Here is a 144,179-nt window from a genome sequence, read left to right on the forward strand (position 1 = left end):
GTTTAACTTTTGAGATTACTTTTTGATTTTGTGACCTAAATCAAAAAGCCTCAACTTTATCTAAAGTCTGGGTTTTTTAGTGAAGCATAGGGCTAGTGAAGCATTATTATTATTATTTCTTCTGTTTTTCTTGTTGCTAAATGCTGACAAATTATACTGTATTTGTTGTCTTTCTGCCGCGTGATTCTGTTTTTTTTTTTTCTCTGTTTGAGGTGCAGCTCCATCCAGAGATGGGAGTGGGTGTTTTCTTCTGCAGGCCTCCCTTCCTGTACAGCAGCATGGACTCCCAAAATTTCCTGTATAATTTCCTGTATTGTCATTTGTGTCGGTAGCATGGTCCAAGAAGAGGGTCACCCCTTTGGTCTGCTTGAGGTTTCTTCCTCAAATCATCAGAGGGAGTTTTTCCCTTACCACTGTTGCCTGTGTTTTTGCTCTAGGGGTTGGTAAGGTTTGTGTAAAGCACCTTGAGGCAACTTTGTTGTGATTTGGTGCTATATGAATGAAAATAAATAAATAAAATAAAATAAAAATCAGTGACTTTTATAGTCTCGTATTCTTATTCTTGCTTGATATTTAAAAGTTTTGCTTCAGTCTTTTGACACAAATCTAATTTCAATGTAATAAATGACACAACGATGCACAAATTTTAATCCAAGCACCCACCAGACTACTGTAACGACAAAGTGGAGTTGACAAATGCTGCTAATTCAGCTGGGCGTGACTTTTCAACTTACCATTTGTTTTGTAGTACAAACATTGTTTCCTAGTAATTGTTATGTGCCGACGCGGGTTGAGGAGCAGACCTGTGTCTGACGGAACCCAGCGCTAAAACAACCAGAAAGCGGTTCCAATAACAAAACAATTTATTTTCCCCCTTCTGTGCAATACAAAGTGTACAAACATAAAAATGCGTCTGTCTGGCGGAGTGAAGGACGGCACGCTCTCCAGCGCCCAAAAGGATCGAAGCCCGGCGCTTCTGGACCCACGTTTACCGCCAAACACCCCCCAGGTGGACACGACAAACCGACTCTGCGAAGGATAGAAAAGGTGAGGTAAGTCAACAGCTACAACTAATATCCTTCAAAGGCACACACTATCAGCAACACATTCAGGTCTGAATTTAAGCTTTATGTAAATGAGCAGCTTCTCACAACAGGTGGAGGATCATCTGTCCGCACGCCACGGCAGTGAGAAGCGAGCTGCACAACTCTCATCAATATTCACATATACTGCGTAACAAAATACCAAGTTACTGTTAACAATTATTCAGACAATCAATCACCTCTGATGTGTGCTGACAGCATGTGTCCCTCACCCGTCCTCCTTCACAGGCACGATGTGTCAAACCCAGGCGCGGTCCTCAGCGTCTCACAAACGAACATCACAAGGTCGAGTTCCCGGCAATTCTGCTTGAATCACACATGGCTTAAATGCAGAACGCCATCTCATTATCTGCTTCAGCTGAAAGTCTTTAAGGTTGCACGTGAGCACCATCCACAGGTGCTGCACATCACGTTGATGAGGGTGAAGGACTCTTCTGCCAGCACCTTCTCCACAGACAATAAATCAGTTTGCATACCACCTGGAGAGCAAAGAAAAGAAAAGAACACCAAAATGTCAGGCCAAACCCCACCAACACACAACAGTAATTTTGTATTCTCACAATAACTTCTGCAATCTTTAGTCATCCTGACATAGAATGATATGCTAAAACAACAAATTCCCATTTACAGTGGCAGAGACGATATGCAGTACTTTGCAAAATGTTTTTCTTCATTAGTGTGTAAGTAAATGTCTTACCAATCCTAATAGGAAAAAAAAAAAAAAAAAAAAAATCAAATGTTAAAGAATCTTGTCTGTTTCACAGAAGAAAGTAGTATATTAAACAAAATAATAGACCATTTCAGGTTACAAATCCACTTTTCTTCGTATTTTTGCAAACAAATTCGTGATTACACAAACATAATTAATATGATAATAATCAATAATGAATGTGCTCATTAAAACATGAGCTACTTTCCCCCAAATAATTAAGTATTAAAGGAAACACGAGATATTTATTTTGTTTATGCTTAGCATTCTTTGTCAAAAATGATATTGATATTTAGAATATTTTCATTATTTCTGTAACACCTTTATTTTTGACAAATTTTGACTTGCATTTAAATTGTCCCCAAATCAGATATATATGCATTCAATTATAACACAATACTGTATAGTGCAAATACATTCTTTTCAAATAATTATCTTATTATTAGGGTAGCCACTACGCTTGTTAGGGTTAGCATACAAAGTAGACCCTGTGGGACGATTTTCTTCGTCCCGCTCCTGCCCGCTCCCGCTGAATTTTGGACCATTACCGCCCACACCTGCAATGAGCATGTCCTGCCCCGCCTGCACCCGTGAAACTCTGAGAATTTATGCCCAGACAACAATAAAAATGCAATGATTTTGAGTCAGACAGTATGGTGGATTAGTGGTTAGCACTGTTGCCTCACAGCGAGAAGGTCCTGGGTTTGATTCCCACCTGTGGCCTTTCTGTGTGGGGTTTGCGTGTTCTCCCCGTGTTTGGGTGGGTTCTCTCCGGGTACTCCGGCTTCCTCCCAAATCCAAACACACGAAGGTTAGGTGGATCGGAAACTTTAAATTGTCCATAGGTGTTTGTTCGGGTGTGAATGTCTTTGTTTGTCAATATGTGGCCTTGTGACAGACTGACGTCTTGTCCAGGGTGTACCCCAACTCGCACTCTGTGACTGCTGGGATAGGCTTCAGACCCCCGTGACCCTTAATTGGACTAAGCGGTTGAAGATGAGTGAGTGATTTTGTCATGTCCCACAGGAGAAAACATGTCATTTACGCTATTAATAAAAGAGATTCATGGGGTTGTTTGTTATTTTTTCCCTGGCCTGTATGTCTTTTTATACACTGGTCAGGAATAGCGCTCTTATTTTGTTGTTTTCATTTAGTTTAAAGACAGTTTCAAATTTTATTTGTCATATATGTGTGCCATATATGGGCATGCAGTAAAGTAGGACTGTCAGGTTGCTGCAGTACCTGTTCCAGATCCGGTCCATTCCTCTTGTTAAATTAAAGACTGTTATATGGCTGGGGGGGCCTGGCTGCCGGTTTGTTTGTCTTTTGGTTTCCTCCCAGGTGGCGTGCATTTGGGACTGAGTGGCTGTGTTGCTGAGGCTGTCAGGACCTCACCCTGATCACCTGCGACTCGTCAGGACTCACAGCTGTGGTGCATCTGGATGGATTGGAACATGTTGGCATTTAAGACTGGAGTGCACAGTGTGTATTTGCCAGAGACTCGACCTTGTGACCAGACGGGTGAGATCGTCGTCTCGGGAGCCATCTCATCAGCAGCGGATGCTGAGAACGTCCAGGTTTGATGCACAGTCTGTGAAAGAGGAGGGGGTGAGGTCTCACGCTCGTCAGCACACTTCCTGAGGTACGTTAGATTTTGTGACTAACAGTTATACAGTCAGTAAATGTGGTGTCCCTCACACCTTATTGTATTGAGCTGTTTGTTAGTCATGTATCAGCTTCCACTGCAGTGGAGTTTTGTGAACAGGAGGTTCCATGCCTGCAGGTTGGGAAGCTGATCAGTAATCAAGCCAGGAAGTGTTTGCTGTTTGTACACCCTTAAGTGTTCTGTGTGTAGAGTGTGGACTCACATAATGGTTCCTTCTTTCACAGACTCGGTTGTTGCGGCCACCTGGGGGGTGTCGGCGGGGTCCTTGGATCCGAAACAGCTTCTGGCTCCGGACCGTTAGCGCTGCTGGGAGCGCACCACGCCAGGCCGCACCTTTTTATTATATTTCACTGTTATGTATTAAATTCAGTTAGCCTTTGTACCGTGCTCTGCTTATTTCATACTGGGTCCTTCAAACGCTGGTCGGTTCTCCGAGCTGCGTCCGACACATAACAAAAGACATTCTAATTAAGATGACATAGCATCTGGACACCATATACATTTACACTATACTCCTTTATTGACTGAGTCATCCTGTTCCGATCCCACAGTGTTTTTTAGCCGCCTGTTCCCACCCACAGCCAAGTTCTAACAGCGAAGTTCCCGTGAGGTTTGCATTGGGTCCCGTGGGACCCAATCCCGATGCAGCCCTCTAATACAAAGCCTCATCTGTTAGCATTGCTAGCATGTAATTGGTTCAATAATGGACTTGTGGAATTAGACTCAGTAAAATTAGACTGCTATCCATTTAGTGATTGTGTTAAACCTTACAATTGTGACATTATATACAATTTAGGTGCAGTCAGATACGTGTTACTTCCATTTAGGAACACCCTGTTTTCACCTTCCTTGGTGAAAACTAGACCGATTCCACTAAGAGTTCCAATCAGTGCTAGAATTTTAAATTCCCAGTCACACTGGGGGTAAAATCACCCTGCCACAGGTTAAACACAAAACGTTGCAGGTTTAGGTGCCATCGCAAAAAACAAAAAAACAAACAAACAAACAAAAAAATTGCTTGCTGAAAATCAGACAGAGCATATTTTGGACATATTCAAAATATGGTTATCAACTCCTGTAATTCTAAAATGCAGTGACTGCTTTTATAGAAGTATGTCACAGTGGTACCACAGTGGTGCATGTCAGTGACTGTCACAATGATTTTGGAGGGAAAAACAGTTTAGTAGTATACCGGCTCAGTCTCATGTTTTTTCCACCCCAATCCCCCCGCTTCACTTTTAATTTCGTGCAGCCATCACAGAACGAATTTGTGCTGCCGTGACGAAAATGAGGCGCTTTTTGTCACAATATCACAAACCAATAGATTCATGTATATTTCGTGCTGCTGAATCCCGACTTGCCGTGAGACTGGGTTGAGCATATACGCATGTGCATGACAGTCCTGCCACAGTCTTGCCATAGTCCTACCACAGTTGTGATTTTCTGAAAAAAAAGGAAGACAGTCTTATAAATTCATGCCACATACACACAACTGTCCCACAACCTTTTCACCATCATGCATATGTTCTGCCACAGCGCCTTTGCAACATTGAAAAACAGTGTTATATATGTGACTGCCCCTTTGTTTTTTGCCAACACATTGGTGACCATATTCTTGAGGGGGCTGTGATGGAGACTGTTGGGGACTCTGCCAGATTACAGTCTTCTCTCTGTGTGACTGGGGCTTTATTTGTTTGCAGCTGTCTCCCCACTTTAGTGAAGAGGTTCTTTCTGTGTGGAGTCTGTGCTCTCTCTGTGTCTGTGTAGGTTCCCTCTGGGTGCTGCAGCTTCCTTCCACTTCCAAAGACATGCAGCTTATGTGAACTGGTGACTCTAAATTGACCATAGGTGTGAATGAGGTTGTAAATGTGGTTGGATCTATATGTGTTGGAATTGTGACAGACTGGTGCCATGTCCAGAGTGCTCCCCACCTCTCTCCCAACAACTGCTGTTGTAGTGGCTTGTACTCTCTCTCTCTTTGCGTTGTGTTGTGTGTTTGTTGACTCCTCCCACTCACTCCACTTGGGATACAAACTCACGATCTCCTGTTACTTCAGCTTGGTAAAAACTTTGTTAAAACCTTGTAACTGTTAGAATGGCCTAATCAGTGGGTCACCCCTCTGAGTCTGGGCTGCTTGAGGTTTCTTCCTCAATTTCATCAGAGAGAGTTTTTCCTTATCACTGTCACCTGTGTGCTTGCTGTCTGTGTGTTTCTGACTGGTGTCTCTACACTCAACTGTAGAGAAGCTTGAATCTTCGACTGGACTGGGTTGCTTGATGTGAGGACGTTTCGCTTCAAATCACAGAAGCTTCCTCAGCTAAAATTCTTGCTCTGGTAGTTTGACTTCTGTCTTGACTCTTGTAGAGAAGAATAAACCAGAAGCCAACAAATGCTGAAGTTTTCTCCAGCTTTTAATGGCTTTTAACTTGAGATGGTCGGCTCATAGGATCTCAGCGTGTGGCTGCAGTTATCACAGTTGGAGCACAAAGTGGCCATGGAAAAACACTCAGGTTGTTCACTAAATATACAATCCACACGGTTCACACTGACTGAGGGGCAGGTAGGAAGGCAAAACTAACTGTTTGTGTGCACTAGAAAGCAGAGGTGGAAAACCCCGGCTTCAGTGACTAAAAGTGCTCCCACATATTTGGTTATACTACTCGCTCACGTTAGTTAATACTCGGTTACACTACATATATAGTTGCTAACAAACTTCGTGGCTACCATTTGAAAAGAATGTCATTGATTAGCTCATCTGCAGACTTAAACTATTTAAAATCAGCTGGTTTAGTGGGAGGATGTAGCAAAAATGTGGTACATCTGTAACAACTGTAAGGTGAAATTAAAATTTCAAAATAAATTTCTAACCAACCTGTTAATTGGCTCTGCACTGACACTTCAATAGTGGCTCATTTTGCTTGATCATGTAGTTTGCATTACCAATTCATTTAGTGTTGTCATGGCTTTTTAACATGTCACAGCAATGAGTCCATGATTTGAGGTAAAATGAAACATCTAAAACTGCTGTGTTTGAATGTTGGACCTGTCTTCACTATTGAGGTTAGCTGGTAATAACTGGTGCATCAGAAGAATAATTCTGAAGGTCTTATTGCTTCAATCTTCTTACGTATCCATTATTCACAGTCATATGCTCCAGCATGTGGATTATTGTGAAAATATCCAATGTCCATCCATGATCTCACACAAATCCACCATCGGAGTTGACTTGACTCCTTTTCTCTAAGTCCTTCCTGACATCTGGAAACCCCTCCAGCACCTTGTGAAAGTCATGCCAGGACAGAGAGAAGCACTGGCAGTCGGTCAGCGCCTTCACTGTGGCCAGATGTTTGCCTTTGGTCAACACACACGTCTCTGTTAAACACACAGAGGAAAGAGGGCAGTTAATGAGTGGGCCGGGATCAGATCTCACACTTAATCCTCATTTAAATAACCAAACTTGACTGGTTTGATTTGGGAAGTCTGCTTAGTGCTAAATGCTGCTGTGGTTTGCTGCCATAAAAGATTAGGAACCTCTTCCACTCAAAAAGCTCAAGAAATTCCCAAATGGGAGATTTGCTTCTTTTGCTCCACACTGACAGGATGTGAATGCAAATAAAATGTTCAGTACATTTCCACATGGAAAGGAGACCTGATGGTTGTGCATTCTGGTGATGTATAATATATATATGTCAGGCTTTGGGTCCTGTTTGCTGGTTTTGGTTTGCTTATATTGTTTTGTCTCTTGCTGGGGGGTTTTTCCTGTCTGGATCTATCTGTCGCTTTCTCTGTTGTCTGTCTGTGTTTTCTGGTTGTGGGTGTGTCCTTCTCCCTGGCCACTCCTTCTTTCTGGGGCGTTCCACACACACCTGCTCTCAATCTGTACCTCATCACCTGGGTGTACATAAGCTCCTTTGTTTGCCTCATTTCTTCGCCAGATTGTTGCGCCTTGTGCCTACTCTCCAGCTCTGTATTGTATTCTTGTCCTGCCTGCTTCACGTGTGTTACGACTACCTGCCTGTATCCTCGACCACACCTACTGCGTGATGTTTCTGTTTGTATCACTCTTGTTGGACTGCCTTTCCGTGTACCGAACCTCGTTTACTGTTTCAGTAAACTGCTGTGTCTTACAGAGCTTGTTGTCAGAGTCCTGCATTTGCGTCCAGCCTATTCTGCCCTTCAGACCTGTCAATATAAAGCCTGCCTATAACAAATAACTAATAACCAAACACACCTGATAATGAGGGAGTGTATGTGTTATTCTGTGTTAATCTACATTATCAGACTTTATTTTACATGCAAAAATAAACTTTAGACTTTGGTGAATGACTGAATGAATCATGATTGAGGGGATGCCATGGAAGTGTGAATCTTGGCTTTATTTCCACTGCTACCAGAGCAACATATTGCAATCACAAGCTATTTACGGATATATGGGTTGACTGGTTGACCGGGAGTGTTTCCTTACTGCTGTTGTCTGTCCTTTTTCAGCGGGGTTGGTAAGGTTAGACTTTACCCTTGTGAAGCACCTGGGGGTGACTTATTTTGTGATTTAGCACTATATAAATAAACTGAATCGAATTGACATGAGCATTTCACGAACATATCATTATCAATGTTATTTTTGTGGATAGGAAAATTTATTTTACTGAATATACAATGTAGAAAAACACTTTGGCTTTTGGAAATGGTGCCATTATGTAGTTTGGTCAGCAGAGGGTACACCACTGGCATTGTTTAGAATGCTGCCAAGCATGGCTGGGACCCCTATTACCCCTTGTGGTCCCAGACAATGTCCAAAACACAGAGCCCAAGCGACAAGCTGCCATTCATTTTCACCCACAGTGGGTGTTTTACGGCAACAGGAGATAAATGGTCACTATGCTGCCAACTAGGCGGGGCCAAAATAGATAAGAAGGCTACTGTATGGCGATGCTGAGTGATACAACTCAGCAACTGAAAATTTGAGTAAAGACAGCGTGACGTAGGTTGATTGGTTTTTGGATATATTTATGTTTGTAATAAAGTTCATGTTTAAATTGTTAAACATGAAGCCTCAATTACATTTCTTAATCACAAGGCTTTGATTACATAATGCTAGGAATCATTGCCACTTATCATGTCTATATATTGACAGATATATTGGTATCATAAACATTTTACTCCCTAATATCTGTATGCAACAACCCCCCCCCCCCCAAAAAAAATAATCCATATTGGCCAGGCTTAGAAAGAACACACTGGACCCTCTGTTGACTGTAGCCACTAAAATAAGTGGTAGAGGTGGGCGGATCAATCCTAATATCGATAATATTGATACCAATACTGGTATTGATATTGAACAATCCTTGTGTAAAAAGATCGATACTGAAGCGTTTTTTTCTCTCCCGCACGCACTGGCTGCTGCGCACGCAGATTAATCAAAGTCTACTCTCTGTCTGTAAGAATAGTACTGCTCTGTGTCACACAACACGGAGCAACGCACCCTTGTATTGTGATTTGTCAGCCCTCTACCTCAGGAGATTTTGTTTTAAGTTGTGTTGAGTGATATTTTTTTAAACAAAAATGTTGATTGTGATAATAAAGTATTTTGTTGTCACTTACAATGTTTGGCAAAATTCTATCCTAGGTCTTTTGGATCCTTTGCATCTATGAAACTTAAATATGAAAAAGTATTGGTATCGGTATCGATATCGGCGATACTGGGCCTGTATTTACTTGGTATCGGATCAATACCAAAATTCCCGGTTTTACCCACCTCTAATAAGTGGCACACAGGACACATATCCATCACTTGGATTAAATCAATTACTAGGCTAAGATAACGGGGGTTTGTTTGTCATGAACAATATCACTTCACTCTGCAACCTCACATCACAGACACTGATGTCAAATGTGCACATCAAGAAGTGGATCAAGAAGTTACTATGATGGTTCCAAATACTCCCCAATTTGCTAAATGGGACAAAATGGCACTCTGTGGAATAGCCCTTTTAGCCACTGTGATTCCAACGCACCTCCAAAATAGTCTCCGTCACAAAGTTCCCTCTCGTAGGAATCAGACTCCACAATAACCTGGCCGTGTTCGATGAAGAACATGCGGTCGCCCGGTACATTCTGTCGGACGATGATGTCACCCTCCTGGAAAATCTCGTACTCCAGTTTAAGGAGAACGCTGTTGATCAGGCTTTCATCTCTATCCTTGAACATCGGGACATTTTTCACCAGCCTGCTGCACATCACCATCAGAATTTGCTGAAAGGATAAAAATATTAAATATTATATGGCATAAAAATTAACATAGTTCAGTTGCACAACATATCAAAGGATCTAACAAAGTTTGACTTTGACTTTGATGTAAGGTTTAGCTAAATTCAGTCACCTAAATATTGTCTATGCTTTTCTCATTATTGAATATCAAACCCAGTCAATTCAGTTCAATTTATCTTATTTATATAGCGCCAAATCACAACAGTGCTGCCTCACGGTGCTTCATACGGGTAAGGTCTAACCTTTTCAACCCCCTTGAACAAGCACCCAGGTGACAGTGGTAAGGACAACCTCCCTCTGGTGTTTTGAGGGAGACACCTCAAGCAGAGCAGACTTAAGGGGGTGACCCACTGCTTGGGCCAGTCTAACAGTTAAAAGGTTTTTACAAATGATGGGAAAAATGGAAGCAACAGAAAACAGAAATAACAGAAAAGCAACAAAAACAGAGTCCGTTGAGATAAAAACTGTCCTTCTTGCTGTTTAGTCTCTACTTCCAGGTCTTGATAGGTAGGGTGCCCTGAGGTGAGTCCAGCACCCTAGGGTGCAGGGCCAGCATCCATAAAAGTGCTTGTCAGTGCCTCAGACAGAGAGAAAAAAAGCAGAATCAGTCAGCTGGGAATATCTGCACCTAAGGTATAGTTCACCAGCAGTAAATTAACAGGAAAGCAGAGCGATTACTAAAGTGGTTACCGACAGCTAGCCCTGTGCTTCACAAACAGACCCAGAATATAGATGTAGTGAAGCTGAGATCTGTTCAGACAAAAATTCTCACAGTACAACTGCAAATGCCTTTGAAATAACTGCAGAAGTGTAATTTTCAGGTGGTGTTGTGGAGGACAGTGTAGGTCAGCTTTAATCCTGGTGCATCAGTGGCACATGCAGGTATTTAAGTGAATTAATGTCTGTGTATTTTTATCACAGTGAGGCGAGAGCCCCTCAGACTCCACAGGGGAGAAGATTCAGAAAGTCGATTGCATAATCAGAGAACTGATCTGCGGAAGTGACCAGACTGAACCAGTGCTGCAGCTGCAAATCCACTGAGAGTTACGTTAATAAATCTCAGCGTGTGTCATTCAGCTGCCTCATAAATATGAACCAGTTCACAGGCATCAACATGAACTACGTCCACACACCATACAGTAAACATGTAGAAGTACTGCACGTATGAAGGCTTCAGTTGTCATGATGATGTTCCGTGCCTGAGCCAATGCTGTACCTCTTTGAGCGCCGAGGAGACTGTTTCCATGACGTCCTTGTCATCAAACCACTTCCCACCATAGCGGGCCACGTAGTAGTTGCTGATACGAAGCTGTAGTTCTGGTGGAAGCTTCATGAATGTCATGTAGTGCTCCAAACGGCTCATCTGTGGACGGTTATGATACGTACAGGAAGAATACACCTCCACCGCAGCATTCAGCAGGTAACACACAGTGTGCAGCTGTTAAAACTACTAATTATCACTATTAGTGAATATATACGGTATATATGCAACCCCAAATTAGAAACTGTTGGGACAATATCAAAAATGCAAATTTAAAACAACCCAGTGACCTTTACATTTATTTGGACTTTATTGCAAGCAGCGGGAACCCATGATATTTCATGTCTTGTGTGGTCAACTGAATCTGCCTTGAACTTCATTTACATCAGTCATTAAGAAATGACTGAGAAATGACTTACGGTGTTGGACTATTTTCTCTTTTTCTCTGTTGGACTATTTTCTCTTTTTCTTTCTTTGTATGTTTTGTTAATTGCTTGGATCCACGTGTGCCAAAATAAATTCAATAAATTCAATTCAATTCAATAAATTAAATAAAAATAGTAATAATATGGTACTGTGAGTTAAATCTGCAGTTCTCAAAAATTGAGTGACCATGTTGGAAGGAGGTGTGTGAGACTTGTCTCAAGAAAACTGGCTTTAAAAGAGATATTTTAGTCCTTTATTTAGAATAAATGACCTGTATCCCAACTTTTTTTTTTTGGAATGTGCCTTAAATGTTGGAATGAATGTATATTAACAAATTAAATGAAGTTGACCACACAGTACATGAAATATCTTGATTTCATACTGTCTGCAATGAAATAGAGTTCAGTGTAACTACAGTATAAGTACCACTATGGGTTTCTAAAAAATTAGCATTTAACGCATCATCCCAACCTTTTCTGCTTTGGGATTGTATACACGGTATCTGGAATGCACAGAATATCCCATTGTAAGTAAGGTTGAAAAAGTTGTGAAAACTCAAAAATTTAAGACATTTTGAATTTTGTCAACATATGGACATTACTTAGACCAACTTAGGTTGGCAAGTTATCTTCGTCGTCCTGGTAATCCCTTAGTTGTGAGAAAGATTGTCAGTTGATCGATTCCCAGACTGGATGGCGGACGCGGAGATGACTGAACAGGCCCAGAAAATCTGATGAATGTAGATGAATGTCTATCTAGAGACACCTGTGCGTGGGTTTGTTTAATGTGGCAATGCCATTGCACTCTGACAAACACACGGTCCATGACAGATCCTTAGGCTGGTCTGATGGCTGGGAAATTCTCGACGACTGAAGTCTGAAGACCTGCTGCAGCCTTCATCCACCTTCACAAGCCATCAACTGATCCCCCGTTAAGGACTTCTTTTTTCGCCAAAGCCTGTCTCATGTTCAGGGTTCCTGTTGGGCCTTCATAGTTACTGTAGTACCACGAGGCACACAAGGTCCCCACCATATTTCAACTCAACAGACAATCCCCAACTTGATCTGTTACCTGGGTGTCACAATATAGACAAGGGGTTGGATTTCGACACCTGTGACACAAGTGATATAGTCAGTATGACTTACTTCAAATAAAGATTTGGTAAAATCACTTGATAAATGAACATCATTGCAACTACATATTTGTCTAAAAATGTTTTTGGTGCATAAAAGTGGGCCCAATCCATCAAATGTCATACAAAAATACTTGCAGCACCACTTGTGCCACAGCTGCTAACCAACCTGAGGTAGAACATCCACCCATTTCCTACATCTTATACATCCAAATTAAACCTACAAATACGAGGGCTGTCAATAAAGTATAGGTCCTTTTTATTTTTTTCAAAAACTATATGGATTTCATTCATATGTTTTTACGTCAGACATGCTTGAACCCTCGTGCGCATGCGTGAGTTTTTCCATGCCTGTCGGTGACGTCATTCGCCTGTGAGCAGTCGTCCAGCCCCTTGTCGGAATTCCTTTGTCTGAGAAGTTGCTGAGAGACTGGTGCTTTGTTTGATCAAAATTTTTTCTAAACCTGTGAGGCACATCGAAGTGGACACGGTTCGAAAAATTAAGCTGGTTTTCGGTGAAAATTTTAACGGCTGATGAGAGATTTTGAGGTGATACTGTCGCTTTAAGGACTTCCCACGGTGCGAGACGTCGCGCAGCGCTCTCAGGCGCCGTCGTCAGCCTGTTTCAAGCTGAAAACCTCTACATTTCAGGCTCTATTGATCCAGGACGTCGTGAGAGAACAGAGAAGTTTCAGAAGAAGTCGGTTTCAGCATTTTATCCAGATATTCCACTGTTAAAGGAGATTTTTTTAATGAAAGACGTGCGGATGGGTCCGCGCGTCGGGACGCAGCTGGCGCGGAAAAACACCTCCGTGTTGATAACCATTTGTAAAATCCAGGGGGCTTTTGATGGCTTTCAGTGGAGTGAGTATATGAGAAATTGTTTAACAGCTGGACATGTTCCAACTTGTCCTTAAGGCTTCCAACGGAGGTGTTTTTCCTGTGGCGGAGCGTCGCAGTGGCTGCGAGCCGACGCTGCAATCCGTCTGCACGTCTTTCATTAAAAAAATCTCCTTTAACAGTGGAATACTTTATTGACAGACCTCGTATATGATCTGGAATGTAGTAATTTAACTAAATATTAGACACATTCTATTAAGAAAAATATGTTTAACAGCAGCGGTAAATATCCTGCTTGCCAACATGCATGTGCACATATTACTGTAGACCTTTCATTGCACGTATGTGCACATATTATTGTAGACCTTTGATTTCCATGCAGTTTATGAAGCCTTGTTGCTAATTGCAGGGTGCTGGAGGTTACAAAGACCACTGTTGTTTGTGTGGTTATATTTGGCTGATTAGATCTTAAACATCCTCAGCGTTTCACACTGATACACGTATTTCTAAACTGGCCAATATTGCTGATAGTAGTGCATTTTCCACAAGTAGTTACAAACGTTGAGACCTTCTGTGTGTCATGGTGGTTCAAAATCCAATGGCATTTCCCCACACAGGTTCAGATCCTGTTTGTGAGGGTCACTTTGGCTGTGACTGGAGACATTTTGCAGCCTCAAAGTGAAGTAAAGCAGATAATTTTCTTTCAAGATAACAGATCAAATCTAGGCTTGTACATTCTGGCGAACTGGAGCCAAACTATCAAGTTAAAAAAAATCCTTCTCTATACCACCTCATCATGAAGCTGTATAACTGGTGATGCACAATTCAAAATGTGCACGCTGCACAATTTCTCCACTTGCAGCCAGAGAAGTATATAACTCCTTCTGGGTTGTCTGGATGTCTTGGTGGCTTTCCTCACTCATCTCCTTCTTGCACAGTCCTTTATAGTTTTTGATAACTGTCTGCTCCACAGAGATTTACCACAATGTGCCATACTTTTTGTATGTCTTCATAAGTGATGTACATAAAGTCCAAGACATATTCAGTGTCTTGGAAATGCTCCTGCATCTGTCCTCTGACTTGTCTGAAGAAGACTGGATGTAAAAGTGATGGTTTATATGTATTATACTCAGTGATGTGGATATCGTGTTACTTAGTAACGTGTTACTCTAATTTGACAGCGTTTTTCAGTAACGAGTAATCTAACGTGTCAGGGATTAGTGTTTGATGCTGTGAGCTGTTCATCTGCTGTTTTATGCAGCAGGTCTGAGTTGCAAAAACAGTGGTCATGTCTCAAAGCATGGTGACGGCAGCACACGTGCACTGAGCTTTACAAAGACATTTTTACACTGTTTTTCCTTTCAAACTCTGATCCGCTCTGAGTGTCCTTGCTAAAAACAGCTGAAAACCTACGACGCGTTAATAACAAATAGTAATGCTCTTTTTCCACCCAAATGTGCCTGAAGTCTCTTTCTGAGGATGACATGATGTAAAAAACACCGAAAAAACTTTCTTACCTGTCAATTTGGTCATACTTTCTGCATAAATACACATTATACATGGCCTCCCCACTAACTCCCTCTAGATTAATGGTCCACATTTGAAGACATTTTTTACTACTACTACTGCTACTACTACTATTACTACTTCTACTTATAATAACAATAACAACAACAACAACAACAATAATAATAATAATAATAATAATAATAATTTCAAATGTCAGAAAGAATGTTACATTTAGAAACAATGTAGATTAGAAATTGTAAGTTTTACCATTACAGTGCTGTCAATAGTTAAATATGAGGTTAAGAAAAAAATGTCTATTTTATTTTACAAAACAAGTATTTATGTTCACTGAAGTAAAAAAAGACTGACTTTATTTCATATTTTTCAAAAACTTTTTTGTTTGTCAGGAAATAGCATTTAAGTTCAACCTAAAATGACAGGACACATAATGTTTACTTTACGTTACTGTTAAAAATGCACTTCCAATAAAGTGGTTATCATTTTCATGTTGAGGTGACGGGGGATTGTTGTCGGCAGCTGCTGAATGTAACTAATAAATTAATTAGTAAACTAACTTAGTTACTTTTAAAATTGAGTAATCGGTAAAGTAGCTAAGTTACTTTTTCAAGGAGTAATCAGTAACTGGATTACTCTTTCAAAGTAACTGTGGCAACACTGGTTATACTAAAAGGGGCGCTTAGTTATTCACATCATCATTTCAGCTTTTGGATTTTTATTTCTTTTAAATCATGATATACAGATTACTTTTCACGGTGAGTTTAAAGGGCATAATTTTTAGAAGATTTTAAAAAGAAGCCGGATTTTTTTTTTGATGTCCTAAAAATTTTCAAACATGTAAAAGCTCAAGGGGTTCACAAACCTTCAAGCAGCACTGTATATGTTGTAAATGATCACCATTTTACTACAACCCTACTTAGCTACAACAATACTGTGTGTTCCCCCTCACAGCTAATTCCTTATTGTGTGAAAAGGTTAAAAATGGTAAACTATTTGCTGCAGTAATATCATAAAAACCTTGCTCTTGTACTCCTTGGCTGCTGGGTCGAGGTTGGCTATCATGGCTGTCGCGTTGGCAACCAACACAGTGTACATCATACAGCCGGACACCATGCTAACCATCACAATCCACATTTCAACATAGTCTGGAAAAATAGAAAACCCATTAATCATCTAGCTGAGAGCGCTTTGCTAGTGAATGAAAACCAATCATTCTTACTTGTTGGAGCATCCATGGATCCATAGGACAGAGCAATCATCTGGGAGAGAGCACGGAATACTCCCCAAGAGTACTTGACAATCACTGTGGCATTCTGAAAGAACATTTGCAAAAATTTACACAATAAAGCATGTGACTTTTAAGAACACTGTTTTGAGGTTATTTTCTCTGAAAGTTCGGTTAATTTTGCACATTTAATATCATTTTGTTGAATATTGGTAATGAAGCTTGAGCACTCCAGTTTCGTGTTCCCACATGAAACTAATTTATTGAACAGCCCTCATATTGTTCTGCACTGCTTAGTAACCCCCCCACACACGCACTGACCTCTGAAGAGTTTGTTCAGTGCCGCCTCGTTAGGGTACCACTATGTAGGAACTCGGTTGCAGTTTTTGTAGTTTTACCACATGATTTTTTACCATCAGATTCTCTTTCCGGACCCAGCAGTCAGAAGGAAACTCCTCCAGCATGGGGACAAAATACTGGATGCAGCCATTCCAGTGGCACAGAAGGAAAATCATCATGAAGAGAGACAAGATGCGGAAGAACAGACGGACCACCTCCAAGTTTGAATTTGAAACCTGTCAGGAATAAAAAATGTGGTGAGGTCAGTCCATCCTCTCCCAATTTGCTTTTTTAGGATGAATAATATACATGTATTAGGGGTGTAATGATACACAAAAATCATGGTTCGATGCCTAGCTTGATTTTGAGGTCATGGTTCGGTTTATTTTCGGTACCTTATGGGAACAAAATGCAAAACCTGAATTTGCTTGTTTAAACCAACAATTTATTGTAACATTATACAAACAGGAAAATAAAATAATTGCAAAGTGCTACCTGGTAATAAGTTAAATAAAATGTTCTGAAATAAACAACAAATGTATGAAATTCCTAGTAAACAGCTTTGAACAAAACCTTTCCACAAGTAAAGAGCAGAACAACAGTTCCAGCATGAAGACCTGTTCAATTTTTTTCAACCTTCATATTTTTTGCCAGAAAAATTAACTTGTCCAAAACTGTCACACTCTATAAGGATTAAAAAAAAAAAAAAAAAAACAGAATTAATGTTAAAGAATCCCTTTACTTTTGTGCAATTTATTTTATTTTGTATCTCTTTCTATTAACTGTCCATTTAATGTTAATCTTTTTAAATAAAGATTCGAAAACAAAAACATTGTAGGAGATGCAAAAAAATGAGTAAAAAAATCACCTTAAAAATATTTAGAACCACAAATAAACTTGATTCTTGGTTTGTTTATTTATTTTGCCATTAAAATTGACCATCACTTATTAAAATAAAATAACTTCTCAAGGCCAGGTCTTCTCAAAGTCTGGGGACTATTTAATCACAGCGCAGCAAACGAGGTCAGTAAGCTAAGCGAGTCTGAGTGAGATTTGTCATTCAATAGTGTTTGAACGCGGAGGATTTTAGATATCCCTCCGCTCAGTGCTTTACAGGCTGCTGCAGGCAGCGGAGGAGGGGGAGACCTGCAGCTGCTTGGTGACAACAGAGACTTTCACTTTCAGTCACCAGGTATCAAAAAAGTCTCCAGTAATGCCAGGAAAAGTAGCTAGATTTGTTGCTAGTTGCTTTTGTGAAAATAAGTCGTCAAGAGGGTTTGGAAAGTCACCAAGTTGGCAACACTGAATGTAAACACACGCAATGCAAACTCACCTTGCACAGCCCTGTACTGAACCGAATGTCCTGTACCGAAATGGTTCAATACAAATACATGCTATCATTACACCCTTAACATGTATTATACACAGACATTATACAAATAATGAATGTTTATGAGTGCAATGGTAAGAACATGCTAGGAAAATATTACTTCTGTTGCATGAATGGACAACATTCATTATTATTACCGCCGCGCAGTGAACGCATCAGCTAGCATTTTTTGTAGCCGCGGTGCTCTGCTCGCTTCAAGAGTCTTTTATGATGAAAAATGCTGAAATTATATAGAAATGATTGTTGTACAAAAGCTTCAGATATCTGTTGCTGAGATAGATGATGACTGGAGTGCAGTTTGAAGCACAAACGAGGTGATAATCTGTGAACCATGGCTAATGACGTATGTGCAGTGAAGGCAGGGCGGACCGTTTTTTAGGGGGGACCGTTCGGTCGGTGACACCGGACTTTACCTGGATCCTGATTCCACAACACAATGCAGTTATTGCATCCTGATCCAGAACGGTCCAACTGATAAAGATGTTGCAATCTGATATTTAAGTCACAAGCCGAAACAAAATAGTGTCTTCGTGATCTTGGTATTACACCATGATGTCGTATCCATGAAGTAGTTTTGATATTATCCTTCAAAAAGTCTACAAAGTGAAATCCTGATCCAGAATCCGGATCCGGATCACCTCCAAAATTCAGTGGTGTCTTCCATGGCCTAATATCTATCTGTGGTGCAAATTTCCTCAAATTCTGTGGAGTAGTTTTGATGTAATCCTGCTAACAAATAAATAAATAAGTAAACACTGATGATTTGATTACGTCCTTGGCAGACGTAACAACTGAAAAATAAAGTGGAAGTGTCGTGTTTCTTCAGACTGCTTTTTATAGTCGACAGTGTGGCTATGCAAAATTAGAAAAACAAAAAAACTCAAGTAATATTAAAAGTCTTTTTGAATGAACGGTGGTTCAGAATAGCACCTGCTAGCATCTGCTAAATGACATTGCTTGCAGTCAAAGTCAGATTTGTCACCTGAGATGAGTCTGGTTAAGTATCGTGTCAAGGCGCACAAGGGTCGATTGAATTTCAGACGTAAGCCGTCTCTGAAGACTGTCTGGTGTTTGACTCACTTTCTCCACTTCGTTGAAGAATCTGACCAGTCTGGACACTCGAGCCAGCCTGATCAAACTGAGGATCCGCACGAACATCAGTATTCTCATCATTTTGTTGGTCTTGGACGGGTTGTCATCATTGTGGTACTGTAAGTCCTGGTTATAGAAACAAAACAGATGTTTGATTAACCAGTAGTGGAGAAGTTTTTTTCCCCACTTGGTTTATTTAATTATTCTTTTAATCTGTACAATTCCCCTTTTAATCTTATGTGTGGATTTTAGAATTAAATTTATCTTTCTCGGCTTTCATTGCTTTCTTACTGCGCTGTGAACTCCAGTTAGGAAACTGTGAGATCTTGAAAATGATTAACAAATAAGGCATTATTTACATTTTAATTCATTATTAAAATGCTGAAGCCAAAGTACTGTAAAAAAAAAAAAAAGATAAAATATTTATTAATAAATGTAAATTTAAAATATCACTTAAAAATCTGGGAAAAGCTTGCCTCCAATCGCAGCATCTGGAGGCAAACTGTCAATGATGGCGCCGAGCTGGCAGAGCAACACAGGAGAGCTAGCAACAAAAATTTCCTCCATTTTGGAATAAGGCTGTAACATAAAAATACTAAAATAAAAATACTGCAATATAAATAAAAATACTTTATAGATGTACTGTTATTGCCTCACAGCCACTGTGTCTGTCCATCTGTCAGGTGCATCATAAGGAAACCATCAAGAGCTGACTTTCGCCCTTTGGCATATTTGTACATCTTTCCATAAGGACAGACCTTGCAAAAATGGCAAATTAGTCCTTCCATTATTTACAAAGATATTTGTCATTTTGATGTTAGTCCTTTCGATACTGATATGATGTTAGTCCTTTAGATATTAGTCCTTCCCAAGTGTAGGACCAACAGAATGAAAAACTCCTTTGTCCCTCAGGCCATCAGACTGTACAACTCCTCACTCAGGGGGAGGAGGAGGAACAGGAAGACAGGGGACAGGAAGGAGAGGAACAGTAGTAGCCAGTAAACCAGTATTGATCAGTATGTCTGGTATTCATATTTGTGTATTTATATTTTCATATGCAAACTGTTCTGATAGTCTGTGTGCTTCTGACCCTGTGTGCTCCTATCCAATGCTGCTGGAACCTCAATTTCCCCAAGGGAGTCTTCCCAAGCGATCAGTAAAGTTCTATCTAATTTAATCTAATCTTGTTGAATTGAGGTGTTCCGTCATTGTGACGTGGTCTTGTTTTAACAGTGGTGTAAATTGTTCAAGATGTTAAAAAAAATAAAGAAATCTTTTGTTTTTACATTGAGACTGTGTCATTGTTGTACATCATGTGGCATCACTGGATTGTGCGAAAGTTACACTATGGGCATGCTACAATTATGTTTGCACGTCATGATTCAAGTCTGTTGTGTCACTGAATCAAGTGCTACATCGCATTTTGTGAACAACCATGACCTTTAGACACTGGCTTGTCACAATTACAGACCGTGACCTTCTAGGAAGCATATCAGTGAAAGTAAGAACGAGGCTTTAATGGCATCAGTGAGTCAGTAGATCTTCAAATGTTCCGTAAGTAACTCCATAGAAAATACAGCGTATTCAGCTCTGAAGCTTTTGGTTCTGACACATACAGGTGAAGACAAGTGAGCTTCCTATTTTGGGCCAAATTGGCATCTTTTAAAATGCATGCTTGTGAAGCCTTATTTTTAATTGCAGGGTCTTGTTGTTCACCAACGCCACTGTTATTTCTCTAAATTTAAATGTGTAATCACGTTGTGATTTTAAAAACTCCCGCATGGCTCAGTTGTTTTCTTGGTGTGTTCACACTTTGTTCATCATTACCGCAAACAAGAGTATGTAGCCGATTGGGAAAGCGGCGATGATGTCCGGTATGAACCACGTCCTCAGATAACTCAGCCGGATCTGTTTGATGTCCAGAATAGCTTCCTGTTAAGCAGAAGAAACAGTAGATAGGTGGAGAAAACAAACACACAAAGTATAGAAACAAAAATACAACAACACAAAACAAACAAAAAACCCCTGTCATCTGTGATAACAGATTGGACAGATCCTATGTTCCTGCTGAGGGTGAGTACTATTTACCATTGTAGATTATAAGATAGTCAGCAACTTTTTATTGTTGTGATTGAAACAAATCCCACACACAGGCTTTTTCCGTACTGCAAACGTTGAAATCACGGGTATGAAGAGTTTCTGGGTGTTCCCTAGACACCGTATTGCGAACCCACCTATGTAACACATATCTGAATACTGCTTCACATAAATTATCTTTAGACCAGGTTTTTGCTGGCCTACAGCTCAGTTGTTTACTGACAGTAGCACTGCATGACCATGGGTGCACAGATACATTTACAGTACATTTACTATTTACACAACATAAGCACTAGGTTTATACTTGACAACTAAGATGATTGGAAACTATACTCAACAAAAATATAAACGCAACACTTTTGGTTTTGCTCCCATTTTGTATGAGATGAACTCAAAGATCTAAAACTTTTTCTACATACACAATATCACCATTTCCCTCAAATATTGTTCACAAACCAGTTGAAATCTGTGATAGTGAGCACTTCTCCTTTGCTGAGATAATCCATCCCACCTCACAGGTGTGCCATACCAAGATGCTGATTAGACACCATGATTAGTGCACAGGTGCACAGGTCCCATGATGCACTGTTTCTTCCCATGATGCACTGTTTCTTTCTCTTTTTGCTCTGTATGCACCACTCTGCATTTAATCATTAGTGATCGATCTCTGCTCCCCTCCACAGCATGTTTTTTTTTCCTGGTTCTCTCCCTCAGCCCCAACCAGTCCCAGCAGAAGACTGCCCCTCCCTGAGCCTGGTTCTGCTGGAGGTTTCTTCCTGTTAAAAGGGAGTTTTTCCTTCCCACTGTAGCCAAGTGCTTGCTCACAGGGGGTCGTTTTGACCGTTGAGGTTTTACATAATTATTGTATGGCCTTGCCTTACAATATAAAGCGCCTTGGGGCAACTGTTTGTTGTGATTTGGCGCTATATATAAAAAAATTGATTGATTGATTGATTGACAGGTTTGCCTTAGACTGCCCACAATAAAAGGCCACTCTGAAAGGTGCATTTTGTTTTATTGGGGGGGGGGGATACCAGTCAGTATCTGGTGTGACCACCATTTGCCTCATGCAGTGCAACACATCTCCTTCGCATCATCCGTGAAGAGAACACCTCTCCAACGTGCCAAACGCCAGCGAATGTGAGCATTTGCCCACTCAAGTCGGTTACGACGACAAACTGGAGTCAGGTCGAGACCCCGATGAGGACGACAAGCATGCAGATGAGCTTCCCTGAGACGGTTTCTGACAGTTTGTGCAGAAATTCTTTGGTTATGCAAACCGATTGTTTCAGCAGCTGTCCGAGTGGCTGGTCTCAGACGATCTTGGAGGTGAACATGCTGGATGTGGAGGTCCTGGGCTGGTGTGGTTACACGTGGTCTGCGGTTGTGAGGCTGGTTGGATGTACTGCCAAATTCTCTGAAACGACTTTGGAGACGGCTTATGGTAGAGACATGAACATTCAATACACGAGCAACATCTCTGGTTGACATTCCTGCTGTCAGCATGCCAACTGCACGCTCCCTCAAATCTTGCGACATCTGTGGCATTGTGCTGTGTGATAAAACTGCACCTTTCAGAGTGGTCTTTTATTGTGGGCAGTCTAAGGCACACCTGTGCACTAATCATGGTGTCTAATCAGCATCTTGGTATGGCACACCTGTGAGGTGGGATGGATTTTCTCAGCAAAGGAGAAGTGCTCACTATCACAGATTTAGACTGGTTTGTGAACAATATTTGAGAGAAATGGTGATATTGTGTATGTGGAAAAAGATTTAGATCTTTGAGTTCATCTCATACAAAATGGGAGCAAAACCAAAAGTGTTGCGTTTATATTTTTGTTGAGTATAGCAATGACACTTTTGCTCTGCTATGTGATACATTGTGCCAGGTGCAGGATGTAGCATGGGGTCTTTGAATAATTTAAGATCAAAACCTCCTCTTCACACTCAGTGGTTACTGAGATATAGTGATGGTCATTCCAAGGTTAGATGACCCACTTCCAGTCTTTCTGAGCTCTGCAAGTATTTTCACTGCAAAAATCTGCTCTGTAGCCTCAGTATTAAGTGGAGGTCTCAGTAGTGACTGTTACTGTGAAAATAAAGGTCTAGGTCCTGGTGCTTCCTGTCTTGCTATATGTATAAGAGACTTGGAGACTAACCAGTGACCTAAGATGACAACTGGATGTCTTTGGTACTACCTCCCTTTGGAGGATCCTTTGGTACTGCTGGGACAACTTTTGTGTCAAATAAATGGTTACTTTAGAAGAAGAGAATCACTTGAATTGTGAGGTAACATCAGCTACGGCATTTTGGACATGTGGCACATTTTTCTGTGCATGATCCAGCATGCACACACCTTAGTATGGAAGACCCCAGAAAGTTGACAATGGATACCTATGTATAACCTGTCTATGGTCGATAGATGTCTACTTTTGGGAGGTGGGGAGTGACTGGTCTGCCTGAGGCAACCTGCATCCAGGTTGACTCTGTAGTACAGTGGATGCAGTGATTTGCAACACCAGCGCATGTTCCTAGCCCTAACCTGTTGGGTTGGTGAGATGGTCACAGCAGTACTTAAGCTGTGTGGTCAACTCCTTTAATGGAAAAGTCATATTTATCCATCAAAACTCCTTAAATGAAAAATATCTACCAGTAACCCAAATCCTTTAGATGCCCTGCAATAGAGGGGTTTCTTGTCAAGGGTGTACCCTGCCTCACACCCCATGACTGTTGGGATAGGCCCCAGCACCCCTGTGACCCTTGATTGGACTTAGTGGGCACAGAAAGTGAATGAGTGAATTAATGGTCTTTTACTCGTAGATGCTGAGTAGATTACAGAGGTGGCAGTGATGGATTGTTTATCCATTTCTGAACAAGGATTATAATCATCCAGATTGAGCCTGAAAACCATGATTATTCTCACCTCACTGTCCTCTGCTATGATGCCCATCCGAAAATTCAGAGCCACATCTATCAGGAAGAGGGTGTCTGAAAAGACATTAAAACCTTCCCATGCCAGACCGCTGGTCCCATCCAAGAACGCTATCTCCATAGGAATCCCGATCAGGTTCAGAAAGGTAATCGCCATCATGCACATAATGTAGTAACTCCTAAAGAAAGAAGAGAAAAGCACCACAGAAACACATGAGGTTTTTGGGTCATGGTGTTTCCAATGCCAGAGTGAAAATTCTCAGTTCATTTGGCTCCCGAGACAGGCGCGCTGCAGTGTGCAGTGCACATAGTAAGCCAAGTTGATTTGTGTGGACTAAATACTCCGATACTGTAACTGCACATCTGTTCAGCCGGGGCTCAAGTGCCCGACTCAAATAACTCTGGTGATGACGACCAACTTATTTCATCCCTTCTCTGTTTGCACTCCATCTGCTCACTTTACAATATTCCATACTATCTAGGAAAATATCTTCCTTTTCAGAAAGTTCACTCATTCAGCACCTTTGTTCTAGATGACATGATGTTGTTTGCATCAGATTTCCATTCACAAAAATACATTTTATAGGAGCTATAGTTACTTTTTTGTGATCTTCTTAATTTACCTGCAAATCACTGAAAGTCTTCTTACCATATTTTTTAAAGTCACACCATAGTGTAGGTTGCACCTGTTAAAAGAATGCCTCTTGAAGAGGAAAAACCCATATATCAGTCACACCGGAGTACAAGTCCACCTTTTTTCTGTATTATCAGCTATTTTCATTTTGGGTTTTTGTGCATTGTTGAAGTGCACTTTTTATTATTAACATTTATTCTTTTATCATTTGAGTTTATTTTGTTTAATGCTTTGATTACTTGGAAAGTCCTATATTATGAGTTATCAAGTTGTTCACCAATGAATATGGCTTTATACACCCTGAAGAAAACCATGGTGTATGGTTTTCTGAAGGGTGTAAAAAGCCATATTCATTGGTAAACAACTTGATAACGATTTTATCATATACCTATAAATGATAAATGTTGTATGGTTTTCTGAAGGGTGTAAAAAGCCATATTCATTGGTAAAACAACTTGATAACGATTTTATCATATACCTATAAATTATAAATGTTGTATGGTTTTCTGAAGGGTGTAAAATGCCATATTCATTGGTGAACAACTTGATAACGATTTTATCATATACAGTGGTCCCTCGTTTATTGCGGGAGTTACGTTCTAAAAATAACCCACGATAGGCGAAATCTGCAAAGTAGCCAGCGTTATTTTTTACAATTATTATAGATGTTTTAAGGCTGCCTCACTACACACTTTATACACTTTTCTCAAACAGGCATTAACATTTTCTCACTTTTCTCTCCTGTGTAAACACTCAAAGTTCAAACCTTAGTAGAAAAAAAATAGAATGTTTTCCTATAAATAATTATGATGGCTTTTAGAACTAACGAACTTAATTTTAACGATCAACCTACGAGGTTGGACACATAAGAAATTATTAATAGTGACTCACCAGTATTTCACAGTTCCTCTGACCGCGCCTCTTCGTCGTGGCACCGCTCCGCTGTCCAGATTGGCTGATTACCAAGGCGACATTCATTTTGTGGGTTTTACTCGGGTGGTATGAAAACTATTACCCGTCCGCGAAAAGGGTATATTACTATTTATTCTTTAGTGTTTTATCCAATCATATTGGCGTATCATTTATAGGTATATGATAATATTATTTATTTATGATAATATTATTTATTTCAGTTATTCTTATTAAGAACAACTATGTGATATTTCAGCATATACGTTGCACTGGAGTATAAGTCGCAGGGCCTCCCAAACTAGTAAAAGAACTGTGACTTATACTCTAGAAAATACAATATTTTCAGATGTTCCAGCTCTGTGCAGTCATCTTGTTATTTATATCACCACAAAGTCTTCTGGATAATCTGAAATTTCTCATAAACTAATTGGAAGCAAAAAACAAGAGAGACATCATTAAGTTAACCCCCCCGTACTGGTTTGTTGCATGTATCATATATTTGTGAAGTAAACCTTTTGTGATGAAACACCTGACTTAAAGTTACCCTCTGTATTGAAGAGACACAACAGATCCATCTGTACATGCTCGGAGTCTCAACAGTGGATCTGGTCTAGGTCCGCATTGGGATTTGGCACAGGTTTTACAACGTATGCTCTCTTCTAATATCTTTTCAAGTTTAGTTTAAGTAATGATTCGTACATGGCCTACATATGGCTCAGTGTGGTTAATACTCAAGAAAATGACGTGATCAGCGGTAAGTAGTGAGGGAAGCCACCAAGATGCCTATGAGAATGGTGAAGGAGTTACAAGCTTCAGAGGTCACTGCTTCATCATACAGAAAAAAAAAAAAATCCCCCAAACTTACCTCATGAGGCTGAATGGGTGAATGACAAAGACTCCGCTTTCTAGCTGCCGGACGCACTCCTTCTCCACGGCCACCTCGCTGCCGTAGAGGTACAGGGACTGGCGGTTGACCTGAGGCAGAAGCAGGTATCTCCATCCACAGGTGGCCGTGGTGCATCGTCCAGCAGGAACCTTGATTTTCTCCATAGCTGTGGCCTCTGATCAGCTGAGCACACAGGCCATTCCTGCTGCTGCCTGTTTCTCAGGATGAGTGCAGTCTGTCTCTGCACTACCCGTCCTGACCTCCACTCATGGACACGTGGTCATTTTTCATCAGAGCTCCCATCCTCAGAGCCTCCTGAAGCTGTGTGGATCAAAGCGGGGATAACCACATTTACCCCCCCCCCCCCCCCCGTCTCTTTCTCTCTATGTCCCTCCCTCTCTTTCTGAGCCCACCCCTTCACTTCTTTTTCCCTAGCTCATCAAGTATTCAGTATCTGTGTCTGAGCCACATTTTATTCTAACCATGTCAGGAGGGTAAGGTTCAGCCCACATCAGTCCTACAGACAATGGTTGTGTGGACGGGTTGATGGGGAGCACAATTACAGTCATGTAAAACTAGACAGCTGTCAACGTGTGCAGGAGCAAGTTCTCTCGGGGTTGTCTGTACTACGGGTGTAATGAAACCCTGAACCGTGTCACCTGATGCAGAGCATAACAGCGCACATCCAACATTACATTCAGAGGAACGCTAAGTGGGCCACCTCACTTTATTCAAATACAGGATTTTTTGGATTACAAAGAATGTTTGCAAAATGAAAAACAAATGATAATTATCAGCATGATGGGATTATCAGGGGTTGCGTCAGTGCAGATTAGTACATGACTGTCTTGCTGGGCAAACTATACTGTATGAGATGATCTGCAGCTACAACAATTTCAAGAATATGACAGTCCTGCTCAGAATTATTGGCACCCCTGAATTTTAAGTATACAAAATTTAAAATAAACTCTGACAAGACCAAAATGATGGTTCTTGGTTCAGTGAGACATTGGCATCAATTTGACCAGCTAACGCTTAGCTGAGGCTTGTGTGTCATACATCACACCGACAAAGTGAGGAACCTTGGGGTAAATTTTGGTCCTACGTTGTCCTTTGACCTCCACATTACAGATATTACGAGGACTGCTTTCTTTCACCTGCTAAATATAGCGAAGATTCATCCCATCTGTCTATGGCTGATGCTGAGACCCTGATTCATACATTTGTCTCTTCTAGATTGGACTACTGCAATGTTCTATTTTCTGGTTTACCGCAATCCAGCATTACGGCTCTCCAACTGGTTCAAAATGCTGCTGCCAGACTTTTGACACAAAGCAGAAAGTTTGACCACATTACGCCCATTTTGGCATCTCTTCACAGACTTCCTGTCCCTGTGAGATCAGATTTTAAGGTTCTGTTACTAACCTATAAAATTACTCACAGACTAGCCCCTCCCTACTTAGCTGACCTACTTAAACCCTACGTACCGACCTGGGCTCTGCGTTCTCAGGGTGCAGGACTACTTTGTGTCCCTAGGGTGAATAAAAAGTCTGTGGGTCACAGAGCTTTCTCTTATTATGCACCTGTTCTGTGGAATGTTGTATGGCTAGCAAACTGGCATAGCCATTAGTCTCGATCTGACATCCCAAAATGAAACTGGACTAAAAACTTTTTTGTTTTATTTCAATGATTTTTAAATGCCTAAATAAGGCTTTCCAATAAATACATTAACAAAATTTATGAAAATGTGATTATATACTTTTACATAGCTTTTACATAGCTTGGGACTCCGGCGAGGGCGCTCGCATCTCCTCCTCTCTTCTCTCTCCTCTATCTCTGTTCCAACCTTCAAAGTCCTTACTTCACCGGACAGGTGAATTCTTCAAACTATATTGGATTAACCATGGAATTGATAGCTGGTCTCTGAATGCTATTGACACCATTTTTTCAACAAGAAAATCAGGGCTGGGGGACCCTGCATGCCCAGATGGAACCTACGCTGTGGGCTGTTCTCAATGCCTGGGAGAAGTGGCGTGTCGCATGCTTGATGCCATTCTGTGTGGAGGACATTGAAGATTTATTTATATTTGGTTTTATCGTAGGAGGGCTTGCACTTATTTGTTCATGTGCTGCCTTGACCTATCAAAGAATTGGCAAGACGGCTGCTACCAGAACCATGACCCCTCACCTGTCCGTCATGATTAATGAGTTGGGCAAGGTGGTACATTCTCAGACTGCGTTAACCCTTGAACTCAGACGTAAGTTTGGATAACATCTCGGAGAAAATGTACGCCTTGCAAAGGAAGATGTTGGAGACCAGAGAATACTCATGAATTGGATTTGGTTGTTCATGAGAGCTGCAAATGTATCTGTGTAGGTTCTCAGTTGTCCAGGTGGTTTCCATAGTAGAGAAGCTTGAATCTTTGACTGGACTGGGTTGCTTGACGCGAGGACGTTTCGCTTCAAATCGCAGAAGCTTCCTCAGCTAAAATTCTTGCTCTGGTAATCTGACTTCTGTCTTGACTCTTGTAGAGAAGAAAGACTACCACAGCAAGAATTTTAGCTGAGGAAGCTTCTGCGATTTGAAGCGAAATGTCCTCGCGTCAAGCAACCCAGTCCAGTCGAAGATTCAAGCTTCTCTACTATAGCTGCAAATGTATTTTCTCTGCTCAGCCCTAAACATGGCAGGCTTATTAGCCTCTGAAGGTCAAAACGCCCCGTTGTTTTCCTCCAGAAGACTTTCTACGGCCTTGGTGAACCATTTGGCTGCCTTCTTATTTTTTGCAACTCCAGACATTTTAACTGTCACTCACACATGGACAGAGAATGATACGCATTCTCCCACCCCCTACCCCTCCTTTGTCTTCCTGTTCCCACTCTCCCCTATCCTGGTCCCTGCTCACACCACTCCCTTCCCCCTCCGGGACGCAGCGTGGCTTTAGCTGCAACAGCTCCCCATTCCCCCCCTCAAGCTGGCTGCGGTCCCCTCACAGTCACATTGCCTCAATTCGGATGATAGACTGTTTCAAAGTTTAGCGTACATAAACAATCAAATGTATTTCTGTGGTTGCTTTAATTCTGATGTGTGCCATTATTACGTTAAACTAGTAATTGTGGATTAATTGCTGTATATTTGTCTGAGGTAATTAGGTGTGAAATGAATTGCCCTTTTAGGGATCAATAAAGTTCTCTGAATTACATAACGAGTAAAATCTATTTTTGGATACCTGCCTGAATGATCCCTTAATTTTACACTTAATTTTCAATTATTATTATTAATCAAATCAAATCAATTTTATTTATATAGCGCCAAATCACAACAAACAGTTGCCCCAAGACGCCTTATATTGTAAGGCAAGGCCATACAATAATTACAGAAAAACCCAACGGTCAAAACGACCCCCTGTGAGCAAGCACTTGGCAACAGTGGGAAGGAAAAACTCCCTTTTAACAGGAAGAAACCTCCAGCAGAACCAGGCTCAGGGAGGGGCAGTCTTCTGCTGGGACTGGTTGGGGCTGAGGGAGAGAACCAGGAAAAAGACATGCTGTGGAGGGGAGCAGAGATCAATCACTAATGATTAAATGCAGAGTGGTGCATACAAAACAAAAAGAGAAAGAAACACTCAGTGCATCATGGGAACCCCCCCAGCAGTCTAAGTCTATAGCAGTCTATCTCCCTGATCCGAATTGGGAGCTGGTTCCACAGGAGAGGAGCCTGAAAGCTGAAGGCTCTGCCTCCCATTCTACTCTTAAAAACCCTAGGAACTACAAGTAAGCCTGCAGTCTGAGAGCGAAGTGCTCTATTGGGGTGATATGGTACTAAGAGGTCCCTAAGATAAGATGGGACCTGATTATTCAAAACCTTATAAGTAAGAAGAAGAATTTTAAATTCTATTCTAGAATTAACAGGAAGCCAATGAAGAGAGGCCAATATGGGTGAAATATGCTCTCTCCTTCTAGTCCCTGTCAGTACTCTAGCTGCAGCATTTTGAATTAACTGAAGGCTTTTCAGCGAACCTTTAGGACAACCTGATAATAATGAATTACAATAGTCCAGCCTAGAGGAAATAAATGCATGAATTAGTTTTTCAGCATCACTCTGAGACAAGACCTTTCTAATTTTAGAGATATTGCGCAAATGCAAAAAAGCAGTCCTACATATTTGTTTAATATGCGCATTGAATGACATATCCTGATCAAAAATGACTCCAAGATTTCTCACAGTATTACTAGAGGTCAGGGTAATGCCATCCAGAGTAAGGATCTGGTTAGACACCATGTTTCTAAGATTTGTGGGGCCAAGTACAATAACTTCAGTTTTATCTGAGTTTAAAAGCAGGAAATTAGAGGTCATCCATGTCTTTATGTCTGTAAGACAATCCTGCAGTTTAGCTAATTGGTGTGTGTCCTCTGGCTTCATGGATAGATAAAGCTGGGTATCATCTGCGTAACAATGAAAATTTAAGCAATGCCGTCTAATAATACTGCCTAAGGGAAACATATATAAAATGAATAAAATTGGTCCTAGCACAGAACCTTGTGGAACTCCATAATTAACCTTAGTCTGTGAAGAAGATTCCCCATTTACATGAACAAATTGTAATCTATTAGATAAATATGATACAAACCACCGCAGCGCAGTGCCTTTAATACCTATGGCATGCTCTAATCTCTGTAATAAAATTTTATGGTCAACAGTATCAAAAGCAGCATTGAGGTCTAACAGAACAAGCACAGAGATGAGTCCACTGTCTGAGGCCATAAGAAGATCATTTGTAACCTTCACTAATGCTGTTTCTGTACTATGATGAATTGTAAAACCTGACTGAAACTCTTCAAATAGACCATTCCTCTGCCGATGATCAGTTAGCTGTTTTACAAGTACCCTTTCAAGAATTTTTGAGAGAAAAGGAAGGTTGGAGATTGGCCTATAATTAGCTAAGATAGCTGGGTCAAGTGATGGCTTTTTAAGTAATGGTTTAATTACTGCCACCTTAAAAGCCTGTGGTACATAGTCAACTAATAAAGATAGATTGATCATATTTAAGATCGAAGCATTAATTAATGGTAGGGCTTCCTTGAGCAGCCTGGTAGGAATGGGGTCTAATAAACATGTTGATGGTTTGGAGTAAGTAACTAATGAAAATAACTCAGACAGAACAATAGGAGAGAAAGAGTCTAACCAAATACCGGCATCACTGAAAGCAGCCAAAGATAACGATACGTCTTTGGGATGGTTATGAGTAATTTTTTCTCTAATAGTTAAAATTTTATTAGCAAAGAAAGTCATGAAGTCATTACTAGTTAAAGTTAAAGGAATACTCGGCTCAATAGAGCTCTGACTCTTTGTCAGCCTGGCTACAGTGCTGAAAAGAAACCTGGGGTTGTTCTTATTTTCTTCAATTAGTGATGAGTAGTAAGATGTCCTAGCTTTATGGAGGGCTTTTTTATAGAGCAACAGACTCTTTTTCCAGGCTAAGTGAAGATCTTCTAAATTAGTGAGACGCCATTTCCTCTCCAACTTACGGGTTATCTGCTTTAAGCTGCGAGTTTGTGAGTTATACCACGGAGTCAGGCACTTCTGATTTAAATCTCTCTTTTTCAGAGGAGCTACAGCATCCAAAGTTGTCTTCAATGAGGATGTAAAACTATTGATGAGATACTCTATCTCACAGAGTTTAGGTAGCTACTCTGCCCTGTGTTGGTATATGGCATTAGAGAACATAAAGAAGGAATCATATCCTTAAACCTAGTTACAGCGCTTTCTGAAAGACTTCTAGTGTAATGAAACTTATTCCCCACTGCTGCGTAGTCCATCAGAGTAAATGTAAATGTTATTAAGAAATGATCAGATAGAAGGGAGTTTTCAGGGAATACTGTTTCCATACCATAAGTCAGAACAAGATCTAAGACATGATTAAAGTGGTAGGTGGACTCATTTACATTTTGAGCAAAGCCAATAGAGACTAATAATAGATTAGATGCAGTGTTGAGGCTGTCATTCTCAGCATCTGTGTGGATGTTAAAATCGCCCACTATAATTATCTTATCTGAGCTAAGCACTAAGTCAGACAAAAGGGCCGAAAAGTCACAGAGAACCTCACAGTAACGACCAGGTGGACGATAGATAATAACAAATAAAACTGTTTTTTGGGACTTCCAATTTGGATGGACAAGACTAAGAGTCAAGCTTTCAAATGAATTAAAGCTCTGTCTGAGTTTTTGATTAATTAATAAGCTGGAATGGAAGATTGCTGCTAATCCTCCGCCTCGGCCCGTGCTACGAGCATTCTGGCAGTTAGTGTGACTCAGGGGTGTTGACTCATTTAAACTAACATATTCATCCTGCTGTAACCAGGTTTCTGTAAGGCAGAATAAATCAATATGTTGATCAATTATTATATCATTTACTAACAGGGACTTAGAAGAGAGAGATCTAATGTTTAATAGACCACATTTAACTGTTTTAGTCTGTGGTGCAGTTGAAGGTGCTATATTATTTTTTCTTTTTGAATTTTTATGCTTAAATAGATTTTTACTGGTTATTGGTGGTCTGGGAGCAGGCACCGTCTCTACGGGGATGGGGTAATGATTATGATTATTATTATTTTGCATACTTCTATATGTAACAAGTAAACAAATGTTAGGTATGTGTTTAAGTTCATATTAGTTATCTCATATTACACTATGTAACACAATTTTTGTTCCTGGCTTCTCAGTGTTATATTTCAAGTGCTTATGTCTAAAGTCTATGGAAAAATGACTACATTCAGCAAAAACTTTGATTTTATTGTTTTTAACGTTCTAGAAAGTTCTAAAAGTTTCTTGAAATTTCTAGATAATTCTGGAAACTTCTAGAAAATTCTGGACAGTTCTAGCAGTTAAAGAATATTCTAGAAGACTACTCAGTAGTAGTGAAGGCGAATCGAGAATATTCTTGAAAACAGACAAATTTCAAAATATCATTGTCCTGATCACAGAAGTAAAGTTTCTGCTATTTTCTATTTATTTAAGGCATAACAGATTAGGAAAACACACGGTGTACCCAGGAACAAAACAAAAATAAAAACTTGTTACATAGTGTTATCTGCTTATAAATGCAATGCTACAGGAATTAATGTATAACCCTGAGACGACCAAAACAAAAGCTGCAGCAAAGTTGAATTTCAACTGAAGAAGCATACAAAGAGCACATGTTGTGCTTACTTGTGCTGGTTTATCTAGCACACAGCTGGTGTTCACACTGCAAATACCAACACAGAGCTTCTGCTTACACAATACTTTGCTGTGCTGACGCACGATAGAACTTCTCGACAGGTGAAAAGAAGCACATTGGTTTCATGTTGTCGGGCAGGAAATGATTTGTATATTCCAGATATCCCGAGCAACTGCATGCAGGACCCATAAGACTTGGACCTTTGTTCTCCTGCAAAGATGTCAGCATTTTCAAAGACTTCTGTCCAGAGACCTCATGACTCTATGGCATCTGAAAGGCAGCGGACACAGAGGCACACAGAGGCACTGATTCTCACTGCCGAGATGCTTGAATGTCTCTGCAAATATTCTGCACTTTCACAGCATAAAAGTGAACTTCTGATAGAAGAGTCCAGGGAGTAATTAAAAGCTTGGATCAAAGTCTTGACCCAGGACAACTTCAAGCACAGACAGTATGATTCCTTGCGCAGCTTCTCAAGTCCTGCAATCAGGGTATCCATTGATTATAACATCATCTGCAAAGTAAAGCTCAGTTAATGGCACCTAAGTTGCTGGTTTTCAGAACCCTACTCAACACCCACTCCAAAGCATCATCAACCTTATTACTGTCCCAAAGGAAACTGATCCAGAAGGAAATTAATTTGCAGCAGGCATCAAGTCATATTGAACATAAAACATAAAGAAGTAAAAGAAGTACAAAAATATGGAAAATTTATGCAACGAATAGACAAAAAATACCTTACTGGGAAAGAACATTTAACAGCACAATACATAGATGTATTCAATAAAATTTCAGACCTTCAGTTTTCAGACGTCTGCCAATCCGGATCCATATCACCTCCAAAATTCAGTGGAGTCTTCCATGACCTAGAATCTATCTGTGGTGCAAATTTGGTGACAATCCAAGAAGCATTTTTTTTTAATTTTTATGTAATCCTTCAAAGCCCAAATAAAGTGAAATCTTGATGCAGAATCTGGATCTGGATCACCTCCAAAATTTAATAGAGTCTACCATGGCCTTATATCGATCTGTGGTTCAAATCTCATCAAAATCCGTGCAGTAGTTTTGACATAATCCTTCTAACCCTGCTTGGAGTGCGGGCTCCAAGCACGAGAGGGCTTTGGAGCCGCTGGAGGTGACAGCTGTCATCTATCAACACCAGCTGTCACCCATCACCATCACTATAAAGACCGGACTGCAACTCCACCTCCTTGCCGAGAAATCTTCTACCATACAGGTAATTTTCTCTGCTGACTTAAATTCGAGTATTAGTCTGATCTCTTTTTGCAGCCGTTTTCCTGGGACGGATACCCTGTCTGCGGAGTTGGCGTTTGGTGTGGACTGCGACGGCTTCGCCTCACACCCCACCCAGATAAGTGGTTATCTCAGGAGCTGCATGAGTGTGTGATTGGAGGTGGAGGTTCTCCCTCCTTAACTTAACACAGACTGTGGGATTACTGAGTGTGCGGACTCACACTCATCCAGAACTGTTTCTGTTTTCTGCCAGCAGTACCCGGTCTGACTGCTGAAGACAGTGGCCACCTGGGGTGCAGGGCTTGGCGGCTCCGGTGTTCTTCAGGTCCATTGGTGGTGAGGCTTGTGTGGGTTCCGGCTTTTCTCTCACCGGACGTCTCCTATCTTCGAGCCTGCCACACGTCACCTTTTTGTTGGATTGATATAACACATATTTGTATCTGTCTGTATTACGTTGTGCACCTTCACAACATTAAATTGTTACTTTTTGGCTATTCCATTGTCCCTTCATTAACGCCCCCTGTTGTGGGTCCGTGTCACGACACTTCTCCAACAGGATTTCTCGGCCAGCGTCATGGATCCCGAGGGGCGTCAACTCGAGCCTGAACGGCCAATGGAAGAGCAAGGTGCACAGGCACCAGCAGGAGGCGTGTTAGGGGAGCTGCAGCAAATACTGACCGCTTTCACTGCTCGGTTGGATCTGGTCACCGAGCAGAACGTTATCCTCAATTGGAGGATGGAGGCTCTCACCGCCAGGGTGGAGGCGCGCGATCAAGGCGCTGCTGCAGCACCTCCTCCTGCTGGTCCTTTGTCAGACACAAATGTTCCACTGGTCATTCAACGACCCCCCCCCACCATCCCCTGAAGCATACATAAGCCCTCTGGAGCCGTACGGAGGTTGTGTTGAGACGTGCGCGGACTTCCTGATGCAGTGCTCGCTCGTCTTTGCACAGCGTCCCATCATGTACGCGTCAGACGCTAGCCGGGTGGCTTATGCCATCAATTTGCTTCGAGGAGAGGCACGCGCCTGGGCTACGGCGCTCTGGGAGCAGAACTCACGGATCCTAACATCATACGCTGGGTTTGTAAGGGAGTTGACTGTGGGATTACTGAGTGTGCGGACTCACACTCATCCAGAACTGTTTCTGTTTTCTGCCAGCAGTACCGGGTCTGACTGCTGAAGACAGTGGCCACCTGGGGTGCAGGGCTTGGCGACTCTGGTGTTCTTCAGGTCCGTGGGTGGTGAGGCTTGTGTGGGTTCCGGCTTTTCTCTCACCGGACGTCTCCTATCTTCGAGCCTGCCACACGTCACCTTTTTGTTGGATTGATATAACACATATTTGTATCTGTCTGTATTACGTTGTGCACCTTCACAACATTAAATTGTTACTTTTTGGCTATTCCATTGTCCCTTCATTAACGCCCCCTGTTGTGGGTCCGTGTCACGACACTTCTCCAACAACCGCAGTCTCGTTTGAGGGCGGGCGCTAAAGGGGTAAAATATGACACTTTTAGTGACTGCTTCAGTGATTGCAGCCGAAAACAAAACAGTACACCATTTTTCCGTGTGAAATTATGCTGTGTATATATTGCACAATGGAGCAGAGGTCCCTATAAGCGGTCAAGCGATATCGCACAGGGTTCAAACATGACTGTGGTGTATTGTCAACTAGCTAACATCCGACGAGTGGACTATTTTTTTTTATTATTCAACTAGTTGAAAGCCATTTATTAAGTTCGTTTAACCCTTAAAAGAATAGACCTGCTGGAGTGCCACTCGGTGAAGAAAGTGTGTGAACCTCTGCAGCTCAAACAGGTTGTCTATGCCTAGTACATGAATGCAGGTATTATCCTCATCCTAATGATATTTTTTGTAATTGTGATTTTATGCTTATATTTGTTAAACTATATATGAAACATATAAAACAGTTTTCAAAAACTGAGGGACTGTGCAAGGAGATGAGTAAGGAAAGTCACCAAGACATCCAGACAACCCAGAAGAAGTTACACTCTTTTGTAGCTGCGACTGGAGACGTTGTACATAGTGCAAGTTTTGAATTTTGCATCACCACTTAATATAGTTTCATGATGAAGTGGTATAGAGAATGGTGAAAAAAAACCCCTTTAAAGTTCAGTTACAATTTGCCAGAAGGCACAACAATACAGAAGTATATGGCATTCACTGGATTAAAAAAAAAATTGAATTTTTAATCCAGTGAATGCAATATCCCTCCGTACATCGGAGATGCAAGCCTACATTTAATTTCTTTTATTAAATACTTGAAAGACTGGACTCGAGGATTTAGTACTGCAATAACGGACTGATGCAGAAGGTGGCAGTAATGCACCAATACGGATGCCGGCTGCCGTTAAACGGCATAGAAGAAGAAGAAGAAGAAGTTCGCTTCCTTCTTTCCTTCCTGTTCGTCTTGAAGGTGAAGTTTTCACTCACGTGAGCTGTCAGTATCCTTACGTGTGAGTTACACAGTACAACTACAGCTGAGCTGTTTTAGCAGTTTGTGTTATTTCTTCAGTAGCAGACAGGGGTTTCTCTTTGTTTTTAACCTGATGTGACGTAGCCGCTGTTTTAATGAGAAAATTAATTTTCAGGTCAGATCAGCTTCAAGTCCAATGACAAATGTGCTCCGACGGCATAGAAAATCATTTTGGCTGAATGTCGTCTTTAGTAAATGAAGTGCGCGGCGTGTTTGTCAGGACTCAGTAGTTTGATGTGAATAACCGCTTTTGTATCTCAACTGGTTCCTCAGATTATCTGATAGCCTTGCATTTACCTCACAGTAGCAACATCTGTCAGCTGATTCGTCACCCACGAAAAGCGATGTCAAAGTTAACAAACAAACGAAGCGCAAAAAAAGAGAAAAACTGTCAGCCCCCGTCAAACTGGATTCGAACTCAGAGTTGCAGCAGAAAGACCAACATGTTGGGTGCAGCCACCTCGTGGGCCGTGAAGGTACTGCAGGGAGGTTGTGAGACGTTAAAATAGCTGTTCATCTGAGACACACACACACATTTTATATATATATATATATATATATCGGGTGTCCCAAAAAAACATTTTATCAGCAAAGAAAATGGTCAAAGCATATGTCTAGGAAATAAATTTATGGCTGGATAGAAAGCTGAAAGGTTGAAGTTTTTCATACCAATGTCAATATTGCCCCTGCATTTTGTCAGTCTCTTAGACAACATGTTCAATGTAGGCCCCGCGTTGGCCAATTACGGCCTGCAAACGCTTTGGGGAAAGTGTCCTGAGGAATGTTTCGGATTTCTTGGCAGATGTTTTCCTTCAGTGCATCGATGCTTGGCATCAACATAAACTTCAGGGTCTCTGCAAGCAAAAAAGAAACCTAATTGATTAAGTTTGCAGCATTTAAGGGTCAAACCAAGTTTTTTAAATGTATATTTTTTGGGACACCCTATGTATATATATGTATGTGTGTGTGTGTAAACGCAGGGGTAGTGGCTGAGTGGTTAGTGTGCTTGGTTTCAGTGTGGAAGGTTCCCGGTTCAAACTCACATTTCTCCTGCAACTCCACATTGTATGGAGAAATGTGGCAGAGGTTTGGTTTGAACCTAGAATCTTCCACACTGAAACCAAGCACACTAACCACTTGGCCGCCACAACATTAAAATACATTACCGCTTCAAAAAAAAGTAAAAGTAGAAACACAACATACATAACCATGGCCAGTAACCACGTTCCAACCCCTGCAATTAACGTTTATATAAAGATTGACATTTATGAATTGATTCAGAATAATCCTGCATCTAAGAATCTTCTTTGTTTTTTAGGTACCAAACCACCATAAAGCAGTTATCCACCAGTTAGAGCAGGGGTGGGCAATCATGTGCCATAAAGGGCTGAGACATTACAGGTTTTTCTTGCTACCACTCACCTTCGCAGGTGATTTCATTAATGTTCAGGTGTCTCAGCAGGTGATTTCATTGATGACCAGGTGTTTATGTGCAGGGGAGAAGCTCATCAGCAACCCACCAGGTGAGGTGATTGGTTGCAAGGAAAACCTGCAGTGTCTCGGCCCTCGTTGCCCACCCCTGAGTTAGAGGGTCACTTCTAGTCCTGAACATAGTTTTATATCATGCCCAGGACAAGCTGCTTTCTAATGATTAATGTGCTTTTGCCATTCTATTAAGAGCGGAAGAGATTATCTATTCTAGTTGTCAAGGTGCATTCACTAAAAATGATTAACACATCCAGCTGTGGGATCGCTGAAGCTGCGTCAGTGAAGAGAGAGGAGACAGCAGTGGTGACATTGATTTTTAAGAGGGTGCACCTTCACTTCTTCAAGAATGGGGATTTGCTACAGGGCTACATTACATTTTACTAGCTGTACCTAATAAACTGGCAACTGATTGTATATTTGTAGTCTAATAGAACAACCTTGCTAACTCTCTCTCTCTCTTGCATGCACAGTACCATCTGTCATTGGCTGATGTTCATTCTCTATACCCGCTTACTCCAATTAAGGGATGTGGGGGGTGGGTGGCTGGAGCCTATCCCAGCTCTCTCAGGGCGTGAGGCGTGTTACACCCTGTACAGGATCTTAGTCCATCACAGGGCCACATTATAGACAGACAGACAGACACATACACACCTACAGTCATTTTAAAGTTTCCAATTCACCTAACCTGCATATCTTTGGTTGTGGGAGGAAGCTGGAGCACCTGGAGGGAACCCACACGAGGCGACAGTGCTAACCACCAAGCCACTGTGCTGCTCCATTGGATGACAAACAATGTGTTTAACATTTGCTTCGTAGAACCTCAATAAGCTGTTTAGGAGGACCTTTGGAGCATTCATTACTCTGTTGGTCTATATACAGTAGTGTTCAGAATAATCATAGTGCTATGTGACTAAAAAGATTAATCCAGGTTTTGAGTATATTTCTTATTGTTACATGGGAAACAAGGTACCAGTAGATTCTCACAAATCCAACAAGACCAAGCATTCATGATATGCACACTCTTAAGGCTATGAAATTAGGCTATTAGTAAAAAAAAAAAAAAGTAGAAAAGGGGGTGTTCACAATAATAGTAGCATCTGCTGTTGACGCTACAAACAAAACTATTATGTTCAAACTGCTTTTTTAGCAATCCTGTGAATCACTAAACTAGTATTTAGTTGTATAACCACAGTTTGTCATGATTTCTTCACATCTGCGAGGCATTAATTTTGTTGGTTTGGAACCAAAATTTTGCTCGTTTACTAGTGTGCTTGGGGTCATTGTCTTGTTGAAACACCCATTTCAAGGGCATGTCCTCTTCAGCATAAGGCAACATGACCTCTTCAAGTATTTTGACATATCCAAACTGATCCATGATACCTGGTATGCAATATATAGGCCCAACACCATAGTAGGAGAAACATGCCCATATCATGATGCTTGCACCACCATGCTTCACTGTCTTGACTGTGAACTGTGGTTTGAATTCAGATTTTGTCTGCGGCCCTTGGACCCAAAAAGAACAATTTTACTCTCATCAGTCCACAAAATATTTCTCCATTTCTCTTTAGGCCAGTTGATGTGTTCTTTGGCAAATTGTAACCTCTTCTGCATGTCTTTTATTTAACAGAGGGACTTTGCGGGGGATTCTTGCAAATAAATTAGCTTCACACAGGTGTCTTCTAACTGTCACAGCACTTACAGGTAACTCCAGACTGTCTTTGATCATCCTGGAGCTGATCAATGGGTGAGCCTTTGCCATTCTGATATTCTTCTATCCATTTTGATGGTTGTTTTCCGTTTTCTTCCACGCGTCTCTGTTTTTTAAGTGTTGTAGATCATTGTAGATGAACAGCCTATAATTTTTTGCACCTGTGTAAGTTTTCTCCTCATCAATCAACTTTTTAATCAACCTACGCTGTTCTTCTGAACAATGTCTTGAACGTCCCATTTTCCTCAGGCTTTCAAAGAGAAAAGCATGTTCAACAGGTGCTGGGTTCATTCTTAAATAGGGGACACCTGATTCACACCTGTTTGTTCCACAAAATTGACAAACTCACTGACCAAATGCCACACTATTATTATTGTGAACACCCCCTTTTCTCCTTTTTTTTATTTATTTTTTTAACTAATAGCCCAATTTCATAGCCTTAAGAGTGTGTATATCATGAATGCTTGGTCTTGATGGATTTGTGAGAATCTACTGAATCTACTGGTACCTTGTTTCCCATGTAACTATAAGAAATATACTCAAAACCTGGATTAATCTTTTTAGTCACATAGCACTACTATTATTCTGAACACTACTGTAGGAGCATGTCTAATGTAGTAGAACCATGGAAATGCTTTCAAACTCACTGTTTGATGAAGCTGTTGAAGTTTGAAGTTGCTGCTAAACATCAACTTTGTGTTTCGAATTCAGCCTGTAACATTAGCTTCAGTTCAAAGCTTTGGATATTCCAGAGTACTTTGGCTCCAGTCTTTGAATTATGTGATGCCACCTTGATTTGTAACATTATCAGTCATTAACTAGGCATCATGTCTTCATTAGTCCACAGTCTGCTTCTTGTTTTGATTTCAGCCAGTGAAAAGTATCTGTTCAAAGCTTTGATGTGCTCTTTAGAGATTCCAAAGAATGGTTCATGATTTAATCTTTGCTTCAAATGACCATGTTTTGTTTGTAGTGTAAGAGTATAAGTTGCATTTACCACTTTGTGCTACAAGAAGCAAAATAAATTTAATTGGCACATTATTTATTTATGTGCAGAGGAGGGACTTGGGGTATATAGGGAGAAGGATTCTGGGGATGGAGTCACCAGGCAGGAGGAGAAGAGGGAGCCCAAACTGGAGGTTTATGGATGTGGTGAGAGAGGACATGCAGGTGGTTAGCATGACAAACTGTTGACCCGATGTGGCGACCCTTAAGGGGAGCTCCCAGAAGAAGATTGTTATGCAACTAGAAGCACTCGGAGAGCACAAACCTCCGCTAAGGCCATAGGGTCACTGACGTTACATGGAATACCCTTTGGCAAAGAGACTTATTCCACGTCGTTTCACACGTCTACCGTCATGTTTCAGATTCAGTGGTTAAACCCTTAGATCTTCAGCAAATGTATTTATAAAGAGAAACTGCATGAACTACACAAGTTTTTTTTTTTATTTTTTAATAAGTTTATTCAGTAAGGAGAAAAAAAAGCTAAATTATTGTTGTCATAACTAAATTTTTGTTCAGCCTTTGTGACTCATCTTCATGAAGTTAGATGCAAAAATATTGAAATTGGCCCTATCCTGCAATGATAAAGAATCCTTAAAAAATTACTGTATCCGGATCGTGTTCCGGATCATTACCAAAATTTAATGACTTCTAAGTTTGGCCAAGATACACCCCTGGTAAAAATTTCATTGAAATCCGTTGAGGAATTTTTGAGTAATCCTGCTGACAAACCAACCAACAGACAAACGGACACGACCGAAAACATAACCTCCTTGGCGGAGGTAATTAACTGTGCTTTATTTATTTATAACACAAACACTGTTTTTGCAGTCAGAAGCTACCAGCTAATTAATGTGATTGTAAAAGTGAATGGTGTCATGTTTCAACAGATTTCAACACTTTTGTTTAAATGTGTGTAGCATTAGTGAATCCCACAACTCCTTTATGGAAGAGGTATAAGTGGCTTCTTAATGTCAGCTACAGTAGCTATATAATGTATGTATGAAAAAAAACACTTCTTCAGCATTATCATCATTCCATTTAAAGAGAAGATCAACCCTCAAAAACTGGAAATGTTTAGATTCACAGGCACTTGTTTTAATATCAGAAATGGGTAACGCAGAGTGACGAGTGTCCCTGCAGGGTTTACGTACAGTCAAAGATGAAGCATGAATCCTGCTTCACTTGGTCAGGTGGGAAGTGCAAATGAAGCGTGTGTGGAAAAACAGTTTTTTTTTCTTGTTCAGGCTGAAGATGTCAAAAGTGTCTGCTGCTAGCATTGACCCCGCTCCTGCAACAGCAGCCGCAGAGGAAAAGAAGCCATTGAAACCATGTTGTGCTTGTCCGGAAACAAAGAAAGTCAGGGATGCTTGGTAAGTACAGAACTGGAAAATTAAATTGCAGTTCTGATTTGTAACTGTACTTTATAAAATACAACCCCTGGCAAAAATTATGGAATCACCGGTTTTGGAGGATGTTTATTCAGTTGTTTAATTTTGTAGAAAAAAAGCAGATCACAGACATGACACAAAACTAAAGTCATTTCAAATGGCAACTTTCTGGCTTTAAGAAACACTATAAGAAATCAAGAAAAAAGATTGTGGCCGTCAGTAACTGTTACTTTTTTAGACCAAGCAGAGGAAAAAAATATGGAATCACTCAATTCTGAGGAAAAAATTGTGGAATCACCCTGTAAATTTTCATCACCAAAACTAACACCTGCATCAAATCACATCTGCTCGTTGATATTGACCCTATGTGTCTTTTTGCAAGGAATGTTTTCACAGTTTTTGCTCTATGGCAAGATGCATTATCATCTTGAAAAATGATTTCATCATCCCCAAACATCCTTTCAATTGTCCAAAATATCAACGTAAACTTGTGCATTTATTGACGATGTAATGACAGCCATCTCCCCAGTGCCTTTACCTGACATGCAGCTCCATATCATCAATGACTGTGGAAATTACATGTTCTCTTCAGGCAGTCATCTTTATAAATCCCATTGGAACAGCACCAAACAAAAGTTCCAGCATCATCACCTTGCCCAATGCAGATTTGAGATTCATCACTGCATATGACTTTCATCCAGTCATCCACAGTCCACAATTGCTTTTCCTTAGCCTATTGTAACCTTGTTTTTTTCTGTTTAGGTGTTAATGATGGCTTTTGTTTAGCTTTTCTGTATGTAAATCCCATTTCCTTTAGGAGGTTTCTTACAGTTCGGTGACAGACGTTGACTCCAGTTTCCTCCCATTCGTTCCTCATTTGTTTTGTTGTGCATTTTTCGATTTTTGAGACATATTGCTTTAAGTTTTCTGTCTTGACGCTTTGATGTCTTCCTTGGTCTACCTGTATGTTTGCCTTTAACAACCTTCCCATGTTGTTTCTATTTGGTCCACAGTTTAGACACAGCTGACTGTGAACAACCAACATCTTTTGCAACCTTGCGTAATGATTTACCCTCTTTTAAGAGTTTGATAATCCTCTCCTTTGTTTCAATTGACATCTCTCGTGTTGGAGCCATGATTCATGTCAGTCCACTTGGTGCAACATCTCTCCAAGGTGTGATCACTCCTTTTTAGATGCAGACTAATGAGCAGATCTGATTTGATGCAGGTGTTAGTTTTGGGGATGAAAATTTACAGGGTGATTCCATAATTTTTTCCTCAGAATTGAGTGATTCCATATTTTTTTCATCTGCTTGGTCTAAAAAAGTAACCGTTACTGACTGCCACAATCTTTTTTTTCTTGATTTCTTATAGTGTTTCTTAAAGCCAGAAAGTTGCCATTTGAAATGACTTTAGTTTTGTGTCATGTCTGTGATCTGCTTTTTTTTTCTACAAAATTAAACAACTGAATGAACATCCTCTGAGGCCGGTGATTCCATAATTTTTGCCAGGGGTTGTAGGTGGATGAGGAGTTTTTTTTTTTGTGTTCTAACTACTGTCTGTACAGTTTGGTTCCCACTATTGGATCTCAAGTCCAAATAATGTCAGACCTTTCCTCCTCCAGCTTTAGCAGTAACACCTTTTGTGCACCTGGGTGTAAAAGAAAAAAAGTGGAGTATGCAGTGCTTGGTTTGAAAATACATTTTTCATCAACAGTTATTGCCCCTACTGTCCACCATGGGGACTTAGAAACACACATTATTTGCATTGATGCTATGTAAAGTTGAGTATGACATACATAGCAGTGACAAATAATTCTGTAACTTCGCAGTATCTGTAAGGCAAGAATAATATACAACCCCTGGCAAAAATTATGGAATCACCGGCCTCAGAGGATGTTCATTCAGTTGTTTAATTTTGTAGAAAAAAAGCAGATCACAGACATGACACAAAACTAAAGTCATTTCAAATGGCAACTTTCTGGCTTTAAGAAATCAAGAAAAAAAGATTGTGGCAGTCAGTAACGGTTACTTTTTTTAGACCAAGCAGAGGAAAAAAATATGGAATCACTCAATTCTGAGGAAAAAATTATGCAATCACCCTGTAAATTTTAATCCCCCAAATTAACACCTGCATCAAATCAGATCTGCTCATTGACATTGACCCTATGCCATGACATTGACCCTATGTGTCATTTTGCAAGGAATGTTTTTGCTCTATGGCAAGATGCGTTATCATCTTGAAAAATGATTTCATCATCCCCAAACATCCTTTCAATTGTCCAAAATATCAACATAAACCTGTGCATTTATTGATGATGTAATGACAGCCATTTCCCCAGTGCCTTTACCTGACATGCAGCCCCATATCATCAATGACTGTGGAAATTTACATGTTCTCTTCAGGCAGTCATCTTTATAAATCTCATTGGAATGGCACCAAACAAAAGTTCCAGCATCATCACCTTGCCCAATGCAGATTTGAGATTCATCACTGAATATGACTTTCATCCAGTCAGCCACAGTCCACGATTGCTTTTCCTTAGCCCATTGTAACCTTGTTTTTTTCTGTTTAGGTGTTAATGATGGCTTTCATTTAGTTTTTCTGTATGTAAATCCCATTTCCTTTAGGTGGTTTCTTACAGTTCGGTCACAGACGTTGACTCCAGTTTCCTCCCATTCGTTCCTCATTTGTTTTGTTGTACATTTTTTGATTTTTGAGACATATTGCTTTAAGTTTTCTGTCTTGACGCTTTGATGTCTTCCTTGGTCTACCAGTATGTTTGCCTTTAACAACCTTCCCATGTTGTTTGTATTTGGTCCAGAGTTTAGACACAGCTGACTGTGAACAACCAATATCTTTTGCAACATTGCGTGATGATTTACTCTCTTTTAAGAGTTTGATAATCCTCTCCTTTGTTTCAATTGACATCTCTCGTGTTGGAGCCATGATTCATGTCAGTCCACTTGGTGCAACAGCTCTCCAAGGTGTGATCACTCCTTTTTAGATGCAGACTAACGAGCAGATCTGATTTGATGCAGGTGTTAGTTTTGGGGATGAAAATTTACAGGGTGATTCCATAATTTTTTCCTCAGAATTGAGTGATTCCATATTTTTTTCCTCTCCTTGGTCTAAAAAAGTAACCGTTACTGACTGCCACAATCTTTTTTTCTTGATTTCTTATAGTGTTTCTTAAAGCCAGAAAGTTGCCATTTGAAATGACTTTAGTTTTGTGTCATGTCTGTGATCTGCTTTTTTTCTACAAAATTAAACAACTGAATGAACATCCTCCGAGGCCGGTGATTCCATAATTTTTGCCGGGGGTTGTAGGATCTACCCCATATTTCACTCAAAATGATTTGGAAATCCATGTTACACACTTTGTCATTACTTGAATAAATATGATTCATTGAAGAAAGAACTTGAGTTGTAATATCAATACAGTTTTCAAGACTGTCAATAATAGGCAACAGTATGCAGTAGTCTACAGTACTGCACTAAGGACCAGTAGCAGCACTGAAGGGGTGTTTGGTGTCATAACAAGCAGAAAGCATGCACCACTTTAGTGAGTGCAGTTTATGTGGCGAGATGAGTCGTAAATGCTGACTGTAATGGCTTGAATAGATTATTAGTGTTTGAGTAATCTGCAGATCGTGAAAAGTGGTCAGTCATCCAGGATCAAGGCTGCACGACTGTTTTAGTAACCAGTTATAAAACATGCCTGTTAAAAGTGACATGTTCATAATACTCAGCATCGTGAGTCCTAGAATATGTGGGTTTAGCAAATTGCTGGATGGGTCGGTCTTCATCGTGGCCATAAAATCAGAACATTAGTTGGTAGTTGTTCAAAGAGAAAAGTACTTTTTGCATTAGTCTCAATTTTAGACAGCATGTTAAACAACGTACCAATCTTGAAACTTGAGTAAATTAATTTTTCAGTCCTGCTCAGACTGGGGCACAGAACAGTGTTGGGTATGACAAGATTGCTGTCTCATTTAAGTGTTGTAGTCAAAGCCATGATGTACAGGTCTGATAATCTCCTGATATCGATGATGCATTCAAGGCTGCTCGGAAAACTATGTTCACTTGAACTGACAACAGTGTGGTTCTACACAGTAACATGTTTGAGCTTTGTTTTCCTGACATGTTTTTACACCATCTCAGACAACCTTAAAATATATGATAGAAATACGGTGTGTGTGTGTGTGTGTGTGTGTGTGTATATATGTATGTATGTATATATGTATGTCTCATCTGTGCAATCTTTCAGTAATGTGAATTATTATTTTTTTATAACCTGTCCAGCATTATTGAGAAGGGAGAAGAGAACTGCAGAGACCTCATTGACGCACATAAAGAATGTATGAGGGCTCTTGGATTCAAGATTTAGCAGATCCACATCGTGTGTGTGGGCAGTAAGTATCAATTTTTTTTTTTATTTTTTTTTTTTGTCATGCACCAGTTTCCTCCAAATATTCTCTTGCTGGTTCACTTGTATCAGTCGACTATTACTAACTTAACTGCTCTCTCCTGATGACATGTCCTCCAAGAATATAGAAAATCAGTTGGGACCTTCAAAGCAGCAGAAATGTTTCTGTACCCTTCCCCAGATTTGTGACTCAAGACAATATTGCCTTTCCATGTCATGTCCAATCAACTGAATTTACCCCAGGTGGACTCCAGTTAAACTGCAGAAACATCTCAAGAATGATTTTGAGTTTCATGGCAACGGCTTTGAATACTTACATACATGTGATTCCTTAGTTTTTCCCCATTTTTAAAATAAATGAGCAAAATCTAAAAAAAAAAAATTCACATTGCCTTTATGGAGTATTGCGTGTCGAAATTTGAGGGGAAAACATGAATTTCATTCATTTTAGAAGAAGGCTGTAGCATAAATGTAGAAAAAGTGCAGCACTGTGAGTACTTTCTCTATGCACTGTAAATGTGTTTAATTGGAGGGCCATGGGCCAGGAATGCTTATCCTGAGTGAATTAAATTCATTTTCAACTAAACGCATTATATTTTATAGAAAATGTACATTTTAAGTTTAATAAGTTTCAACAAAATAAAATTGTTTCCGTTTAATTTGAAAAACAGTAATTTATGTATTCCAGAGAGCTTGTCGATTGCTGAGGCAGGTCATGTGCAAAAATAAATACATGTATAACCGTGCCCTTGTGAAGCAGCATGGGGTGATTTGTGTTGTGATTTGGGGTTTTATAAATAAAGTTGAATGAAATTATGTGTTTTTTCAGCTTAATCGGCTGCAAAAGAATCACAAATGTCTTTTGTATGGAGCTAAATCAAAGCCAAAAGTTTTGTAATCTGAAAATAAAAAAGATTGAAAAAATAAATTTGGAAACTGAAAATTAATGTTTTGTTGTTGAATTTTATAATCATTTAAAAAGTATTATCAAAATAAAAATAAGTGTAAAATATATATTTTTCAGTTTAAATCAATTTTTGATTCACCTCTAATTTTTTTGATCTAATTTATTTTCATTCATATTTCTTTTTTTTCACCTTCAGATCTTATTTTTTCAGTTTCAAACTTTTGGCCCCGTTCTGGTGTAGGAGGGCGTGGCTTCGATTGAGAGGGGTGAGGAATTGAGTGACAGCAGAGCAATCAGTCCACATGATGTTGCATTCAGCAAACGTGGTTACTTTGATAGATAATGACTAAACACTTTCTCTCCACTGTGTTGTCTTGATACCTGTAAATAAAGTGATGCTAAAGATGTCTATTACAAGTAGTTCTTGACCCCACTTGTTCATTTTGATGTTTAAAAACTGGAAAATATGCAAGATTGTAAAGTTTAACACCTATAACTAAAAAAAAAAACAAAAAACCCCGATGTGTCCCAAATTCACACAAGACCGTGAACGCAGCGCAGCATCGCCGCATAAAAATGAAGCAGGTCGCTCATTTAAGGCTGCCACCAGTTATTGTGCATCAAGCAGTGAAGTGTTACGAGCTTTCTAAGTGACACACAGAGACCAGCAGATCTGAAGGAAGCTTTAATATGGACAGAACCAAACAGACCGCCCGGAAGAGCGCTCTGGCTACCGGCGGTGTGAAGAAGCCTCGCCGTTACAGACCCGGCACTGTGGTACGCCGCCGCTACCAGAAATCCACCGAGCTGCTGATCCACAAACTGCCCTTCCGGCACTTGGTGAGATAAATCGCTCAGGACTTCAAGACCGACCTCCGCTTTCAGAGCTCCGCTGTGATGCTCTGCAGGAGGCCGGCGAGGCTGACCTGGTCGGCAGCTTGTGGATCAGCAGCTCGGTGGATTTTTGGTAGCGGCGGATCTCTCTCAGCGCCACGGTGCCGCGCCTGTAACGGTGGGGCTTTCATCACACCGCCGGTAACCGGAACGCTCTTCCGGGCGTCTTTGGATTTGGATTTACGGGCGGTCAACTGTTATATTGTCATTCACTATCCGGTACAACATACGGATCCACTGAACCAACTGCTACACATCGATCACAATAAACAGCTTTATCTCGAGGGTTTGAAGCCTCGTAATAAGCTTTCTTTCTCTCTGTTTTCTTTCACGCGCCAGCCGCGTAGTAAATAAACGATGGAGACAGGAGCAGAGTCATTATCAAAGGACCCACGTTTCCTGAATGCAACATCATGTGAGGACTGATTGCTCTGCTGTCACTCACAATTCCACGCCCCTCTCAATCGAAGCCACGCCCTCCCACGCCAGAACAGGGCCAAAAGTTTGAAACTAAAAAAATACCTGAAGGTGAAAAAAAAGAAATATGAATGAAAATAAATTTGATCAAAAAATTACAGAGCTGAATCAAAAATTTATTTAAACTGAAAAATATATATATCTTACACTTTTATTTTGATAATACTTTTTAAATGATTATAAAATTCAAGAACAAAACTTTAATTTTCGGTTTCAAAATTTATTTTTTCAATCTTTTATTTTCAGATTACAAAACTTTTGGCCTTGATTTAGCTCCATAGTTTTGATGGTTTCAGTTTTAACTTGAAGACTGTAACATTTTGTTTTCTGTGGTGATTCTCTTTTTTTTTTTTTTATGTATTTTCTGAGCAGCACCACCCCCTCCCAAAATCCCCAACTGATTTTATAATTGGATTGACGTTTGCTGAAGAGCAGATTTGTTGATGTATGTAACATCTGGTTGCATTTCCGGTGCGGATGTGATGATTGTGTGTTTTTGTTTTTCTGTTGCAGTTTGCTGCTGTGAGCCTGTGGATGTTCCTCTGCTCTTATTTATCTTTCTGGTGGGAGGGAAATGTGATGACACACACTGGTTTTGATGGGATTTTGCCCTTTTTAGTGGTTTTTCATTGTTGAATTTGAATGTGTTTCTAAACTGCTGTATGGAATCCGAATAAATGCTCTATGCAATAAGATTGACAGTTCTTGTACTGTGAAAAGAAAAATGCTTGACTGTGGTTTAGAAATAATATGTTTGAATGATTAAGTGATGTTAGCTGTAATGATCTGAGACTGTCAGTCCATTTTTTCCCCTCTTTTTTTTTGTCTCTCTGTTAACAGCTTCTTGCCACAGCTGCCGTCACTGGTATGCACTTAGTATTTCAAAATAGCTCCTGGCTCCGCTAAAGTCACTACTTGACATATCTACATTCTTCCCTCTGCAGCGTGCTGCCAGTGAACATCTGAGACCAAAGCAAACCTGCTGGAAAGTGGCCGTACTTAAAGTTAAAGCCGTCACGCAGCACTCAGAACGCGTACACAAACTGCTTCAAAGGTTTTTTTTTTTTTTTTTTTTATTCATTATAAAATATTCAGAACAGATTTTGGACACGATGCATTTTAAAATACAAAGTCAGGGGTATAAACAGGTGTAGAGTCTGACTGCCCCCAATACTGTTCAGAATATGGTCATGGAAATTATATTTTAAAAATAAACTTGTTCCCAACTCTTTTCTTTGACACCCCTCTTTTTATGACAGACCAGTGTAATTTTAAGTTATGGTCTTTGTAATGTCAGAACAAACCTTATCAAGTGTCCTGCATGTTCATGCTCAGCTTGCACAAATCACAATTTGATCAAACTCAGTTTTTTTTTAAATAAAATTTCAACCACCGCTGTTTCCTGATGTTTCTGTGTGCTCCTGTTAATATTCTTTGTTTTGAGTTTGTTTAAATATCGTGTTCTGTCCTGAAGAAGAAAAAAAAAAATTAAAGATGACCGTTATACTGACAAAAGGCCAGTGCCTAAAAAGGTGATATCAGTTTGTTTCAACAAAGAATTTTTATTTTATTGCTTAAAAATTACTGACAAGAACAAAAAAAAAACATTCCTCCATAACCAAGGTACATAGCAGTGAAAGTAAATGAGATGAGAAGAAGAAACAAGCTAACACGTACATTACAGAAGGTAAATACAAAATACTAGGCATGGGATAAGTAGTTGTCGTAATCAACTATGACTAGCTAACGGCGGACTACACTCTAAGAAATAAAACGTTAAATTTAATTGATAAAGTTAAGGTTACTTTTTCCACATAACCTTGTCAATTAAGTGCAAAACAATATTGTAGTTGAAATTAATTAAATCAAATGAAACATTATTACTTAAATCCCTAAAATTAACAATTGGAAGTATATTGAAAATAATAGTATTAATTACATTTAAAACCCCTGTGTTTCATTTCTTAGACTGTACACTCTAAGAAATAAAATATTGAATTTAATTGACAAAAGTTAAGGTAATGTTTTCCACATAACTGTCAATTAAGTGCAACACAATATTGGGATTTAAGTAATAATGTTTCATTTAATTTAATGTCAATGACAATGTTTTGCACTTAATTTTTTTTTATTGAGAATTTCATTCATTTAAAAGAAAAACAAAAGCAAAATTAACAAAACATTACAAACCATTGAATGAAAAGGAGCAGTTTGGAAGAACAAGTCTTATATATTAATTAATTAATGTTATGTGGAAAAAGTTACCTTTATCAATTAAATTCAACTTTTTATGCCTGAGTGTGTTTCATTTCTTAGAGTGTAGTAGACAATTTTCTTTTTTTTTAATAAATTGACTAGTCAAAAGCCATTTATTAAACCATTTAACTCTAAAAAGAATAGACCTGCTACCACTCCCTTCACTCAGTGAAGAAAGTGTGAATCTTGGCAGGTGAGTTAGTTAGCTCAAATGGGTAGACTATGACTAGTAAATGAATGCACGTATTGTCTTCATGCTAATGCTGTTTTTTTTTGTATTTGTGAATTTGCTTATTTTTGTTAAAAGTCACATTTGAGTTTCACCACAAAACGGCACCTCACGGCATGCACGCTAACATCTCAGTATGATGTCTTGTAAATCCCGTTAGAGGTGTTATTTGGCTACAAAAACTTTTCAGATTTAGAAGTGTTTATTTCTCACTAACATTTGCAGGGGTGGCGGCCAAGTGGTTGGTGCGCTTGGTTTCAGAGCGGAAGGTTCCACTTCAAACCTCACTTCTGCCCATTTCTCCATGTAATGTGGAATTGCATCAGGAAGCTCATCTGGCGTAAAACTTGTGCTAAGTCAACATGCAGGTCCCCTTCTATCCGAAGCTGAAGGGGCTTACGAGGTCTATTAGAAAAGTATCCAACCTTATTATTTTTTTCAAAAACCATATGGATTTGAATCACGTGTGATTACATCAGACATGCTTGAACCCTCGTGGGCATGCAAGAGTTTTTTCACACTTGTCGGTTACGTCATTCGCCTGTGGGCAGTCTTTGAGTGAGGAGTCGCCCACCCTCTCGTTGTTTTTCATTGTTTAGGAATGGCTCAGAGACTGCTGCTTTGTTTGATCAAAACTGTAAGGCACAACTGAGTGGACACCATTTGATAAATTCAGCTGGTTTTCGGTAAAAATTTTAACGGCTGATGAGAGATTTTGGTCTGGTAGTGTCGCCGTAAGGACGGTCCACGGTGCCTGACGGCGATCTGTGCTTCGAGGCGGCAGCGTCTTGCCGTTTCAAGTTGAAAACTTCCACATTTCAGGCTCTGTTGACCCAGTAAGTCGTCAGAGAACTTTCAGAAGAAGTCGGAATGAGGAGTTTATTCGGACATTTTGTAATGAAAGAACGTGCGGGCAGAGTCGCATGTCGGGCCGCACCCAACCGCGGGGGGTCGCGACAGGAAAAACACCTCCGTTGGAAACCTTAACGGGCAAGTTGGAACATACCCAAGCTGTTAAACAATTTCTCAGTTACTCACTTGTTGAAAGCCATCAAAAGCCGCCTGAATTTTACAAATGGTTTTCAACACGGAGGTGTTTTTCCTGTCGCGGCGCACACAGATTCGCCGAGTCGTTTCCGTGACTCGGCGAATCTGTGTGCACGTCTTTCCTCAAAAAATGTCCTTATACAGTGGAATGTCCGCATAACCCTTACCAAAAAGTAGTATATACAAGTATGTTTCAAGTATATTTCTAGTTTACTTTTTATATACTTATCAGTACAATTTTTTGGTAAGGGAAAGTCCTCATGCCGGCCTCTTCTGAATCTTCTCTGTTCTCTCACGACATCCTGGGTGAATTAAGCTTTAAATTAGGATGTTTTCAGGTTGAAACAGGCCGATGATGGCGCCTGGAAGCGCTGCGTGACATCCCGCTCCGTGGGAAGTCCTTACACCGACAGAAATACCCCATAATCTCTCATCAGCCGTTAAACGTTTCACCGAAAACCAGGTTAATTTCTCGAATAGTGTCCACTCGGATATTCCTCACAGGTCCAGAAAAATTTTTGATAAAGCAACACGCGCCGTCTCGAGCAGCGTGTGAAACAAAGGAATTCAGCTGAGAGGACTGAACCACATCTCACTCAAGGCCTGCCCACAGGGAAATGACGTCACCGACAGGCGTGAAAAAACTCACGCATGCGCACGAGGGTTCAAGCATGATTGGTGTAATCGCACGTCATTCAAATCCATATAGTTTAAAAAAAAATAAAAGTGTCGGTTTCTTATCTAATAGACCTCGTACTTATGTGACCGTAGGACCTTTATGGCCGGGACGGTGGTGGGATCAAACCTGGACGGCTCGCACTAAAGACCATTCCTCTACCAGGTCAGCCAAAGGGGAATTCCCCTTTGCTGAGCAGGCAGACCTCGTGTGTGGTTGGAGAGCTGCAGAGAGAGAGAGAGGGAATACCTCTTCAAACTGTACAGTTTTCTGGACAGCTTCACCAAGGGATTGTGGCATAAGGTGAACATGCTGGTGCTCTTACTTGATGTGAGTGCTTGCAGGAAGCTGTGGAGGACCAGTTCCTCTTGGATCTGCTGGGAGCTTTGTGGATAGCCACCATGGGTGTGCAGCTTCACATATATGTACACTCAACAAAAATATAAACAGGTGTGCCTTAGACTGCCCACAATAAAAGGCCACTCTGAAAGGTGCAGTTTTATCACACAGCACAATGCCACAGATGTCGCAAGATTTGAGGGAGCGTGCAATTGGCATGCTGACAGCAGGAATGTCAACCAGAGCTGTTGCTCGTGTATTGAATGTTCATTTCTCTACCATAAGCCGTCTCCAAAGGCGTTTCAGAGAATTTGGCAGTACATCCAACCAGCCTCACAACCGCAGACCACGTGTAACCACACCAGCCCAGGACCTCCACATCCAGCATGTTCACCTCCAAGATCATCTGAGACCAGCCACTCAGACAGCTGCTGAAACAATCGGTTTGCATAACCAAAGAATTTCTGCACAAACTGTCAGAAACCGTCTCAGGGAAGCTCATCTGCATGCTTGGCGTCCTCATCGGGGTGTCGACCTGACTCCAGTTCGTCGTCGTAACCGACTTGAGTGGGCAAATGCTCACATTCGCTGGTGTTTGGCACGTTGGAGAGGTGTTCTCTTCACGGATGAATCCCGGTTCACACTGTTCAGGGCAGATGGCAGACAGCGTGTGTGGCGTTGTGTGGGTGAGCAGTTTTCTGATGTCAATGTTGTGGATCGAGTGGCCCATGGTGGCGGTGGGGTTATGGTATGGACAGGCGTCTGTTATGGACGAAGAACACAGGTGCATTTTATTGATGGCATTTTGAATGCACAGAGATACCGTGACGAGATCCTGAGCCCATTGTTGTGCCATACATCCAAGAACATCACCTCATGTTGCAGCAGGATAATGCTCGGCCCCATGTTGCAAGGATCTGTACACAATTCTTGGAAGCTGAAAATGTCCCAGTTCTTGCATGGCCGGCATACTCACCGGACATGTCACCCATTGAGCATGTTTGGGATGCTCTGGACCGGCATATACGACAGCGTGTACCAGTTCCTGCCAATATCCAGCAACTTCGCACAGCCATTGAAGAGGAGTGGACCAACATTCCACAGGCCACAATTGACAACCTGATCAACTCTATGCGAAGGAGATGTGTTGCACTGCATGAGGCAAATGGTGGTCACACCAGATACTGACTGGTATCCCCCCCAATAAAACAAAACTGCACCTTTCAGAGTGGCCTTTTATTGTGGACAGTCTAAGGCACACCTGTGCACTAATCATGGTGTCTAATCAGCATCTTGATATGGCACACCTGTGAGGTGGGATGGATTATCTCAGCAAAGGAGAAGTGCTCACTATCACAGATTTAGACGGGTTTGTGAACAATATTTGAGGGAAATGGTGATATTGTGTATGTGGAAAAAGTTTTAGATCTTTGAGTTCATCTCATACAAAATGGGAGCAAAACCAAAAGTGTTGCGTTTATATTTTTGTTGATTGTATGTGTTGAAGGTGCTCAAATTCACTCGTTGATGGTGGTGGTTGACTAGCTGCTCTCTGTTTCAGTCAATGAGGCTTCTCTGCCTGAATCTTTTCTCTCATACTCTGGTCATGAGCTGCTTGGGTGGGTAGGGAGAGTTCCCATGAGATAAAAAAAAAAAAGCTTTTTAACCTACCATCCCTGGTTCTCAAGACCAGGCACCTAAGTGGCTCTACTCTACTCTCCTATTTTACTCTTCCTTTTTAGATATTTAGATATACCTTTGTATACTGGCATAGTTCCACCTTAGAATTGGAATATAATATATAAGATATACCTTATTGAATTTTCATGTCCTGGAGGACCTCTGTTGTGGTCGAGAAGCACATGCAATGCCTCTTACTACAATGCCAGGGCCAGGTGGATGGCAGCCTCTTTTCTTCAGCAGATGTTGTACCATGCTTTTACTTGGACTTGTGAGAGGTTTGGCTCAAGTGGTGCCATTTCATTGTAGTTGGGCAGCTTGGCTTGTGTTCTGGCTGCAGTTGTGGGTAATGAACAGCTGAATGATGGAGGGCAGTGGTTGACTGTTGGCATCAGTGGCAATAATGGGTGACAGTGGCTCAGGATCTGTAGCAGACAGCAGGTTATCACTTTGAGTCATGCTCCTAGTTGGTGGGGGCAGTTGGTGCGGGCAGGAAGTGCTTTTCCATCGATCAGATTTACGATGATGCCTCACATTTATGTCCCCCTACCAAGGCCAATGCCCATTTTTACAACTGAATGGCAGAGACAGTGCAGATTAAGCGTGATTTGATCTCAGGTCTACTTATTGGCAGGCCCACTCATAATCCACTGAACTACCTGCTTTACTGGAATTACCCCTTAGTGACCCTCCAGGCTTGGAGGCAGCAGTGGACCTGTGGTGTGCTGGCAGCATCACGGTATGCTGGATAACGTCTATCCTTGGCAGGCTTTTGTTTTTCTGCCATGCTGTTTTCCACATATCCATAGGTCATCATCTCCTGGGTTTTTGTCTGTCCCTCCTCAAAAAGTCCTATATTAGCATTTTCATTCATTTATTTCTGATTCTGCTTAGTCTTGTTAAGGTGGACTACACCCTGGACTGGTCACTAGTCTATCGCAGGGCTGGCACACATACGTATAGACAGACAAATGTACACTTTTGGTCAGTTTGGAGATCCTAATTCACCTAACCTACATGCCTTTGGAAGTGGAAAGAAGCCAGAATGCCCAGAAGGAACCCACTCAAACACAAGGAGAACATGCTAGCTCCACACAGAAAGTACCAGGTCCAATTTGAACCTGGGACCCAGGCATTGGAACAGTGTTGTAATATTCTGCCCCTTACCAAGAACCAAATCGTTATATTCCTCATTTTGAATTTATTGAATGTCATGTTGAAACTTGGGCCCGGCTCTCCAAAAACAGAGTCCACAGATGGACTCCATTTTGTATAAGACCCCAAACACAGCTTGCATAACACTTACACAATGTGGGCGTTACAGTGGGCGTGGTTTAGTCTCACAATTCTAATATTACTGGCTCTCACAGACAGGGGGAGCCCTCCTTTTATCTAAAACTTGCACATGTGTGATGGAAGTGAAACTTAACTCTTATGTTTAAACTTTAAACCAGATTTCAGGCATTTCTAAATAAATTTCAAAAGCAAATACTTGATCACTAACATAAAATAAGGAATTAGCACAGATATTGTCTAATAATGTTTTGCTGTCTGAACATCCTCTGGGGTCCGTCTAGGCTCCCATGTATTGTATTTCCTTTTCAGCAGTTTTTCAACCGTGACGTTTCTCTTGGCCTGATTTCTGAGCTAAGGTTGTAAAGAACTAAATGCGCCATTTAAAGAGTGTGTGTGTCATGAAGGTTTGACATGAACTGTGCCAGACATTTATTCATTTTGAGAGGTCTGAGTCCCACTGGCAGAGGACAGCTGCACATGTGCGACCCTTCATACCTGAAATTTGACCTGTGCTGTCATCCAACTTATTTCAGTGTCTCTAAATATGCCCCTGGCAGAACCCCGGCTCATAGCAGCACACTGGACCAGTGGCGTTTGGATGAAAGAAGGAAAGTAACTCCACAGGAGCTTTTCTTTGAATATATCTGTGTGATATTCTTGGAGGCTTTAGTCTGTGAGGTATCATGGACACTGTCCACCCTCCTGTTTCCTGCCTCTGTCGTGCTCTCGTTCTGTTATGTTAAGTAGCAGGCCTGCTTTCTGTCTGCCACTCTGTCCTCCTTGGATTTCAATTCCAAACATGGTTATCCTTGTAGGGCTCTATCAACGCCCCCTCCCATGTCCCTGTCCTCCAGCTGTTGGCTCCACAGTGTGGGCCGGGAAAAGCAGGAGAACCAACAGGAAGAGGCAGAAGACAAAGACGAGGCGATCAGCCAGAGGAAGAGACGCATAATGAGAGACGAAGCCCATTCCAGCTGTGTTTCTATCCTAAATAGAGCCGTGAGAACGTCTTTCCACTACAAGCTGCAGGAACAAATATTTACTTCTGACATTTCTAGTCAGTTTTAGCTCTTCATTGTATTTATTTTTCCAAGCTGTGAGTCAAGTTTATTTGTACCTTCATGGGACAGAATGTGCACGAGGTCTGAGTGGACACAACGCCTGTCTTCTGCTTCCTTTTAAGTTTGGACTCCATAAAACCTTCCTTTGATCTTACCACTTAAAGAGTTTAGGACATGAGTGCACACAACTCCACTCTGCTGCACAGCTTGCTCTACACGCCGTTGTGCGATGGCTGGAGCAATAACACGGAAGGAGCCATCTACCACCTGGGCAACACCATACTTTTCCTGGGCTACATGGGCGGCAGCGGCGCTTACGGATGCCTCTTCATCTTCGGCTTCCTGGCTCCCGCCTTCCTGTGCCTGACCCTGTGGGGCTGGATGACCATGTGCGGCTTGGACGTCTTCACCTGGAACCTGCTACTGCTGCTGGCGTCCTTGATCCAGATCTGCCACCTGCTTTACAAGCTGCGCCAGGAAGGCTTGCCCACTGAGGAGCTGAGCTCCCTCTACCAGGCAGTGTATCTGCCACTGGGTGTGCCTGTGCAGGTGTTCAAGGAGATCGCAGGAGCCTCTGAGAAAGTGGTGGAGCTGAAGGCAGGAGAGACGTACGCCATGGAGGCCAAGACGCCTATTGAACAGCTCTCCTTTCTGCTGTCTGGGAGGTGGGCACCCACTTGTATGTGCATTACATAATTCCAACAGGGTCAACAAAAATGGAATATTCCAAGCTTTGCAATGTAGTATTTTGAGATTTCAGGAATGTTGAACTGCAGGAGTACCAAATTACACAAAACTGAGCACTGGTACCTGCTGGATGGTTGGTGGATGCTGAATAGACAGTGGAAAAAAAAGGTGAATGTGAATCATCACTGTAAATTGCTCCACCATTCTCTCTGGGCATCTGCATCAGTTGGGAAAAAAACTGTATATGCATCTGTATAGAAAACAAAAGTGATAAAACAAGCCAAAAAAAGAGAAGACATTTTACTCTGCACACCACTCTTGACAAAAATTCCCATTTTTTTGGTCAACATCATCCCTTCTGTACCTGAAGTAATTTATCCCAACTGATGTTGATTTTCTTTTGCAACAATTTTGAGACTGTTTTTCAAAATGTTGTAATTTCTGATTATAACAAGTGATAAACCCTAGCTGTCCAAAGTGGATACCTGGAACAACAAAAAGTTACAGTTCCACTGAGTGGCTGCTTGAGCAACCCAGTCTCATGCAATTTTGTGAAGCTAAAATGAAAAGAAAAAAAAAATGTACTTGTCATGATGGCATCATGACAAGTAAATTATTTTACTGGTTTGTGATACCGTCATGAGAGCATGAATTCATTTTCTGACGGGAACTCAAAATGTGGGGTAACAGGTGGAGTCTTAGTCCTTATCATGGAAATTACTGAAGAAGCACAGAATTTTAAAGACATGCCTCATCACAGTACTCCATTCAGCCATCAGTCATCTCAAAATTAAATTCCATAAAAATTCCCCAATTCCAAAAAAAGAAAAGAAGTACCTTGTTGTTTGTCTGCTCCGAGTACGTTTATAAGCGTGAAACACAGGACGCAGCGCTTTGTCCCGCTAACAACAACCAAAATAAGTGAATGACAAGAATTGAACCTCTCCGGGTTATTGTAAATGAAAACCTTTTCAAGAACGAAAAAAGTAATGTTATTGGTTACATTTTTAAAATAACAATTCTGTTCTGGAACATAAAGAAAATGTGAAGTTTCTGGTTTTATTTTGGTTCCTAGCAAAATACCAAAGTTTCTGCTTTTTGTTTTCGTTCCACGAACTGGTTCAAAGCCTTGATTTTAATACACACACACACACACACACACACACACACACACACACACACACACACACACACCACACACACACACACACACACACACACACACACACACACACACACACACATCAAATTTAAACTGTTTTTGGTGAAGGACATTTTTAGCACAGGATTCCGGAAATTCCAGATGCAGGTTCAGTTATCTTTAAGTTAGCTTGAGATTCAGTTTTTCATGTTTGTTTGTTTTTTATATAAAAATATATATATTATATATATATAATATATAATTATATATAATATATAATTATATATATATATATATATATATATATATATATATATATATATATATATATATATATATATATATATATATATATATGCTATTGACATGCTATTGATGTGCTATTCACATGAACAAGCCAAGTAATCAACACATACAAAAAACTGAAACCACAGATGTACATACATTATGTGTAATATTGTGAAATGACACAGGAAAAAAAAGTATTGAACATATGAAGAAAGGGAGGTGCAGAAAGACATGAAAAGCCAAGCCACCAGCTAAAATCAATGAGTATTTAGAACACAGTCCTGCCCCTTGTCAGTGCAAATTAATATCAGCCAGTTCAGTCCCAACTGATGGCCTATAAAAAGATATTTCATTATGGCCCCTTCACACACAGTGTGACGTTTGGACAGCGTTTGGACAAAAATGGCAAAACAGTTCGAAATCAGCGCACGAAACACTGAGCCCACAGGCAGGCGTGCATGAACCCGGTGCGAGAGTTTATGCATGCACCGGTGTCCATTGAGCAGGAACAGTGCAAGGTGCACCACATGGCGCCACTTATGTGGAATAAATAAAAAAATAAAAACCAGCCCTGGTTCTCAAGACCAGGCACCTAAGTGGCTTTACTCTACTCTTTTCTACTCTTCTATTTTACTCTTCCTTTTTAGATATTTAGATATTCCTTAGTATACTAGCATTGTTCCACCTTAGAATCGGAATATAATATATAAGATATACCTTACTGAATTTTCATGTGGGACCACATTGCTGCACTTATGTGGACTAATTAAAAAAGAAAAAACACAGCACCCGGGATGCAAAGTCGTGCCTTTCAAAAGCTCTGATCACCAGTCACAGACTTTACCACTGAACTACAGAGCTTCTCTTTGAAAGCTGTGGGAAGCTGCCTCATATGAGGAAGGACACGGAAGTATTACAAAAAAATTTAAATACCACACCATTTAAAAACACTGCATTTATCAAGCGAGCAATACAAATATGATCCGTTTGTTTCTCTGGTGATGACTTATGGTCACAGACATACAGTCAAGAAATGACATGAATGAGAAGCAGTGTGCTCTGATGTCCACATCTACTGGTCAGGTGCATCCAGTCAGCTGCATGCGTGTTCTGCCCGACGTGTGTCTTGTGGACGGCGCGCCACAGCACAGTCATCGCATCATGTGGAACAGAACTCACGTAGGTGACGTGACAGTCAGATCACCTGCTGTGTGTTCTGATCTGACGGTCCGTTTCAACCTGGGGGGCTGTCAGTGTCCCCTCCATGCACGTGCTCACTTGCTGCAGCTTGTCGCCACCACAGTAATATATGTTTTTATTTTTATGTTCACGTAAATAAAGCAATCAGATACACATGCCTCACAGTGGACAGTTGTTAATCCATGATTGTCCAAACACAGTAGATGTTTCCAGCTGGACTGTCCAGAATGACAGATCACCACAGCTGCTTCTGTCGGAAGCCACGCCTCCCGTGAGTGGAGCGCACACACCCTCAGTGTCAGTGTGTGTTTGCAAAAATACCACTCGTGGGGAACTTAGACAAATTTCACAGCATTACAACAGTGATTGTCTGCAGTCTCTTGTCATGCCAAGAGTGCGACTGGCCACACATTTTCTAGGTGCCGTGCGAGCGGTGTTAAATGTTTGTGTGTGTCACCTGGAATTTGGCTGGCACCTGCTGTGAGAGGGTGCGATGGGTTTGCATAGCGCTTCATTAACAACAAAAGGCTTTTGTACAGAGTATTAAATACATTTCAATAGGCGTGTTCAATACTTTTTTCCTGTTCCATTTCACACAACACAATTTCTGTACTTACTTGTTTTGGTTTCTTTGTATGTGTGGATTACTTGGATTGTTACCAATTTGCATGTCAATAGCACCTTTACAAACATATTTACTGAGAAAAATGGTGATGTGTTCAATACTTATTTTACCCGCTGTATATACAGCACCTTTTCCTTTTGTTTCCTCGGTCACTGGAAAGCGGAATGGAGGACTTTGTTAAAAATCTAGACTAGTGTTCCCATGTACTCTCAAGAACAGCTGTGCACTCATGTCTTGTCTTCTATGTTGTTCATGAGTTTTCTTAAACCTTGTATCTCTTTAGAATCAGCGTAACTCTGGAAGACCACTTCCTGCATTACATCTTCCGCCATCAGTTCCTTGACTCCCCGGAGTGGGAGTCTCTCCGGCCCAATGAAGAGGGAAAGTTCCAGGTGCACATTTTATGCAGCTAACTTCATGAGTCACATTTATAGTCTTTGGCCTATGTTTTATTAGAGGATATTAAGTAGGGGAAGCCAGGGCACAGTGGATCAGAAATGTTCTTTTGTGACAGCATAAACACATTATGCATAGCTTTAGGTCATTCTATTGTGGATTTATTACAGCTATTGTTAATGTTTCATTGTTGTTTATAAGGCTGTGTTATTTATTTCTCCCCAAGTGTAATTTACAGGTGTTTAAAATCGATTCTAAAATTTTTGATTCACTGTGCCCCGGACACTAATTCACGGGGCACAGTGAATCAGTGTCCGTGGCACAGTGAATCAACTTAGAATATAATGAAAAAACACATGATTATAAAGATTTCTTCAAAATTATTAAATATATGCTGATGCATATACAAACTATAATCCTGCAAACTAGCTATGTAATGTGTGAGTGTCTCATATAGTGATATAAGTCCTTTAGAAACTATTATAAATACAACTGTCAGAATTTCTGTTCAAATGTGAAAACAGTTGTTTATATACACAGTTTATAGAAATAAGTCATTGAAAAATAAATGTATTAGCTTCAAGGGGGTTAGTAAATCACTTTCTAGACTGATTCACTGCACCCCGGGTGCATGTGACACACATGAGTTATGTTATCAAATAGCCGATAGTCTGGAGAAGACATAACACATTCTCATCTGTTGGACGGGGTAGTCTTCTAACTAAGAACAAGTTTTTGGGCCACCTTTCCTCTGTTGTGAGAAATAAATAAAGACACTGACATCCACAACATTTACTTTTGATAGGAGAAAACTGACTTCACTTGCCACTTAGTTTTACCCTTAATGTATCCAAAAACAAAACACTCATTTATAAGGGGGAAGTCTTTATGCATAAAAATATGGCATAACTGCTGCAAATATATATGTTGCTTTGCAGATATAGCTACTGATTCACCGTGCCCCGGTTTCCACTTTATGAATGTCACAAGTTAATTACCCTCATCTGTACATGTAGTGCAAATTAATTCCTGTTCAATGTAATGTTGTTGTGGTCAGTGAAAGAAAACAACACAAAAGTAGCATTTTATTTTTAATAGAAAGTGTTCATGAGCTTTAAAAATAGTGCTGGAGAGGAGAGTTTAGAGAAAGTCACTGCCACATCACAAATCTTTTCATACTGCAAGTAACAAGTTAAGTTCAAAGCCTTCTCAAAATACACTCGAGTCAAGCTGGTTTTGGACTTGCAGCACAAGTCATTACTGTTGCATTTTGAGACTGCAAGTCCTAAGACCTGAAACTTAAACTTGATTGGAGGTGCTGAGACTCGAGTGACTTGACAGGGACTTAGCTCCACCGTTGTTCCGGAGTATGTCGAGTACCCGAATAGTATTTAGAATAGAAAAGAGATGCAGAATGTGGTTTCTTTATGGTGAGCTGAAGGTTACACAGGAATTTAGACCTTTCTTTCATACTAACCAGGTGACCTTGAAAGCAGAGGAAGACTCACGGTACATCTCATGGCGTCGTCGACGCCTCTACATGCTGATCTCAAAGGACCGCTACATCGCCCGTATCTTCTCCATCATGCTGGGCTATGACATTGCTGAGAAACTCTACAACCTCAACAACAAGCGCTACATCAAGAGTGGTGTACTTTTGGACATTCGTCTGCCCAGCCTGTACCACGTGTTGGCCCCCTCCTTGCAAGGCAGTGAGGGTGGCAGTGGAAGCGGTGGTGGAAGTGGAAGCGATGGTGGCAACATTAAAGAGCACGGCATTCCCGAGGAGCAAAACACGCAAAAGCATGATATAGTGGATGAAGACCCAGCACCGGACTACAAAAAGTTATTTCCAGCCCAGTCTCAGACCCATCAACAGGGACCATGGAAGACCCCAGTGGATGACCACCAGGCTGCCCAGGATGACCATTATCGTCACCCTTGGGTACCAGACATGGACCTGCCCTCTGGTGAGGACTCCACCAGCCTTGTCCTTGAGGACTTTGCTGATGTGGCAGGCTCCTTAATGGATTATGGCAGTGAGAAAGATTATTTGAGATAGAGAGGCAGGATGTTGGAGCTAACACACTGGGTCACCACTTAAGCTACATGTAAGTACCTCACGTGGGTGCCGAGTAGCATGGGGGGGTTGTGTGCATGAACAGATTCTGAGACATGATACTTACTAACCCAGCTTTATAGTGAGGTTTTTCTGTAGTGAAGGACAGCATTCAAGAATGAATAATGAGTTTTAGGTTTCAAGTACTTACTACTTTGCCTTCTGGATATTACAGTAGACACATACAATAGGTTCTGAACAACAGTATCAAAATCTAGCCCTGCTTGGCATCGTCAAAGTTGCTACCGCTTCTAACAACACCTTGCTTTAACCAATAGTTTTCCCTCTAGACTTTTATTTTAATTCAGCACACGCAATCTTCTGTGCGCATGCCAGGAACTTCAATAGATATTCATAAAAACTTCCATTGCCTTGTTGTTGCTTTGCACTGGTGCATTTCTGTTGCATTTAGGCAAAAAACACACCTTTGTGTCTGAAGCGATTGGACTACAAAATATGCGGCCATCTTCGACTGATCTATGCTTGTTATCTTCTGATCACTGTCGATAATTGACCAATAAATGAGTTTAGCTCCCTTCACACTTGTAGGGAAAGTTGTGTTCTCTTATAATATTCCATTTTGACAGTATGTAGAAATAGAAAATGGAGTCACTGACCTTAGATAAGTGTGGATTGATAGAACTGAATCAAGAGTTCGAGCTCAGCTTTCAGTGGCTTCCTGAACTCAGGCATCAGAAGTGTATCCGTTTGTGTTGAATTTGTTGAAGAATTCTCTCAAAAGTGACATTCACGTGTCTTTTGACGTTGACAGAAATATGAGAAGACTTACAGAGTTGTGAGGTTGTTGGATATCGGTGATAGTGATGCTGATATCTTCGCAGAAAGACAAAGGTCTGAGTGTTTAGAGTCCTGGTACTTCCAGTCTTATTGTGTGGTTGTGAAACCTGAACTTTAGCCAATAAGCTAAAATAAAGACTGGGTGTTTCTTGGACTACATCTCTCCAGAGAATCCTTGGCTAGCACTGGAATGACATTCTGTCAACTGAACAGTTATTTAAGGATGTCCAGATGACGCATACTTGCAATGTGATGGAATTATGACACTCAACCATGTGGTGTGTTTTCCTGCCCGTGATCTAGATGACAGGTGCCTCCATCAACTGAATGAGGTCATGGGGATGACGGTATATCACCAGCCTGAGGCAGATGGCTACTTTGGGGAAATAGGGGTGGACTGCTCATATGCCTGAATGGTCTGGGAGGGTTCCATGGGATGGTGGATGCAGCCAAGGGCAGCACCAGTGCATGTCCCTGGACCTTACCGCTGGCTGATACAGAAAGGTGGTTTTGGTTTTGTCCCTCCACTTCCAACCTTGTATCTTACATGAATATCAGACAAATTAATTGCTGATTTCTCCAGTCATTGTGGAACCCATGTGTTTTCTTGCTCTGTTTGGGTACTGAACCAAACATGATCCTTTTGCATGTGGTTGGGATGAATCATGGGATGGGAAAAAACTATTAACCTCTCCCATCCTAGTTACAGATTATTCACAACACAAAACAAGTGTCCTTGAAACATGCACTCAGGTAACTAACTCATTGGACTGGATTTCCATCCAATAAATATATGTAGTCCCAACTAAATTAAATTAAATTTTCTTGCATGGATGTGGTTTTTTGAGTTGGGGCGACATATATTTATTACATGGAAATCCTTCACATAATTGAATTGAGTTCATCGAATGAGTCATTTTTTGAATATGTGAATGACTTATTTTTAAATCTGTGCCACCCCAACAGTTTTTCTGTTGAGACGTTTGGCAGAGAAAGGGTGCATGGTCCAGAGGCACAGAGGTGAGTGGACAGTGATGAGACAATGGGCCGAATCTGTATCATTCTGTCCCATCCTGTCCAACCAAGTGGTTATCTACTTCATGATGATGCACATAACATTTAACTCAAAATGTTGTGAGAGGGGCAGCACGGTGGGTTAGTGGTTAGCACTGTTGCCTCACAGTGAGAAGGCCATGGGTTCAATTCCTGTGTCCTTTTTGTGTGGAGTTTGCATGTTCTCCCCGTGTTTGCGTGGGTTTCCTCCGGGTGCTCCAGTTTCCTCCCACATCCAAAGACATGCGGGTTAGGTGGATTGGTATCTTTAAAATTGCCCGTAGGTGTGTGTGTGTGTGTGTGTGTCTGTGTTTGTTTGTCTATTTATGGCCCTGCGACAGACTGGCGTCCTGTCCTGGGTGTACCCTGCCTTGCGCTCTATGACTGCTGGGATAGGCTCCAGCCCCCTGCGACCCTTGATTGGACTAAGCGGTAGTAGATGAATGAATGAATGAATGTTGTGAGAGGATCCTACAATTTGGCGAGCAGATAGATACTCCCCTGTAAAATGGGGATTTTTAAATTTTTTTTGATCCAGAATATATTTTGAATCCATAAGAAGTTTCAAGGATGCAGGAAGATTTATTTTATTTTTTTAAATGTATTAATAACAATGAAATTCGCTAATGTTTTTTGAGCAGATAAAAAATCAAATTCATGTAATTTTTGAGTTGATCCACAACATGTTTGAGATCAGGCATCCGGAATAATGTTTGCGATTTGGCCACATTGAACTCAAAAGATTATGAATGGATCCTGATGAATTTTTATGAGCATATAGATAAATTCTTAGGAAACAACTGATGCTTGATGCAAAATAAGTGGGTATTTTGTCAGTGAGGAATATGTGGCCTTAGAGCTTTCTGAGTGTCTTCTAGTTTATTCTGAATTCTTTTGACTTTAATGCTGGAACCAGGGTTGTAACAATTTACCGTAACCAGCCACTAGAGGGTGACATGGATGGCATGAACACATGCAGGCTGACTAACTGTTATAACTGCTACCACTAACTAAATACAAACACTGAAGGAGGGAAAAAGCAGAATGCATGTTTCCACTGTTTTTATTCTGTATTACATTCATGTCATTGTCACTGAGTTTCTCATCTGAACAAAGAAAACATTCTTTTACTTTTGTGTCACTGTTATTGCTACCATGAAATACTGTGAAATTTATTCCATCTGCTGATGTTTTACATAAAAAGGTACCGAATATCACTCTTGCTGCCGGAGACGCTTTATTTATTTTCAGGCTTTTATTGAGTAAAAGTGAACCATGAAACAGGAAAGGAGACCTACACCAAAGCTCATTCAGTTTGGAAACTGAACCAGAGATGATGCAGATGTCAGCTTGTCGGAAAAGGCCGGAGTCCATTAGTCACCAAAGTGTTCCAAGTATCTGGAATTTTTCAGTAACTAAAACTTAAAAATATATTTGCAGGAAGTACTGTGTTGAACTGACAGAACCTTTAGTTAAACAAGCAAAAAAGAAATTTCAGCTGGAAATAACCTGTCCAACAGAGCCGTAGGAGACTGATATCAGGCCAGGAAGTGTGTCAATATTACGGTGAATCCAGAAAGTATTCACAGCGCTTCACTTTTCCCACATTTTTTATGTTACAGCCTTATTCAAAAATGGATGAATAATTTTTTTCCTCAAAATTCTACACACAACACCCCATAATGACATGATTTTTTTTTATTTTTGCTGTGATATATATATATATATATATATATATATATATATATATATATATATATATATATATATATATATATATATATATATATAGACATCTCTCGTGCAGATCTGATTTGATGCAGGTGTTAGTTTTGGGGATGAAAATTTACAGGGTAATTCCATAATTTATTCCTCAGAATTGAGTGAGTCCATATTTTTTTTCCCTCTGCTTGTTCTAAAAAAGTAACCGTTACTGACCGCCACAATTTTTTTTCTTGATTTCTTATAGTGTTTCTTAAAGCCAGAAAGTTGCCATTTGAAATGACTTTAGTTTTGTGTCATGTCTGTGATCTGCTTTTTTTCTACAAAATTAAACAACTGAATGAACATCCTCTGAGGCCGGTGATTCCATAATTTTTGCCAGGGGTTGTATTTGCCAGAGTCATTCTTAACTGAAATTTGATGTTGACTCCACAGGAGGTGATGGTGATGTGAACCTGCCACCTCGGTTCCGGAGGGGCAGAGCACCTCTGGCTCCCACCGACACTCCCCAGCTGTGAGAAGAGTCTCTCCCAGAAATGGTGTGTTACCACAGTACAGCAGTGTGGCTGTCCCCTTTCACTTATGTCGCTTTGTTTTCACCTCAATTCATGTCTTTATGTGAAAAATGTTCATTCACCAAATCTAAATCATAATTGTTGATGCAGTTTGTAACAGGTAGCAAATTTACAGATATTCAGGCTTCACATGGAAGCATCAAAAGATGGAACCATTTAGTTAAATCTAGATCGGCTCGCACCGGAGCACCATAAGAGGGTAGTGAATAAGCAGTTAAACTCCCAAATTGAATAAGATCGGATTAGGCCCCATCTGATGAGTCAACAAAATAATTAAGGGTTTAATACTTATTTAATTATTACTCGGGGCACCATCTGTTTATAGCATAGGTGGGTGATTCTTAGACTACGGGCACTTATGTCCTTTGATCATATTGTATGAGAAACAGAAAAAAGGGGAAATTTCACACTTTTATAGTTATCTTTACAATGAAAGTGTGTTAAGAAATTTGTTCTACTAGTCTATGATGACGTTTTCACCTTTTTTCAGCATCATTATACTTTAATTTAAACATTCTTTAATTTATCAGTCTCAAATGAATTAATCAGTCTCTGATTTGAAAGTCTGAATTCACAATATGATTGACCACAGGTTTTCTTCTGAACACAAAATGAACCACAGCAGAAATATTTACAATTATATATAAATGAACAGTTTACTGGTGTTTTGTGGACAGTGATTAAATAAGTTAATTCATGTAAACAATTTTCTTACTAATTCATGAGATGAAAGAGAGAGAGAAAGAGATAAAGCTTAAAGACTTTAAGTGAATAAATCTGAATAGAATTTAGAGATGAAATTTGAAGCCAATTATTAAGAAAAATATTAAACAAACATGAATATGTTTAAAAAGGAAGCCACTTTGTATCCATTGACAGCAAACCCTTTCCTGGAACCTTTAACTGGGTCACTTAGTTGATCCGTGAGATGATGGTTCGGAGGGATCCGTCCGTCCGTCGTGCTCACTTGGGTCAAGGGGTTAACTCAGTGGTCTCCCCAGGCGATCCCAAAGGCTTGTGTCAGCTTTACCGACAGGATGGCTGATGGTTTGAAATCAGCACTGTCGTCAGCTTGCAGGAACCCAGAGGCGGAAGGTGTTTGTTGAAAATGGTTTCTGGTAGCTTTTAAAAAGTTTGTTGGAGCCAGATTAAAAATCTTTCTGAATTTAGAAAAAGTTAAAACCTTAAAAGAGCTGGAAAAAACAAAATTGCTGGCAGAAAAGGAGAGTCTCTTTACTGTAAATTCGCTATTAATTTGAAAAGGTCAGCTCAGAAGTTCTCTTAAAAATTCAAAAGACTTGACGCACCTTAAAGCGTCAGGTTAAAACTTTGTTAAAATGATCAAAAATGAACAAAGAATGAATGCCACGTGGTAGCCTTAGCTTAGAAATGGGACCTTGGCCCATGAATAAAAAAATTAAATGTTTAACAAAGAAGAGAAAGAAAAAAAAGAAGTGTTGCTGGTGGAGAAGAGAGACAGCAAGACTCTGTTCTAACTTTTTAAAGGGGGACTGATGTCACCAAACCCCACCCATTTAGGGTGTGTAGTTTCACAGAAAACTTCATGTGGTCACAGTGCAGACACAAATGATTCAATTATTTAAACACATTAACTATTTTGACATATCTGTTCTGAGACACTCGAATGGATACACGTTATTAATAGTCAGACATCCTTTGGATAAACCAGAATATTTCACCAACAACAATATTGATAAGGCAGAAAGATCACACTTAAACGCATATTAGTTACAATAACACATCAATAAAATGGAATAATTATATGCAAAGCATTTTGTTTGATTAAGCAATACCACCAACATCAGAGGTTTTTAGATTTACGAATCAAAGAATACTGATGCAATTCTTTTATTTTAAAAGAATGTCTTTCTTCACTTAAACCTAAAGATAATAGCTGTTATCAAGGCAAAGTTTTAATGCCCTGTACTGAGGAAGGGATATCATCTTGAGAGGGTCTGGCCTTGGCGTGAGGTCATAAAATTTGGGTTCTCCTGGCCTGGAGAGCCATTATAATGTCATGTAATTCATAATGACCAAAAATTCACTGATAAAAAGGCAAGGGCTCCCCTTTGAAGACTTTTGAATTACAGTTTTGTTTTGCTGTGAATCCCAGTGTTGGCCCATGGGGCATATCTCCAAGCTTAAGATCTCTAGATGACTTAAGAATTTCTCAACTGAGAGGGAAAACAGTCTTTGTCTGCAGTTCAAAACTCAGGTTTTTGTTGAGACAGCATTAATGTATTTATTTAATTAGGGAAAATCAAAGCCATGCGCTACAAGTTGTACAATTTATATTTGATATACATTGCCATATTTATGTTGGACTTTTTTTTTGGGCAGCGGCAGCCACAAAATCTGTATTTCTTTCTCAACACTTCCTTTTGGGGCTCTAAAATGATATTTAATGCTCATTTATACATTATTAATGTTTGAAAATCTATTTGCACATTTCAAATGACAATCCGTCACTGCTTACACACCTCTATACCTCCTTCATGGTGGCATGAATGTTAAGCAATAGATTCACCCTCCACTACAGTAGAAACTAAACTGCATCCTGCATTAGACATGAGAAAACATCCAACATTTAAAGAACCCATTTGTTCAAATTTAGTGTAACCAGCACTGGATCAATGGAAGTAGAGAGCTGTTAGTATTTTCACTGTGACACTTAGCAGCACAGTAAATATTCTTTAATCAAAAAAATGTATTTAAATGTATTCTTGTTTTTGGTGTATTTTATGTGTAATCTGACTGTGATGTGGACTTTACATGAAATAAAATGACTTTTACAGATCACTTTTACTCAAACCATCTCTAAATAAATGTTTGGAATTGTTTTGAATAATTTGGTGAGTATTCAATAAACAGATATCACATTGCATGAAGTTGTGAAATTTGTTAAAATGGATCAATTAATGATTGCATTTATGGAATGCATTAGTTTCACAAACTACATAAGATTTTTGGAAGCGGGGTATGTTGCGGGTACACCACCTAATTTGGCAGCTTTCATTTAATGTTTTATTTTGTAAATCGGGTGTGAAATGCAGTGTGTCTGCTTTTAAAGACAGTGTGTACATGCAAATCTTTACTTTTTTTTTTTAAGTGAAAAGACACTTATTGCTGTATTTTAATGCAAAGACAAAACTTACTTGGGTTTTCTTCCTTTGGTGTGGAAGGTCATGAGGTGTAGATTTTACCAGTCATATTGAATGCAACATGCGTGAGCTGCTGCAATGCATTATGGGAGTTTGGGGTTTGTTTGTTTTAATTATTATTGTAGCACATGTTGGTTTAGCAGTGTTGTTGGTGTTATACATTTGTTGTGTTTTTATAGTTCAAGTATAGTAGTTAGTTTGGTGAAGAGTTGTGTTGTGACCATGAGTGAAAAGTGTCTTGCGTTTGATGTCTTTAGCAACCGTTTGTGTTGCTGTGTGTGAAAAGTAAATGTCTTTGGTGATTCAAGTAAATGCAGGATTTGTCACTTTCCTGTTTTCTTCCTTTTTCATTGAAAAGTTGATACCAAAAACATCTAAAAAAAAAAGAAACAGGTCATACAGTGCATCTTCAGAATCCCCATAATGACAACATGAAATGTTTTTTGTAATTTTTGCAAATCTATTAAAACTAACTAAGAAATCACATGTACATAAGTATTCACCCCCTTTACTCAATACTTTATTGATGCACCTTTGGCTGCAATTACAGCCTCAGGTTTTCTTGTCCATTCCTCTTTGCAGCACCTCTCAAGCTCCATCAGGTTGGATGGGGAGCATCAGTGCACAGACATTTTCAGATCTCTCCAGAGATGTTCAGTCAGATTCAGGTCTGAGCTCTGACTGGACTGCTCAAGGACATTCACAGAGTTGTCCTGAAGCCACTCCTTTGACATCTTGGCTGTGTGCTTAGGGTCATTATCCTGCTGAAAGTTTCTGTGTAGGCTCTCAGTTGTCCAGGTGGTTTCCATAGTAGAGAAGCTTGAATCTTCAACTGGACTGGGTTGCTTGACGTGAGGACGTTTCGCTTCAAATCACAGAAGCTTCTTCAGCTAAAATTCTTGCTCTGGTAGTCTGACTTCTGTCTTGACTCTTGTAGAGAAGAATAATCCCAGTTTACTTTAAACCGGTTAACACCTTGAGACAGAAATTAGTTCACCCTAAGGACAGGATCCCTAGTTACAAACAGAGCAATGTAGTGTATTATATAAGATGTCAGGAAAACTGTAATGAACACTACATAGGTGAGACTAAGAAACCTTTAAACAAGAGGCTATACCAGCACCGCAGAGAGGTCGCTAGTGGACCTCAGTCTGCAGTTCATCTCCACCTGAAAGACACTAACCACACGTTTGAGGACAAGGAAGTTAAAATCTTAGCCAGAGAGAAGAAATGGTTTGAGAGAGGTGTCAAAGAAGCATTCTTTGTAAAACAGTTGAAACCCAGCCTTAACCGGGGGGGGGTGGGTCTCAGACACGCTTTGTCCCCCGTTTACAATGGGGTACTCAGGTCAAAGCAGTTTCAGTCTTTTGTTCATGGTAATGAGTCATTCACATTATCAGGAGAGTCGTCAAGGGAGCCATCAGGGGAGGCTTCCATCCCATCATTAGGAGAGTGCTAACTAGAGCACAATAGGTGCCAATTAGAGCTATTGTTTAGTCACTAGCCTATAGCAGTCGGCCTCTCGGTAGGAGGGGTCTGATTAGGTTAAAAACTCCAGCTTTTGTTGGCTTCTGGTTTATTCTTCTCTACAAGAGTCAAGACAGAAGTCAGACTACCAGAGCATGAATTTTAGCTGAGGAAGCTTCTGTGATTTGAAGCAAAACGTCCTCACGTCAAGCAACCCAGTCCAGTCGAAGATTCAAGCTTCTCTACTATCCTGCTGAAAGAGCGCTCTGGAGCAGGTTTTCATCCAGGATGTCTCTGTACATTGCTGCTACATTCATCTTTCCCTCAATCCTGACTAGTCTCCCAGTTCCTGCTGCTGAAAAACATCCCCACAGCATAATGCTGCCACTACCATGCGTCACTGTAGGGATGATGCCTGGTTTCCTCCAAACATGACACCGGGCATTCATGCCAAAGAGTTCAAGCTTTGTCTCATCAGACCAGAGAATTTTGTTTTCATGGAACGAGAGTCCTTCAGGTGGCTTCTGGCAAACTCCAGGTGGGCTGCCATCTACCTTTTACTAAGGAGTGGCTTTCGTCTGGCCACTCTACCATACAGGCCTGATTGGTGGATTGCTGAAGAAAGGGTTGTCCTTCTGGAAGGTTCTCCTCTCTCCACAGAGGAATGCTGGAGCTCTGACAGAGTGACCATCAGGTTATTGTTCACCTCCCTGACTAAGGTCCTTCTCCCCCGATCACTGAGTTTAGACGGGCGGCCAGCTCTAGAATGAGTCTGGGTGGATCTGAACTTCTTCCATTTATGGATGATGGAGGCCACTGTGTTCATTGGGATGTTCAATGCAGCAGAAATGTTTCTGTAGTCTTCCCCAGATTTGTGCCTCGAGACAATCCTGTCTCTGAGGTCTCCAGACAATTCCTTTGACTTCATGCTTGGTTTGTGCTCTGACATGCACTGTCAACTGTGGGACCTTATATGTAGACATGTGTGTGTCTTTCCAAATCATGTCCAATCAACTGAATTTACCCCAGTTGGACTCCAGTTAAGCTGTCGAAACATCTCAAGGATGATCAGTGGAAACAGGATGCACCTGAACTCAATTTTGAGCTTGTTGGCACTTATGTGCATTTATTTATTTTTTATTTTTTTATTTTTAATAAATTAGCAAAAATCTAAAAAAAACAAAAAAAAAACACTTTCTCCCCCACATTTGTGCCGTTTGATATTTTGAAGCAGTCACCCTTCAAGTTTAGATTTTCTAGCACTGGTCAATTTTAGCCAATCAACATAAAAAAGAAAAAAAAAATCATAAAATGCACAAAAAATGGGCGTTACATTGTAAATTTGTTTTAAACATACAGTAAACCTTGTTTTAACTTTAAATGACAGCTGCCACACGAGGCCGCTGTTTAAGGTTTTTTTTTTCCAGCTAAACCTGTTGCAGTTAAAAAAAAGTTTTCCAGACATCTTGCGTTGTAGTTTACTGACCCTGAGCAAACGCTCTGATCATTTATATTTCAAAGTACAATACTGTAGGCTGCTGTGTATTTCAAATGCATTAGGAAACGAATACATTTAAAATGTGTGACAATGGTTTTTATTTAGTTTTCAGATGTAGCCTGTGCTCCACAAAATGACAATTTCTGATTTTGGTGGTTAGAATTTTTTCATTCCAGTTTTTTTTTTTTAATAAATGTTAAGGTAGGATTTTTCTTTCCCATCACTAATTTACGTTTGTTGAGCTCTGGTCACTCTCGGGACCAGTCTTCTGGCGTAGTGCATGGGAGCTGGCTAGCAGGCAAGATGCCGACATGTGCAAGGCTGTTGGTGGGACAGATCTTCTGAATGTTTCTTGTCTGGGTGGTTAGGATTCTGCAGCTGTAGGGGCTTGGAAGCACTGGGGACCTTCATGTAACTGAGAAATCACTTCACTGACTGCTGCAACATATTCGTTCTTATATGTGAGGTTCAGGCGAAGCGAAGTGAGTCCTTCCTGTGTGGTTTTCTTCTGAAAGATGGTGGCCGGACACTGAAACATATGCTAACTGCAGCAGATGGTTATCATACTCCATCGAGCATTTTAAATGAGTGCCAGACTGATTTGACAATGGTTCATTTTCAAGTTGCCCTGGCATCTTCTGAGACTTCTGTTTAGGGAGCATCTCGCTCACCTTTGGCATCATTAGAAACAGCTCAGCTGTCAGATTTCCAGGGAGTGACATGGCCACTGGAGGCGAATTCCTCACCGTATCGGTAAGTAATTTTGTAATTAACCCACAAGAAATGAGTGCTGCAGTGGTGTGAATGTCGATGTAAAGCCCTGGACACACGGCACTAATGAAGGACACCGAAGACTGAACGAAACAAGAAATCTAGACTTACGCTGACTTTGAGACATCGTTTAACCGTGGTCCAGCTTTGTTCGTGTAGCTGGCGATTCGTCATAATTTTCAAACTGTTGAAAAATGTGAACGAATTCCGATGACAACTTCAATTCATCCGTATTCCGTTTTACTGTGTCTTGATGGTTTCTCATTGTTTGCGTATTTCCCGTACCATCAGCGTTCTGTTTGACTGTCGTCCAACTTCATCTAACCTCCCAAATCCAATGTCTTGCACAAATGTTGACGATATCTGAACGGATCAAAAACCAAAGATCGGACGAGCTGAATGTGACTCGTCCATGTGTGGGACGAAAAGCAAAGTTGTCATACAGAAACAATAGCGGCAAACCGCATCTCTCTAACCGTAAGGAGTTGTGACGTCATCACGCATGCGCTGCCCTAGGGGCAACTTGAAAATCATCCATTAGGATGCTGAGTGCATGTGGGGTGGAAACACACGGATCATTGCTATTTCTCAGTGCTCCTAACAGTCAATTTAGGGTCATTAATTCACCAAACCACAAGTCTTTGGAAATCGGAGGAGAACATGCAATCTCCACACAGAAAGAACCAGGTGGGAAGTGATCCATGACTGATGACAGTGTAACAGTGCAAACCACTAAGCTGTCCCCAAAACATATTCAGTAATTTGGAAACATTGAGGTTTCCATCCTGACTTTTTGAAAAGAAAACTGACCGTAAAAGTGATTTGTATTAAAATATTCCTTATATGAACTTTGCCAAATGACTTATGGTGTCTGAAAATGGAGGGATTATGTATAAATCACTTAATGCAATATATTTCTGTTGCACCACCTTGAAAGAAAGAAAGTCTACATCACAAGCACATCTTATTTATTTCATTTAAACTCCATTGTGTTGGTTTACAGAGGCAAAAGAAACTCTCCAAATACATATGAGCCTGACTGTACATAAACGACTGCAGTACAATAGATAAACACTGAGTTCTGGATACCTGACTTTTGCAGGTGTGATGGATGGATGAGTGTGGGTGGGTGTGGCCGAGGCGTGGCTCAGTGTGGGAATGTCTTGAGCCTGGGCAACGTTCTTCTCTGACCTGGGCTTATCCAACAGGTGACAGACACATTTACAAGTTACACTGCACATGCTGAGAGCTACACCTCAGGTTACGAGACTAATATGCAAAAGCAAGATTTTTTTATTTTTTATTTAAAGTCCTCCACGAATTTCATATCAGAGCAATACAGAAACTACAGCAAAGGTAACCTCAGTGTAACTCGACTAACTGCTCTCTTCTAGATATTATCTCATCCTCATAAAATAGTTTTATTTTATCCATCAACAGCAAATGATAGAATTTTGCCTCCACTCTTTAGTTTCTGGGAGCGTCAATGTATGTGTGTTCAGTGGTTTCTGGATGATGCTCTGTCCTCAGAAGGTGTGACACACTTGCACTAAGTCGTGAGACCATGGAGTTCCTCGTCTGATGACGACGTTGTGCACACAGAGTGGCTGCTCTCGCCTGCAACAGAAACAGTTCATTTAATTGTCAGCCATTTTTCGTTAAAGCAGCGCTAAAATAAACCACATTGTGGAAAGAGTCCGGCCGTCACCACACTGATGTTCCAACTTTGGATCGCCAGTCTTGTGTCTACATAAAGGACATCTGATTTAGATAAAAGCAAGAGCTATTCCTAAAGCAGACAGCCTCCATGATAAACTGATGTACATCTAATGTCTGTGTTGTGTTATTACCCCGTGTGCCGGCAAAGTGGCAACTGTGTTTTAAATAACACTTGAGTGGATCCTTGTCATTTGACTGGTGGCTTGTATGTCACGTCATGGATTATTTTGCTGTTGTGTTTCATTGAACATGCAATAGTTTTTAGCGTGCAATTTTGGTGCTATATGAAATGTGCTATTGCACGCCCTGAGGACCGCGCATGTGTGAAAATGCTAACTGATGCTGCACATCAAAATGTAAGTCGGTCCCTTTTCTGTTTATACAGTAAATTAATAATATATCAAAAGAGGATCTATTTTAGCTGTTATATAAAACAAATGTTTTCATTCTTTAAATGAAATGGTTCATGAGGTAAAAGCTGGAATCTACCATTCAACTCAGTTTCGACACTGAATGGAGCGTTCCATCTTTCACCTGAAATATTCGTACCACTGAACTCAAACATTATTTATATAATTGATCCAGTGTTTGTGTCTGTCTGAATAAAAACTGGGTAGATTTTCACCAAACCTGGTGGAAATATATTACTCAAGATGATTAACTTTTGGAGTTGATGAGACAAGTGTCACATTCAACAAAAACATGGTGCAAAAATCTCATCTCCGCAACCAATAGGGCTAGGGGGACGACTTAACATTTATATTGATCAGCAAAATATTTGTGATTGGTACAAGTGGTGTTATGATGAGGCCACAAGGAAGTCATAAAAGTACTGGTTGTTCCAAAAAACCAGACAAAAAAGCCCAACATTGTTTACAATATCTTGTTATCTTTGAGGCTGCCATGTTCCCTGCTTATAAATAAGTCCAGTTTAGGAGTGAGAATAGTAAACATAGGATGTTTGTTACCTTTCAGCCAAAAGTTGGGAGATTCCAGGAAACAAATCACTGCCAGTTTTTACACTCAAAAATATAAACGCAACACTTTTGGTTTTGCTCCCATTTTGTATGAGATGAACTCAAAGATCTAAAACTTTTTCCACATACACAATATCACCATTTCCCTCAAATATTGTTCACAAACCAGTCTAAATCTGTGATAGTGAGCACTTCTCCTTTACTGAGATAATCCATCCCACCTCACAGGTGTGCCATATCAAGATGCTGATTAGTGCACAGGTGTGCCTTAGACTGCCCACAATAAAAGGCCACTCTGAAAGGTGCAGTTTTATCACACAGCACAATGCCACAAGATTTGAGGGAACGTGCAATTGGCATGCTGACAGCAGGAATGTCAACCAGAGCTGTTGCTTGTGTATTGAATGTTCATTTCTCTACCATAAGCCGTCTCCAAAGGCGTTTCAGAGAATTTGGCAGTACATCCAACCAGCCTCACAACCGCAGACCACGTGTAACCACACCAGCCCAGGACCTCCACATCCAGCATGTTCACCTCCAAGATCATCTGAGACCAGCCACTCGGACAGCTGCTGAAACAATCGGTTTGCATAACCAAAGAATTTCTGCACAAACTGTCAGAAACCGTCTCAGGGAAGCTCATCTGCATGCTCATCGTCCTCATCGGGGTCTTGACCTGACTCCAGTTTGTCGTAACAGACTTGAGTGGGCAAATGCTCACATTTGCTGGCGTTTGGCACGTTGGAGAGGTTCTCTTCACGGATGAATCCTGATTCGCACTGTCCAGGGCAGATAGCAGACGGCGTGTGCTGTGTCGTGTGGGTGAGCGGTTTTCTGATGTCAGTGTTGTGGATCGAGTGGCCCATGGTGGCGGGGGGGTTATGGTATGGGCAGGCGTCTGTTATGGACGAAGAACAGAGGTGCATTGCACAGAGATACCGTGACCAGATCCTGAGGCCCATTGTTGTGCCATACATCCAAGAACATCACCTCATGTTGCAGCAGGATAATGCACGGCCCCATGTTTCAAGGATCTGTACACAATTCTTGGAAGCTGAAAATGTCCCAGTTCTTGCATGGCCGGCATACTCACCGGACATGTCACCCATTGAGCATGTTTGGGATGCTCTGGACCGGCGTATACGACAGCGTGTACCAGTTCCTGCCAATATCCAGCAACTTCGCACAGCCATTGAAGAGGAGTGGACCAACATTCCACAGGCCACAATTGACAACCTGATCAACTCTATGCAAAGGAGATGTGTTGCACTGCATGAGGTAAATGGTGGTCACACCAGATACTGACTAGTATCCCCCCCCCCAATAAAACTGCACCTTTCAGAGTGGCCTTTTATTGTGGGCAGTCTAAGGCACACCTGTGCACTAATCATGGTGTCTAATCAGCATCTTGGTATGGCACATCTGTGAGGTGGGATGGATTATCTCAGTAAAGGAGAAGTGATCACTATCACAGATTTAGACTGGTTTGTGAATAATATTTGAGGGAAATGGTGATATTGTGTATGTGGAAAAAGTTTTAGATCTTTGAGTTCATCTCATACAAAATGGGAGCAAAACCAAAAGTGTTGCATTTATATTTTTGTTGAGTAATAAAAAACAGTTTGCACACTCAAATGCTTGCATGTACAGTTGTATGCAAATGTTTGCCCCCCCTCAATTTTCCTGCTTTTCTTTTATAAATCATTGGTTGTGTGGATCAGAAATTTCAGTTAAATATATCATAGCAGACAAACACACTGATATTTGTGAAGTGAAATGAAGTTTCTGGTATTTACAGAACGTGTGCAATAATTATTTAAACAAAATTAGGCATTTATTGATTTGAATACATTTAGCACTAATTACTGGAACAAAATTGGTTTGGTAAGCTCACTGACCCTTGACCTCCTTACACAGGTGAATCCAATCATGAGAAAGGGTATTTAAGGTGGCCATTTGCAAATGTTTCCCCTCTTTGCATCTCTGAGTGGCAACATGGGAGCCTCTAAACAACTCTCAAATGACCTGAAAACAGACTGTTCAACATCATGGTTTAGGGGAAGGATACAAAAAGCTATCTCAGAGATTTCAGCTTTCAGTTTCCACTGAGGAATATAGTGAGGAAATGGAAGACTACAGACACAGTACTAGTTAAGTCCCAAAGTGCCAGGCCAAGAAAAATAAGCTGAAGCGAAGGATGGTGAGAACAGTCATAGTCAACCTCACAGGCCTGCTCCAAAGACCTACAACATGATCTTGCTGCAGATAGTGTCTCTGTGCATCGTTCATCTATACAGCACACTTTGCACAAAGAGATGCTGCATAATGATGTAGTGTAGTCTGCGTACAGACCACAAATAGTCACTTGAGGTATGCTCAAGCACATTTGGACAAGCCACCTTCATTTTGGAATAAGGTGCTGTGGACTGATGAAACTAAAATTGAGCTATTTAGACATAAGGGGTGGTATGCATGGCTGAAAAAGAACATTCCAAGAAAAACACTTGCTTCCTACAGTAAAATTTGGAGGTGGTTCCATCATGCTGTGGGGCCAGTGCAGGTACTGGGAATCTTGTTAAAGTTGAGGGTCACGTGGATTCTAGTCAATATCAGCAGATTCTTGAGAACAATGTTCAAGAATGAGTGACGATGTTGAAGTTGTGCTGGATCTTTCAACAAGACGACCCTAAACACTGCTCAAAATCTAAGGCATTCATGCAGAGGAACAAGTACAACATTCTTGAATGGCCATCTCAGTCCCCAGACCTGAATATTATTGAAAGTCTGTGGTGTGATTTTAATCAGGCTGTCCATGCTTGGAAACCAACAAACCTGAGATGTTTTGTAATGAAGAATGGGCCAAAATACCTTCAACCAGAATCCAGACTCTCGTTGGAAGCTATAGGAAGCATTTAGAAGCTGTTATTTCTGCAAAAGGAGGATCTACTAAATATTGATGTATTTTTTTCTGTTGGGGTGCCCAAACATATGCCTAACTGTGTTTGAAGAATTATTGCACACTTTCTGTAAATCCTATAAACTTCATTTCACTGTTTGTCTGCTAGATTATATATTTAACTGAAATTGCTGATCCAAACAACCAATGATTTACTACAAAGGAAAATCATGGAACTCGTCAGGGGTGCCCAAACTTTTACATACAACTGTACTATGAACAGGAACTACTGAACATGCATATGGGCCATGGGCTAGCAAGGTCCCACATGCACCCCCACTCCCTCCTCACAACCCTGTAAATTTGGCATCATTAGAAATCTTAGGATGTCTAGATTACAAAAATAATGCGCAACAGTAAAAATACTGGGCCTCACTATGACATGACAACATTGGATTACTACACTATCATTAACGGCGCTATTACGGAACATAAAACTGTTAAAGAATGCCTGCAGGTAGCAGAAGAGGCCACGCATGAAGGAGGTTGAGAGCATGTCATTCCCACCTTCGACATGGGGGTTTGTATGAAGGCAAACCCTGTGATCTGAACAAGAAAGCTGTGCACAATTCAAAATGTAGTGGATTCTATATAAAAACAGCTTTCCTTTGGTGTCTTATAGGACCCATTTGCTTAATATGATGATTTGGTAACTGTTTACATTGTGCAGACTGGGGTATTCAATAAAAGGACGGGAGTGCACGTGGGACCATGCTGGCCCATGGCCTAATATATCTCAGTGTGCAGAGCGCACCATGTTTGCTTTAGCCCCCTGATGCCTTTTATTGATTAAGAATATATTCTGGCAGGAGGAGGAGCTTGCGGGTCGAGGGAGGGGTATACATACCTCAGGGCGGGGATCTCAGATAGACAGACAGACTTGACGTGGATGTCTCGCTGCTTGTACAGCCAGGCTCCTGTGTTCTTCAGCTGGATGGCGTGTATGTGACACAGAGCCGCAGGGTGGGTCAGCACTGCCTTGTATACTGTTGTATCTGTCTGACTACACACACACACACACTTCACCTCTGACCCTGATTATTGACCAACATCCAAACATAGTTACATAGAGATTGGGAATCACAAGGGCGTACGCCTCCATCTCATTGCCAGAAGAAATAAAAATGAACACGTAAACAAAATACGAGCAAATATTGTGTAAACTGTTCTATTAAATTATTAAAACTTTTTGAATGCAGGTTTGTGTGCAGTTGTGAATGCATTTGTTTGCCTAACCCATCTCCAAGCATTTTCAGTCACATGCCATTTTCATGGCTCACATTTTGTGAAAGCCATATTTTGTTCTGTTTTTGGTGATCATTTTATATGATATTGTTTTGCATGTATACATGCCTGTTTGTGCTCAACATTACAGGAGAAGTGGGAAACCACTTTTGTGGATCGTTTTCTATGCATGACAAAGTCTGCATAACTTGTATGAAGGATAATTTTTCTTATAAAACAGAAGAAACAGACCTTTTGCAAATTGAACAATAAGGACTGTCTCATTGCAGATTTGTGTCCCAGATTTACCTACTATTTTATATCCACTTACGAATGGAACAGATTGTTGAATACACCTGGCTACCTATGATTTACTACAAAATTGTTTTTGCACATGGAAAACATTGCTTCCGTTCCCCCCCCTCCACACACCACAACAACTTCAAAACTGTCTTCTGCTGAAGAGCATGACATGCATTTCATTAGTTTCTTGTTGCAGAACTGGATCAGATGGAGGCTTCAGATCAGAACGCATTTGGTACCAATTATTACATGATTGTCCACTTTGACCTACTTTTACACAAGACTGTCAATTGTCACCAATAAAATCCAATTTTTCACTTTTATATCAATGCTACTTATATTGAATCTGTTGTCAAAAATCTGCAATGGAACACTACCCTAAGTTTAAGAGATGTGTTTATGTACGCACAGATTAAGTGTCTGCTGTGTTCCCACTTTATCTACGGTCAGTGTCACTTCCAGTTCTGCACTTTTATCCAAAGCAGAAACCTGCAGCACCAGCAGGATGTGATGAACTGAGAAGATAAAATACAGAAACAGAAGGAAATAATTAGTAGGTACTCATACACTCAGGTCCACAAGTGGTGCATAGAAGGATTTTCTGTCGCTTTCTCTCTCACACACGGGTGCCGAAAAGGGGAGGATAAGGAGAAAGATTCTAGGGGCCCAGAGAGGCCCCTAATACATTCATATACTGACAAAATAATATGGCACAGTAATAACCTTACAATCACATATTTTACTTACAATGTACTGGTAACACTAATTGTTTTGGGAACATTTCTCAATGCGCCCCCCACCCTATTTATGTAAAAAGGTTCAGTCCACCTGCTCCATCAGACAGCTGCAGAGCCTAACTTGTCACAGACTGCAAGTGGAGGAAGAGTCAGAAAAAAAAAGCTCAGACTGGAGAAAGAAGTGACAGTATGTCACCCAGATCTTTTATAGGCAAGTTGGGTCTGTTAGTGGTTCATGTGATGAAGAGTTCTGAAACATTGGGCATGTTGTCTGTTCATAACTGTCCATCCTTTATAAGCCAGCTCACCTTTCTCCCCGAATTAGCTCATATTTCTGAAGAAATCTATTTATACAACCTGGAGGGTGCTCATCCAGTCTACATGTGTTTTGTGTACTTGGAGAAGGCATATGATCGGGTACCCCAGGAGATACTGTGGGAGTATGGAGTGAGGGGTTCCCTTCTCAGGGCCAATCTCTGTACTCGCAAAGCGAGAGCTGTATTCAGGTGCTCGGCAGTAAGTCGGACTCATTTCCGGTGGAGGATGGCCTCTGCCAGGGCTGCGCCTTGTCACCAATCCTGTTTGTGATATTCATGGACAGGATATTGAAGTGTAGTAGGGGGGAGGGTTTCCAGTTTGGTGGGCTCAGGGTCTCAACACTGCTTTTTGCAGATGATGTGGTCCTGTTGGCTTCATCGGCCGGTGACCTCCAACACTCAATGGATTGGTTCGCAGCCGAGTGTGAAGCGGCTGGGATAAGGATAAGCACCTCTAAATCTGAGGTCATGGTTCTCAGCAGGAAACCGATGGATTGCCTACTACAGGTAGGGAATACAGCCTTGCTCCAAGTGAAGGAGTTGAAGTACCTTGTTCATGAGTGAGGGGACGATGGAGCGTGTGATTGGCCGGTGAATCGGCGCAGCAGGGGCGGTATTGCATTCGCTCTACCGTACTGTTGTGATGAAAAGGGAGCTGACCCAAAAGGCGAAGCTCTCGATCTACTGGTCAATCTTCGTTCCTACTCTCACCTATGGTCATGAGGGTTGGGTCATGACCGAAAGAACTAGATCATGGGTACAAGTGGCCGAAATAGGCATCCTCAGGAGGGTGGCTGGTGTCTCCCTTAGAGATAGGATGAGAAGTTCGGTCATCCGTGGCGAGCTCGGAGTAGTGTTGCTGCTCCTTGTTGAAAGGAGCCGGCTGAGGTGGTTCGGGCATCTGGTAAGGATGCATCCTGGGTGCCTCCCTAGGGAGGTGTTCCAGGCATCTCCACACTGGGAACACCTCGGGACCCCCCAGTCAGAGGTGGTCAATGTGGCATGGGAAAGGGAAGACTGGGGTCCCCTGCTGGAGCTGTTGCCCCCATGACCCAAACCCAGAAAAGCGGTTGAAGTGTTTATGCAGGCAAACATTTAGCAAGCTGCTAAACATTTGCCCACCTTTAAAACAGACACCTTGCCTATAAAATATCTGGGTGACATACTGTTGCTTCTTTCCCCTTGCCTATAAAATATCTGGGTGACATACTGTTGCTTCTTTCTCCAGTCTGAGCTTTTTTCTTTTTGCTCTGACTTCTGAGGCATCTTGCTGCCTCCTCTTCCACTTGCTGTCTGTGAAAAGTTCAGCTCTGCAGCTTTCTGATGGAGCAGGTGGACTGAACCACTCACTCACATCTTCAAGCACTTAGTTCAATCAAGGGTCACGGGGGGCTGGAGCCGATCCCAGCAGTCAGAACACAAGGCGGGGGTACATCCTGGACAGGATGCCAGTCTGTCACAGAGGTGGACTGAACTTTACATAAATACGGGGGGGGCGCGTGTTGAGAAATGTTTCCAAAACAAATAGTAGTGTTACCAATACACTAAATAAAGTGTGATTGTAAGGTTATTACTGTGCCATATTATTTTGCCAGATTTATAATTGGATTAGGGGCATCTCTGGGCCCCTGTCAATCATGGATCCCATGGAATCCTTATTCTCCACTTTTTGGCACCCCTGAGGAGGGGCAAAGTTAAAAGTTTGTGCATATTCCCATGTAAGACAGTTGTGACTCATACTAGAATGATATTCAAAGGAAAGAAAACAGAAAGGGCCACTCACTCACCACAGAAAGGTGCTGATGAAGTTGTGATGAGGAAAACCTTTTGCTCCTTTGGAATTGGAGACATGGCTGGTATCCCACAGTTTTCTGATAAACCTGTGAACACACCGTGACAGTGAGCAAGGGTCAGAGCTCAGACCTACAACATACGTAAATTTCATTGAACACTGTCAAACTGTTACATGGGTCAATGTATTTGGGGTTCAGACTCATTGCCTAATGCTTTATCTTCTCTATGGCACCATGACTGAACACAAACATGATAACTGGAATGTAATTTTACCACCATTGGGTGAAAAGACCTTAAGCAAATATTAATCCTATACTTGTATCTGTCCTTAATTAGATTTCAAGAAGTGCTCACAATGTAGCCATCCATGTTCAAAATCCTTCTGTTATCTGCTTTACTCAATAGTATCTGGGGATGACCACTGGCCCATTGGAGCTCAGAGGCTGTGTAGGACTGACAGGCATTCATGGTGACATCCAGAAATATTACCTACCCAACTGTTATGATTGGGGATAGGAAAGGACAAAGGAACCCCTATATGCAGGACAGCCCAGACACACAATGGGCCCCTAACACCAACAGCTTTTGCACTCATGTAGCTCCATATTACCACATCTGACCTCTGTACTTCACTAGCTGGGTTTCCATTACAGATGTTTTAGTGATATTTTCTGAATGTCTATTAAAAATACTTACAAAATGACAGCTTTTCCATTGAGTGATTGAACGCAACTGCTGGATTTTGTCATCTTGCAATAGCTGCCATTTTATCAAGGCTTTCGCAAGAATTGTAATTCCAATAGTCACAGCAAGAGACAGGCAAATCCTGCTACATATGGACATTTTTGTAAAAAAACAATATTGCTGTAACATCTTATATCAACCAGATGTAACATGTCATGTAATTTTTTTATGTACATCATGTGACTTGTAATAGTGGAAAAAATCTTGTTGCAGTTTGTCTTGCCTGAAAAAAACAAAACAAAACACTTCATGTTAGAATAAAGGTTTTTTTTGCGATTGAGTTTTTTAAAAATACACATTTCCATTGTCAAATTGTGCAATTTTGATGGTGATGGAAACCCGCCTACTGTCACAACTATTCACTGTGGTTGTCCTGGCTAAGTTTGTGCTGAACATTCTGGACTAATTTAAGATGAACAAATCTGACCAAAGAATGTGCTCACAATATTTATCCAGTATTACAGAATGAAACCTTTACAATACAATGTGTTTGAAAGTGTTATGGAGCATGTATCAAAAGGAACAAGTGACATTTATATTCACAGTCTGAACATGGACCAAATCAGAATCTTTGGTGTTTAACAATATCTTCATTATGTCACGATACTGATTACTCTGAAACATTCAGTCCAAATCCCAAAGAAACACTTTTCATCACCAGTTGTGAAGTTTGACAAATATGACAAATCTGCACATCTTGAACATCCAAGAATTTCTGTCACTTGCATTGCCAAAAAAAAAAAAAAAAAGAAAAAAATCAAAGGAAATAAAAAGGCACACATTCAAATTTTGCCAAAAAAATTTGAGATGTCTGAGCAAGGGAAAAAGCACTGCTTTAGTTTGTTCACATGGTACTACAACAACAGTTATAATGTATAATATGTACATGTTTTCATTAATATTTGTTATGTTTGATTAACAGTACAGCAGTTGAGGCAGCTTTAAGTAGTAACAGGTGCAGAAATATACAGTAATGGTAGTACTGTTAGCAGTATTGTTGCAGCAATAGGAAAATAGCAACACTTCTTTGCAGGCACAATGTGTGTGTGGGGTGCCTTCAACATACGCCTTAGCATTAAACTAACTTAAAGCAAAAGTTACAAACTAGCTAACATTAGCATTCATCCATAGACACCTAACACAATGTAATACAGACTCTTAAAGTAAGAATGTAAACCCTATCCAACAAGCTACATAGTGACTTAAATTAACTTATTGGGGTATATTTTGCTTGCGCCACACACACACCGGACCACAAGTTGCGTCCCAATTCAGAGGCTGCGTTCTTCTAAGGCTGCATTTGTTGGCTCCATACGTCCAAAATGGTGAGACTAGGCTGTCTCAAGAGTGTGACCAATGAAGGTAGCTTTCTTCCCCCCAAAATTGAAGAATCGAGCAGGTGTACCCTTCATGCCCCAAACAGTCCCATAACTCTGAACAATTTGTTTGATGGCAAGGGTTGATAAAGAATCAAAAATGTGTACAACTGTGAATAAATAATGCTTTTTTGCCAAGTGACAGGGGGATAGGGGCAGGAAAAGCTAATGACATAGTAAAATGCTCTGTGGGCTAGTCCATCTCATATCAGATGGTCGCGTCAAGATTCCACTGCCTCTGAAGGCCAAATCTTCGAGCAAAGCTGAACTGGGACACAGCCACAGACTTAAATAAGCCATTGCAATGGTGGGAATGAAGCAGGCAGATGAGACGCCCAACTAACATTAAGATATGGTTTGGTCCACTTTAGGGGTGTCTGAAATCGTGTTACAAGCTTCATCCAAGAATGAATATGGAAAATATACTACAACAGTTATAATTACAGTTAGGAAGGAAGCATATATTCATGTTCTGAACTTCTTTTTGGGGGTGGTGGTGGGGTCCAAGTCCTAATTAGCATCTCCTGTAATTGAAACCATGATCTCACCTATGGTTGGACATGTCCCTTTGAAGATATCACAGTCCACGCATTGTCCCCTCAGGAAGTCCTCAAAGCTCCCACACGGAATCCCTGTTAACTGGCAAGAGCCACCCAGTGCACTCATGTACACGTACAGCGCCCTCATGTGGTCACATATCACATAGTCGTACACTGGAAAATAAGAGTATATAGTTTTAAATTTCATTATTACGTATACAATGTGCTTTATACTATACATAGAGTTACAAATAGGAAACTTAGAGGGTGGAGTCACGCCTCACATGCGCCTACAAGGAACATGTGCTGCCATTACCGCAGAGGGCAAAAAGTGATGCCTGAATTGACTGTTTACCACACAGTTCAATGCTACAAGCGATATGGTGTGATTGTGGAGTTGTGTTTTCAGACAGACTACTTGGACGGATTAGATTGCACTCTACATTCACTCTTTAATCCCACGTCAACTCCAGAGTGTGCTTCTAGTATTATTTTGTGCCAAGCTGGAAATTTCAAGGCATTAGAATCTTGGGACAACATCACCGTGCTGAGTTTAGCAATAATTGAGTCATGAGTGTGTTTCCATATCAGCGTTATGCCCGGGTGTTACAATCTCGAAGCCCCGCTAGAGTTCAATTTCTATGTAAGAAATTGAACTCTTTATTCTAACTTAATTACTGTAATTAAAGAGCAAACCAAAAACAGGTAGGTATGGCATTTACGGTCCATGTAAAATTAAACAAAGGGCTTATTGTATATTATTTACATATAAAGAAAATAAAATGTAGGGCAACTGAACATTTACAGATCAAATTTGTCTATAAAATAAACTAGTTTTGCAGCATTATTGGATTCAATCAATGATAAAGACATAATTTTTATCTAATTTCTCCAATGAGTAATATCAGGTTTTGTCTTGGAAAAAAAAGCCATTTATGTATGTAGTTGAGTAAATCTTGTTCACTCAACACGCACACTGTTATGTGCCGATGCGGGTTGAGGAGCGGACCTGCGTCTGACTGAACCCAGCGCTAAATAACCAGAAAGCGGTTCCAAAAACAAAACATTTATTTCCCTTTCTGTGCAATAATTGTGTACAACATAATATATGGTTTGTCTGACGGAGTGAAGGACAGCGCGCTCTCCAGCGCCCAAAGGGATCGAAGCCTGGCGCTTCTGGACTCAAATTCACCGCCAAACACCCCCCAGGTGGACACGACAAACTGACTCTGAAGGATAGAAGAGGTGAGGTAAGTCAACAGTTACAACTAATATCCTTCAAAGGCACACACTATCAGCAACACATTCAGGTCTGAATTTAAGCTTTATGTAAATGAGCAGCTTCTCACAACAGGTGGAGGATCATCAGTCCGCACGCCACGGCCGTGAGAAGCAAGCTGCACAATTCTCAATGTTCAAATATACTGCGTAACAAAATACCAAATTACTATTAACACTTATTCAGACAATCACCTGTGATGTGTGCTGACAGCATGTGTCCCTCACCCATCCTTCACAGGCACGATGTGTCAAACCCAGGCGCGGTCCTCAGCGTCTCACAAACGAACGTCACAAGGTCGAGTTCCCGGCAATTCTGCCTGAATCACTCATGGCTTAAATGCAGAACGCCATCTCGTTATCTGCTTCAGCTGAAAGTCTTTAAGTCTGCACGTAAAGATCCTCCACAGGTGCAGCTAATAATGTTGATGAGGGTGAAGGATTCTTCTGCCAGCACCTTCTCCACAGACAAAAACCAGTTTGCATACCACCTAGAGAGCAAAGAAAAGAAAACAAAAACATCCAGCCAAACCCCCCCAACACACTGTATTGCACATACGTGTACTTTGTCCTTTTTGCCCTCTGATAATGGCGGCCGTTAGATTTCCTATACGCAACTCTGTTATGTTAATTTCAAACAGTTGCATTGAATTCACGTGTTAAATAATGTTTGTTAGAACACGACAGCCACACTTAAAAGTAACAGATCATGTGGCATTGCTCGCTGCAGGCAAATCTTTACTGTTTTGAAGAAGCCTGAACTTACTTGATGTAAATTTTGAGCGGGAACATCCAACCTGATCCTTCCCTCCATTTAGAAAGAAGTCCACATGACCCACAGGGATGGAGATACCAAAATCTAAAGCAGGACAAAACAAACCTAATCAGCGTCTGTCTCTCTATATACAGCAAGTCAAACAAGTATTGAACATGCTACATGACTATTGGCTTTCCTCACTCTTCTCCTTGCACAGTCACTCAGTTTTTGAGAACTGTCTACTCCATGCAGATTTACCATCGAGTGCCATAGTGTTTGTATTTCTTTATAATTGATGTAAAGAAAGTCCAAGACGTAGTCAGTGACTTGGAAATGTTCATGTATCCATCCCCTGACCTGTCTGAAGAAAACTGGCAATAAAACTGATGCTATTCCAAGTAAGATGGATTGTTTTTTATGTATCACTTATTATGACTTCGTTGTGACTCATGAAATAATTTCTTTCAGTTGGTCATAAATATTTTAATGATCAATATGAAGGTTTTATCAAATCTGTGACCACATTGGTAATGGAGATATTTCAGTAAACATGTTTTTGGGGGTGGGGTTATGTTTGGCTTGACATTGACCAAACTGTTCCAAAAGTTAATTGTCTGGATTCACTAAGAGAAGTCATATTCCCACCAAGATGAGTGAAAGTGTGCCCTGCCATTTATTTTATACAAGCATGCATGCACACACACTCGCGCACGCACAGGGCTGATTACAATACCCTACTATGTGGTGACATGCAGAGTGAATTGTGCAGAATGTCAATTAAAGCATATTGAAGTAAAAAAAAAAAACCCCACAAATGCTTGTGTTTTTCCACACTATAGTCTGACAAACATGAACTCTAATATTTAACAAAAAATTAATGTTACAGAAATGGAATAAATTGGAAATGAATCACTTTTGATTTTTGTTTTTATTGCGCATGTGTGTGAGAGAGATAATGTCTCACAGTCGGCGTCTGTGTGAATAGCATCTACAAACAGGGCATCAGAGGGATCCAGTCGATCAAAGGTGTCGGCTCCTTTAAACATGGGCCCAGCGGGGTCAAGGGCTGCAAGACAAGAATGGAAATTACAGTTTACAAGGATGATTGCAGACATCTGCAAAGTGACAGTGTGGTCATCTGAACTCAGGCCTGTAATAATGGAAGGCAGAGTGCAGTGCCTCCTAATGTCACTGGAGAGAGACGTTTGCATGTGGATGTTGGTTCGACTGCTCCCCTGAGGTGCTTGGCCAAACTTCTTGTGTGCATGTAGGGCGACCACAAAAGTGCCCTAAAAGGGATTTTTCAAGCCAGTTCACATAAAGAAATCCTGGGTATGTGGGTCTTGCGTCATAGCCCCTCCCAGTTGCCAGTGAAGGGAGCCAACACAGGTGTGATGTCATCAAATCTCCTGTTTCAAGGCCAAACTCTGCAGTGGAGGGACATCTTGTACCCTGGTGCAGTTAAACTCCATCATACACCAAAACCTCAGTCAGCTCAGCAGGACTCACAAGCATGAATCATATTGTATGAAAGATTTCCAGATTTGTTCAAGGTTTTGTCAAAAATCCCAAACTGCAGCTGTGGAGCCTCAGAATCTCATTCAAGCGGGACCAGAAGTGTTTCTACTCAGATAATAGATCGGCTTTAACAAGTGAACATTGTGTACTCCGTTTTGTCTGTCGTGCCCTGTTCCCAGCACGGCATCTCCACCAGGCCTCACAGGGCCCTCCTTTTACAAGCCCCATTGTTCTTCCAAGGTCATGCTGATTATTAATGTGTGGGAGATGTTTGAGCTGTGGAGACCTCCACTATCAGGTCTTCTGCCTTTATCTGTAGGTGTAACAGTAGCTCTCATTTTCCACTCAGGCAGGAGAGCAGTTACATTTTCCTTTGTGAGGAGAAAAGCTGCTGTTTAGGTCACACACACACGTGTCGTTTATAGATTTTCCCACCAATGAGGCTACATGTCTGTTTCTAACTGGACATAATTACAAACCGTGTGCTCATTAATTTGAGAAATTAAAGCCTGCATGTATGCAGTTCCTCTGTTCTACCAGTAGATGTTGTGCATACATTTACACACATTTCTAAAGTAGAAGTCAGTAAATGTTCAGACGCATGACTTAAGCACAAATCTGCTACTCTGAATGGCTGATAAATGAGGCCCCAGATGACTTTGCAGGCTTCATCTTTTTGAATGCCATTTCTAATTACCTCTGCCAGTGAAGTTGGAAGTGATTAAATTTTTCAAGGTCATAGGTCAAAGGTCAAAGTCTGGAAAAATATCCCTATATTCAACACTGGATGAATTTTCAAAAGACAAGCTGATGTGTCCATCACATGAATGCAGTCTGGACTCACCTGTAATTCTTCCAATCTTTCCCCTAAAAAGAGTTCCCACAAAACCAGCAACGTGAGCTCCAAGACTGACCCCGATGAAGTGGAAGGACTTGAGCTCGCAGCCATGTTTCTGTTGGCGCAGACAAAAGTAAAGCTTTTTTATTTTCACCTGATATTCCTTTGATTGGTTTGTGCAAAGCGTATTGAGATGTTCTCAATCTTGTTTGTTTCACCATTAGAGGACAGACAAAAAAAAAAAAACACGAGGTTGCATGAAAACTTTTGTCTTCCCGGAATGAGATCTTTGTCTCGGAAAAGTGAAAGTGCTGAATCAGCTGGAAGTTAAATGAAGCCACAGTCATTGACTGGTTGCCATGGCAACAACTGACTTGTGAGGATGTAGTCCTGGTACATTTGGGAGTAGGATCAAAATCTGAAAAGCTAATCAAAAGTCTCATGATTAATTAAAAAAAATTTCAGTTATCTTAAAAACCTCATTTTCAACTATCCGAAATAAAATCAATTACAGTTTTGTGTAAATTCCAGGAGATTCCTAAAAATATTCTGTTTTAAAGGTAAATATGATATCCAATATTTATGGTGTAAATATGAGATAAAATACATTAAGGATTTTAAGGAAGATGTGACTCACATCGAAACGTTAGTCCCGTGTACATTTTTGCTTTCAGCACCTTATTAAATTGTCTGGCACTTATTTGTGTTGCACCAGCTATTTTTCTCTTTTATAAAATACATTAAATTAAATGCATGCCTCACATCTTTGCACAATATTATATTCAGTTTTAATTTATTTTCATTTATATAGCACCAAAATCACAACAAAGTTGCCTCAAGGTGCTTCACACAAATAAGCTCTAACCTTACCAACCCCCAGAGCAAGCACACAGGCGATAAGGAAAAACTCCCTCTGATGATTTTAGGAAGAAACCTCAAGTAGAACACACTCAAAGGAGTGACCCTCTGCTTGGACCATGCTACAGACAGTTGACAATACAAATATACAGGAACTTTTGGGAGTCCATGCCAGTGCACAGGATGGGAGCTGTGCAGAAGACACCACTTGAACTCTAGGTGGAGCAGAAAACAGAATCAGGCAAAAACAAACAGTATAATTTGTCAGCATTAAGCAACAAGAAAAACAGAAGACATTTTAAGGTGATCGTCGGCCACTAGCCCTAAGCGTCACTAAAAGACTCAGACTTTAGATAAAGTTGAGGCCGTGGCACGCTCCGTTTACGAATAAAATTAATTTAAAAGAGTAAAACGCATAGTAACATACTATGCCAGTATGCTAGCCATATGAAAAGGAAAATAAGTGCGTCTTAAGTCTGGATTTGAAAGTCTCTACAGAATCTGACTGTTTTATTGATGCAGGGAGATCATTCCACAGAACAGGGCACAATGAGAAAGCTCTGTGACCTGCAGACTTCTTTTTCACCCTAGGGACACAAAGTAGTCCTGCAACCTGAGAACATAAAGCCTGGGCTGGTACGTAGGATTTAAGCAGGTCAGCTAAGTAGGGAGGTGCCAGCCCATGAACAATTTTATAGGTTAGTAGCAGAACCTTAAAATCTGATCTCAGGGACAGGAAGCCAGTGAAGAGATCAATCAATCAATCAACTTTTTTCTTATATAGCGCCAAATCACAACAAACAGTTGCCCCAAGGCGCTCCATATTGCAAGGCAAGGCCATACAATAACCATGAAAAACCCCAACGGTCAAAACGACCCCCTATGAGCAAGCACTTGGCCACAGTGGGAAGGAAAAACTCCCTTTTAACAGGAAGAAACCTCCAGCAGAACCAGGCTCAGGGAGGGGCAGTCTTCTACTGAGACTGGTTGGGGCTGAGGGAAGATGCCAAAATGGTGTAATGTGGTCAAACTTTCTGCTTCCTGTCAAAAGTCTGGCAGCAGCATTTTGAACCTATCATGCTGTGAGGGTGCCTGGCACCCAATGAGGGTGGACCCTCAATGCAGACTCCCAGATCAGGTGTTAGTGTAAAAGAAGTCGTTGCCTTTATTCTAGGCTTTGGTTCAGTGCACAGATTATTAATCAGTGGAGCAAAGGTACAAACAGGGCTAGGCACAGTCAGTCAAACAGGGTTCAGTGGCATGAGCAAACGCAGACATCAGGGATGAAACAAAAGACGTGGTCAAAAATACAAAGTAGGATCTAAAACATAGCAAGGCAAATCAGGACTGTAAAGAAAGCTGGTAAGTGCACAGAGACTTAGTGGTTAACAAAACCCGACACTAAAGCACAACAGATAAATAAGAACAAATTAAACAAGTGATAAACAATAAAAACACAAGGTAGCTGAACAAAACAAGAACAGCACTGGACAATAGCTAAAGTATGAAAAGTAACAAAAACAAAGTGACAAAGCAAAATAGAACAGAATAAACATGATAATTAATAAAACAGCTGGGGCAGATGGTGGGTAGAAGGAGGACAAAAAAACAGAATCAAAACCCTGATCCCGGTCAAATCCTAACAGAACCAACTGGAGACCCCTAATGCTGGACTGCGGTAAACCAGAAAGTAGAACATTACAGTAGTCCAATCTAGAAGAAACAAATGCATGAATCGGTCTCAGGTTGGGACGAATCTTATCTATATTTCACAGGCAGAAGAAAGCAGTCCTTGTAATATCTCTAATGTGGAGGTCAAAGGACAATGTAGGATCAAAAATTACCCCAAGGTTCCTCACTTTGTCAGTGTGATGTATGAAAAACGAGCCTAGGCTAAGCATTAGCTGGTCAAATTGATGCTGATGTCTCACTGGACCAAGAACCATCATTTCAGTCTTATCAGTTTAAAAGTAGGAAGTTGCAAGACATCCAGCTTTTCACTGATGCAAAGCAATCTTCTAAAAATTTTATGTGAATGAGATTACCAGCAGTTATTGGCATGTTTAATTGAGTATCATCAGCATAGCAATGAAAGATAATCTCAATATGCACCCAAGGGTGCTATATAAAGGGACATAGCAGGGAGCCTAAGACGGACCCCTGTGGAACCCCAAATTTCATGTCACTAAGGTTAGAGTTAGTGTTGCTGTACAAAACCCAGTGAGAACGACTGGTCAGGTATGATGTCAACCATGCAAGGGCACTCAGTAATCCCAAAATGATTCTCCAGCCTATCGAGTAGAATATGATGATCCACGGTATCAAATGAAGCTCTGAGATCTAACAGCACCAGAACCATAGTGGTGTCTGAATCCATTGCAAGCAGAAGATCATTCATCACTTTAGTGAGAGCCGTTTGTGGAATTATATTTTCTATAATCAGACTGCAGTGGCTCAGAAAGATTAATCTCAGTGAGGTGGTCCACGAGCTGCTGTGAAACCACTTTCCAGAATTTTACAGCAAAATGATAGATTTGATATCGGCCTATAGTTTTTCAATATACTAGGGTCAAGATTAGATTTCTTAAGTAATGGTTTAATCACTGCAGATTTGAAACATTATATAGTTCAAAGACTATTAGCTCCCTCTTATAAATCATCATTCTATGAACCGTTGATATTTTTTAAAATGTCATTAAGGTATTAAATACCTATATAATATAAAGCTTTAAAATATTATGGTCAGTATTTTTAAGTGCCACCTGTAATTATGTTTAGGCCATTAAAAACTGTATTTGTACAAAACTAAGATTATGATTTCAATTAATTATTAAGCTGGCATCAACAGCATTTAAGCAAAGCTGAAATCAAAGCAATCAAACAGATCTAGAACATTTTCAGCATCTCTCACCTGGAGCTCATTAATGATGACAGAGATTTGTACAGCCACCTCTTTGTAATTTTCCACAGCTAGGTTGTAGGCGAAGGATGCACCATAGACCCAGTCCACCACCAGCACATTAGCATCCTGCACCCTGAGGAGGGCCTGAGCCAGATCCTTCACCCAGGATGGCTTAGTGCCTAGGGTCCTGCAAAGGAGCAGTAGAAAATAGCAGGATCAATAAATTACTGACAAATTTTACACAGAAGAAAACATAAAATTGTTAGTGCAAACAACACTGTTGAAACCTTTAAAAGAGAAGCTCAAGGCCCATCTGTACTGGCTTACTTTTAATTACCTCAACCAACGACGGAGGAGGTGATGTTTTCAATCCTGTTTGTCTGCCTGTTGGTGAACTGCCTGGAGCCCACAATTTTTCATATATCATTATGAAATTTTTTTTTATCTGAAGATTCATATTCTGATAGACAAGAACTGATCCAATTTACAAAATAAAGGTCAAATTCAAGAAAAATCTTGAAAAATTGTAGAAATCCCTATCTTTAACATTGAATGAATTTTCAAAAATTTATAATTGTCAAAAAAGATCAAATTTCTTTCATATTTGAATGTGTTATATTGATTTGATTTAACCTTTATTTAACTAGGTAGGTTAAGAAAAAAAAAATTCTTATTTACAATAATGACCTGGTGGATAGGGAAGGATATATAGGATAGTATCCTTTATTAACTGACAAAGCTGATAAAGTGTAAAGCTCTGATGTAGATTGTGGATTTTGTGTCCATTTAAATTTAACATTGAAAACCCCATTTAATGTATATTTTACATTATCTTCATCAAACATATCCCAATCACTCATTCGAAAGTGCACTCACTATTGCCTGACAAAGTTTGATCCAGATCTGATCCGGATTATGGATTTTGTGGACATTTGAATTTAATACTAAAAAGCCCATTTGGTGTACATTTTGCATTATATCTTAGTCAAAAGTGCCACAATCACTCATTTCTCAGTTATGGATGTACCTACACCACCAAAATTGGATGGAGGTTCCAACTTTATGCCTGTTTGTCTTCCAGTTATCAGTCGGAAACCAAGCACCGAAAACCAATGACAAATTGTGCATAAGAGATAACCAATGCTCTGTGCAAATTACCTGAAAAAGAATTCACAGACTGAAAAGCTTGACACCCCCCCCCCCCCCCGCCCCAAAAAAGAGCCTGACAACACCACAAAAATAATTGAGTCAAGCGCATGATCTAAAGACATACTCCTGACATTTCATCACATCTAATAGGACTTTGAAAAATTTTTCCAAGGTAAAATTTTGTGGAATTGGAAACTGGTGTTGGTGGAGGTTTGCACTCTGAAAAAATTGTGACAACAAAGTGACAACTGAATAGATTTTATGTTCTACAGTTTTGATTAACAAATATTGAATACATTAACTAAACTTAAAGTACGTTAGTCAAAGCAACAGCTGAAAATGTGTTGGATTTAGTAACAGCACACCAAATGAGATATTGCCAAAATATTTAGTAAATCCTAGTCAATTTCACAAGGAAAGCTGATTCATATTTACTAAGTATCTGAGCAAAAATAATTTAGATTTACTAAATATCTGTGGGAAACCGATTCCTATTTTCTGATAGTCTCTGTGAAATTGACTTATTAACTAACTAGGTGAAATTGATTTACATTTGCTACTGCCTCCTTCAGGTAGTATAGTGTACTATATATAATATTAGTGTGGTATAAGCAGTTGGCCACCCCTCTGAGTCTGGTATGCTTAAGGTTGTTTCTTCAAAAAGACCTGAAGGAGTTTTTCCTTCCACTGTTGCCTATGTACTTGCTCAGGGGTTGGTAAGGTTAGACCTTACCCCGTGAAGCAGTTTGGTGCATTTGGTTCATTGTGATTTGGTGCACTATAAATTCATGGAATTTAACTGAATTGTGACGTCACAATTAATGGCAACAAAACAGAAGATTATCATGTCTGAATACAAAGTGGCCATTTTCTCCTTCAGATGAATTGTGTATCTCAAGCAAACCAAAACTGTTCTTATTTTGTAGGTGTGCTTCCTGAAGGTCTAGGTTGGGCTCTCACCTGTACCCGTGGACAATGACCTTTGTTGGATGAGACACATTGAAGTAGGACTGTTGTGCTGTGGACAGTGAATTCTGGTTGAACCTTTGTGCACAGTCCATGTTGCTCCTTGTTAGTAGCAGGTACTGGACCTGCAGCTTGTTTGTACGTTGCCGGTACTCCTGCCATGTAATGTTCCTGATGTCAGCACACTCAGATTCATCGACACCTGCAGGATTAGGAGGTCACATCTCTGATACAGTCAAACCTTGGTGGGTACGTGCACATAACCAGTGTTGCCACAATTACTTTGAAAAGTTAGTTACTTTTTACACTCACATTTTACAGTTATTTTATAGTTACTTCATTAGCAGCTGTGGACAACTTGTCGGTAGCTGCTGAATATAACTAATAAAGTAACTAGTAATCTAACTCGGTTATTTTTAAACTTGAGTACTCAGCAAAGTAATAGTTACTTTGCTGATTAGTTAGAGTAATCACCAATCTTAAGAGTAGCCAAATTAGATTACTAGTTACAAGTTGTCGGCAGCTGCTAAGAAAGTAACTGTATAAAGTTACTAATCTAACTTGTAACTTGGTTATTTTTTTTAGATCGAGTACTTTGATTACTCAGTCTTAAGAGTAACCAAGTTTGATTAATAGTGACCTTATTTACATTACTTAAGAGTTACAGGTTGTTGGCAGCTGCTAATGAAGTAACTATATACGAGGTCTGTTAGAAAAATATCCAACTTATTTTTTCTTCAAAAACCATATGGATTTGAATCACGTGTGATTGCATCAGCCAAGCTTGAACCTTCGTACGCATGCGTCAGTTTTTTTTTTTTTTTTTTTTTTTTTTTTTAAAGGAGTGCTCCAGCCGGTTTAAAGACCGCCCACAGCTGCTGAGAGCGTGCCGCGCTCCGATCGACAGGCTCAAACCCCGCTGAAACCAGATCATTTCCAACGTGAAGGCTTTGTTGAGCCGGGACGTCATCTGAGTTACACAAAAATGGCAGGAGATGTGGACATCAGCACTTTTTCGGCACATTCCACTGTTACAGGAGTTTTTTTTTTTCATGGAAAGAAAAGTGGAGGATTGTGCCACTGTGCCGCTCACGGCGCAGCACAAAACCACATCCGTGTTGGTCTCACAGGATGGCTTTCGGTGGGTTTTCAGTTGTGTGACTAACCGAGAAGTTGTGGATGAGCCTGGACATGCCACAACATGTCCTGTGAGGCTTCATCACGGCATTGCTTTGCGCCACGCGGCTCCACCGCGACGTGCGGAATTCCTCTGCACGTTTGTCTCAATGTGCAGAAAAAGTGCTGATGTCCACGTCTTCTGCAATTCCTGTGCTAGTCAGAGGACGTCCCGGATAAAACAGCGTCCAGTTTGGAAATGAACGGCACATTCCACTGTTACAGGAGTTTGTCATGGAAAGAGGAGCGGAGGAATTCCGCGCGTTGCAGCGGTGTTGCATGGCGCAAAGCAACACCGTGATGAAGCCTCACAGGACATGTTCTGGCAGGAGTGCTCCAGACTCATCCACAACTTCTCGGTTAGTCACAACTGAAAACCCGACTGCTGTCTGAAAGCCGTCCTGTGAGACGGACAGAGGTGGTTTTGTGCCGCGCCATGAGCGGCATGCTGGCGCAATCCTCCACTTTTCTTTCCATGAAAAAAAACTCCTGTAACAGTGGAATGTGCCGAAAAAGTACTGATGTCCACAACTCCTGCCATTTTTTGTGTAAGTCAGACGACGTCCTGGATCAACAAAACCTTCACGTTGGAAGTGATCTGGATGTTTCAGCCTGTCGATGGTCTTTAAACCGTCTGGAGCACTCCTTAATCTGTGTAATCCCCATAAAATCGTCCCTCAAAGCCATTTGAATTTTCCAAATGGTTACCACCTGGAGGTTTCTCAGTTTCTGGAAAAATTTGATGCAAAGCTCCAAATCTTTCAAATATTTGCAATAAAAATCCGACGAGAGGGGTGGACCACTGCTCACAGGTGAATGACGCAACCGACAGGCGTGAAAAAACTCATGCATGTGCACGAAGGTTCAAGCTTGGCTGATGCAATCACACGTGATTCAAATCCATATGGTTTTTGAAAAATAAGGTCGATACTTTTCTAACAGACCTCGTAAAGTAACTGTGGCAACATGGCACTCAACAATAATAAAATAAGAAATTGAAGAAAATGTATTTTGTATTTGGCTAAGTTTTAAAAGGAGATCTATAGTATAATTCCCTTCCATATGTCTAAGGCTATGGTGATTGGCTGCATTAAAGCAAATAGAAAAAAAGTGACACTGTTAATTCTTACACAAATTACAGTGGTTGAGAGTCATGATTCCAAAAGTGCAAATTTGAACTCAAAGCCTAACTAATAGAATAGTATTCTGAAAAAGGAGTAAGTGTTCACACAACAAGGTCATTATTCTCTCAATCTGAAACATGTCAAATAGTCTTCTTCACAAGCAAACAAAATTTTGCCAAAACGGTATGTTGCACAGCGCGTTTGTTCTTTCATTGGTTCGACATTTCCTTTCATTGAATGCATTCAGGATTTCAACATCCTCAAATATTTAGTGTAACAGACTGCAGTTGATATTTTACGTACACTCATCGTGGGCATGAATGTTGTGGTAACTTTGGGCTTTTAATGATGTCTTTGTACTGTTCTTTTACCCACGTGGAATAATTCTACAGGATATATCAGAATGACTTAAAAAAACTGGGTGCACACGTTTGAATTTATTTTAGATCTTCTGTAATCGATTTTATACATACAGGCTCACATATAGTTGTGCTCAAAAGTTTACATACCCTGACAGATTATTTTGGGCCATTTCTCAGAATATGAATAACTTATAATTAAACTGTCTTTGCTCATGGTGAGTGGTTATGTGAAGCCATTTACTGCAACTGTATTTACTCATTTTAAAATCATAATGACAGCAGAAACTACCCAATTAACCTTGATCATTTACATCCCCCTGTTCTTAATACCGTGTGTTTCCCCCTTTAACATCAATGACGGCTTGGAGTGTTTTGGGGTCGTTGTGGACGAGGCTCTATGATGGTAAAGCTGCCACTGAATGTGTCTTGGACTTTATTTACATCAGTTGTGAAGAAATACACTTTTAGAAATGAAACACTCAGGCATAAAATGTTGAATTTAATTGATAAAGTTAAGGTAACTTTTTCCACATAACATTGTTAATTAAGTGCAAAACAACATTGTCATTGACATTACTTAAATCCCAATATTGTGTTGCACTTAACTGACAAAGTTATGTGGAAAAAGTTACCTTAACTTTATCAATTAAATTCAACATTTTATTTCTTAGAGTGTAGAAACAGTATGGAGCTCTATGGAATAGTGTCTTGCATAGGCCCAAAAACACCACCACAAACCCGATCTAATGTGAACACTGTCGCAATGAAAAGACTTCAGTTATTTGTAATTTCTTTAAATGGAATATTGTCCTGGTTGTGCATATTGGTGACAAAAAGTCATTTTAGAAAACTGACCACAACTGAAAACAGATTTAAAACTTCAATAAAGACTTTAATAAAAAAGCCAAGAATTTCTGTCAATACTTAAAAAAAAAAAAAAAAAAAAGTAGCTGCAAACAGATTTTTCCCCAAAAGTCACCTGTCCTCCATATATAGTACAAATGACCATATCTAGAACCTGTGGCTCACCACGGCTCAGCGTCCTGGTTATAATGAAATATGCTTAAACATCAGAATAAATCAGGAGGGTAAATAGTTTTTCAGGGCACTCTTTTGAATTTGCTCACATTTTGTCTGCGTGAACACAGTTGACTATGATCAGGCCTCTGTGTCTGGCTGCATAAACTGAGAAGCTGACATAAAATTCTTACAACTCTAAATGGCTCTGCCATTGTCTTTGTTAGGCATGTCGATGTTCACTTCTAAAATCAAACCAGAGCCATCCCCTCACTCATCTGCACAAAACAGCCTGGCTCAAATAGCCTGGGTTTGAATCCAGTGACAGAAAAAAAAACAGATACATGTTTCCCTCTGTGGAAAAGCTCTAAATTAAAGCTCTGATCACTTTTTAAAATGGACTATTTCAACATTACACTTTGAAGTGGAATATAATCAGACATTCTACAGCGTGTTAAAGCACTGTGTTCTGAAGCTATTTACACAAGCAGGCCACTTACCGACCACCACTGATGCCGCGAAGATCAGCAAAACACAGGGGGCAAGCATTTTGTGTTTCTATGGCATTCCGTGCAGTCACAAGGGGAGTGACTGGTGAGAGTTGTTGCCTGGAAGCTTCAGTTAGTACTTAGTGCTTAGCTGCTGATTGGTGGATGGAGATAAGCTCCTGGTTTGAGAAAGTTCCTCTTCTGTGTAGTAAACTTCAACAGCAGGTCAACACTGGTGGGTCAGGAAACAAAGTCCACTTAAACAGGTTATTCAGACTCTATCCTGTTCATCATCATCCCAGCAGTCTGCTGCATCGTCTCTTAAACATTTCTCTGTGTCGTGTTGTCTGACTTGTTTCTCCCTGTAGTGAGCTTGAGGATATTTGCCTGGCAGTGAATCCATGACCTCAGTGGTGTTCAATGGCTGTTTGTTTTCCATGTTGGACTCTGGCCCCGGTGCCACTGGGGTTTGTGTGTTATGTGGGTGTGATGTTTGTGTACAACAGAAAGTGTGAAAGAGAGAGAGAAATGTTGCAGTAAATCAACCACTGCCAAAAACCCACTAGAAGCATCAGTGTTAGCATTGGTGTATCAAACTGCAATGAAACTGAGTTGAAACTCAATTTTTTTAAAAAGAAAAGGCAAACACTAATTGAGAAATGCAAAACTTTCATCTTCCTGCTTCACCTCAGGGAGCTTTGGTGTCTCCTCTATTTGGAAACTGAAGATTTGCATGCAGATGTGCGAACTAGGAAACCTCTAACTTGAGTCCATGATCTAAATACACACATCTTCAACCGCTTAGTCGAATTAAGGGTCACGGGGGGCTGGAGCCTATCCCAGCAGTCAGAGCGTGAGGCGGGTTACACCCTGGACAGGACGCCAGTCTGTCGCAGGGCCACAAAGACAAAGACACACGCACACCTACGAACAATTTAAAGATTCCAATCCACCTAACCCGCATGTCTTGACGTGGGAGGAAACCCGAGCACCCGGAGGAAACCCACGCAAACACGGAGAACATGCAAACTCCACACAGAAAGGTCACAGGTGGGAATTGAACCCATGATCTTCTCGCTGTGAGGCAACAGTGCTAACCACTAATCCACTGTGCTGCCCATGATCTAAATAGCAATTTGCTAAGTTCCAGCGCACCTGGCAATGACAATCTGATTGCCTATGCCCATGTTTAAAGGTATATGGAATTTCAAATTTTTAAGCATTAAGTCATAAAAATATTTTTCTTTGGTATCATTTTATTTATTACCCCTTTAATATGATTCAAAATATGAGATTGCTAATATGGCCAAAATTTATGTAACCTAGAAAAAAAAAAAATGAAACACTCCCCTGTAGGGAAAAATTTCAAATGAACATAAGCCTTGAACGACTTACAGCAGTGACTCATGCAGTCTATGATAGTGAACATAGTGACATAGATCATGTGGGGACTTTCCCCAACTTAAGCGAAGGACATGTGACAGAGTTCAGAGGCACGGTGACGTCATCTGATTGTTCACTTGAATTAAAAAAAATCCAAGATGGCAGAAAACGTTCCAAAATGGCTTATTTCTGTATAAATGTATGTTTGTCATGTATTATGTAAAAAGTAGCGAGCAATGAACACTTAAATCTAAAAATGCAGTTTTTTTTTTAAAAACCAGATATACCTCTGAAGTGCTTTACAAGACATCTCAAGGACGTCAGCGTGCACAACCCCGTGTCAAAAGTAACCAAGTCATTTTGGACCATCAAAGCTTTCTGCTTGACTGCACCTTACTTGATAAAATGGAGTTGGACACACCCCACATGGACTTGTGCTATACATTCTAGACCTTCATGATTGAACCTGATGACTGTGTGTACATATGTGCTTATGTCCAGCCACTGGGAAAATACTGCTCACAAAATGGTTTCTATTCATATTTCATCCAAGAAAACGCATAACATACTCCTGAACATAATGAGATGAAAATCAGCCAAGGTTCCAAACTGTATTCTCATCTCCAGTGGGTTATTTCTCCACCCAATTTTTGAAAACACTACTAGCCCGTGCTAATAACTCCAACCCAGTCTCACGACATGTCGCGATTCAGCAGCACGAAATCTACATTAAGCTATTGGTTCGTCACATTGTCACAAAAAGTGACAAATGTTTGTCATGGGAGCACGAAAGTGCAGCGGGAGTGGGGGTGGTTATGGTTAGGGGAAGGAGTAGACTTATGTTATGGTTAAGGTGGGAATCATTTCGTGACGGGAGGGTGGAAAAAACCCCCCCAAAAAAAACAAAAAACGTGAGACCGGGCTGAATAACACATTCTTCTGAATATGATTTACAATAGGTCATTCCTATGGCAGCTCTATGGAATACACAGTAAAGGGCTTTACTGTAAAAGTTTAATGCTAAGGCTATGCCCTCAGTTTACTCTTAACATGTGCCCAGGGTTTGAATGAGAATAAACTAATGATAATGTTAAGAATTAGACATTACCAACATTATCAGGAAGTTAGAATGAGTTCAAAAGTTTGTGAATAGTGCTGCAAAAAGTAGATTTCTGTATTGCAATGATGCAAAAGTGTATTCTAAGAAAATAAATACTCATCTTCAACCGCTTACTCCAATAAGGGGTGGGGCTGGATCCTACCCCAGCAGTCAGAGGGCATGAGGTGGGGTACACACTGGACAGGACACCAGTCTGTCACAGGGCCACATACAGACAAACATTCACATCTGCACGCACACCTACGGACAACTTAAATTGCATGTCTTTGGATTGTAGGAGGAAGCCGGAGCACCTGGACGGAACCCATGCAAACTCCACACAAGGCTGTGAGGCAACAGTGCTAACCACTAAGCCACCATGCTGCTGAAATGAAATACTATATTTACTTAAATTTGTTTGAAAGCAAATTGTAACAAATTGTTGCAATTTATTGTATGTTCCCAATTTAAACTAGGTACATTTTGTGGGACCAGTTGACATAAGTAGAATAAAGAATTACAACTTGTGTACATAGAACTATGCACAAGTGACACTCATATTGGACTGATAAGTCATTCGCGCAGATGCAGATAGAAAAAAGATAAACATTTCCTGCATATTTGCATTGTCAATTGTGTTAGCATGGTCCAAGCAGAGGGTCACCCCTTTGAGTCTGGTCTGCTTCAAGTTTCTTCCTCAAATCATCAGAAGGAGTTTTTCCTTACCACTGTCGCACTGGGGAGATGGCTGTCATTACATCATCAATAAATGCACAAGTTTATGTTGATATTTTGAACAATTGAAAGGATGTTTGGGGATGATGAAATCATTTTTCAAGATGATAATGCATCTTGCCATAGAGCAAAAACATTCCTTGCAAAAAGACACATAGGGTCAATGTCAATGAGCAGATCTGATTTGATGCAGGTGTTAATTTGGGGGATGAAAATTTACAGGGTGATTCCATATTTTTTCCTCTGCTTGGTCTAAAAAAAGTAACCGTTACTGACTGCCACAATCTTTTTCTTGATTTCTTAAAGCCAGAAAGTTGCCATTTGAAATGACTTTAGTTTTGTGTCATGTCTGTGATCTGCTTTTTTTCTACAAAATGAAAAAACTGAATGAACATCCTCTGAGACCGGTGATTCCATAATTTTTGCCAGGGGTTGTACATGCATGAACTTAACTTCCTGAAAAGATGGAAGAATTATGAAATTTTGTTCATGAATGATAAAGCAATATTGAGCTCATGTCACTAAAACAAACTCAAAATTATCCATCCATCCATCCATTTTCTGAACCCGCTTGTTTCAGTTAAGGGTCACAATCGATGGGCAAGAGGCAGCGTATACTCTGGACACCAATCTATCGCAGTGCCACAAACCCAAAATGATAATTTTTTTTGTTACCAACAGGTTGGATGTTGTTGGAATAAGTCAGTCTACAAAATATGAGCAGAGCGCTGCGCAGCAGTGAGGCTTGCTATATGGTAGACGGAGGCACAAACTGGAATTTGGCACCAAAAAAATCTCCATAGTCGGGGGAAAAGCCACAGACAGACAGTAGATGAACAGACAAAGAAGAGTAGGCAAAAAATAAAATAAAATTTCCTGGATTGACAGACAAGATCCCATGGAATCTCATGGGAACTCAGTGGCAAGTTCACACTGAAACAGGAAGTGCCAAATTTTGAGTCCACAGTGAAACAGGAAATGTCAAATGTTGAACACTGGAACACAACCTGGAATGGGTGGAGCTAGAGTGGAGGCCAGGGTTGCACTGGACTCCCCTGAAATGTTACGGCACCACACGTCTGGTTGAAAAGAGCTGCATTTGAAATCAGTGAATCACATTGACTGCTAGGTTCCTCCTGTCCAGTAGTTGGTGTTGTGTACCACAAAAAGTTCTAATCCACCATCCAAGAAAAATGTTTGCCTCAGATTTGAACTGAGCACGTCATTTGACCCATGGACTAATAATGACACCAAAGTTATATTGGTGAGTAAACAACCATATTTTATGCCAGGAGTGAGGTCCAGGTTGTTAAAAGCAGAATTTCTCCTTTAATTCAGGTTGTCTTATATATGCATGTCTCCAATGATTTTTTTTTTTAGATAAGCAGGCAGTTGTTGATTAAATAACCTCTTAATTTAGCTGTCTGAAGGACTTAGATTTCTTAATTTTGCTCTGAGTGACACCAGGATGATGCATTTCACTTAAAAATACACATGCCATGGAGTGTTTCTCAGCTGTACTCAAAAGTATTGGAACATATTTTAATTTGTTTATGCCATTTCAAATACAAATAAATCTAAAGTTATCTTCCTTAAACTCAAACTGAAAGCAAATGTCTACAACTTGATATAAATTAATTAAAAATATAAAATACAGCTTCCTGATAGTTGTATAGAGGAGGATTTTCTTAAAAAGAAGACCTGAACATTCAGCTACAATTTGCCAGAAAGTACATTTGACATGAAAGCCTAGATGTGATGTTTTGGTGAAAAAAACTTTTGGATTTCTTCATAATTGTTGTAAATTCTTGTCAAAGATTCTTGAAAGGGTAGTTGTAAAACAGCTAACTGATCACCTGCAGAGGAATGGTCTATTTGAAGAGTTTCTGTCAAGTTTTAGAATTCATCATAGTACAGAAACAGCATTAGTGAAGGTTACAAATGATCTTATGGCCTGAGACAGTGGACTCATCTCTGTGCTTGTTCTGTTGGACCTCAGTGCTGCTTTTGATACTGTTGACCATAAAAATTTATTACAGAGATTAGAGCATGCCATAGGTATTAAAGGCACTGCGCTGGTTTGAATCATATTTATCTAATAGATTACAATTTGTTCATGTAAATGGGGAGTCTTCTTCACAGAAGAAGGTTAATTATGGAGTTCCACAAGGTTCTGTGCTAGGACCAATTTTATTCACTTTATACATGCTTCCCTTAGGCAGTGTTATTAGAAAGCATTGCTTAAATTTTCATTGTTATACAGATGATACCCAGCTTTATCTATCCATGAAGCCAGAGGACACACCAATTAGTTAAACTGCAGGAATGTCTTTCAGACAAAGACATGGATGACCTAATTTCCTGCTTTTAAATTCAGATAAAACTGAAGTTATTGTACTTGGCCCCACAAATCTTAGAAACATGGTGTCTAACCAGATCCTTACTCTGGATGGCATTACCCTGACCTCCAGTAATACTGTGAGAAATCTTGGAGTCATTTTTGATGACTATATGTCCTTCAATGCGCATATTAAGCAAATATGTAGGACTGCTTTTTTGCATTTGCGCAATATCTCTAAAATTAGAGAGGTATTGTCTCACTGATGCTGAAAAGCTAATTCATGCATTTATTTCCTCTAGGCTGGACTACTGTAATTCATTATTATCAGGTTGTCCCAAAAGTTCTCTGAAAAGCCTTCAGTTAATTCAAAATGCTGCAGCTAGAGTACTGACAGGGACTAGAAGGAGAGAGCATATTTCACCCATATTGGCCTCTCTTCATTGGCTCCCTGTTAATTCCAGAATAGAATTTAAAAATTCTTCTTTTTACTTATAAGGTTTTGAATAATCAGGTCCCATCTCATCTTAGGGACCTCATAGTACCATATCACCCCAATAGAGCACTTCACTCTCAGACTGCAGGCTTACTTGTAGTTCTTAGGGTTTTTAAGAGTAGAATGGGAGGCAGAGTCTTTAGCTTTCAGGCTCATTGATGATTGATCTCTGCTCTCTTCCACAGCATGTCTTTCCTGATTCTCTCCCCTCAGCCCCAACCAGTACCAGCAGAAGACTGCCCCTCCCTGAGCCTGGTTCTGCTGGAGGTTTCTTCCAGTTGAAAGGGAGTTTTTCCTTCCCACTGTCGCCAAGTGCTTGCTCACAGGGGGTCGTTTTGACCGCTGGGGTTTTTCTGTAGTTATTGTATGGCTTTTGCCTTAACATATAAAGTGCCTTGGGGCAACTGTTGTGATTTGGCGCTATATAAATTAAATTGATTTGATTTAAATAAAGTCCAAGACATTGTAAAACAGAAAAAAGACTGGTTGCTGTGGTTATCACAATAAAGCAGAAAAATATTGAGGGTGCTCTTGGAAAAAGGGATATCAGATCACAAAAACATGCAGTCCAGGCACTCCAAAAACATGAGTTGCACAAGGTGGTGTTAAAAGGCCCTTATTTTAATTGCCAAGCCAACATGTTTCAACCATAAACCCGGTCTTCCTCAGGGCTTACATAAAAAAAGTAGACAAACTTGACTTAATAATCTAGGAACGCCCACAGCACAAAAAACAATCAGACCCAGGTGTGGGGAAGCAGGTGGCACAGCAGAGAACTAACCCGCCTCCAGAGAAAAAGGTGACTCTCCCTTCAGTAATTATTCCCCCTTCAGTGCATACTTACAGAAAACAGGACTAATCAAATTCTCATTTAGTCCAGGATAGACATGCTTATAACTTGTGAATCCAAAAGGCCTCTCGCTAATTTAGTTTCAATTGTTTATCTCCTCCTTTTGTAAGAGGTTTGATATGTTTAATTCGGAGGAGTCATTGGCATTATGATGCGTATTAAAATGCTTCACCATTGGATAGTCCTGATTGACAAATTGCATATTTATGTTCTGCAAGGAGATCTCAAACGCCTCTTAGTTCGACCAACATAGAAAAACCTTGTAGACAAGGACAAAACAGTCGATAAACAACAAAAGTAGTATTACAATTAAAGTCCAATTGTTTAAACGACCTATTGTTGTGAATGTCCATAAAGGTCTTTGGCTAACGTTACAAAGATGATAATTAAAACATTTAAACACTCCAGTTTTTTTTTTTTTTTTTAAACCATGTAGTTTTTGAATCTGGTAAGAGATGAGACTGCATTAAATTGTCCCTCAGGTTTGGTGCATGTCTAAGAAACAGGTGGTTCCGGAAACACTGTTTAGCTCAGGATCACTTTTAAGTATTGACCAGTTATCTTTGACACTATTTTTAATTTTCTCTGAACAAACACTGTAAGTGGTGACAAACATGGGGCGAGACATAGCCAGTGGTCTATGATTTTTATTTTTAGTGTAATGTTGCCCAATTCAGAGACTGAGCTCTGTCACATGCTTTTTAATCACTGTTGGTTTGTAAGCCCTGTCCAGAAAACTACTGGACATGGCTTCAGCCTGTTCACAAAACTTCTCATCCTCATGGCAAATACGGCGTAAATGTTGAAATTGGCCGTAAGGGATATTTCTTTTAAGCTGTTGAGGATGGAAAGAATCTGCTCTTAGAATAGTATTACGTGATGTAGTTTTTCTGTAGAGTAGTATGTAATTTATCATCTCCACCTTTAAAGATTAACAAGTCCAAAAAATTAATGCTACTCTGAATATTCAATTGATAATTTAATCTTGGGGTTAATAGAATTTAAATGATGAAAATCCAATGGGTCCTCCAATTTACCATCAAAAAAAAAAAAAAAAAAAAAATCAAGATGTCATCAATATAGCAACCATACCAGGTGATATAATGATAGTATGGATTAACTGGATTGAGAACAAAGTCATTCTCTCATAAACAAACATAATTCAGAGAAAAAGAGGAACCCATAGGGAAACTAATCTTTTGAAGACAATTTATCAATAAAAATATTATGAATAACCCAATCTGTAAATCTAAGAAAAAAAAAAAAAAGCAGTTTTTCAGAATGTTACTCCCGGTGAAAAAACTTAAAGCAAAGAGTCCTTCTTGATGTTCAGTATTAATATACAAACTTCAACATCCATTGTCACAAGAAAGTGATCCTTAATATCTGTCAATGTGTTAAGGTTTGGAGCCTGGACTAGGCAGAGTAGAATCCCAATATGCAAGGACAGACAAACCCAAGTAGTAAGTTCCAAAAACAGCCAAGATTGAATAATTATATAGTGTCCAGTATACACAAAGACAGGTGAGGGGAAGGATATAACAAAAATACAATCTTACCCCCACAGGAGTGTGGAATCCAAAATGCAACAGAGGTGGGGAAAGTTTAACCAAAAATACAATTCAACTCTGAACACAGAGTGAGGGGAAAAAACCCAGGGGCTACAGGAGTGAAAACAAATTACCAAAATACTAAAGTCCAAAGGAATCAACTGCACACAAAACTTGACAAGAATATACTAGAAAAAATCCACAACAAAAACCAGCATAATACATACCACCACTCATGCACAAACAATAGACCTCCAAGGAAGAACAAACTGAGGAGGTTTAAATAAACTGGCTAAATGAGTAGCACCTGGGAAAAACTGCAGCTGGAGTAATCAGAACATCCATGTGATAACCAAAACTAAAAATGATCTACGAATAATGTGGTAATTGAAAGAAATTGATATTATACCAGTTGTGGTGGGAGCAACAGGGCTTATGAAGAAGAACCTGAAGAAATATCTAGAGGCAATCCCTGATCACCCAAGTGCCCATGAGGTGCAGATATCCACAGTTAAAGGAACAGTCACCATCTTGAAGAGAGCCCTCGGATACAATGCCAGTAATGATTAATGATTAGGATGCAACTGTAGACCCCAGGTTTGGGGCCCATTGCACTCTGTAAAAAACGAAATTGAAGAGAAATAAAACAAACAAACAAACAAACAAAAAAACAAAACAAAAAAAAACAAACAAACAAAAAAACACAACGCTGGGATTCTATTCAACACATCAGTGGTGTCCTCAGCGAAGGATGGAAGTTTTCTTACCAAAGGCTTTATGAAGTAATCAATGTATTTGGTAGCAGGCTCAGTAAGTGTGCCAAGACACACTCAGTGACTTGGAAATGTTCATGTTTCCATCCCCTGACTTGCCTGAAGAAAACTGGCAAAACTGATTATTATTTACAGCTGTTATCAAGTTTTAGAGATTTGCTTTCAGTTTGAGTTTGAGGAAGATAATTTTAGAAATTTTTATTCTTTATATTTTTTGTTTTTCTTGTACTTGAATACCAAGTGCTCCAATACTTTTGGAGGGCACTGTGTCCTAACCTTATGATGAGTGCAAAATGAGTGTGATATTATTACTGTTTTGTTGAGGAATGTTTAATTTTCACTGTTGCTGCACTTTGTGTGAAATCAAACTCATATTGTACATCATATTAATATGACAATATTGAGATACGCTAATTTAGTCATATTATGCAGCCCTACTGTCAACTAGCTGAAAATTTTGAATATTTTTGTACATCCACATAAAAAAAAAAAAAAAAATGCTTAAAGTGGCAAGGGGTTAACAGGGCTGTAATTGGGGGGGTCTGTGGGGTGGACCCCCCCAGAAGCTGAAAGGCAAAAAAAAAAAAAAAAAGGAAAAATGCTTAAAAAGGCGGGTGGTCTGGGGGGCAGAGCCCCCATAGAAAGTGAAAGGCAAAAAAGAAAACTGTTTAAAAAGCTGAAGTTTTTAGCCATGTTCATGCTCCCAAGAACTGTTTTACTGGAAAAAAGTTTGAAGGACCTAAATTTGTTACATTGTTATGTGGTGAAGAGCTTCCAGGCATGTATGAGGCAAATAAAGAAAAATGCTTTAAAAGGCAGGGGGTCCAGAAGCTGAAAGGTTTTAGTCATACTAATTAGGGATGAGCAAGTAAACCAGTATCTGTATCTGTTAAATCATCTAAATGATCTGTATCTGTACTTGGAGTGGGCGGGGCTTAAACCGGAAGTGGGTGTGGTAGAACCCAAACTGGCTGGGGCTTAAATCAGTACATTATTTTAAGTCTGAAATTGATATGGATTGATCAGAAGTTGCTATATTTATTGTTTATTTGAAAACTATTTACAGAACAGCCTCAAAATTGAGATTCAAATCAATGTTTTTGATCACAAAAGTAAGAGAACTATTTACAGAACAATTTTTTTATGAACTCAGAACATAAATATTCTTAACTGTATGAATGAATATTTACAGAACAGCCTCAGAATTGACATTCAGTTGTTCATTCAGCTGCTCCTGGTTTTATTCGAGGTCGCCACAGCGGATACAGTTGGATCCGCATTGGTAATTGGCACGTTTTATGCCGGATGCCCTTCCTGACGCAACTCTGGTTTTACCTGGAGAAACACACAGCCACTGGTGTTCCAAAGAGGTCTCCCATCCAAGTACTAACCAGATCTTGCTCTGCTTAGCTTCTGAGATCTGACGGGATCAGGCTGACACAGAGCAGACCGGCTGTGCAGAATTGACTTTCAGTGTAGTACGAAGTTATGAACTACTAAGTTTGCATGAACAAGAGTTGTCATACTCAACAAAACTTTCTTTTTTTTTAATTTTATGAGCAAACTGTGATTTTTAAAATTATTTATTTATTTTTACTACCTAACGCTCTTGGCATTTTTTTCCACGCAAAGTTAAACAATATTGATTAAGGTGTGTCTCTGTGTGTGCATGACCATCTGTCTGTGTGTGTGTGTGTGACTGTGTGAGAGGGAGAGAGAGGTTGTTTGACTGACCAATTTATTTTATGAACTGCAGTGAGAAAGTGTCAGATACTGCATGCAGCCATATTCAATAAAAAATATTAATATAGGCTACTTTGTGTGTTCAGCTCTATGTGTGTATGTGTGTAAGTGGTCTGTAAGACTGTTTATTTTTTAATGATCTGTGTGAACTTGGTGATTCATGCAAACACCCAGTGATGGCAAACAGGGAAATAATATGTCAGCCTTGTTCACTGTATCCTTCTCAAAAGCACCGCATTCAGTACCAGCAAAGTTTTCCAACTGACTTTATATCACTCAACCAGAAGAGCAAGGAAACGGTTTAAAATAAATAAATAAATAAATAAAAAACCGGAGTGGAGTGACCGATGCGACATGAGCTGTTTTCAGCTCTGTCTTGTCTAAAGCACCTCATATGAAACAAAACAAGTCCACAAAGTAACTTTAAATATCAGACAAAAAAAGAGGTGAGCTGAAGAACACTTGGACTAGTGAGAGACGGAATCAAGACAAGCACAGAGAGAGAGGACAGGTTGGAGCGGCTGCAGAGACATGTCTGTGTTGGGAGGGGTGGGCACTGTGTGTGACTGGCTAATCACAGAGCGAGAATGCAGTTACCCAATGAGAATTTTCCGAATTTTCTGAAACGAGCACAGATATTGACGAGTTTTATTCGGATCATGCTCGTACTCATCTAAAATGCTTTATTTGTACCCGATACTCGTCTGAAATGAGTATCCGGCTCAACCCTAATGCTAATGCTCCCCTGAAGCATTTACTGAAAAAAGTCTGAAGGACCAAAATGACATGGTGAGATGCTAACGAGCTTCACTCGTTCGTGTCCATGACATATACATATTAATATCATTAGTTGCTTATTTTTCTATTAGTACATACATGTGACAACCACATCAAAAATATACAAATGAATAGGTCATTTTAAACTGCACATAAGTCACAAAAACGTGTCAACAAGGGATTGATTCCAGTCTTTATTTGTCTTTTTCCAAAGGTATCAGCATAAAAAATTACAAAACTACTTTTTATGTAATCAGTTGTTAAAAACAGCTTATTCATATATAAGCAGACAGATATTAATAAGCTCACACACAGAAGATATGCTGCTGTCATTGTGAAATTGCAGCAAAGAAAAATTGGTAGCAGACTTTGATAATCAGGTAGCGCCCTCTTGTGATACCTTTGAGAACTTCATCAGTTGGCTTTCTGTTAACTGAAATGACATCAGAGAATGTAAAGTCAAGATTTGCTGTACTTTATGTACTAGTTGTAGTTTGTTTATCAAGTAGGAGGATGTGATAGATATTAAAGTGGTTAGACTTTTATTTTAATTCTTTGAAGTTTCTGATTGGCTAAAACGTTAAGCTGGCACAGTCCATATATTCTGCAAGCCAATGCTCTGAGGATACTACAAATTCTTGCTGATTTACACAAGGAAATAAAATGTCGAGTAGCACTAAAACAGTTAAACCCTTTGAAGAACAATCTGCAGATAATACATTTAAAAGTAGAATTAATTTGTGAGCTCTTATGTGTATTAAATCTTTCCAGTTTAAATTATGCTGGTGTTGTACTTTTTCCCCAATGTGAATCAACTGAATTCACTTTGTATCCAGACCTCCCTCGTCTCTGGGTTGGAAACTCCTGCCTGGATAGTGATACTGAATTTGAGCAGGAATGACTTTTGACCTTCCTGATGGTAGTATTAAAAAGACACTGGGCCATATTATCATAGTCTACAGTGCTTGATCTCTTACATGAGGTACTAATGCTTTGGAGCATGTTAAAGTCCTTTCTCTTATATAAGCAGCATGAAATCAGCACAACCCAAGATGATGGGTACAAAGGGGTTGGATTAAGTCACCTAGTAAGCCATGGACATAACAAAAATCTAATAATTGGAAGCACTGACAGGTGTCACAGTGTGCTTGCACTCAGAAGTGAGAGGTTTTCTGGAAAGGAAATGGATTTGCACGTGCAAATGCAAATTCATTTAGCAAAGGAAACAGGGCTGGAAATGTAGTAACTGCTTTGACAGTTGAATTAACACCTGTTGCATCAACTGTTCGGTCTAAAAGGTAGGGTGGTCACTAGGTTGATGACTGACCACTGTGCACTTCCAATGCACGTAAGGTGCAGCTGTCTCAGCCGACCTCTGAGATAGAACTCACATGCCAATTCCTGAATAACCAGAGTATTCAGTTTGTTTCTAACTGGACATGCACTGTTGTGCACTCTTATCTGTGTGCTGTGACACGTGAGTGAGATTCCTTTTTCTATTAAGGTTGGAGTGTTTTAATATCTATCCCTGGCATCCGTTAGTCTGCGGGAGATGATGGTGTAGCGTCCAGTTTGTTTTTTGCTTTTTTGTTTGTTTGTTATTTTATACACTTTACTGACTATATACATTTACTGTTGTGCGCTGAATAGGGATTGTGTTATAATTGTGGTTAAAAGGCCTTCACTGATAGATTTGAGATATTTCTCGGATTGTCTTCATAGTAGGTGCGTAATTCATGTCACAGGTACTTTTGGAACATCTTCAAATTGTCATTGGTTTCTGGAGGGTGGGTGTATAAACATAGCGGAAAAGTGGGCACTTTGGGGTTGAATTTATCCTGGTTATCAGTCATATGTATATTGTGACCTAACATAATGTCAACCAATCAGAGTACCGCGTATCTTTCCCTTTAAAATAGAGTCCACTGGTGCCCAGCTCAAATTCTGTTTCAAGGCCCTGTGATGCTCTATTGGGAAAAATTTTGTGTTGAGTGTATAGTGTCGTGGACACACAGTGTGAGTTTTTCTGAGTATGGCACCCTGTAAATACCAGAGACACACTAGATATTTGACCAGGTGTTTGGTGGTCTATGGAGCAAAAACTTTCTGTATCCTGACATTCACATTACAACTGACCACTCCTCATTTTTAGACAAACAGGCCCATGGATGTGCAGTTGAAGTTGAGTATGTGTGGTATTTTAAAGACTGTAGCTCACCAGGCATGAAAACCACAACCACTTCAGTGGAAACTGTTACTGGCATTTTTGTAATGCCATGCACTCCTTTGTGCAAGATACAGAGACAAAAGACTGTCAAAACATCAGTAGTCATAATCATCATATTATTTGAATGCCTAGCTTCATTGTACATTGCAGAAAAATGGTATTATAAAAAGATAAGGTCATAAGGTGAAAAACAAGTAGACAGTGTTACTTACAGTCATAGTTTTAATACTGCACTACTGATTATTTGGCCCTAAACCTTTCCCTTTCCTTTGGTAACTCAGAGGCAAGCCATTCAGTGGTGCGCTTGCGTGCTTCCTCCCAGGTGTATCTGGGAAGGTACCCTATGTGTCTCTTTGCCTTCTGGTAGGAGAAGGTGAACGGCGTGTTCAGCATGGTGAGCAGCTGCCGGTTCACTGGTGGAATGACACGCATGAAAGGGCGGAGCATCATGGACAGCATCTCCATAATGAAGCAGATAACATAGAAGAGACGCAGGGGCAGCACAGGCTTGTCCTGAATGTGGAGGCCCAGAGGAGACATCACAACATGGTTGAAATCTGAATAACTCACTGGTGGTGTATCATCAGAGATGAAATAAACGTTCCCTCCAACCACTGATCTTCTCTGTAGGTCTTTGAGGCTGCGAGCCGCTTGGAGGTGGGCTAAAGCCACGTTGCCTACGTAGACAGGATTCACACGGGCTTCGGGTACAGACATCCGCAAAAGAACATCCCTGTTTTGTATTCCATCCCTCATGTGGCCAAGGAGGAAGCGACAGCCCTCCCCGTAGATATACATGGGTCTCAGGGCACAGGTGGCCAGTTGTCCCCCATTGGGGAGGATCTCACCATGGGCCTGCAAGGTTCGCTGCTCGGCCTCCTTTTTGGTTTTGCTGTAGGCGAACTTCAGGGAGCACTTGTAATCAGTGTCTTCATTGCCGTTGATGACTGGGTCACCATTGGGATTTGGCCCCATCACCTCAATAGTGCTGGTGTAGATGAAGGATGTCACGTTCTCTTGGATACTTGCTTCTAAAAGCAACTGTGTTCCTAGACAGAAGAGAGACTCTTGAATTCACTGAAGAAAGAAAAAAAAAAAAACACGCAAGCAGTTCACTTATTTCAGGATAAGGTACAGTTGAGGACAAAAATGATTAGCCACCCTATGAAATTTAACATCTTTTCAATATTTTTTTCAAAAGTGTTATTTGAACAGAACAAAGACTATTCAGTAACACTTTACTTGAAGATATCGTCATAATAGTGATATAAGACTGTTATAACTGTTACATGAAAATTCAGTAAGGTATATCTTATATATTATATTCCAATTCTAAGGTGGAACTATGCCAGTATACAAAGGTATATCTAAATATCTAAAAAGGAAGAGTAAAATAGGAGAGTAGAGTAGAGCCACTTAGGTGCCTGGTCTTGAGAACCAGGGATGGTAGGTTAAAAAGCTTTTTTATCCCATGGGAACTCTCCCTACCCACCCAAGCAGCTCAAGAAAAAGGTATGTATAATATAATAAGTAATAAGACATAAAAAGGATAAGACAGCACAGGAAAAGATTGTTATCAAACACAAAAGAACCAACTATTTTGTAAGCTACGATGAACGTTGCTAATGACACGGTCATGAATGTGTCATAAATATTATGTTAATGTCATAAATGTTTATGACTGCTGTCATTAAGTGTCATTCGGTTTTTGTAACGACAAGTTGACAAGTTGGCATACAACTGAAGACCAAAAAGGCCAAAGACAACTTCTGGTTATGTCACTGATTAATATCAAGTTGTCATATTCAAGACAACTCACTGACTTCACATAAGTAAAGTCTAACCTTACCAACCCCTAGAGCAAGCACATAGGTGACAGTGGTAAGGAAAAACTCCCTCTGATGATTTGAGGAAGAAACCTCAAGCAGACCACACCTAGAGGGGTGACCCACTGCTTAGGCCATTCTAACAGTTACAAGGTTTTTATGAAAATGAAGAAACAGAAAACAGGACTTCAAAACAACATGACATAATAACAAAAGAATATAGACTCAATGAGAAGTCCATGCAGGTAGTTATGCCACAGGCAGGGGTCATCCAGCAATCCTCATGCCATCATTCTAGTTTTATTTTGGATGCTTACATTGTTTTACTTTGCACACAGAAATAAAATTATATCACAAAAACCCAAAACTGCCAAAGTTGAAATAATTAGCCCCTCCAATGTTAATAGTCAATTGTGTGTCCTTTTTGCTGGATAACAGGCTGCTTTCATATAGTTTTCAACAGGTCTTAGACGTGTATCCTGAGGAATCCCAGCCTATTCTTCTTTGGCAAATCTCTCAACCTCCTCCAGATTTGATGGTCTTCTGTCATGGACCTTGGTCTTCAGTTCACCCCACAGATTTTCACCGGGATTCAAGTCAGGGCTTTCTGCAGGCCAGTCATTAACATTCACTTTGGTCTTCTGGAGGTAGCCCTTCACCAGGAGTGACATATGTTTTGGGTTGTTGCCATGTTTTAATACAAAGGAATGACCCAGACTCAGTTTTACTGCTGACTACTTGATATTTTTATTCAAAATCTTCACATATCCTTCTTTCTTCAGGATTCCTTCTCCCTTGAGGAGATTCCCAGTTCCAGTAGCTTCCCCACAGCTTAATACTCCCACCGCCATGTTTCACTGTGGGCGCGGTGTTCTTTGGGTTATAGTATCCTCCCTTCTCCAAACATAAGCAACGTGTATATGGCCAAAGAGCTCCAGTTTCATCTCAAGGACACACTTCAAGTATGCATAACCTTTCTTCAGGTTGTCCTCAGCATACTTCAGCCTGGCTTGAAGGTGTCTCCTGCAGAAGAGTAGTTTTTCTTGGTCTGCAACCTCGCTGTCCATTCCTGTCCAGGATTCAAGTGTCTGTCTTCTTTGAGACTACAATACCCAACTTAGCTAAGTCATTCACTCATACCTCAGCATTTGTTCTGGGATCTTTAGACACATCTCTCGCTAGTTTTATTTGAAATCTTCTTTGTCTTTGAAATCTTTTGCTTCCTACCTCTGCCAGGCTTCTTCTGTACTGTGTGGCTCTCTTTGAAGTTCTTGATGATACTTTTCACACCAGTTCTTGACACTTGGAACCACTGTGATAGCTTTTTATATCTTTCTCCTGCTTTGTGTTCATCAAGAATTCTTTTTCTCAAGTCTATACTGATTTCTTTTCTTTTGTTAGCATGATGCTTTCTCAAGTTAGAGCTCAAACTCTAACTGAAGTTTTTATAGTGTGTCTACATTGGAAGAACGCTCAGTTTCAACTTGATTTTACAAGCTTTGAGCATTGCAAAGTTAAAGTACTTCATTGCACAACAGTGATTTGTGCTGTGGCTCAACAAAAAGTTTAGATCTTCAGGGGGCTAATGATTTTGACTGTGGTCATTTAATGGTTTTTGAGAAATAATTTTGTTTTATGTGCAAAGTAACATAATGCAAGCATCAGAAATAACACTGGGATGTTTGGAGAGTCTGTGTTGGAAATTTCTTGCTCAGTTAAAAAAGTGCTTGGGAAAATTTTGAAGAAAACTTTAAATTTCATAAGGGACCTAATAAATCTGTCCTCATCTGTACTAAAAGAAATTATGTATTATTACACGAAGCTCTCATTCATTCTTCAGTCTAGGGACTGCAAGAGTGTTTTCTGTATATCAGCAGTCAAACGTTTGCAGACTACAATTTTTTTTCTGTATTTCTATTGTTGTCAGATATTAAAATAACTAATATTCAGAATTCACACCAGATCCTGATCAACGGCAACATTTAAGTAATGATCATTTCACTTAAAAAAAAAAAGACTTTTTCCAAAACTGATCAAAATCTTAAGAAATTCCTCATCTCATGCTAATGTAAAAAAAAAAAAAAAAAAAAAACTAACAAAACTAACATGAATCCCCTTCATAAGATTGATCATTTGATCAAGTTCATGATAATTTGTTTGTGACAAGCAGACAACACAACAAATGCCATTCATTGTTCACGTAACCTTATTCAAGGTCAAAATCAAACATACAGATAATTTTCAGTACACTGCAAAAAATGTGCTTCAAATTAGTTCAAAGTAATGGAAAAACTGCTGAGTGTAAGGTGTCTAAAGTTTATCTGTGAATATAAAGAAGTAACATGTGTGACCACATTTAAACTTAAAAATTCTAGATTTTTAAGAGATAAAATTTCTTTTAGTTTATCTTCTAAAACCTACACGAAAATTAGATTCAGTTTAATTGAATGTCCTTTTAAAAAAACTGATAATTATCATCAGTTTTTGTATTGTAATGTACCAGGCTGCACACCAGTAATGAAATCAACGGTGTGTGTGTGTGTGTGTGTGTGTGTGTGTGTTTAATAAGGTTTGTAACTTGTTTGCTATATCTGAGAAAGGGGTGATTGGATAGGATTGTAGGATGCCTGTAATTTTTCTGAAAAACAGTACTACTCGTTTAAAAAAAGAATTCTGTTCATCTCTTTAACATCTTAAAAGACAAGTACACACCTCAAACTCCAAATGCAAGCGCCAAACCAGCAAAACATGAACAAAATACAGAAATATGGCATTATATCAACATTATCTTCAGTAATTGTTGGTAAGAATATAAATATTTTCAGTGCAAACTTTTGAAATCTGTGAGATTTGGCACGTCACCATCAGATTAAATGCAATGGACCCTTTTTTGGGCATAACTGGACAGTCATGACTTCTCATGAGGTGTTGTGCGCATTTGGTGAATGTAGTGGCCTCACCTCTGACATTGACCCCGTATATTTCGCTGTACTCCACTGAGTCCTGCACATCAATGATGGATGCGATATGGAACACAACTGATGCACCACGGCAGGCACTTCTCAGGAAGTCACTATCCCTGATGTCGCCCTCCAAAGCAACCACCTTTGTGTCCCCTCGGCAGCCTGACAAAACAAAATAAAATGTTCATCACTGATGAGAATATTTCAAACAGAATTTGGCACAATGTCTGTGCTGAAATGTTTTCTGCAGTTGCTTATATGAAACCAAACACAAATAAATCATTCCCAGGCTGTTTTAAAACACAAAATAAGAAAAAGAGTTCTCCAAGTCTTATTTTATATTAAGCACTTTCCCCCACAGAATATTTTAAAAATTTACAAGATCTCTTCTGCTGGTCTCTCGCTGAACATGAAGTGGCCCACTCTGCTCACTGCTGTTTGTCTGAGACTTTACTCCCAGCTCCTTTCTGCTCGACAAACTCAAGTTTCAGTATCGACTCACCCCCCCAAGTCTGTGAGACTGATGACACACCTGCTTTTCCGATCGAGACCATTCGAGGGCGGTATGGAGATGATGGCAGTTGTGCAGCAAAAGGTACACCAAAGCTGAGCATTCAAGTTGTTGTTTTTTAAACCATATTGTATACTTGAGATTGGAGTCTTGATTTGTCAATGCACCAAGTAATTTTCTCTTCCGCCATCGCACTGCAACTCTGTCATCATGACAAAACTGAAGCTCAGCTAATTGACCCACAGTCAGATTATCACAAGAAAGTGCCCCAAATCCACAATTGGACTCATGGACTAGAATATTAAACAATCAGGACCAGTGGTGGACACAGTTTCGCTAATCCACTAACCACTATTTATTGAAGCTAAAGTTGTCATTATCGGATTAGCTTTTCAGATAACTTTGAAAACCATCATCGGACCAGTTATCTTCTGATAAGTTTTGGTCTGATAATTTTTAGACTGCTAACATATTTTTGGAGGCGTGGTGAACAAAGCTTTACAGTTCCAAACATTTATTTATTAAGTTTAAAATCAGTTGAGTATCTACCTGTTAAATGTTTCGTTGTAGCTGTGCAGTTGTATCCTCTGCAAACAGATAAGAGCTGGTTTCAGAAGAAACCGCTCTATCCTCTGCAGACAAAGGAGAACTGGTCACAGAAAAGGAAAAAAGCTTATTTCTTTTGATCCCATACTGATACTCTGGCAATATCACCCAAGTCATCCAGAGGCATACAGTTTTAACTTATGGTAAAATTTTTAACCAAACTAATTTCGGACAAGTTATTTAAATTAATGTCATGTCTGTTTTATAACGTGAAAATATCAGATAATATGTTTTAGTTTTAAAGTAATGCACTCATTTTGAAGGTTTTAGTGTGGACATGCTGTGCCAGGTGCATTATGGGTAATCTTAGTACATTCATGGCAGAAGAAATGATTCATTGTTTGGGTCTGTAGTCGCCTTTGATGCTACCAGAAGTGATTGTCGTGTTAAAACTCAAAATCAGCTTGTTAGTATTTGCAAGTGTACTGGAGACAATACTGGAAGTTATCGGTTATTGGTTAGCTGTAGCTTCCGATAAATTTTGAGTAGTTTATCGGTTTAGCTTTATAAAAGATACATTTTTAGTTAGCTGAATATCTGTTATTGAAGCTAACCTTTTGGTTAGCTGTGCCCACCACTGACCAGGACGTGAAGATTATGGCTGCCTGTCACTGTGATCTAGCAAGCAGTTTGCTGATGTAACATGCAGGTCTAGCACACAGTGTGATGACATAACATATTGGCCTTGTACTACACAATGTGTATGATAACAACAGGATCATAACTGTAAATACTGTAGCATGCCTATAGTATTTAGTTTGCACAACTTTGATACTTCTGGAAAACCTCTCACAGATGTCACAACATGGAAGTTACTAGTGTCACAGAAATTTAAGGGATAACCAAAATATGTCAAAGAGATAACCAGCATGTGTGAAATGGAAAAGCAATGTGCGTCAAAGGGATAAGCAAAGAGTGTCAAATGGAGAATCCACATGCATCAAAGGGTTAACCAACGTGTGTCAAAAGGATAACCAAAGTGTGTCAAAGGGATAACCATAGTGCACCAAAGACTAACCACAGTGCATCAAAGGCAGAACCGAATTCAGCCACATGGGGTGTGCAGCCAGTACATTCTGACTGCTAGTCTCAATCCTGGATAAATGAGGAGGGCAGAAGGTAGCAGGGTGTTCACTGTAAAGTTTGTCAAATATCAGTCACATGGGGTGTGCAGCATGTACACTCTGAGTGCTGGTCCCAAGCCTGGATAAATAAGTAAGGTTGTGTCAGGAAGGACATTCGTGCAGAGATACCATGCAGAGTATAAATCAAATTTCCATTCTGGTTCAGCAGAGGCCTGGGTTAACAACGACAGCCACTGGTGCCATTACCCAACAGGGTGCTGGCGGAAATTGTGCTACACCTGAGTAAAACAGAAGAGCAGGAAAAAGTGTCCACAGACAGTGGGAGAGGAGGAAAAATAAAAGGGTGGAAATGAGAGACGGAACTTTGAATATTGGCGGTATGACTGGTAAAGAGAGAGAGCTGGCTGACATGATGGAGAGGAGAAAGGTAGACATAGTGGAAGGAAAGTAAGAGCAGGAGCTTAGGCAATGGGTCGAAGTTGTTCTATCATTGTGTGGATGGGAAGAGAAATGGTCTTGGGATTATTCTAAAGGAAGAGTATGTTAAGAGTTTGTTAGAGGTTAAGCGAGTGTCTGACACAACTAGTGTCTGACAGGTTGATGAGTTTGAAGTTGAAAATGGAAAAGGTGATGATGAATATCATCAGTGCATATGCCCCACAAATAAGTTTTGAGATGAAGGAGAAAGATTTCTGCAGTGAGGTAGATGAGGTGGTGGAGCGTGAACCCAAGCATGAAAGAGTGGTGACTGGGGCAGACTTCAAGGGGCATGTTGGCAAAGGGAACATAAGTGATGAGGAAGCAATAGGTACAGATGGTAGTTGATTTTGCAAAAAGGACGGAAAAGGCTGTGGTGAACACCTACTTTACCCCTCAAACAACCAAGCTATTTTAGCGAATATGACAGTGTGACATTATTTATGACCCCACTGACTTTATATTGGAATACTTCTATATAAATGATTGTTTTAGGGTTCTTCTTATTTATTTCACTCTCTAATATATTTGTCCATCACCCTTATCCTCACTCTGGCCATCAAGAATCAGTCTCAATGCTTGTGCAGCTGTAAATATTGCTATTCTAGGTCTTTTGGCCATGCTTCCTTGCAAAACAGAAAAATGTAATGATTAGATTGGCAAATTACAATGCCATCTGAAGCTATAATGTCAAAAATCTCGTAGATCTTTCCAGGGTCATAAGTGACCCAGAGAAGCACAAGTTTGGATTATACTCGCCACATGGACCGACCCTTGCAAAAATTCTATGAACAAATACAGGGCAAGTCGACTGACAAATTAATGGTAGGAAACATTTTTCCAATTCAAATTACTCGCTTGGGTGTTAAGAAAAGGGAGGACCACAGGGTGACATATCAGAGTGGAGGAAGGTGCACCAAGGTGGACTACATTCTTTGTAGGAGATGCAACCAGATGGTGGTTTGTAGGATGACAGAGGTGAAGAAGAGGAAGAGAGTGAAAGCTCAACAAAGGATCAGATGATGGAAGCTGAAGGAGGAAGGCTGTTGTGTGAAAAGCAGTTTTGGACAGTTGGAAGTGCACTCCCCTCTGTCTGTCTGGGGCTTTCACAGGAAACAAGTACTAAACAAAATTAATTTCAAGAATAAGATGAAACAACAATAACAAATGTACACCACAACAATGCACAAAAATCTCACATTAAAGCGATGTTAATACAGAAAAAGGTGCCACTTATCAGAGGTGGGAGTAAGTCACCATCAAGTTACTCTCAAGTCATGAATATGCAAGTCCCAAGTCAAGTCTCAAGTCATAATGATCCCCAACTGTTTGCAAGCTGACTTGAGGCTTGACTCAGGATTTGCAGATTGATGACTTGACAGTGACTTTGTCCCACCTCTGCCACCTATACACCGGTGAAACCAGATAAATACCCGTTTTACATTATCTATTTATTTTTTTCCTCAGTGTTTCTGGGGCCATACTAAAATATGAAATGGATGAAATGGAGCTAATGGGAACTGATAATTATGAAGTGGGGGTAAAATGTAACAAAATGGAGTGAATTGGGACCAAAAATTACGGTACATTTCATAAAGAGCAGGTCTTGGGAAAAAGCATAGACTTTATAGATAAACAGGGCCATTGTTGGGTCAGTGGCTGAAGTTCCAGCTCTTCAACACCAGATGGCACACCTGCCCCGAGTACACACACGGAGCCATTTCTGCATTTTCACACACACACACACACACACACACACACACACACACACACACACACACACACACACACACACACACACACACACACACACACACACACACACACACACACACACACACACACACACACACACACACACAAATGACCAAAATACAAACAAAAGTACTTAATTTACTCATATTTGGAGTCAGTCTGGGTCAGTTTACATTTTACCCCATTTCATAAGTATCAGTCCCCATTTTGCTCCATTTCGTATTTTAGCATAGCCGATGTTCCTGTATTTGCTGGTGTTGTCTCTGTTTAGAAGTGTTATACCTCACATTGGCCACCTGTTATCCAAACTCTGTAGACATTTTTGATAGTTTCATGTCAACTCCAGACATGGGGTCAAATACTTTGCATTGTATTTAAATACAAATACAAATACTTTAGAGTTTTCAATTCCAAATACAAATACAAATACTTTGTACTTTTTCAAATACAAATACAAATACTTTATATTTTGAGTATTTCAAATACAAATTCTTTCTATGAACTATAAACAACAAATCAACACAAAAACTGATAAACCAGTGACAATTTATTGTGAAAATAGCATGACCAAATACTATTGATAAGTAAAGGATTGAATGTTTTATCACAAATTCACTATTATAATATCACAGGCAATAATCAAACTATCACAATCTATATTCAACATGGTGTCACAGAGATTCCCAAGTTTGAAAAGTATTTGACAAAGTATTTGTAAAAGTATTTGGAAATACTTGGGATCGGCGATGTATTTGAAATACAAATACAAATACTTTGAATTCAAAATCAGAAAATACAAATACAAATACTCCGAAAAATGTATTTAAGTATTTTCAAATACAAATACTTTTGTATTTGGCCCCATGTCTGGTCAACTCCACTGTGGCAGTGCACACAAGCAAATTGGCAAAGATGGTGTCACTGTCCAAATACTTCTGAAACAGTCTACTCGGTCCTTTCTGCTCAGCGGGAGCGTAGCTGCCTTGCGCTGCTCTTCGATCGGCCTCTGTTGTCTTGCTCAGACCTGCTGCCTGCAAACATTTCACACTTCAGCCTGCACACAAGTGTTCATTTCATCTGGAGCATTGCCAAAATGTAATGACTTCTTTCTCCTGAGACAATAAATCACTGGGTACCAGGTTCCGATGTAGTCAGTTTTGCATTATCCTGGCAATAAACAAACAAAACAACAAATAAGAAAGAAAACAACACACAGTTTGCTCAGGAACTTTCCACAGTGGCCCTGCTGACATATTGTTGTTGCCAGGTTTGGATTTTATTCTGTTATTAATAATGTGTGGAACAGTTGAGCAGCACAGGGCTGCAGAAAGAAAGAGTTTTTACCCTCCAGACTCTGTATAATTTGGGGTTGAACGTGTTTGTCCAGCAGCCGAATCTCAGCCGTTTTCTCCTCCTCCAGCAGCAGCCTGATCAGCCTCTGGCCCAGAAATCCACAGCCCCCCGTCACCACGCACACGTCACCCCTCAGAGACATCGCCGTGCAGAAACAACAATAAAAACTTAAAAAATGGAATGCAAAAAAAAAAAAAAAAATTCACTTCAGCTACTTTACTGTTCGTGGCTGCAGCTCCGAGCACAGAAGAAGCTGTCGAGCACAACTTTAGTGATGTGTCTGTCTGCAGGAGCCGGACGGCAGCTTGTGCTCTCTCAGCCCCAGCCTTCCAGTTTTTGTAAGAGCTGACATCTTACCAGGAGAGGAGGGGGGGACTATCTCTGCTGATAGAAAAAAAAAAAAAGAAGGATGGGCTCTGCCACATTAGTGAGGAATGTGATGATGTCTGAAAGTATAGAAAAGAAGAGGCTGGAGACTTTTATTTTTCTTTTTGCTTTTATTTCCCTTTTAGATAAGTACAGCTGCTTTTTGGTGCACACACGAACCTTTTTGTTTCAACATCCAGAACAGAGATTAGTCCTCCATTTAAGGGGGCAGACTCAACACAGACATAAACACGTTTTTCATCTCAAAACACGTTCGACATTTGCACGCCGGCTTCTCACGCTGAAAGCACCTGCTTTTGTCCAGCATTAGACACCATGTACGGGACAATTTAGTCCTTTGTTCAGTGCGGTGAACTGGATTTGTCACGTGACCAGACAAAGATTTGTGCCAAAAAAGTCCTGTCTTTTATTCTGAGGCCTTTTCTTTTCCATCTGGCACTTATTTAATGGTGTTCTTCTTGCGGCAGCGCTTCATCTGACACTTAAACCTGCAGTTTGGCTTCAAGCACAGTTCATCTCGCTGATGACTTTTTTGAGCTCTGCCCTCAGATGTTTTGGAAGATAAAACTGGATGCATGCTTTAAAAGTAATGTTAGAAGTGTTGATTTGTTTATAAAATCAGAACATTTTGACAAGATTTAATGTGAGTCAGCCAAACTCGTACTCAAACAGTTTCAAGCTGTAAGCAGAGTACAAGGTTAGATCAACCAAATCAGACAAAATGAAACATTTCAAGGTGAGATCTGGTGGGCAGGCGTCACCTTGAATATGTTTTCTCTTGTACAGTGATTTATTGTTTTTGGCTGAGGTTTGCTCAGGGACTGCCACACCACAACATGTGACTGTTAGTGGAAACTGTTGAGTGTTACACTTTTAATCTGTGATATTTTACTTGTGGGCCATTACAGACTATGCAAAACCACCAACAGTGGTTTTATATTCTGGGATTATTTATTTATTTACTTACACAACATATTTGAGTCCTAATGCTTATCAACATGTTTTTTCACGTTTTTTTTCTTTCAAATGCATTTGTATATATAAAAAAAACCATTCAAATAAAAATATATAATTTATGAAGTGATAAAACTACAGTTTATTTCAAATACTCTCCTGCAACCTATTGCTAGGCATTGGAAAAGCGTAGGCATGTGCCAACTATAATGCAATTAATGAAGAGAGAAATGAGCCCTTCCCCATATTGTTAATATGATAACCAAAAAGCATGCTAATAGGTAGTAAAAAGTTTAATTTTGTTAAGATTTGTGCAAATATTTCATTGTTAGTGTCCTTGGGTGTTTTAAAGTCCATGAAACATTTTCACTGCAAACTTGATACATTAAAAAAACTGATGCATTGGATGAACTCAATTCAATTATGTGCAGGTTTTCCATCTAATAAATATATGTAGCCCCAACTCAAATAAAGCACATGCATGCAAGATCATTTAATTTAGTTGGGACTACTTATATTTATTAGATGGACATCCTGCCCATAATTGAATTGAGTTCATCCAATGAGTCATTTGTTTGTGTGATACTCATTGGATTGGATTCTATCTAATACATATATTTAGCCCCAACTCAAACACGTGCATGCAAGATGATTTAATTTAGTTGAGACTACATACAGTATATTTATTAGATGGAGGAAAACCTGCACATAATTGAATTGAGTTCATCCCATGAATCAATTGTTTCAAAAGAATTGTCATATGCACAAAGGAACATGTTCCCTGCACAATGAATTGTGTCTACTGCATTTAACCCATCCTAATTGCCAGTTAGGAGCAGAAGTCGCCATAAGGTGCCCGGGGAAATTTGTGTAATACACTCAAAAAACTGACTCATTAGATTGGATTCTATCTAATAAATATATGCAGCCCCAACTCAATTAAATTATATTATATTGCATGGATGTGTTTTATTTGAGTTGGGGCTACATATATTTATTAGATGTAAAACCTGCACATAATTGAAATAAGTTCATCCAAAGAGCCATTTTTGAGTGTACTTTGAAATGAGGGTGTGGCATCACACTGGTGCCACTCACAGCACTTTTGATCTTCTGTTGACCAAATTACACCCCATTTACACAGAGTCCACGACCGAGTTGAGATAAAAAAAAATGGCCTCTGCTCGCCGTCACTCTCACTGACTCCCTCTAGGGTTGCAGGCTAGTCACAATGGGGTCTCCATGGCCTGAAAAAAGATCCCTCTTGGTCGCCAACACTCCCCATCCATCTCCAACAGGTGTGCAAGTGTACTGAACTGTTTAAAACACTCACACAAGAGTTTTTGTTTTATTTGTCCTACATTAGATGAATTGCAGGTATTCCCATGGAAATCACAATTTAAAAATCTAATCAAATATCAAGTCACAGATATTTTCAAACTCAGTCATTTGTCACTCAACAATAGAACAGTTCAATTAAAATGAGTTCAGTTTATTTATACAGTGCCAAATCACATCAAAAATCATCTCAAGGTGGTCTCCACAAATCAAGGCAATCACATTACTGGCATGCATAAAGAAAAGCTTCATCAGGTGTTTCATGATCATAGGAAGAAACCTCAAGCAGGCCAGACTCCGTGGGGTGACAATCCGCTTTGGCCATACAAATGAAATAACACTAAATAAAAACACAACAAGGAATTGCGTGAACATACAGTGATTGAAATACTGCAGCTGAGCAAAAAGGACTGAAACACAGACTGCACACATCTCAATGCAAACAATCACATTCAGATGTGATGTAACACGAGTTCACCCCACATGTCTTCATATTTCTTAATTCTATCAGTGCCTCTGAAAGTGCAGATCATCCACAAAACACACAGCAGCAAGCAAGCAGCAAATCAACTCCACCAGTGCAGTTCATCAACGCTCCCACACTTCTCAAAGAGAACACGCCAAACCTTACAAAGGATGTCATTTGCCATTGTGTCATCCCAAATCAGCCACTTTGAATCAAAAGGATCCTGTTGCTCCTTGGCTATGACAATTTACTGGATATCATCCATCTCAAACAGATAGGATCTTAAAGAGAGAGCAAAGCAAAGCAAAAATTAACTAGAGCACCGCACACGTAGAGCACAAACCTCCGGTCAAAGTGCTGTTTGAAGTGTGTTTTCATAAGCTAAAATATTATGCAAAAAATAGATCAAAAGGGCTTTTCAAAGTTAAAAAGAATCAAATATCGGCTAAATCTGCAAAACGCATCAGATGTGGATCTATTCATTGAGAGTGCCAGTTTGCACCTCATTCTCACAAATGAGAGCGATTGAGGCACTTTTGAATGAGATATAATGCAAAATGTGCTTTTCAATATTAAATTCAAATGTCCACAAAATCCACAATCCAGATCAGATCCGGATAAGACTTTGTCAGGTGATAGTGAGTGCCAGTCTACACCTCACTTTCAAATATGAGAGTAATTGGGGCATGTTTGATTAAGATATAATGTAAAATATGCTGACAGGAGGTTTGGTTTGGACACAAATGCAAGACTCACAAACATAGCTCTGGTTGACAAACTTTAGTGGAGTGACAAGCAGTGGTCGGTACACGGGTAGACAGTCCAGAAAAAACAGCAGCAGAATTATTAACATCAGGCTTTATCGTGGTCGGAACAAACGGGGAGGTGGTCGAAAACACTTTGAGGCAGGCAGGACTATGGAACATGAACGAGAGCCGGAAATAAGGCACAGGGCGCATCATTCTGGCAAAGAAACAAAGCAGAATGAGCAGTATATATGCACCCCAGCGACGTGCTGCAAATTGAACACAGGTAAGCATGGAAAGCACTGGAACGGGGGGCGTGACCAGGGAGAGAGAGACAGACACGCCCACCTGTAAAAGAGACAGAGAGACCCAAACAGAAAAGCATCCAACAAGGAGATAAACAAAAAATAAGACAGCCTACACATAAAAACAGACTAATAGAAGCAGATCAAACACACCCCCTGACAGGACCCCCCCGCCATGGCCGGCCCCGGACGGCCCAGGCGAACCAGGGTGAGCGGCATGAAAGTCGCAAACAAGCACAGGATCCAAAATAAAATGAGAGGGAACCTACGAGCGCTCCTCGGGACCATAGCCCACCCAATCGACCAGATACTGAAACCCACGACCGCAGCGGCGAGAGGCCAGGAGCCGACGCACGGAGAAGACTGGGCCACCATCCACACACCGGGCGGACGGCGGGGGAACGGCAGTACTCGACCGAACAGGGTTGACGTTACTGACGTGGAAAGTAGGGTGGACGTGCATGGACCAAGGAAGACGAAGACAGACTGAAACGGGGTTAATGACCCTGGAGACCGGAAAGGGACCGACAAACCGGGGAGCAAGCTTCTTAGGCACGCCCCGAAGCGACAGGTGCCACGTAGAAAGCCACACCCGCTGCCCAGGGATGTAGGACGGGGCAGCGGACCTCCGGCGGTCAGTGGCCATCTTATAAGCTTCTACAGAATGGGATAAAATCGTCCGAGCACGCTCCCAGGTTCGCCGGCAACAAAGAATCAAACTGAGCGCCGAGGGAACTGATGAGTTAAGGTCGACCGAGGGAAAAAATGCCGGCTGGTGTCCAAAAACCACATGGAAGGGGGAATAACCGGTGGAAGAAGAGGGCAAACTATTATGGGCAAGTTCAACCCACGGAAGTTGGTCAGACCAAGAGGCAGGATGCCGCGACGCAAGCACCCGCAGACCTTTCTCCAGGTCCTGATTTATTCGTTCTGCCTGCCCATTGGCCTGTGGATGGTAACCCGAAGTCAAACTGGAAGTTACCCCGAGGAGACGGCAAAACTCACTCCAGAATCGGATATAAACTGTGGGCCCCGGTCGGAGACTATATCCTGTGGTAAGCCGTGTAGTTTAAAGACCTGGTTTAGCATAACCACAGCTGTTTCCCTGGCCGACGGTAGTTTCCGTAGAGGAATAAAATGTCTTGGAGAGTCGGTCGACTACAGTTAAAACCACAGTGTGGCCCTTGGAGGGTGGGAAGCCAGTTACAAAGTCTACAGCAATATGAGACCATGGATGAGACGGAATTGGCAATGGTAACAGTGACCCTGCAGGTGGTTGATTTGAGGATTTATGTATTGCGCATACCTGGCAGGCAGATACGTATTCAGAGACGTCCTTTACTAGGCCTGGCCACCAAAATCTTTGCTGCACCACGAACAAGTTCTTTTTAATGACAGGATGACAGAACATCCGACTATCGTGACACCAGCGGATCGTCTCACTCCTGAGGTCTGGAGGAACAAAAAGTTTTCCCCGCGGACACCCGACAGGAACTGGTGCATCCCCGATTGTCGATTTAATTCTACTCTCGATGTCCCCGGTTAAGGCAGACACAAAACATGAAGCGGGTAATATCATTCCTGGATCTACAGGCGTGTCTACTGGCTCTCCCAGGCGAGATAGGGCGTCTGGTTTCCCGTTCTTGGTGCCCGGGCGGTAGGACAGAGTAAAGTTGAAACGACTAAAAAATATTGCCCATCGGGCCTGGCGGGCATTGAGCCGTTTGGCGGAACGGAGGTATTCCAGGTTTTTGTGATCAGTGTAAACAACAAAAGGGAATTGTGCCCCCTCCAGCCAGTGCCGCCACTCCTCCAAAGCCATTTTAACCACTAACTGCTCGCGGTCACCGATGCCATAATTGCGTTCTGTGGGGGTCAATTTCTTTGACAAAAAGGCACAAGGGTGTAGCCTGTTGTCCGTGGGGTTCCTCTGGGACAGAACAGCCCCCACACCTACATTGGAGGCATCGACTTCTACCACGAACTGTCGTGCAGGGTCACGGAGGAGTAGCACGGGGCCGCGGTAAAGCGATCCTTTAGGACTCGGAACGAATCGTCACATTCCTTCGACCAGACAAACGGGCGGAGGGACGAGGTGATAGCATGCAACGGAGCAGCCACTGAACTGAATCCTCAAATAAATTTCCGATAAAAATGAGCAAACCCTAAGAAACGTTGCACCTCCTTACGGGAGGTGGGTATTGCCCACTCCTGTACTGCCACCACCTTTGCAGGATCCATCTTAACCTCCCCTGCAGAAATGACAAAACCTAAAAAGGAGACCGTGGACTTGGTTTGGACACAAATGCAAGACTCACAAAACAGAGCTCTGGTTGACAAACTTTAGTGGGGTGACAAGCAGTGGTCGGTACACGGGTAGACAGTCCAGAAAACACAGCAGCAGAATTATTAACATCAGGCTTTATCGTGGTCGGAACAAACGGGCAGGTGGTCGAAAACACTTTGAGGCAGGCAGGAATATGGAACATGAATGAGAGCTGGAAAGAAGGCACAGGGCGCATCAATCTGGCAAAGAAACAAAGCAGAATGAGCAGTATATATGCACCCCAGCGACGAGCTGCAAATTGAACACAGGTGAGCATGGAAAGCACTGGAAAGGGGGGCGTGACCAGGGAGAGAGAGAGACAGATACGCCCACCTGTAAAAGAGACAGAGAGACCCAAACAGAAAAGCATCCAACAAGGAGATAAACAAAAAAGAAGACAGCCTACACATAAAAACAGACTATAACCAAGAAATAAAAGCAGATCAAACACACCCCCTGACATATGCATTAAATGGGGTTAAAGTTAAATTGAAATGTCCACAAAATCTGGATCGGATCTGGATCAAACTTTGTCAGTCAATAAAGGATGCCATCCTACATAATGCTATGAAATATGAAAGAAAATTGATCTTTTTTGTCAGAGTTATGAATGTTTGAAAATTGGTCCAATGTTAAAGATAGGGATTTTCATGACTTTGCCCTTTAACCTGTGACCTTGAAAATTGAATCACTTCTTGCCTATCAGGATATGAATCATCAGTAAAAAAATCATAATGATATATGAAAATTTGTGGGCTCCAGGCTGTTCACAAACAGACAAACGGGGGCAATAACATAACCTCCTCCTCCAATGACTCATCTACTATAAACATTAGTTTCAACAACAAATTCACACATAACATGCTTACATACACTCTGGCAGTAGAATCCAATACTTCAGTAATACTGAGGAATTTGGTTTATCTGGTAATATGACTAGTATAAATAGCCACTGAGTCAATGGCTAAAAAAAGCAAATTATAAGTTAAGCTTAGATCTTGTAGTCTTGATCCATGACATATGAAACTAAAACATCATTTTCTCAAATGCTTCAATCAGGGCATCCATTCACTTCACAAAGATCACTGCATCATCTGCAAAGTCAAGTTCAATGAAACTTTCCTTTATGACAGAGGTGCTGATTTGCTGGAATCCAGATGAAGAAAAAGAATATATCACTGATGAATACCAGAATTCACTGAGAAGAAGTCAGAAACTACCTCCTCTCCAAACTGTGCTCACAAAGTCTGTGTAAAGGCCCACTTTGATATCCAACATCTTATTGGGATTCAACAAAATTCTCAAAAAATCCCATAAAGTAGCACGACTTCCCAAATCAAACACTTATTTTTTGCAGCACTGTTTGTATATGAGTCCTCAAAATGAAATTAACACATTAACACATTAAGTTGAAGATGCCAAATCATTTTGAGCATGCTCTTCAGACAGATATGATATTGCTGGTATGTTTACAGAAGCTATTTTTCCTTCTGTGTTTGTCGTCCTTGACACAGTGGTTTAGATAGCAGAGCTGCTTGTTGGCTTATCTGGATGACAGAGCATGAAAGCCCAAAGATTGTTTCAACATAACTCACATCACATGCATGTGATCACAACAAATTGTGTGTGTGCACATGTGCACGTGTATCTGTGTGTGCACGTGTCCTTGGAAAGCTCAAAAACCATTATTATGATTGGAACACGTTGGCCTTCACCCTTCAAGATCATCTGATGTTGGTACTGATGTAGATGGCAGTTATAAATCTCTATAATTACTTTTACCAAGGTAGTAATTTGTTTGGGCCTATCATCATAAATCACCAGATGAAAAGAACACAAAATGAAGATGAAACTTTTTGCATCTTTTGAAATTTGATGCACCAGATCAATTTAAAGGGCAGCTTCATTCTGCCTCTTTGATATGCCATTGGCATGTCGGTCACCTGCTGGGTGCACTGTAAAAAAGGATTTTCAAGAAGTAAAAAACAAAACAAAATAAAAACAGCCTTAGTCCTGGGAAATTTTTTGCCTAAAAAGAAAAATATTCTTGCCAAGCAAGTTTTACACTAGAAACTGAATCTAATTTTAAGAAAATATATTTGTTGTCTTAATAAGATATTAAAGCTAATATTAAACTAGACTATAACACCTTCAAGCTGCAGTGGCTTGCATGAAATCCCAGAAGAGGAACAAAATTGAGGAATATCAACAGAACTTCTCAATTTAAGAATTCATAAAATGACAGCAATTTAAAGCAATTTTAAGGCTTTCAAATTTCACAAAACTGGCAAACTTTTTACCCCCATCACACTAGACCGCAAATGAGCCCAAATGCTGTACAAATGAGGATTTGAACGACGGTCGTTCAAATTTGAGCTGCACTCGAACGCCTTGTACAGCATTCGGGACATTTGTGTGGCCAGAGCACATGCACTCTACATTCGTGTTGCACTTGTGTTGGAAAACATTCAAACGGTGCTCGAGTTGCAGTCGTACTGCATTCTGACTGCTGTACGAATGCGATATGATATTCGTGTGCAATTCGAACCATTTGAACTGCGTTCGAGGGTCTGTACGAATTGTTTGCGAGTTGAATCCTGGTTGAATGTCTCGATCATCGTCCTCATCACACTAGAGCAAGAATGAGCGTGAATGCCGTACAAATGGACATTCAAACGATATTTATGCAATTTGAGCTGCATTCAAGTTGGATTCCAGTTCCTCGTGCAGCTTTCGTGTGCATACATTTGCATGGGCAGCAAAAATATAGAGAACATGCACACCACTGTTATGCTGCATTCAAACTGGGGAATAGTTGAACGGCGGTCAATGGTTAGTCGTACCACATTTGTGCTTCTTTTTTAAAAAACCCTCCTCTATTCCACTTTATCATGAAGTTGTATAACTGGGATACAAAATGCAAAACATGCACTATGCACAATTTCTCCCATCACAGCCACATAAGCCTGTAACTTCTTGTGGCTTGTCTCAGTGTTTTGGTAGCTTTCCTCACTCTTCTTCTTGCGCAGTCACTTAGTTTTTGAGAACTGTCTACTCCATGCAGATTTTCCATAGAATGCCATACTCTTTGTATTTCTTCATAATTGATGTAAATAAAGTTCAATTTGATGTTTTGATGAAAGAAAATCCTTTTTTTTTGTACATGGCAGGACAACATGGCATCCAGTTCTTCCAATAAAACATCTGGAATATTGATTTGTCTGACCACAGTACATGTTTCCACTATAATATAGTCCAACCCAGATGCCTCTAACCCTAGATAAGTTGAAGCTACTCTGGACAAGGGTAACATAAGGCTTCTTTTTTTGAATATGTGACAGAGAGATCACTGTGTAATAGTAGTCAATAGGTCTCACTCCCCCAAAAAATAAAAGATACTTTGGCCACTCAGGATAGAGCCCATTTTTAGCCAACTGGTCAGAGCGCCGGAGATTGCGAGTTCACGTCCTGAGGGGAGTGAAGTGGAAGAGACACAACACAGATGCAACAGCCACTACACATAGTAAAGCTTTAAGTGGCATTTGTGAATATAACTCCATATTGTAATGTCTGACATAGAGTGGAAGGTTCCTGGTTCAAGACCAACTCTGCATATACTCCCTGTGGAGTTGTGTCAGTAACGGCATCCGGCATAAGACATGTGCCAAATTAACATCAATCCATTGTCAGCTGTAGCAAACACAGGGAGAAGCCAGACTTACTTTATTGTAGTGACAAAGGTTTACCAAAGTAATCCCTTGACCATGTGGTTATATCAGCTGTTGATGAATGATGGTTCTTGATGCAGTACTGTCTGAGGGATTGGACATCATAGGTGTTTAAATTAGATGTGGGGCTTTGCCCTTTACAAACTGAAATTCTTCCAGAGTCCTTTAATCATTTAAAGCACTGTGGACCAAAAAAAAAAAAAAACTGCAGACCTGTGAAGTGAAAGTAACGGTAAGACCAGTATCTCATTGGGCTGCATCTGTTGGGGAGTAGTTGGAGACACAAAATCATGACAAAACATGCTAATTAGCATTAATTTTTCTGTTGGAATTTCACTGACTTGGTACTAATGACACATGAACTCATGTTACCAGAATGTGGGATGAATGTTGCATGGACTGGTGGCAAAAATAGGGCCAAAAATTGCACGTAGTCCACATACAGCAGTGTTCAGAATAATAGTAGTGCTATGTATGTGTATGTATGTGTGTATAGTAGCATCTGCTGTTGATGCTACAAACTCAAAACTATTATGTTCAAACTGCTTTTTCAGCAATCCTGTGAATCACTAAACTAGTATTTAGTTGTATAACCACAGTTTATCATGATTCCTTCACATTTGCGAGGCATTACTTTTGTTGGTTTGGAACCAAGATTTTGCTCATTTACTAGTGTGCTTGGGGTCATTGTCTTGTTGAAACACCCATTTCAAGGGCATGTTCGCTTCAGCATAAGGCAACATGACCTCTTCAAGTATTTTGACATATCCAAACTGATCCATGATACCTGGTATGCGATATATAGGCCCAACACCATAGTAGGAGAAACATGCCCATATCATGATGCTTGCACCACCATGCTTCACTGTCTTCATTGTGAACTGTGGCTTGAATTCAGAGTTTGGGGGTCATCTCACAAACTGTCTGTGGCTCTTGGACCCAAAAAGAACAATTTTACTCTCATCAGTCCACAAAATATTCCTCCATTTCTCTTTAGGCCAGTTGATGTGTTCGTTGGCAAATTGTAACCTCTTCTGCACGTCTTTTATTTAACAGAGGGACGTTGTACATGGCAGGACTACATGGCATCCATTCTTGCAAATAAATTAGCTTCACACAGGCGTCTTCTAACTGTCACAGCACTTACAAGTAACTCCAGACTGTCTTTGATCATCCTGGAGCTGATCAGTGGGTGAGCCTTTGCCATTCTGGTTATTCTTCTATCCATTTTGATGGTTGTTTTCCGTTTTCTTCCACGCGTCTCTGTTTTTTTTTGTGTCCATTTTAAAGCATTGGCGATCATTGTAGATGAAGAGCCTATAGTTTTTTGCACCTGCGTATAAGTTTTCCCCTCTCCAATCAACGTTTTAATCAAACTATGCTGTTCTTCTGCTATTCTACTTCTACTTCTACTATTATTGTGAACACCCCCTTTTCTACTTTTTTACTAATAGCCCAATTTCATAGCCTTAAGAGTGTGCATATCATGAATGCTTGGTCTTGTTGGATTAGTGAGAATCTACTGAATCTACTGGTACCTTGTTTCCCATGTAACAATAAGAAATATACTCAAAAACTGGATTAATCTTTTTAGTCACATAGCACTACTATTATTCTGAACACTACTGTACGTAGCGCATGAGTGCTGCTCGAATGCCACACTGTGGCTACAGCACTGCCCTGTAAGTAATAGTAAAATAAATACAATAAAATAAAATATTAATAAATGTAGAATGATGCCCAGGAGCTATGTCTCCTCAATATTATTATTTCTGCTAGCTCCACTGTCCTATAAAGTCCTCCACTGGCCAGGCTCTGGGATCCTCTCGGCTGTGCATGCACAGGGGTCACAGAGGCTTGGCAGCATTAAACTTACTTCCACTGCAGTCCTCAAAAAAAAAAAAAAAAAGTCAAAGAAAAAGTAAAACACAATAAATCTAGACAGGAGTCATCCAGCCAACTGTCCCTGCCTTCTCCCTGGCTGCTGGACTTGCTTGGTCTGGTTGGCCTTGCACTTTGATCATATAAAAGCAAAATTGTGTCGTCAACCCCTCACAAGTTGTCTCACATGTTGTGCACTTTATGACTTATGGATCTACATTGAATGAGGTTTGAGATGCCCATGAGGACTCTGTCTATTTAGAGAGATTTGTCACTGCAAAATTTTTGGTTTGTTCAAAATTCATCTAACACAAACCCAGGCGGAATTTCATGAAATCCCTAACGGATGCACTTAGGAAGTTGTTGCGGCCCAGAGAAATGCTAGTCTAAGCAGACAATGGGAAAAACCATGAGGCTGTTCTAAGAGCTATTGTGCATATTATGCAATGAGCATACATGACCTAAAAAAAATAAAAAAAAACTTGGGTAGGGAGGAACCCAGAAGGGCACAGACAATAAGATCATGGTACGCAACAATCTGTGCATGCACGGGGCCATGACAAAAATATATTTTGCTCATGTTGTCTGCAATGACAGGAGTCAATAGAAATACAAAGATCAGTTTGTTGTATTTATTTATTTATTTGGCATTTTCTATATCTGTTAGGCATTGTGGTAGTTGTAGAACCCAAAAAGGCAGACATGGAAGCCCTGGAGGTGTGAATAAAAACTTGGTGATTTATTTATTTATTTACCCTGTCTGTATATATAGTAATGGTATATGCCAAACTGGCAGTACCATTTTCTATATATGCACATATATGCAATTTGTTCTTGCAAGACAGATAGTATATAGTGCGTGAGTGAATGCGGTGTGTGTGTGTGTGTGTGTGTGTGTGTGTGTGTGTGTGTGTGTGTGTGTGTGTGTGTGTGTGTGTGAGACCTTCACCTGTCCTTCCTGATCAACGTATAATGTTTTATTTAAAGCTAACAGATCATTTCTATCAGGAAGGGCTGACCACCAAAACAACATAGAGACAGACAAGAACAAAAGACAAGTGGTGACAGTAATAACTGTGAGGTGATGAAATATATGAGACACCGAAGAGGTGAAACCCTAACAACACAACATACCAGGACAAACAACCACACATACAAAATGTAATCCAGGTGAAAGCAGAACATAGCACAGGAACTACCGGGAGGCACAAGGAGCAAAAAGTAAATCAGAAAGATGGAAATACTCAGTGGACACAAAAACACATAGTCACAATGGTGCGGAGCTGGCCAGTGGAACACAGAGTCAGAAAACATGATGAGTAAAGAACAACTTGACAAACAATGAACCACCAAAGAACAACAGAACAGGTGTGCTTAAATAAAGAACAACTAATGAAACAGATGCGGGAAAACAAAAGACAGGAAACAAGAATGCCCAGGTGAAATTAAGTGTCCTACAAGTGATACAGCTAAACAGACAAGGACAGTGATCAAAAAGCAAAACCTTGGCAATGTCACAGGGAGGAGGAACAAGTGTGCTTAAATAAGGAACAACCAATAAAAAGATGTGTGAAAACAAAAGACTGGAACCAAGAATGGCCATGGGAAATTAAGTGGTGTACAAGTGATCAAAAAGCAATGGACAACCAAAGATAAGTGGAAAATAAATAAAACCCAAACATAACAGTCCAAAGAGAAATAACCACATGGAAACAAATAGCAACTAAGAGGTGAGTGCAGCAGAATAACCACAAATAAGAACAACTAAGAAAGCAATAAAAAAAGTGATCAAATGTAAATGCCAATAAGTACAAAATAGTAACAAAAACCAAAATCTAGAATACCAAGAAACAATAAGTGGAACTACGTATAACCACCACGCATACACAATGACTGTGTGATACAGGACTTGTAACCAGACTAGAACAGAATACATAACCACATGTATGGGACTGAACACACACAAGGCACAATGGGGGCAGCACACATCCACAAGCCAAAGAGGAGGGATGGAGACCACACAAGCACCCACACTCAAGATGGAGGGAGGTGAACAGCAGACACACACTCACATCTACATACCGTAGGAGGGGAATGATTGACACACACGCATACACATAAACATCCATCCACAGACACTGAGGAGGAACCACGCACAAGCAGGTCCACACGATGGACATGGAGAGACACAGCACCCATACCAGAGAACACAAAACAACAAAATACAAAAACCCTAAATAAACCAAGAACTCAAAAACATGGCCAAATGGGCCGATGGGCGAAACCACCACAATATTCTCACCTCTCTTTGATTTGAGGTTGTACCTAGGGGCGCACATTTTTGCAAAATTTTTTCACGTCTGATCCAATCCCATTACCAGAATTTGGATATCTTCTGATACAGATACTATTCCGATACCAGAGCTGTGTTTGCTTTAACATTATTATTATCATTATTGCTGATTTTATATGAGGATATTTTGTATCCCCAGTTATACAGCTTCAGGATGAAGTGGTATAGAGGAGGATTTTCTTTAAAAGAAGACCTGAAAGTTCAGCTACAATTTGCCATAATGTACATCCAAGATGCAAGCCTAGATTTGATGTTTGGGTGAAAGAATTAAGCACTTAAATTTATTGTTTGGTGGTTTCTTATGGCATTTTGGAAATGCAGAAATGTGCTCCTTCCTCAAAAATGGTACATGTACTCGTACGTAATTTTTGGGCCCGCCCCTGTGAAAAAAAATCAAATCTTGATTGATGAGAAACAGCAGGTCTTGAAATAAAAGCATAAACTTTATTGAGGAAAGACTGCTCTCTCTCTGTCCCGGTCTCTCTCTTCAAGAAATTAGCTCTTTCAAATGCTCAAACACACACAAATGTGAAAGAACAAAATAAATCTGATTAATGGTATACATGTTTATGTACAGTAGATGGGGCCATTGTTGGGTCCAACCCAGTCTCACGGCAAGTCGTGATTCAGCAGCACGAAATATACATTAATCTATTGGTTCGTCATATTGTGACAAAAAGCACCTCATTTTCGTCACGGCAGCACAAATTCATTCTAATTCATTCCGTGATGGCTAATTAAAATCGAAGCGGGGGGAGGGGTGGTGGTTATGGTTAGGGTGGGGGGAACGAGTAGGATTAGGTTATGGTTAAGGTTAGGGTTGGTGGTAGGAGTAGGGTTAGTAATAGTGAGTTAAAAAAAAAAAACGGTCACGAAAATTTGACTCATTTCGTGATAGGAGGATGAAAAAAACCCAGAAAACGTGAGTCTGGGCTGTTGGGTCAGTGGCTGAATTTTCATCTTTTAAACACCAGATGGCACACCCGTCCTGAGTACATGTACCGTTTTGAGGATGGAGCGTATTTTTGCATTTCCAAAATGCCATAAGAAACCACCAAAAAATAAATTGAAGTATTTAATTTACTCATATTTGGAGTCAATCTGGGTAAATTGTTGCACGCTTCCTCCAAGCTCCTTTTGTCTTTCTGCCCCGGCTTATATAATCCTTGTGCTCTTTAATGTGGTGCTTTTTCAAATGTTTAAGTTCGCTGTATTGTAGGTCCCAATGGAGCATCGCCTCCTGGTACAACGGCTTTGCAAACATTGCACATTGCTGTTTTGCTTTGCTGTGTTTCTAGTATAAAATATTTCCAACCAGCAGACATATTGGGATGAAAAGTTGGTTCAATGAGGAATACTCTTCAGTGCTCAACTGCTAGCTGGCTACTAACTGCGGAAGGGATTTCCTGAACAGAGGTGCGTGCCATTAATCCCCATCTCATTAAGACACACCACCATTCACAACCACCCCCCCATACTCTGCAGCCAGCCATCAGAGAAGCCAGCAGCACTTGTGAAGATGTTTCAGTTGAAAACACACACACACACACACACACACACGTGAATCCTGGATTGGAAAACTCCGCAGGTTGTATTGGAAATTTTGCTTCAGTGAATTACATTGGTATCGAAACCTGATACCGATATTGGATTGGATCCGCCCCATCCTTAGTTGTACCAGAGGACAAACATTATTTGAAGTGTCGTTATCCTATAGGACCATAATAAACAGTAGGAGTCTAATACAGGGTCTCTGTATTACTGATGCACCAGTATAACACATTCACTGTGCCGTGATATTTCCCCATGTTTTCGATATAGCATAGAATCATTAGTCCACTGTTTTGTGTAGCAGTGCCAAATGCTTTCAAAGAGTTTGTGCCATCTCATTGTGTCTCAGTGTGGTGGCAATGCAATGAACAAGAACAGTACAGCCGCAGTGAGTTTTAGTAACAGTTTTTCTTTTCTTTCTAAGTCTGTGCACATCATCTGGTTGTGTTAGTGCGAAGCCAGCAAAGGTTTAAAACAACAACACACCCATGGTAAGTGAAACAAAAACAACACTTCCCCCCTCCCAAATATGAAGTCTCTTTCTGAGGATGGAATGAGATAAAAGCACAGATGGATCCTTGTCAATCAGGTAGCACTTTCCACATAAATATATGAGTTCTCCATCCTTCCTGTTCAGACTGTGCAGGCCGGGACTTTAGCCAGAAGGAAA

At 40.4% G+C, this 144,179-nt stretch overlaps 5 protein-coding genes and 1 pseudogene across 8 annotated transcripts in view; 2 read left to right on the top strand and 4 right to left on the bottom strand.

The window, feature by feature from the left end:
* Positions 1 to 6,503: 6,503 nt before the first annotated feature.
* hcn5 (hyperpolarization activated cyclic nucleotide-gated potassium channel 5) lies at positions 6,504 to 26,807 on the bottom strand. Its single transcript, XM_034186308.1, has 10 exons — positions 26,418 to 26,807; positions 23,999 to 24,185; positions 20,806 to 20,910; positions 18,967 to 19,104; positions 16,571 to 16,732; positions 16,152 to 16,245; positions 15,950 to 16,077; positions 10,963 to 11,109; positions 9,494 to 9,731; positions 6,504 to 6,851 (listed from the first exon to the last, which is right to left on the bottom strand). Exons 1-10 carry the CDS (start codon positions 26,600 to 26,602, stop codon positions 6,679 to 6,681), a joined length of 1,557 nt encoding a protein of 518 aa, XP_034042199.1. The 5' UTR covers positions 26,603 to 26,807; the 3' UTR covers positions 6,504 to 6,678.
* Positions 26,808 to 37,288: 10,481 nt separating this feature from the next.
* LOC117524510 (cytochrome c oxidase copper chaperone) lies at positions 37,289 to 50,397 on the top strand. 2 transcript variants are annotated; one of them, XM_034186313.1, is made up of 4 exons: positions 37,289 to 37,383; positions 42,852 to 42,977; positions 47,301 to 47,410; positions 50,216 to 50,397. In XM_034186313.1, the coding sequence occupies exons 2-3, from the start codon at positions 42,859 to 42,861 to the stop codon at positions 47,383 to 47,385; spliced, it is 204 nt and encodes a 67-aa protein (XP_034042204.1). In that variant the 5' UTR covers positions 37,289 to 37,383; positions 42,852 to 42,858; the 3' UTR covers positions 47,386 to 47,410; positions 50,216 to 50,397. The 2 variants fall into 2 exon arrangements, with proteins under 2 accessions (XP_034042204.1, XP_034042205.1); XM_034186314.1 differs by having other exon boundaries at positions 37,300 to 37,360.
* Positions 50,398 to 58,076: 7,679 nt separating this feature from the next.
* popdc2 (popeye domain containing 2) lies at positions 58,077 to 70,893 on the top strand. Of its 3 annotated transcripts, none has more exons than XM_034186310.1 (5): positions 58,077 to 58,951; positions 62,511 to 62,619; positions 64,104 to 64,734; positions 68,751 to 68,979; positions 70,883 to 70,893. In XM_034186310.1, exons 1-3 carry the CDS (start codon positions 58,461 to 58,463, stop codon positions 64,683 to 64,685), a joined length of 1,182 nt encoding a protein of 393 aa, XP_034042201.1. In that variant the 5' UTR covers positions 58,077 to 58,460; the 3' UTR covers positions 64,686 to 64,734; positions 68,751 to 68,979; positions 70,883 to 70,893. The 3 variants fall into 3 exon arrangements, with proteins under 3 accessions (XP_034042201.1, XP_034042203.1, XP_034042202.1); XM_034186312.1 differs by having other exon boundaries at positions 64,104 to 64,593; XM_034186311.1 differs by lacking the exon at positions 70,883 to 70,893 and having other exon boundaries at positions 68,751 to 68,982.
* A 6,090-nt stretch (positions 70,894 to 76,983) lies between these two features.
* pla1a (phospholipase A1 member A) lies at positions 76,984 to 98,978 on the bottom strand (the record flags this gene model as incomplete). The annotated part of the gene is made up of 10 exons (XM_034186084.1): positions 76,984 to 77,425; positions 82,308 to 82,463; positions 83,397 to 83,502; positions 85,829 to 85,921; positions 88,504 to 88,668; positions 90,539 to 90,631; positions 91,494 to 91,595; positions 92,892 to 93,000; positions 96,655 to 96,832; positions 98,755 to 98,978. Coding segments are annotated over 10 exons (1,317 nt in total), but the record flags the coding sequence as incomplete, so codon positions are not given.
* Positions 98,979 to 113,493: 14,515 nt separating this feature from the next.
* LOC117525437 lies at positions 113,494 to 113,612 on the bottom strand (annotated as a pseudogene).
* Positions 113,613 to 116,308: 2,696 nt separating this feature from the next.
* The window catches only part of hsd3b1 (hydroxy-delta-5-steroid dehydrogenase, 3 beta- and steroid delta-isomerase 1), a 29,074-nt gene continuing 1,203 nt past the window's right edge, over positions 116,309 to 144,179 (bottom strand). The window contains exons 2-6 of the mRNA XM_034186931.1: positions 144,113 to 144,127; positions 142,633 to 142,641; positions 127,466 to 127,641; positions 121,685 to 121,849; positions 116,309 to 117,947 (exon numbers count right to left, since the gene is read on the bottom strand). Coding sequence (XP_034042822.1) covers positions 117,139 to 117,947; positions 121,685 to 121,849; positions 127,466 to 127,641; positions 142,633 to 142,641; positions 144,113 to 144,114 — 1,161 coding nt within the window. The 5' untranslated portion in view covers positions 144,115 to 144,127 and the 3' untranslated portion in view covers positions 116,309 to 117,138. The remainder of the gene's footprint in view (positions 117,948 to 121,684; positions 121,850 to 127,465; positions 127,642 to 142,632; positions 142,642 to 144,112; positions 144,128 to 144,179) is intronic.

This window comes from Thalassophryne amazonica, chromosome 14 (assembly GCF_902500255.1).
Source record: "Thalassophryne amazonica chromosome 14, fThaAma1.1, whole genome shotgun sequence".
Lineage (NCBI taxonomy): Eukaryota > Metazoa > Chordata > Actinopteri > Batrachoidiformes > Batrachoididae > Thalassophryne > Thalassophryne amazonica.

Coding starts and splice junctions, on each gene's coding strand:
- hcn5 (XM_034186308.1), bottom strand. CDS start 26,602: ATGGAGAAAATCAAGGTTCCTGCTGGACGATGCACCACGGCCACCTGT. Junction 16,246..16,570: donor TCCGGAAAGAGAATCTGATG/GTAAAAAATCAT, acceptor ATGTTCTTTCAG/AATGCCACAGTGATTGTCAA. Junction 16,078..16,151: donor ATCCATGGATGCTCCAACAA/GTAAGAATGATT, acceptor CTATTTTTCCAG/ACTATGTTGAAATGTGGATT.
- LOC117524510 (XM_034186313.1), top strand. CDS start 42,859: ATGTCAAAAGTGTCTGCTGCTAGCATTGACCCCGCTCCTGCAACAGCA. Junction 42,978..47,300: donor AAGAAAGTCAGGGATGCTTG/GTAAGTACAGAA, acceptor TAACCTGTCCAG/CATTATTGAGAAGGGAGAAG.
- popdc2 (XM_034186310.1), top strand. CDS start 58,461: ATGAGTGCACACAACTCCACTCTGCTGCACAGCTTGCTCTACACGCCG. Junction 58,952..62,510: donor TCCTTTCTGCTGTCTGGGAG/GTGGGCACCCAC, acceptor GTATCTCTTTAG/AATCAGCGTAACTCTGGAAG. Junction 62,620..64,103: donor ATGAAGAGGGAAAGTTCCAG/GTGCACATTTTA, acceptor CATACTAACCAG/GTGACCTTGAAAGCAGAGGA.